The sequence below is a fragment of the Camelina sativa genome, chromosome 1 (assembly GCF_030686135.1).
Source record: "Camelina sativa cultivar CO46 ecotype springtype chromosome 1, ASM3068613v1".
In the NCBI taxonomy this organism is placed as follows: Eukaryota; Viridiplantae; Streptophyta; class Magnoliopsida; order Brassicales; family Brassicaceae; genus Camelina; species Camelina sativa.
In genome coordinates, this window is record NC_141880.1 from 15,516,983 (window position 1) to 15,661,161 (window position 144,179).

The window sequence follows — 144,179 nt, forward strand, 5'->3', positions numbered from 1 at the left end:
TCAGAGTTGCTGGAGGCAAGTTTCTGAGAGTCATAGGTCGAGCGAGGGGTATCGATATTCAGATTGCAGGAGAGTTTTGGCCTGCGGATTTGCTTATCATCCCAGTGGAGCTGTATGACGTTATCTTGAGGATGGACTGGTTGCATCGGCATATGGTTCATCTGGATTATCATCGGGGTAGAGTGGAGTTTGAGCGCTCAGGAGGGAAGTTGGTTTTTCAGGGAATTAGACCCACTTCGGGGAGTCTCGTGATCTCGGCCATTCAGGATGGGAAGATGATCGAGAAGGGTCGTGAGGCTTATTTGGTTACTATATCTCTGCCGGAGTCAGTGGGGAAGTCTACGGTTAGCGGTATTCAGGTTGTGGAGGAGTTTGAGGATGTGTTCCAGTCATTGCAGGGATTACCACCTTCTCGGTCTGATCCTTTTACGATTGAACTGGAACCAGCGACGATATCGTTATCCAAGGCTCCTTACATGATGGCTCCAGCAGAGATGGCGGAGCTGAAATAACAGCTAGAGGATTTGTTGAGCAAGAGATTCATCCGTCCTAGTGTATCACTGTGGGGAACACCGGTGTTATTTGTTAAGAAGAAGGATGGGAGTTTCCGTTTCTGTATTGATTACACGGGTCTCAACTGGGTCACTATGAAGAACAAGTGCCCTCTTCCGAGGATCGATGAGTTGTTGGATCAGTTGAGAGGTGCTACTTGGTTCTCCAAGATAGATCTGGCGTCGATTATCATCAGATCCTGATAGATGAGGCAGATGTGAGAAAGGCTGCTTTCAGGACGAGGTATGTTCATTTTGAGTTTGTGGTGATGCCGTTTGGGTTGACTAACGCACCAGCAGCGTTTATGAGATTGATGAACAGCGTGTTTCAGGAGTTTCTGGACGTGTCTGTCATCATTTTCATCGACGACATCATGGTTTATTCTACGAGTCCTGAGGAGCATGTAATGCATTTGAGAGCAGTTCTGGAGAAGCTGCATGAGCAAAAGTTGTTTGCTAAGTTGAGCAAGTGTAGTTTCTAGCAGCGTGAGATGGGGTTTTTGGGTCACATAGTGTGTGCAGATGGGGTTTCTGTAGATCCAGAGAAGATTCATGCTATCAGGGATTGGCCTAGACCGCAAAATGCCACGAATATCATGAGTTTTCTTGGGTTGGCAGGTTACTACAGGAGGTTTGTGCAGGGGTTTGCGAGCAGAGCATGTCCTATGACTAAGTTGACAGGGAAGGATGTTCCTTTTGTTTGGTCACATGAGTGCGAGGAGGGCTTTGCAAGCCAGAAGGAGATGTTGATTACCGCTCCAGTGTTGGCTTTGCCTGAGCAGGGAGAACCCTATGTGGTGTATACAGATGCATCCAGAGTTGGTTTGGGGTGTGTGTTGATGCAGCATGGGAAAATGATTGCCTATGCTTCGCGGCAGTTGCGGAAACATGAGGACAACTATCCCACTCATGATTTGGAGATGGGTGCTGTAGTTTTTGCCGTGAAGATTTTGAGATCTTATCTTTATGGTGCAAAGGTACATGTGTTTACAGATCATAAGAGCCTAAAGTATATATTCACTCAGCCCGAGCTGAATTTGAGGCAGAGGTAGTGGATGGAGCTGGTGGCGGATTATGATTTGGAGATAGACTATCACCTTGGTAAGGCTAACTTGGTTGCTGGTGCTTTGAGTCGGAAGCGGGCGGCTTCGGTTCAGGAGCAGGATATGGAGTCTCTGGTAGGAGAGATCAGTGCATTGAGCTTGTGTGCGGTTCTCAGGAGCCGTTGGGTTTCATTTCAGCTGATAGAGCAGATCTGTTGAGCAAAGTGCGGTTGGCTCAGGAGAAGGATTTGAGCTACAACACAAATTACAAACTGTTGAGAAGTTAGATAAGTCGATGGATGAGTATCTTAGAGAGATAAAACGTATCTGTGAACAACTTGTCTCTATTGGTAGTCCGGTTAGTGAACAGATGAAGATCTTTGCTGCGCTTAAAGGTTTAGGTAGGGAATATGAACCTATAAAAACCTCTGTGGAAGGTTCTATGGATACTCAACCTTCGCTGACTTTAGATGTGGTAATGTCAAGACTCACCAGTTACTCTGACCGTCTTGCAAGCTACAATAGTGGTTCAGAGGTCTCCCCACACATGGCATTCAATACATTTGGTCCAGCTACCTCGGGTTACTACAACAATAGCAATAGAGGAAGAGGTAGCTCACATGGTGGCAATCGTGGTGGTCGAAACAACTTCACAACAAAAGGACGAGGTTTTCATCAACAAATATCACAAGAAACTGGTGGACTTACCAAGGTGATATGTCAAATCTGCGGTAAACCTGGTCATCCTGCTTCAAAGTGCTGGCATAGATTTTACAACAGCTATCAGTTTGATAATGTTCCTCAAGCATTGGCTGCTCTTAAGATCACTGACACTGGTGCGACATCCCATGTAACCAACACGCCTCATCATCTGCATCAGTCGCAAATATATGAGGGAAATGACGCAGTAATGATGGGGGATGGGAGTTTTCTACCAATCACACATACCGGTTCAACAAGCCTTCTTTCAACCTCTGGTAACTTACCTCTTAACAATGTTCTTGTTTGTCCTCGCATTGCTAAATCCTTGTTATCGGTATCAAAGCATACAACCGATTATCCTTGTGGTTTCCAATTTGACTGTGATGATGTGCGTATATATGATAAGGCAACAAAGGGGTTGTTAACAAAGGGAGGACACAGTAACGGACTCTATACGATTGCAAACTTACGTGGGCGAGCTACACTTCAAGTCAACTTCTCCTCAAGACAACAAACTACAACTGAGGACATTTGGCACAAGAGGCTGGGGCATCCTCACATGCAAGTTCTCCAACAATTATTTGCAATAAAGGCCATAGTTATTAGCAACAAGAGTATCAATAAAGTTTGTGAAGCTTGTCAACTTGGAAAGAGCGCAAGATTACTTTTTCTGCTTCAAGTTTTGTATCTACTAGACCCCTCGAAAGAATTCATTGTGATCTATGGGGTCCTTCACCAATAATGTCAGTTCAAGGCTTCAAATATTATGTGATCTTTATTGATAATTACTCAAGGTTTTGCTGGCTCAATCCTCTAAAGCTCAGGTCAGACTTCTTGCAAACATTCTACGGATTTCAAGCTCTTGTGGAAAATCAATATCAGCATAAAATTGGTACCTTTCAGTGTGATGGTGGTGGTGAGTTTGTCAGTAAAGAGTTCACAGCTCATCTGCAGAAACATGGAATCCAACAGCTCATCTCATGTCCACACACACCACAACAAAAGGGGTTAGCAGAGAGAAAACACAAACACATTGTTGAGTTAGGATTTTCAATGATGTTCCAAAGTAGCATACCTCAGAAGTATTGGGTAGAGCGTTCTATACGGAAAATTTTCTTATCAATCTCCTGCCTACTACTGCTTTGGATCAAAATCGGAGTCCCTATGAAGTTCTAACAGGTCGATCTCCCACTTACACAGCTCTTCAAGTATTTGGTTGCGCCTGTTATCCAACTCTCTGTGACTATACTGCAAAAAAGTTTGATCCCCGGTCATTAAAATGTGTATTCTTAGGGTACAATGAGAAATACAAGGGTTACATGTGTTTATTACCTTCCACTGGACGTGTTTATATTAGCAGGCATGTCATCTTCGATGAAGAGGTCTTCGCCTTCTCAACCATGCTAACCAATGCTTCACAACGGTGTACTCCGCTCATGCCTGCTTGGTACAAGAGCTTCCCTCAACAAGATCAAAGTTCGAATCAGAAAAAGGAATTAGAAGTAACAGAAGATGAACAACAAAGGAACAAACCACTGTTCTCACCAGAAGATTTTCCACCATTACCCAGCACAAGGTCCCAGGTTGTGTCTACTGAGGGATTGGATGAAAGTACTGAGTGTACGACAGGCACCGATCCTGCTTCTATTGGCAACAGCTCTCCTCCTTCTCTTATCAGGACGAATACTCCTCTGCAGGACTCTCAGTGCTCTTACACATCTGTGGTCCCTACTCCCTCTGTTACTCCTGCTATTACCTCTCCAACAAATTCACCTGATCAAACTCCTATATCTATTCAGAAGTCAGAATACACATAAAACACCGGAATCAGCAACTCAGAGTTTAAGTACACCTACCTCAGTCTCTTCAAGTTCAAGTTCTTCAACCCAAGTCACAAGCTCCTCGGCATACTCAACATCAACTGTTCAAATTCCTCAGGATCCTGTAAACCGCCACAAGCAGAATCGGTTAGTCAAGTTATGCCTAGTCATGGAATGACAACAAGACTAAAAGATGGGATAAGGAAGCCAAATCCAAGATATGCCCTTTTATCACACAAAGTATCCTATCCAGAACCAAAGACTGTGACTGAAGCGCTCAAGCATCCAGGTTGGAATGGAGCTATGGGTGAAGAAATGGGAAATTGCAAAGCGGAAAACACTTGGTCTTTAACTCCTCCTACACCAGATATGAACGTGTTAGGAAGCAAATGGGTTTTTAGAACAAAATGAAATGCTGATGCACCTCTACAAAATCTCAAGGCTCGGTTAGTTGCTCAAGGTTTCAATCAAGAGGAAGGAATTGATTACCTGGAAACGTACATCCCAGTAGTCCACACAGCAACTGTTAGAGCAGTGTTGAATATGGCCACCAAAATGCAATGGGATATAAAACAAATGGATGTCCAACATGCCTTCTTACACGAAGATCTTACAGAAACAGTGTACATAAAACAGTCAGCTGGTTTTGTTGATCCCTCAAAGCTAGATTATGTGTGTCGCCTGCATAAATCACTTTACGGGTTAAAACAAACACCACAAGCTTGATATGACAAATTCAGTACTTACTTACTAGAGTTTGGGTTTACCTGCAACATCCCAGATCCTTCTCTCTTCGTCTACAAACGAGATGGAGCAGTCATCATACTTTTGCTTTACGTGGAGGATATGCTTATTACAGGAAATAGCTCTCCTGCTATGACTTCATTTCTGGATCTCTCAACACACAGTTTCGTATGAAAGATCTGGGGCAAATGCACTATTTCCTGGGAATACAAGCTCACTTCCATTCATCAGGCCTTTTCCTATCTCAGCAGAAGTATGCGGAATACTTGTTGATTGTTGCAGCCATGAGTGAGTGTGCACCTGTTGCAACACCTTTACCTGAACAATTGGACAACACAAGAGCTAAGAACAAGGAACCATTCCCAAATCCAACCTATTTTAGAAGCTTGGTTGGAAAGTTGCAGTACCTGACACTTACAAGACCGGATATCCAATTCGCAGTAAATTTTGTGTGTCAGAAGATGCATGCTCCGACTTTTGCTGACTATCATCTTCTCAAGTGTATCCTCCGCTACATCAAAGGTACAATTACAATGGGACTCAACTTCAATCGAAACACAAGTAGTACTCTTTGAGTATACAGTGATAATGACTATGGTGGCTGTGCAGAAACAAGCAGATCAACAGGTGGATATTGTACATACCTTAGAACTAATTTAATCTCATGGGTGTCTCAGAAGCAGGACTCTGTCACTCGAAGTTCCACTGAAGCCGAGTACCGTGCAATGTCAGATGCAGCGGCTTAGATCTCTTGGATTTGTAACATACTCAGACAACTCGGGATCCCTCAATATCAGCCACCAGAGTTGTACTGTGACAATCTCTCCGCCGTGTATCTTACTGCAAATCCTGTTTTCCACAAGAAGAGTAAGCACTTTTCTAATCAATACCACTATGTAAGAGAGAAGGTTTCTCTTGGAACGGTTCTTGTTAAACACATACCTCGTTATCAGCAGATCGCCGACATCTTTACAAAGTCACTACCGATAAAGCCCTTCTCTCAACTGCGATACAAACTCGGTGTGGTCCTCCCTCCCACACAGAGTTTGCGGGGGAGTATCAGCAAGACTCCAAAGGCTCCGAGTAAGATCGCAACAGCACCGATCGCAACAGCTCCGACTCCTCCTGTCAAGATCATAGTGAAGAAGGAAGCTGAAGAGATGTCTCCAAGGACTGAAGTGATTAAAACAATAATGGGCCTTACCGCACATCAGCCTGTTATCGTCAAGCCCATTAAGCCTTCTTCACCTCAGCCCATAAGAGAAAAGCCTATAAACACTCCAGCTTCTCCAACCTTCCAATGGCTACCTCCACCTGCACAAATAGACAAAGTAGTACACGCAGTCAACAAAGCAAAGAGGAAAATTGGAACCAATGCAATTGCATAACAGGTTTGATTGTCTTGGCCTATGTGATGAGTGAGCTGTCCTATGAGAAAAATCCTAATAATGTTATGTCTATATAAAGACAAATGATGTAACCTTAATGATTCAAAATAAAGAGTAAAATGATTCTTACCTGAAGAGCCGCTGAGCTCATTGTTTAAAAGCATCTACCATGACTTGTTCTTGTTCTTCGTCTCGACCACATCACTTCTTGTTCTACTTCTTCTTGTTCGTCTCATTCGTCAGCTTAACACAACAACAATTCTCTGTCGACATAGACAGTCCTGTATGGGAATTTCCCTCACAAGGATCATGTTTATCCCCTCAAAGCAACTTTGCTGATTTCGTCTTCTCCAAAAATCTCAACCGTTTGGTCTCTTCAATCCATTCTCTCACTCCCAACAATTATGTTTTCTACAATCTCTCCATCGGAAGAGACTCGGATCAAGAACGAGTCGAGGCCATAGGACTTTGCAACAGAGTACTCTTTCGAGTAGATTGTCGTAACTGTATTGCCCAAGCCGCAGTGAACTTACCACAACCTATTGTTCACAACATAGAGAAGGTTAGTTGAGAACCACGAAATGTATGTTTCGTTATTCAGACAAACCCATTCTTGGGAAACTCAGGACGTTGCCTGTTTTGGAAGCACCGAACCCGAAAAATTGTACGCGGATAGAAACGAGTTTATTCGGCTGCAGTGCGAGTTACTTAACCGACTCAGACAAGTTTCTGCATCAGGTGGCTCTAAGAGGAAGTATGCTCAAGAAGATGGTCCTGGCCTTCCTCCTTACACAAGATTCTTCGCTGCTACGCAGTGCACGCCGGATTTGTCTGAGAAAGATTGCAACGACTGTCTTCTTTTTGGTTTTTGGAACGCGACAAAGGGGAAAGTTGGGATCAGGTGGTTTTGTCCCCGCTGTAATTTACAGATAGATAGTAACTTGAGATTCTTCCATCTCGAGTCCGAGTATGAGTCTGATTCATCAACAGAATCACAACCACCAGGTAAAATAGAGTAATTCGTTTTACCAGTAAAACAAGACAGAGTAATCTGCTTTTAAGTTACTTGTATAAAGATATCTATGTGTATTGGGATTAGTAACCTTTGTAATATACAATAACAAAACAAAATACAGAGAACCATGCATTAGCTACTTCTATATAGTGACTGAGTTTATTAACAATTACTTTCTTGTTTCTAACTATATGTTACTTCCTTAAAAAATTTATTTGATTTGGAAGGTGAAGTCAAATAAAAAATTATAATCTTAACAGTTGGCTCCATTGTTGTTTTTGCCGTAGTCTTAGTCTGTCTTTACTTCTTATTGACAAGGAGTAGAAGAAGAAAGGAAGGAAAGAGACTTGAAGGTGGAAATTTTAGTTCAAGTTAAATATTTATGTTGAAACTATTCTCTCAAGAATCAGGCAAAGATGTTGAAGACAATAAGATTAGAGATACACAATTACTTCAACTTGACTTTGATACTATACGAGTAGCAACTAATGACTTCTCTCCTAATAATCAGCTTGGACAAGGTGGCTTTGGTACAGTTTATAAGGTGATTAGATTGATTGTTTCTTAATGTTTTTGATCTTTGTTACCCTCATTGATGATTCAATATCTCTCTTACATGTGTTTTAATTATCACTAGGGTGTTCTAAATTCTGGAGAAGAGATAGCTGTGAAAAGATTGTCAATGAAATCAGGACAAGGCGACACTGAGTTTAAAAATGAAGTCTCCCTGGTTGCAAAAATTCAACATCGTACTCTAGTTAGAATTTTAGGTTTCTGCATAGATGGAGAAGAACGACTTCTCATCTATGAGTTCTTCAAGAACACAAGTCTTGACCATTTCATATTTGGTACCTTAAAACCCTAAACCCTAACACAAGCATATTTCTATTTGATGAATGGTCCAAATTAAACGTTTTTCTTTCTCAGATTCTAATAGAAGTACGTTTTTGGAGTGGGAAACACGTTATGAGATAATCTCAGGTGTTGCTAGAGGTCTTCTATATCTCCATGAAGATTCTCGTTTCAAAATCATTCATAGAGATCTTAAAGCCAGCAATGTTCTATTGGACGATGCAATGAATCCGAAAATCACCGATTTTGGACTGGCGAAGTTGTTTGATACAGACCAAACAACTCAGACCGGGATTACAAGCAAAGTTGCAGGAACCTAGTAAGCTGCCAAAAAAAGTACTCTTTTCGTTCTATCAAATTCTAAAGATGAAACCAAACAATAAATATTATATGGTTGTTGCAGCGGTTACATGGCTCCAGAGTATGCAATGAACGGGAAGTTCTCGGTAAAAACAGATGTATTTAGCTTCGGTGTACTAGTCCTTGAGATTATTACAGGAAATAGAAACAACTGGTCTCCAGAAGAACAAAGTTCATTATTCCTCATCAGCTAAGTGTTTTATTTTCTCACTCTAGACGTTGAGTTTGGTATTATATAATTTTGGACTCTTGACTTAATTTTATTAACTCATATTTTGTGTTATATGTATAGGTTTGGAAAAAATAGAGAGAAGGGAAAGTGTTAAACATTGTCGATCCATTCTGATAGAAACAAGAGGTCTAAGTGATGAAATCATGAAATGTATTCACATTGGGTTGTTGTGTGTTCAGGAGGATGCAGAGAGTAGACCAACAATGGCTTCTGTTGTTGTAATGCTCAATGCAAGTTCTTTCACTTTACCAACACCCTCGCAACCTGGTTTTTACTTGGAATATGGAGAACCCTCGCCAAGAGATAATAACACAAGTAGTATAGCATCTTTGAGTAATGTTACAATCAGTGAGTTAGTTCCTCGTTAATTAGTTTGTCAAAAGACACAAATGAAAAATTTATATTGCTTTTAAGTTTAAAGTTTACTTCATTATGTGTCACTATGTTTTCTCTTGTAAAATATTCGTTTAGCGTGTAATCCTAATTCGTACCGTTTTATTGAGTAACCAAAAGCTGCATTTGTAATTAAAAAAAACAACCCCCGGTTTTAAGATTATGAAGTAGGACTGCTTCTCAATTTTGAATCTTAAATTTTCATAAGATTAAGCTTTAAGAATTTATGTGAAAGGTTTGGTTAACTTATTATTTACAATGTGAAGATGAGGCTGATTCTTTTGAAATGGATCTTAATTCTCATCTTCCATACATCAAGAATTCAAGATTCAAGAGAAATATGAAGGTGAGAATGTATGTGAACTGTGAAGTTGTTTGTATTGAACTTTTGGTAAGTTAATTCGAAAAAAACCCATAAACCTCTATCTTGTTTTATATACTATTTTTTTTTTGGATAAATTTGTATCTTTTTCGCATGTAGTGAAATGAGAAAAGAGATGGGAATATTACCAACTTTCTCAAAAACTATATAAATATTTTTTATGTTTGCTTTGTTGAAATTATCGTTGTAATTTAATTTAATTTTAAAATGTAAGTAACTTAAATTTGTATGCAAGTTGAATGTTTATTTTTCTTCTGACCAAACATGTCCACAATCACAACAGATACTTTGAGCTTTTATGGTAAAATCATCGTATCGTCACTAAAACGTAACTCTATAGGAAGACAAATTAATGCTGAAAAAGACTTTATGTAATAACTAGATGAGGATCCGCCCGATATACGGGTTTAAAATTTTATAAATTAAATTAAATTTAATAAAAATATATTAAAATTTGTTGTACGTTATTTATAAATTTTATTTTATTATAATACACTGATTTATATCCATTTACAAATCTTTTATGTGTGTTACTATTAAAAGTGTATTTTTTACACCTAAATATACTTTATATTACAAATATATTCTTTATCACCACTTAGAAAATGTCTATATAAATACATTAAGCCAACTATTTTACTTTCACTTTTGCATAATTTTTTTATTACTAAAATTGTTGGCTCAAAAAAACATAATATACTAATCAATGATATATCATCATAATAATGTATGACCACCATGGAGAAATCCTCGGCTCCACCCTCATCCTTTATGGAGAGAACCTTGCGTCTAACCTCCTCCACCGTGGAGAGAACCTTGGCTCCGTCTTTCTCCCTTAGGGAGATACCTTGCGTCCAACCTCCTCCACCTTCCTCCCTTTGGGAGATAACCTTGCGTCTAACCTTCTCCACTATAGAGAGAACCTCGGCTCTGCCCTTCTTATGTGTGGAGAGAACATGTTTACATTTTTTTGCTATCTCAAAATGGCTTGCTCCGACAACAAATGAAAGTAAAAACCTTTTTCTAATGTCACAAATTTTTTTGATAGTAACTAATGTTAAATTTCCCAATGTATTCTTAGAAGTATCTTTGACACACCATGATGTAGGCTCTGTCTCTGTAACGCCTTAACCGCCACCTTGCTTAATGAGCCCATGTCCACTCTCAGTCCATGGGTCCACCTTCCTAAGTGGGTCATACATCTATTCCCAGTCCGTGGACCCACCCATATTCGATGGCCGGTTTGTTATGTCTGGGGGGCTTTAAAAACTTGTTTACCGATCCTACAAATCAACAAATGATATTTTCCTGTGTTTTGTCCTCACTTGCACAGTTTCAAAAATCACTTCCAGGAAGGTCACCCATCATGAAGTTCTCTCAGGACCAGAAAAATAAGTGCATTTTGGTGACATATGTGGCCAAATCAATTATTTTAAACCTTTCTGCAAACCAGAGTGTCACAGTCTTTGAGCTCCTATGGATCTATCAATAACGATTTATGTTTTTATAATCTATCGATCTATGTTTGTTGTAAGCTTGTGTTTGATTAGCCTATTTTATCAATCCATTAGGTTGATGAGCTTCTAATTGTTATCTCCCTTTGAGATTGAATGAATAATGGTAACAATTATGTTTGCAAAAAAAAAGAAGCGTTTATGACCAATCATTGAAAAATTAGAAGAAAATTAATTTGACTTACATAATTAAAGAAACAATAGAAAACTATAATCACAGTAATATATGAATCCCAAATAATTCAAAGATAAAATATAAATTAAATAAAACAATTTAAAATATAGTATTAGGAAAAGAAAACACATATATTAATTTTTTTTGGATTAACATATTAATCTTACCTATTCTCTACTGAAAAGTAGGAGAAAATTTTGGTTTAAAAAATAAGAAAAATTTATCTTCCCATTAAAAAAGATTTTCCAATTAAACAAAGTTGAAAGCAGTGTTTTTGAATAAATTATTTAAATATGAAACGATCTATGTTTATATAAAAGCGAGTATTTACAAAATTTAATATTAATAATTAACTCTATATTTTCTTTAATCCTTTTTTCTATTTTTTGTACAATTAATAACTTAAAATTAAAAATAAGTAAATAAGGTTATAATTTTGAATTTTATGACATATATATAATCTCCTTATAATTATTTCAAAAAAACTTTGTATTTATAATAAATTCTGCAATTTTTGATAATTTTCTTTTTACATTATTAATATTTTTTGAAACAAAATATTTTATTTTTGTTGTAATTAAATTTCTTTTTTTAAATATTAACAAAATATATTTTTGTTTTAAATATATGTTTTGATTCGTCAACGTTAATTAGCTCAAGTAGCAACGAAAAGCAAAGAAGATTTTTTCCCACATTGGAAATTCATTGACGTACAAGTCAACGTTCTTCCACTAAACAAGTCCAATGCATTTTTCCTTAAGAATCATCTCATTTTAGTTGGTTTCTCACTTCTATTCCCTTTTTTAAATCTATTTTACTATCGGCTATAATTCAAACATTTACGGCCGTACCTTACATTTTTTCACTCATGTAAATGAATGTGACATTGTGTGCTAAAAGAATCAATACTTTTCGTTATCAAATATTTTAAAGAAAAAGGTGACTAAAATCTCACGTTTTCGGCAGTTTGGCACCATCTCCATCATATCTCCTCCTCCTATAAATAACCAATCTCTAAACTTTCAAAAGAACACCAACACAATCACTTATCAATTAACTAATAACTCATAAGAAGAAACGATGGTGCATTCTCGTTTTTTAAACCTTGTTTTAGTCCTAGTGACCATTGCCTCTTTACTCACTACATTTGCTGAGGCCAATAGAGGATTTGGCTGGGGTTGGGGTGGTGGCTCAAACTCTTCAAGTGGTTCAGGTTCAAACTCGAGGTCCGGTTGGGGTTGGGGTCATCGCTCCAACTATTCAAGTGGTTCAGGTTCAACCCCAGTGTCAGGATGGGGTTGGGGCTCTAGTCGAAATGGTTCAGGCTGGGGTTGGGGTTGGGGTGGGATACCCAACAACACTCACAACTCCGGATCTGACAGCTCGGGTTGGGGCATGGGTCCTAACAACAATTGCAGCTCGGGATCTGGCGGCTCGGGTTCAGGCTGGGGCTATGGAGGTCATTCAAAAAACTTTAATGCCACCTACAATGGACCTAGAAAGATCATAGTCGGTGGAGACAAACAGTGGACTTACGGTTTTAATTATGCCGACTGGGCTTCTAAGACTGCTCCATTCTTTCTCAATGACATACTTGGTGAGTCATTTTGTTTTCGACTTAATCGCACATCATTTAGGGAATGTATATACCTTTTCATGCATGTAAGTTTTGACAAAAAAAAAATATTAATGATGTGATCATCCGAGTGCAGTTTTCAAATACAACCCACCAGTCCCATTCACGCACAGCGTCTACCTGCTTCCGAACCCATCGAGCTATGAAAAGTGTGACGTGAAGAAAGGCAAAATGCTTGCGTCCCCGAAGCAAGGTGCTGGAAATGGCTTTGAGTTTGTTCTAAAACAGATGAAGCCTTACTACATTTCGTGCGGCGAGCATGAAGGTGCTCACTGCAACAACGGTACCATGAAGTTCACCGTCATGCCCACGCTTCCCCGTTGGTAATTTGGTAATCCAAGTCCAACATTAGTTTTTCATTTGGTTGTTGTGTCATCAATAAATGAGATATTACCATTATTTATGTGTTACAATATTTACATTTTGTTGGGATTGTTTGTGGTTTTGCTTTATGTTTTTATTATGAGATCACCATTGTTTGTATACTACCATATTTTTGTGGTAAAAAAGGGCACCGTTTGGTATTTTTATGACAAGATATGAAAAAATTTAATATTTATTTAGGGTTGACAAGGTTTACCATATTCACTGTTTTAGCAAATGGAGTAAGAACTGTTCCTTATCAATCAAATATGACTAGATTCTCCAAATTATCTTTGAATTCCGGTCTTTTTTATGAGGATGTTTGTGGATTAAATTTGTTAAAACCGTGACCCATTACAAGTTCAATAGAAGCACATAAATCCATGTTTCGTAGCCCATGTAATTAGGTTATTCTAGCAACTATATATTAACATGTTATGATCATCAATTAAGGTAACTAGGGTTACGGGCATCTCTCTTTTCTTTCTTCTTCAATTCTTCTTCATATAGTTTGGCTAAAAGATTATCTTCATAAGATTATACGTGATTACGAAAACCATAAATCACTATATTATTTCTATCTATTAACTTGTACATTGAAACATTGATTCGGACCTATGAGTTGGTATTAAAGCTTCTATACTGAAGCTCTGATACCAAAATGTAGGACAAGATCAAAGCTGTAAGGTACAAGTCAATTTGGTGGAGAGAAAAATTTACCTATAATTTTTATCTTTCTTAATTGAAAAACTTACTCAGACTTGATATAAAAATATGAATATTGCTGGTATATTATACATTTTCTAAAAATTACTCATATATTTAGTGTTCAGCTTGTAATTACAATTATTACCCTGTGTTAAATTTTCATTTTTAATTTTGAAAATATTAAAACAAATACATATCAACAAACTATTCCATATCATACGACGGATGAGTTATAATGTTTCATGCACTTATAACAAAAAATAAACTGAAATTAAACAGCTAAATTTTATTACTTAACGGTTGAGTTATAATTCTCAAAGGAAAACAAAAGGTCCCATAGATTCATATGAAGGCTAAGTTATAATGCTTTGTGGCTGACTTATAACAAGAAATAAACTGGAAGTAAACGGCGGAATTTTAGTACTTGACAACTGAGTTAAAATACTTAAGGGAAAACAAAAGATCTCGTAGATTCATATGACGGCTGAGTTATATTGCTACTCAGCTGTATATAAATAACTCAGCCAACATAAACCTTGTTCGAGAACATGTAGCTCAGCTTTAGCTGATGGCTCAACGCATTCAATCCTTAGTCATCGAGAACCAATTTCACAAGCTTGTCGTGCGTTGTTTCCGCATCTATCTGCACAACTTGACACCCTCTATCGTCGGTGTTAAATATGTATATTTGTGTTTTTTACCCGATTACTGGAAACAGCAATTACCGAAACTGGATCTATGAATGAAAATGAAGAAGAATGAAGAAAATGAAGTTATGGATATCTTTGTTGCTGTGAAGAAAAAGAGTCGAAAAAGACGTTTTGTATTTCCTTAGAAGATGATGACCTAGAATGATGTCATGGAATGATGCGTGTGAAGTGGCAAGTCAACCACCAAACAAACATGTAAATCAGCCTAACTAAATCAGCCATCAAACAAAATTATAACTAAGTCGCAACATGAATACTATTACAATAATTAAAAAACAAAAAGATGGCTGCCAAACTCAGCCGCTTAATGTCATAACTCAACTGAAAATATGTAACTCAGCTGTAACGTTTAATAAGTCGGTCGTAATTGAATGATATTGTAGGAATTAATCTTTTGCTACTAAGTCAACCGTAAAATGGCCGGATTTTCTTATAAGTCACCTCATGACGGCTGAGTTATAGTATTTGATCATAAATCAGTCGTAAGGACATCTCATAAGTAAGTCGTTGTTAATAACTCAGCCAGCCGGAGAAAATTAATTCAGCCAATTTTTTTACAGCTCAACCATGGGGTAAAAACTCAGCCGTAGTTATGGTTGAGTTATGCTCATAACTTAGTCATTTTCTCATAACTCAGACAAATTTCATTAAATCAGCCGTAACTACAGACTGAGTTATGCTCGTAAGTCAGTCGTCCGCTCATAACTCAGCCATTTTCCATAAGTCAGCCGCAACATACCGTAACTTACTCGTGATTACCGTTGTAGCGGTTTACGGTTGAGTTATTTAATACACATAAGAAATTTCTGACATGGCGATGTGATTTGTCTGATGTGACAATGATATTTTTGTAATTACGTTTTTTCCTATAACAAAGGTACACTGGGTATAGAAAATAGACATGAAATATGATATAATAAAAAAAGTTTTATATGGTTTTGGTAATATTACCTAAAATGTATGACACATTGAGTAAATTTTCCTTTTTAATTTTGGTGCATTCAGTTCCTAATATAATTCAACTTCATAATGTTCTGTTCTGATACGACTCTTTTGAAGATTTTACTTGATATCATTTTCAACTTTTTTTTTCTGTGATGTTGGTTTCTATAGCTAAAATGGTTATATAGCTTCAATCTTGGCAGATTTTGTAGCTTCAATATATATTTAGAAAACATCTACGTATGGTTAATCCGTCAATATGTATTTAGAGAACAAAAACGTTTAGAGATAATTTATAAATATTCACTTAGTTTATCTCGTGTTAAAGTTTTTTTTTTTTCTTTCCTTGATCTTTTGTGGATCCAGTTTGCAAGTGTGTTGTACTTGTATATGAACTCACACATAATGGAATGATGCAAATACCAAAGATACGACTTTCTAATTAGTTTCATTTATTTTAATAGTATCTAAACAACTGAGCCCTATGGTAATCTCCAAACCAAAACTACTCGGCTCTGCTTACCCTCAACTCTTGTCTTCAATAGCTTACACTTTTTTATCATATGGTAACTATATCAAAATTACAAAACATTTAAACATATAAATTTATGAGACAATAGTATGTAGATACACTTTCTTAAGAAAGAAAGTCTTATACACACACCTACTTCTTGCTCATGCTATAATTTTGAGTATGATTTGACAAATTTGTCATAATTTGATGACTATTTTGCCATTATTTCTTTTTGAGTCCTCTCTTTCTCTATATTTTTCTCTCTTTCTTAAATCTTTGTATATGTTTTTGCATAAAAGATTATGATTACATATTCAAAAAAAAAATATAGCAATATACATCTTAGAATGTAGAAAAAATATAATCACAATCTATTATTGTATAAAAATGAACAGATAACTTTTTGATAATAACTAGCTAAAGTGTTACAACAAAGAAAATAATAAAAAGATATAGAAAATAAAAAAAAAAGTAGAGGAAAAAAAAACCAAAAACAAAAGAGAAAAAGGTCAAGAAGAAGTGTATGTGGTTTTTATCCACACAAACTTTCTCACCCGTAGGATTATAATTATTTAACACTCACACTTACTTTATGTGAAACTTCTTACAAAAACACCTACTTTGAATACTGTACACTTGTTTTGCTTAGGTGTCCATTTTTATAGGACTATTTTACCCGCACTTGTGATGGGAAACTAATGCATCTTTAATGGGAGTAACGGTGAATGTTTCTCAAAAAAATAAAATAAAAATATTTTTATTATAGATTTTCTTTTTATTTATTTATTTTTTTTTTAATATATGTTCCACTAAATAAATGACACTTGTGTTATTTCTTCTGAGAAACGTTTCTCCTTTTTTTTTTCTCTTCTCCCTTATTTTTATTATATTTTTAATAAGAGTATTTGTATGAGCAAACCCCCAATGGCCTTGGTCTAAGAAGTAAAATTTTTATGGATTGTGGTTGATTGTCCCCCTCTCTCTCTTTCTCTCTTTTTTTTCTTTATTGTCATTTGTGTAGTTATTATCAATAAATTTTATATATTTTTTTATAATAGATTATAATTACATTTCTATATTTTAAGATGCATTTGTCATATTTTAGATGAATATATGTTAGCTATTTTTACCCGAACATTTGGTGGTTGATAAGTGGATGATAAATTGTAATATAGTTTATGGATACTTACTTATGTTTGAACATTTTAAAAACATAGAAAAACGTAATCAATAAAAATGTTTGTGGTTTAGGAGTTATAATTTAGTGTTTAGGGGGTTTATAATTTAGGATTTAGGCTTTAAGGGTCACTTGGATTCAGTATCAATATTTTGGGTTTATAGTTTAGGAGTTAGGGTTGAAGGCTTAGATAATTTAAAACAAGAGATCAACTTAGACCATCTCTAATTTTTTTCTCTATAGTAGAGAAACTCTATAATAGAGGTGAGTTTTACTCCAACACACATCTATTCTCACCTCTAAAATAAAGATTGTTATATAGAGGAAAAAATAGAAATTCTATATATATAGGAAAAAATAGCAATCTCTATTTTAGAGATGAAAAAAAAGGTGGAATGGAGCAAATTTGCCTTTAAAATAGATTTTTATATATATATATATATACATAGGAAAAAGTTGAAATGGATTTTGCCCAAAAAAAAAAAAAAGTAGAAATGGATAGGAGATGTTTTACAATAAATCCTCAAAACTTCGCCTGAACAAAAACCAAATTTAAACCAAACTTGTGTCAAACCAAAACTAAACCAAACCAAACACTATGGTTTCTTTATGAAACCAAAGAAACCGAACACGCTTGTGTTGTGTCACTGACTGACCTAATTAATATCTCCGATCTACGACGCCGCCTTGAGCTTTGGCCGGAGATGGAATCTGTAGAAGCCGTGGAGAATATCTTAAACTACAGTTTCAAGGATAAGAATCTTCTCAAGGAAGCTATAACACAAACCTCGTGTAGTAATATCGAATCATCTACTTTATTCGAACGGCTTGAGTTCCTCGGCGATTCAGTTCTCGAGCTTGCCTTCACTAATTACCTCCACCTCACTTACCCTGATCTCAATTTCAAACCCAAGGAGCTTCGTGTTATACGAACTGCTAGTGTAAGTAACGAGACCTTCGCTCGTGTTGCCGTTAAGCACAATCTCCACCAATGCCTTATACTCGAGGATCCTGATCCTTCTATAGATGCAAAGGTACTTTAACAGTAGTAAATGGCTCTGTTTTTTGTTTTTTTCTTTTCTATGTTGAATGATTTGAGAACATGTTTCGTTTGGTGTCTCATGTATTGAAAGATTAAAGAATTCTCAGAAGCAGTGAGTAAAGAAGATGAACCACTTCCGTTTGGTGGAGCGGTGAAATCTCCGAAGATACTCGCTGATCTTATAGAGTCATTAGCTGGAGCTGTATACATTGATGTGGATTATGATTTGCTAAGAGTTTGGGAGGTATGTGTGTTTTTTTATGTTAGTCTACTTTGGTCCTTTTGTTCTATGTTTTATTATTATACGTTTCTTGAATTAAAGATTGAGAAAAATATTTGTAGATCTTCAGGGGACTTGTGGAGCCAATATATACACTGGATCGTTTGCAGCAGGACCCTGAACCTGAAAGAACATTTCTTAGGCTTTTTCATTTGGCTGATAAACTTGGCAAGCCAATCGAGTTCAAGTCTTTCAAAGATGATGAGGACGGTAAAAATGTTTTTGAGGTCTATCTTGGTGATAAGCTTTTTGGTTGTCGGCGTTCTATTAGTATAGATATTGCAAAGCTGACAGCTGCTAAAGAAGCATTAAGTAGGATGGTATCTATGCCCATTGAAAAGATTGTTGATGAGGATAAACTTGCCGTTGAAATCGAAGATGCGAAACGGAAGTTGTTTGAGATTTGCTCCACTGAAAATGTTAGGTTACAGACTGGAGGATCACCTTCTTTGCTCACCACCTCTGAGAAACACCCTTTACCTTGTGAAATGACTCCAGATGAAACAGTTATGGATGAGGATAGTATACATGTTGGACTTGAAGATGTGAAAATGAGGTTGTTTGAGATTTGCGCCGCGGAAAAGCTCCGATCACAGAGTGAGTCATCTTCTTTACCAACTGCCTCTGAGAACAGCTTCACCTATGAAGTTACACCAACAAAAATGGATGTTGGACCTGAAGATGTGAAAGGGGAGTCGTTTGAGTTTTTCTCCACTGAAATGCTCAGATCACAGACTGAATTATCTTCGTTACCAACCGCCTCCGAGAACCTTTTGACCGATGAAATGAGACGAGAACAAATGGTTATTGATGAGAAGAGTCCACATGAAGATGTGAAACGGAAGTTGTTTGAGATTAGCTCCCCTGAAAAGTTTCAGTTACAGACTGAACCACCTTCTATCCCCACCGCTTCTGAGAACCCTTTTTCTGAGAACCCTTTAGAACAAATGGTTATTGATGATGATAGTCCAAATGTTGAACCTGTAGATGTGAAAGCGAAGTTGTTTGAGATTTGCTCCACTAGAAAGCTCCAAATACAATTTGGATCATCTTCTTTGTCCAATACCTCTGTGAACCCTTTAACCTATGAAATGCCAATAAAACAAATGGTTGTTGATGAGGTTAAACCTAAAGATTCGAAATTGAAGCTGTCTCAGATTTGTGCCATGAATAACTGGCCCAATCCGATTTTCAGGTGTATCTTGTCCCCTACATGTTTCTTTCCTAAGTACTAATTACTGTATAAAAGGACCATGATCCAAAGTCAAGTTAATATTTATGTGTAGTCTACACTCTTTATAATCTTAAAAGGGAGAACACCTTTGCTAATCTATGGTTAAACTCTTACAATTTTGGGTTAGACAATTCACACATTGATGCTCGTAAGATCAGTGTGAGTTTAGCTGTTTTTTTTTTTTTTTTTTACTTTGTGTGCCTCTCAGTAAACTATATTCGTGCCATATTAACTTAAAACATTTTTGTTACTGTGTTTGACTTTTTAAAGTTTTGAGGAAAAAAAACGGCGAAAAAATAAGCATAGATTTGTTTGTTCAGCCAAGATTAAGATACCAACGATAGAAGGTACCTTTGAGATGAAGGGAGATATAGAATCAAAGAAAAAGGAAGCAGAAAACTCCTCAGCCTACTACATGATAAAAGTCTTGGAATCTTCTCTAATGAGTAATCTGCAAATGCATGAAAGTTTAGATTCAGTGGGAGCTGTGGAGAAGATCTTCAACTACAGTTTCAAGAACACAAATCTTCTGAGAGAAGCGCTGACGTACAACATTTCTCATTCACTTTTGCTTCAGCGGCTTAACTTTGTTGGCAAGCCTGCTCTTTCTCTCGCCCTCATGAATCATATATACCTCGCTCACCCTAAGCTCGAACCTAACGAATTGGAGTTGTTGCGAAGTGCAAATACACGTAACGATAGGTTGGCTCGTGTCATCGTCAAACATGGCATCTACAAATTCCTTATATACAGTGTTCCCGATTCAAAAAGAGAGGTAAATCATTTTTATCTCTTGTGAATGTTCGCTTTGATCGAGAACATATCTTCTTATGATATATACTCACTACTTTTGGTATCATCTCTTAGGTTATAAAGTTCATAGAGTTGTTAGGCAAAGAAGATGATCCAGATCCATACAGATTTGTGAAATCCCCAAAAATAATCACTGACCTTGTAGATTCTATAGCTGGAGCTGTTTATATAGATGTGAATCTTGATGTTAAAAGACTCTGGGAGGTTTGTTATGTTCTCACTCGCTTTTTGTGTTTTCAAATTCTGTGTTATTATATTATGATTCTCAACTTACAAAAAAAAAAAGAAATGAAATTTGCAGATAATGGGGAGTCTTTTGGAGCCAGTACTAACACTTGATGATTTGCGGCAGCAACCTGATATAATTCTTACGCTTTTTGGCGTGGGATATAAACAAGGCAAGCGAGTTGAGTTCAAGTATCGTAAAATTGGCAGCCGGTCCATTATTGGTGAGGTATACCTTGATGATAAATTTATAGCTTGTGGGAAGCCTAATAAGTGTGGAAATATCGCAAAGATGAATGCTGCTAGAGCGGCTTTACAGACTTTGTCGGAGAGTATGCCCATTGAAATGGTTATGAATGATTACATTGAATATGAAGATGCAAAAGAGAAGTTGATTGGGATTTGCAAAGACAGAAACTTGTCAAACCCGGTTTTCAGGTATATATTAGTCCTACTCACTTTAGAGCTGTCTTGTTTCTAGGGTCTTGTAATCTCAGGAAGCAGAGTGCATTTACTGTTTTTACTGTGAGTGACACAATGCGCCATATTAACAGATACAACCATTATGCCACTTTGTTCGAATCTTTTCAGTTTTAAGAGCTTTGAGAAGGGATATATTTGTACAGTTAAGGTTGAGACTTCAACTGAAGAAGGTACCTTATGCATCAAAGGTTTCAAAAGACAACGTAAGAAGATTGCTGAAAACAACGCAGCCTCCCACATGATAAGAACTCTGAAATCTTCTCCGTTGAGTCGTGTCATAAAGAATCTGCAACTGCAGCAACTTTTAGATGAGAAGAAGGATCGGAAGATGCAGAGAACTTTAGAAAAGAAGAAGAATTCAGAAAAGAGGAAGCGGCAAAGTTTAGATGAGAGCAAGAGTCCACAAACGCAGAACAGTTTAGATGAGAAGAAGAATCTGGAAATGGAGAATAGTTTAGATGAGAAGAAGAGTCCACAACTGCAGAACAGTTTAGATGAGAAGAAGAATCTGGAAATGGAGAATAGTTTAGATGAGAAGAAGAGTCCACAACTGCAGAACAGTTTAGATGAGAAGAAGAGTCCACAACTGCAGAACAGTTTAGATGAGAACAAGAATCAGCAAATGCAGAATAGTTCAGATGAGAAAGGGGATCTGCAAATGCCTAATAGTTTAGAAAAGAAGAAGAATCTGCTTTCAAGAAAGAGAAGGCGGCAAGATGAGAACAAGAATCTGGAATGGAGAACAATTTAGATGAGAACGAAAATCAGCAAATGGAGAATAGTTTAGATGAGAACGAGAACATGCATCAAAAGCTAAGAGGAAAAGGCGTTGAAAGATTTAGTTAAGTTTTTTGGTATTTCTCTTTTGCACAGTTGACAAACGCTTATTGTATTTCATTAATCTTATTGGTGCAATGAGTGAGTCTCTAGAATCAATCAAACTGTCCTCCATTCCAATTTTTGTCATATGTCTAAGACACATTGTTCACTATATCGTCTTTTCTTTTTGTCAGCCATTTTTGTCAACTTTTTGTGATAATTACAATATTTAAGTCCTTCTCAAGTTCAAAATGGCTCTCAAGTTCTAAAAAGATTCAAAACTCCAAGTTCAAGTTGGAATTGTCAAACTCAAAACTTATCTTAGTTAATATTTATCAAAACTCCAAGTCCAATATTTATCATTGATATCTTCTTTTTTGTTTTCGTCAATTTTATCTTCAATTTCAAATATATAAAAATTGAAATTTCCTTTTATGTGAGATTGGCGGACAAAAGGAAAGAATAATTAAGACTGATAATTAAGAGCATAGTTGACCAAAAAAAAAAAAAACCGTTAATTAATAATTTACTCGTAGATGTGATAATGATAAGAAATATAAATTTGAAAACCGTTATTATTTAAATATTCTGTTCACAAATCAATTGGTACTTCTTAAGTTATCCCTTTTCTATAAATACGTTTCTCGTAACCTATACATTAGTCACAAACACATACTAAACAAAGCACAACAAAGTACGTAAGAAGGAAAAAAAAACGATGGCTCTCTCTGGTTCACAAAAGAAGCTGCTCATTCTCGTCGTGGCCATTGCATGTCTCTCCTCATCTGGAGCAGAGGCGTGGAGCTGGAGCTGGAGCAACGGGTCGGGTTGGGGTTGGGGATCTGACGGGTCAAGTAGCTCTAGCTCAGGTCCTGGTTCAGACTCTGACGGTTCAAGTTGGAGTTGGGGCTCGTTCCCTGGTTGGGGATCCGACAACTCAGGTTCAGGTTCAAACGCTGATGGATCTGGTTGGGGTTGGGGTTGTGGATGGGGATCTGATAGGTCAAGCGGCTCTGGCTCCGGTTCAGGTTCAGGTACCAACCCTGACGGTTCAAGTTGGAGTTGGAACTGGAGTCCTAAGTCAGGCTGGAGTTGGAGTTGGGGCTCAAACGATAACAATTCAAACAGTTCGGGTTGGGTTTCGGGTTCCGACACGGATTGTGAAACACCAAGAAAAATCGTAGTGGGAGGATCAGAAGGATGGACGAAAGGGTTAAATTACAAAGAATGGGCTTCCAATAATGCTCCTTTCTACATCAATGATATTCTTGGTTAGTAAATTTACTTAGTGATAATGTTGAATAACTTCTTCTTTTTTTTGTCACCCGTTGAATAACTCTAATTTGATGAAATTTAAGTCAGGTTAAATTAACTAAATAATTGGTGATAATTTTTATTTTTTCTTTCTAACAGTTTTCAAGTATGACAAATCTGCCAAGCGCCGGAATAATGTGTATTTGTTCCAAGACCCATGGAGTTACATGAATTGCGATTTCAAGAATGCCAGAAAGATTGGTTCAACAAAGAAAGGATCTCACGAAAGTTTCAACTTCACACTTAGGAAAATACAGCCTTACTTCTTTGCCTCGGGGGAGCATGATGGAGATTATTGCTGTAACCATAACATGAAGTTAACTGTCTTCCCAGTCCCTCACCGTTCTGATTAAATCTTTAAGCCTATCATGTTATTATAACATGAAGTGTAGTTATGGGTTTTTGATTAGTTTTTCGTTTTTGAATACTCTTTATTTTTTGGATATGAGAGATTGATCTAGGGTTTTTAGTACTCTACAAAAACATATTACGTACCTAAAGTTATACTTATTTTATGATGATAATACCTTCTGACTAAGGTATTATCTAATATATGCATGATGAGATTAACATCCATAATATATTAGTTAACAATTGTATACTCAAACAAACATTTAGGGGTTCTTCAATCATAGATTTTAATAAAATTCTGCCTCGCTCTGCGGTTATTTAAGTTAATGTCATCAAACTTCCTACATGGAGCAATTCATTTTATCGTGTCTTTGCATGGTGTAGGAACAATAAGTAACTTGATAGTTGATACGAATACATCGGAGTGGAATTAAGGGGATGAAAAAAAAAAAAAATACATCGGAGTGGAATTAAGGGGAATTATTATATCTAGACGAGTCATGGAAAAAATTGTTATGCCGTGGATGAAAAATAGTTGAGGGCAAATTTTTCTTTTGGTTGAAGAAGAAACATGAATAACCATTGTGACTGATTAGTCCCTGCTTCGACTCGTTTACAATCTCAAAACAATAATGTGGAGTAACACTCACGTCTAATTTGGATTGATTCTAAGCAATCCCACGAAAACAGTTACTCCTTCTCACACCTAAGAGCTATTGATGTCCTTCTTCTTCCCTTGAAAGCACTAAAAATCCGGCCCAACCATCTTGCTCCTCAAACCTCACCCAAGCTTCTCTTTAGCCCTTTGGAACAACAACAAGCCAACTTTCTCTTTCTCTTTTTCTCTCGAAGCGACAAAAACACACTAGACAAAAAGAGAAATAGGCTCGGTCAAGTTTTCTTTAGAAAAAAATATGATTTTCAAACCAATTTTGGACTTAACGAACGATTTTAAACAAACCGACTAACCACAAAATTAGTGATGTCAACCGATATCTTTCTTGGTGTCGATCACACCCATACTCTTAGATTAGGGATGTTAAATATATTGTAGTTTAGAATTTGGTCTTAATATTTTTTTTAAGAAGATAAACACATGAAACCTACAAATGAAAGATCATGTGATATTTTTTTATCGGGACACACATGAAACCTATAAATAAAAAGATCATGTGATATAAGCGTAATGCACGAATGACAGCTTCATAGAATTTTTATATGGTTTATCTAGGGGCGTCAAAATGGTCGAGTCTAATGATTCAACTCAACTCAAATCATAAATCCTAATAAGTTAAAAATTTTTACCCTAATGAGTTGATGGATTAAATGAGTTGATGATTAAATGAGCTAAGAGTCAAATGAGCTTGGGTATAATGAGTTTATTATGAGTTAACCCACTAACCCATCAATTTCTACATATTCAACCTAATATCATCAATATTATCATAATATCACCATCATCATCATCATCCTAGCATGATCATACCATCATCATCATCATCATCATACTACCATCATTATCATCATACTAATATCATCATCTTCTTCATACTATTATCATCATAACTTCACAATCATAACAACATCACCATCATCATATCAACATATATATCATAGTCAATATCACGATGTCATCATCATATCATAATTTTTCAGCCAAAATCTCAAATCCGCAATTTTGCCGCTAAAAAGCAAACTCCTAATTTTCTGCTAAAAACACAAATCCGTAATTTTTCAGCCAAAATTCAGAATGTATTATTTTCCCGCTAAAAACTGTAAACTTCCCGCCAAAAATATAAATCCACAATTTTCCCGCCAAAATGCAAACCCGTAAATTTTCCGCCAAAATGAAAAATCCGCAATTTTCTGCCAAAAACGAAAATCCGTAATTTTCCCGCCAATATCTCAAACCTACAATTTTCCCGCAAAAAAAGCAAACTCGTAATTTCCCGCCAAATTCCTAAATCCGTAATTTTCCGCCAAAACACAAACCGGTAATTTTCTCGTCAAAATCTCAAACACAAAATTTTCCCGCTAAAAACGCAAACCCGTAATTTTCCCACTAAAATGTAAATCCGTAATTTCCACTTAAAGTTATGTGATGTTGATGGTGATAATAATGATGATGGTGAAAACGATAATATAAATTAATTATAATTATTTTTATGTTAACTATTAATTAATTTAAAGTGTAATGGATTAACCTAATTAATTATCTAACTCATTTAACTATATGGATTCATGGGTTGATCCAACTCAATTGTTAAATAAGCATAGTCAACTCATAAACTTATTTAACTTTAAACTCATTGGATAATAAGTTGAATTGGGTTAAGTTAACCATTTTAACACCACTAGGTTTATCAAATTAATATTTATATTATTATATGTTTAGTTACATGATATTACGTACATAAATTAATGTTTGAATTCAAACTCACGCCTAGAAATTCAGATAATGCTTTTGAGATTCTGATATTAAAGAAAGCAACATTTTTTATTACTTTATCAAAACAAGGCTTTAAAATTAAATAGATACAGTATTTTTGTAAGCATTTTTCTTCACCATTAGGGTAATCTTTGACTATCCAACAAAATATTGGTTGTGGCCTTGTGGGTTCCAAACCAGCACCAACTCTCCTGATTTTGCACTATGGTTTTACGACACAATGGTTTATCAACATTGAACACAAATCTCTTATTACGAATTAGCCTAACTAGTCCCAAAAACTAGTTTAAGGAAGACAGACTATCATATTCTTTATATATCGTCCAAAGATCTTTATCCCATTCGATATGGGACTTGGACTCTAATGGCCCCTCTCGAGATATGGTGAGAAATGGTCCAATACATAAACTGTCCAAATCCAACATCTGGAAAATACCACAATAAGATATGTTATTTATATGGGTCATTAAGGTGGAAAATTATTTATTTGTGGGAAATTGCTTGTTGGACTTAACCATGGCTATGATACTATATTAGGAATATGACGTAACTAATCCTAAAAGCTAGATCAAAGGAGAAGGATTGTCACATCCTAATACCATACTAGGAATATGACGTAACTAATCACACTTTGACGTAACCATGGTAGTGCTTTGATCCATGACCCTAGATTTAAGCCTCTTATTCAGGAATATTGGGACAGCGCGGAGCAGCTCTATCATTCTACTTCTGCCATGTACCGATTCTCAAAGAAACTCAAAGCACTAAAACCAAAACTCAAAGTGTTGAGCCGTGATCGATTGGGAGATATAACAAAAACAGCAAAGGAGGCATACTCCGCACTTTGTTCTTGCCATGGTGACACACTTACTCATCCCACCGAGGCTAATATCAGACGAGAATCTGTAGCATATGCTCGCTGGTTACATGTTTCAGAGCTAGAGGAGCGTTATTTGAAACAGAAATCAAAGCTTCATTGGTTACGTGTTGGAGATGGTAACAATAAAGCTTTCTACAATGCTGCAAAGGCGCAGGAGGTATGCAATGCTATTAAAGAGGTTACCTGTGTGGATGGAAATGTTGTTGACACACAAGAGATGATTAAAGTGGAAGCCGTCCGCTTTTTCCAATCTTTTTTGGGGTATAAGCCAGAGCAGTACAGGGGAATAATTGAGGATACTATTGGTGCTCTAATAGATTTTCGCTGTTCTGATGAACAGCAGACTGATTTACAGAAAGAAGTTACCGAGACAGAGATTCGGGACACTCTTTTCTCAATGCCTTTGGAGAAGAGCCCTGGACCTGATGGATACACCGTGGAATTCTTAAAGGATTCCTGGTCTGTTATCAAGAGCGATTTTGTTATTTCGGTTCAATCCTTCTTCCAATTTGGCTTTCTTCCCAAAGGGGTTAACACTACGATTTTGGCCCTCATCCCAAAGAAGAAAGAGGTGAAAGAGATGAAGGACTATCACCCAATATCTTGTTGCAATGTTATTTATAAGGTAATATTGAAGCTCATTGCTAACAGATTAAAGAAGCTCCTTCCGGAATTTATTTCTCCAACTCGGTCAGCATTTGTGAAAGATAGATTGTTGATGGAGAATGTTCTCTTAGCTTCTGAAATTGTTAAAGATTATCACAAGGAAAAAGTTTCACCACAAAGTGCCATAAAGATTGATATCTCAAAGGCTTTTGATTCAGTGCAATGGCCTTTCCTCCTCACCACACTTACGGCCCTAGCTTTTCCCCCCCAAATTTATCCACTGGATCGAGTTGTGTATCACCACGGCGTCTTTCTCTGTGCAGGTCAATGGCGAGTTATCAGGCCTGTTTCGCAGTGAGAGGGGGCTCAGCAAGGCTGTTCTCTCTCGCCTTACCTGTTTGTTATATGTATGCAAGTTCTATCTGCCATGTTTAATAAATCTGCTCAGACCAGAACAATAGGGTACCATCCCCGATGTCAGAACCTGCACCTTACACATTTATGCTTCGCTGATGATCTGCTTGTGTTTACTGATGGTACTAAAAGATCTATCGAGTGTATACTTACTATTTTTGAAGATTTTGCAGAATTTTCAGGTCTGGAAATTAGTCTCGAAAAATCGACATTGTACTTGGCTGGAGTCACAGCCTCGGACCAGGAATCAATTTTGACCTCCTTCCCCTTTGCAGCCGGTTCATTACCCGTCAGGTACCTTGGTCTTCCTCTCCTAACCAAATGGATGACCTCAAATGATTATTCACCACTTGTTGAGAGAATCAAGACTCGTATTGGCAGTTGGAAGGCTCGACATCTTTCTTTTGCTGGTCGCCTACAACTCATTACCTTTGTTATTCATAGCCTGGCAAACTTCTGGATGTCTGCCTTTTGCTTACCGCGAGCTTGCCTTACCAAAATTGATAGCCTCTGCTCTGCTTTCTTATGGTCAGGCCCTGCTTTGAGCTCAAAGAAAGCAAAAGTGTCTTGGGACGATGTCTGTCTACCGAAAGAAGAAGGAGGATTGGGACTGAGGCCGCTGAAAGAAGCAAACACAGTCAGCTGCTTAAAGCTCATTTGGAGAATCATTTCCTCAAACTCCTTGTGGTCTCAATGGATTCGACTTTACTTACTGCGCAAGGGATCCTTTTGGTCTATTCGAGAAAATTCATATTCCGGTTCATGGATGTGGCGCAAGCTACTTAAGCTCCGTGATGTGACTACTGGCTATGTTAAATATGAGGTTCACAATGGAAGCACAATATCTTATTGGCATGACAACTGGTCTCCGTTAGGGTGTTTGTTGGATCTTGCTAGACAAGGCGGCTGTATTGACATGGGAATCCCGATTCATGCCACTATAGCTGAAACCATGTCTCATCGCAAGAGGAGACACCGAATAGATTACCTGAATCAAATGGAGCTGGCTCTGGATGAACTCCGGAACAGAGGACCAACGGAAACAGAGGATAAGGCTCTCTGGAAGGGTAAACATGACCGCTACAAGGACTCTTTCAACACTAAGGAGACATGGGAAATCTTACGTGTGCCACGAGGGAGAGTCAGTTGGCATAGATGGGTTTGGTTTCCTAACGCTACACCGAAGTACTCGCTCCTTGTTTGGCTTGCAGCTCTCAACCGATTAACAACAGGCGATCGTATGCTACAATGGGGTGGTGGGGCTCTCACTAACTGTGTCTTCTGCCACTTCCCCATTGAAACACGTGATCATCTTTTCTTCAGTTGCCCCTACTCAACTGTGATTTGGACAGACCTCATGTCAAGGCTCCTCGGTCACAGCTTCTCCACGTTTTGGTCAAATGACGTCACCCTCTTAACAGATGCAACTCTAGGGAGGGACAAACTTTTTCTGCTGAGGTACACCTTCCAAGCCTCAATTCACTCTCTCTGGACAGAAGGAAACAGACGCCGGCACGGGGAACCACCAACACCAGCAAATCTGTTCATCAAGACTCTAGACAGGTTTGTCCGAAATCGACTACTCTCCATAAATGATCATGGGAATGGGTTTTACGCGGATTGCATGCTTCTATGGTTAAACTCGAGATTTCCCTAAGTCACTAAAAGTTTGTATTTCTTTAAATTAAACAGTTGTAGCTCTTAATAAAGCACATAACCAAACACTTATGTAAACAATATTTTTTTGAATAAATTTTACATTTTATTCAAAAAAATAATAATAATTTGTTGTGATTTTTTTTTGTCTTATTGAGTTGGTAATTGCTATCATTTGTATATAATCAAATCTATTTGTGATTAATATAAAATCCTCCATAATAACATATTTCATACCATTTCTAAATTTCCATGTTTCATAAAATTACCAAATTTCCATTTCTGGTTTTTTAATTCTCTATTAGTAGATACATGGATTTGTGTAAGACTTGTTGATATAAAAAGAGGTATTCAATCAAGAATTGGAAGTTGTTTTTCATAAAATGAAAACTTCTATCTTATTCATAGAATTTTTTAAAAAAGTTTATTAAAAATTCATTGTTATTGGTTATTGATTTGAAGTAATACATTTAAATATGCTGTTATTGGAAATATATAAGCAATGAATATTAAGTGATTTCATGGTGTTTTTTATGGATTTGTTAATTTAAATTACAAAGATAAAAAAATTATGGTTTTATGTGAGGTTGTAGATAATTAATAAATAACAAATATAAAAAAACTTCTCTGATCACCAAATATCATCAAAATCTTGAATTTAAAGATACTAGATTTTAATAAATTTTGAAAACTTATTAGCCAACAACAGTTTTCAGATATTATATAATATTTTTAAAAATATTTAATACAATGTGTTACGTTCCCCGCTTGTTTTATATTTTATTTATCAAAAAACTCTGGATATCGTTAGAAAGGTCCAAATTACATGTTTTATTGAAGGTAAAACATCATTTATATATGGTTCTAACAAATCTGTAATCAATCAACATGTTACGTGTGTATAGGTGAAGTGTAAATACCAAAGACAAAAGTCAATGTTGTATGCCGGGACAACCGTTAAGACATTGACATTTTTGGAGTTTCTTGTCAAAGATAAAATAATAAACTCAACTTGCAAATCTCGTTTAGTATTCTTGACCATCGACCACGAACTTTATACATGTATACGCAAATCTGTTTCTGTTAATTTAAACGAAAATTTTCATATAACTTTTGTCAAATATGAAACACAAGAACAACGTTAGAATTTGATTCGAGTAAAGAATGTGATTGGAGTATATGACTGATAGAAGTTTTTGTAGTCGGTTGAGATAAATGAGTTCGGACCTATCAATTATTTTTGTTGAAAATTTTGATTTGGAAACTTCTTAGTGATAATACTTATTAAAGTATAGTGATTAAAATTGTTAATTACCCAAAACGTAAGAAAATTAGAAATCACGTATTCCCTTCGCGTTAGATAGAATCTTTCTCAAAAAAAGGTACACCTAATTAAGGATATATGAATCTACGGAGACCAAGCATTTTATTCATAAGAAAAGAAATAACTTTTTCAATAAAATGAAACAAAAAAAAAACTAAAAAAAACTTTTTTATCGATTGATTCATTTTCAAACTTTCAGTTATCAGTTGTATGAAGTGAAGTAAACACAAACAGGGACTTGTAAAGAAGCTAAGCCACATAAATTACAAGGAAGTAACATCCAAGTAATACTAGTCTTTGCCGGCTCAAAAGATGTTTATAATTTTCAAATAGACACGAGCACATTGACAAATAAATACGAATGTCTTTATAAAACGGAAATACAAAAACTATTAATTGGTCGCATTATAACACAAGAAACAACACAAGAGTAGTTAAGCTATTATAATGTGTGTGTTATCTTCAACAATCAACAAAATCATATTATAAATTGGATATTTGGAGGTATTTAGCCACCATTACTTTGACAATTACGTTAATCACGCAGGAAAAATAATTCGAGAAGCCATCCTCTATTGAACATGATATTGTTTCATTACAAATTTCCAATACAAAGACCTGCAACAATAGTCAATGCTCATAAAATAATAGAACAACAATTAAACTCTTTTGCTGCATGAGAAACTGAACCTTTTCCCCACATGAGTTTGACAAATGACAAGTTAATTTTTTTAACCTGTCATACATAGATATTGTGATAAATAAATTTTTAAAAATTATTGTTACTACAAAATACAAAATTTATAGCTTCTATATATATACAACCTGGATATCCGAACGTGTAGTAATCTATTCGAGTTTCAGTCTGGAAAGATGTAAAGGCCAATAATTGTACAATCTCTTGATATATAAAATAGGATCAGAAAAAAAAATTGATAAAAAAACAACCATGAAAAAGAAAAACTAAAATGACCAAGCTAATTTGGTCCAAAAGAACATATAGAAATGAGAACTAAAAAAATCATCATAATTAAGTCACGACCCATTAGGTAGGTGAGACTTATAAAGGCATCTCCTAATTCAATCACCATTCATTTTTCTCCATCTCTCTCTCTCTCTCTCTCTCTCTCTCTCTCTCTCTCTCTCGCTCTCTCTCTAAACTAAAGTCAAGCTTTACGTCTGAAAGGGGAACACCTTCCAAGAACCAAGAAAGGCAAAAGAAGAACAAAGCATCCAAAGAAGAACACCCATTAATGGAGATAGAAGTGGCAGTAGCAGCAGCAGAACTCAATTTCGACAGCACAACTTCGTCTCCATACATAACAGCTCCTTCAAGCCCAACTCGATTTGGCAACAACAATGTTTTCTTCTTTAGTGCACCCACAAGCCCTTCTCCTTCCACTTCCTCCAACATACCTTTTGATTGGGATGACAAACCAAGAACTCCCAAGAAGAGATCAGCCAGCGATTTCGAAGACGATTTCGAGTTCAATTTCAGTGGTCAATTGGCGAAAACTTCTTTCTCTGCCGCTGATGAGCTCTTTGATGGAGGAAAGATTCGACCTTTAAGACAACCACTCACTCCTCCTTTTTCTTCTCCTAGATCTAGGGATCATGATATAGAAATTTCCGATGGTCAGCAAGATCGAGGAAGAGACCGGTCTCTGGGATCTTCTTCTTCGCGTTATGATCGTAAAGGAAGCCGTTCTACGTCTCCATTGAGAGTTTCAGACATTATGGTTGATGAAGAAGAAGAAGTACAGTCAACAAAAATAGTTGCTTCCAACACAAGCAACCACAAATCCTCTGTTTTCTTGTCAGCAATTCTGTACCCTGGTCGTGCGTATAAGAAGTGGAAACTCAAAGATCTGTTGCTGTTCAGGAGTGCTTCAGACGGAAGACCGGTTCCGAGCAAAGATTCCTTGAAAAGATACGATATTCTAACAAAGAGAGAGGCCGAGGATGTGAGAAGTTCGAGTATCCGGTCGAGAGAGAGTTGTGACTCGTCGGTGTCTATGTCAAGGAGGAAGAACGGAGCGGTGGTTTCGGCTCACGAGATGCATTACACTGAGAACAGAGCAGTGTCGGAGGAATTAAAGAGGAAGACATTCTTGCCGTACAAGCAAGGCTGGTTAGGCTGCTTAGGGTTTAACCCTACGGTCCATGAAATTGCAAGAGTTGGGTCATTGTCACGTGCTTCTTCTTGATCCCTCTTGTACTTTTCTTTTGTTCTTATATATTTTATATTCGCTTTTTTGATGGCTTTAATTTTCAGATGTGATGGTGAGGTTCCATCGAATTGATGGATACATATATCATATTGTTTAATTCGCGACGTTTTGATACATATACATATGAATGAATAAAAGAAGAAAGAAAAAAAATGCAAAATTTGACATACGATGTTGTTTTGGCTAATGCTTCATTCGACGAAGGATGTCCATCGGATACTAATTGAAAGCTAAACGAATTCGCCCCACCATCACATGACACAAGAGAGTTATCAAAGAAAGGCACATATTTAACAAATTTGCCCCACCATAACTAGGCTACTAGTAGTGAGAGTGCTCATTCTTTTCACGAGCCCCATCTACTAATTAAGTGTCAATTAATAATAAAAATATTTTCTTTTCTTATAACAATTAAATAATTAGAAATTTCATATGAAAAGGATCAATACTAAATTAGTGAATTCGAAAATTGCTAATTGTGTTTTTTTGGTAAACCAACAATTCCTCGTCTAGTATTAGAGACGGATAATTTAAAAACAAGTATGGTTTTTGATCTAAATAAAAGTGGAATTCGGTTTGAAGATGAATATCTCCATAAAAATAATGATAACGATTTAGAAATCTTACATCATACTAATGTTACGAGTCAAATAATAATAAATAAGAATCATAGGTCATATGAATAATCTTTGTTTAGACTTGGACTATTCTTTGAAGGCATTACCATGAGACTGAGAGAACAAAAAATAACAAAACCGAGAATGTAGTGTATGTTTTGTAGAAGACACCTGTCGTGACGTTACATTTTCACATCTAGCTCTCCCAGAACTTGTCATAGGACAATTTGTAATTATTGTAAAAGAATAGATTCAGTACAAATTGTATTTGTAGTTTATAGATAAGAATAAAATATTATAAATTGCTCACAGACCGTAGTGAATTAAAAAAAAGTGTTGGAGAACAAGGAGGCTGAGCCGAAAGAGAGAATAGCAAAAGAAGAAATGCAATGCTCCTTAATCATGAGGTTTTGTGCAATAATAATGGTTAATGATCTCTTAACAGAATAAAGTGTTTGGACCACATATTATAATATTAATAATTGTTATATATTTAACATTTGATTAAGTAACTGATTACAACCTAATATGAGTTAATAATACCGTTTATTACTCTTTTTATTTTATTTTTAATCTTCAAACAACTCTATTGCAATGATGGATTTTGGGGCAACGCCTGGCGTTTTACTGTTTTTCTTTTCTCTGGATAATTTATATATTTGGAAATTGTTAATATATATGATCCAAATCAGTAATTTAATTGAACGGTGACAGACAAAATTGAAATGAGATCAGAGAGGTGGTTGACCATTTATGAAAATGTTTGATACTACTTTGATTAGACAGGTTCCATGACCATTCTTAATTGTTATTGGTGTTTAATTAATTAAATATTATTGTACCAAACTCTTTCAATACATAATTATTGCTAAGAAAATAATTGAAAATGTTTACAAAGAAACTATAAACACATGTAATTCATATCGATCTTTGGGAGGAAATGAGGGACTAATTTCTTTAGCTCGCTAATGGTCTGGATGTACACCACTAAGAAGCAAATGGAAAAAGACCTATACGGTCAGACGACGAAGCAAACAACACCGAAGAGCAAAGAACACGTGCCTATGATTTCCTGCAAAACCAAAATATATCGTAAACTATTTCACGTAGCTGAGAAGTGACCACGATCTAATGACATTCATAAGTCCATGAAAAACTGGCACAACCTCACCTAAGATCAACTCTTTTCTCTTAAAATGAAGTTACTGTAATTAGACTAATATGTTGTGACCCAATAGATTGATAGAAAAAAAAAGTAAAAGAAAAAATATTTCACTAGCGATTCTCAAAATACCAAAGTAGAATACGAGGTCAGTAATATCAATGGAATAAGTGCCCCATCTCATCTTATTATATAAAGTTCAAACATTCTCAGTAAATCGTGACACATAGCCAAACTGTAGTAATGATTTAATGTAGTTATGATTTGTTTAATTAATTGCTCATATCTTATAATAATACGTGTTTTAATATTTTTAATTTTGTAATTTAAAATATGCTAGGTTAGACCCACACTATGTTGTGGATTGTTTTTTATAACAATTTTTAGATATAGTAGGTTGTATCTGCGCTATCCCGTAGAATTATTTTTAAAAGTTTTATGTTATTTTTCTATTTTTTATTTTTTGTAAACATAATTTATTTATTTGTTATTTGGAATCAAATATCATAACTAATAATAACTAATAATGTCTATAGAGTTCATAGGGAGACATCACTTGATCATATTAAGTTTTCAATTAATGGTGGTTTGGCTAGATTATATTGAAGTTATTTTTATCTTTTCTCAACCAAAATCAAAAAGGAAAAAAAACTAACAACCACAACTTGTTTAGAAGCTCATGATGAAGTTCTTGAAGCTATATGTTAAGCCAAGCTGACTATTAAAAAGAAAAAAATTTGTTTACAAAAAACTAAAAAAAAAGTTGTTCTTGAAATTGTTAATCCAAGCTGACTATAAAAAAAGGGAGATTTTGTTTACAACAAAATATATATTATGAAAGATGGCCAACTCTCTCCATTTGAGTGACACATCAGCAGTGGAGAGAGTGCCACCTATCTATTCTCATTAAAAGCAAATAGAACTAAACTTAAAGAAAAATATGAAACATCATTTATGTCTTTTTTTTTATATATCACAAACAGTTTCAATACTTACATAAGAAATTTAGATGCATCACCAAAAGACAAAAGGACATCGGAAGTAAATCAAAGCACCACTTCTTCCTCTTGGTGTAAACAATGAATGTATTGACATATGATTTAAGCGTTACAAATTTGTCAATAGTTTGAAAAGTTGCAGTAGTAATAGAGATATTAGTTAATAATGTAAAGAAATTTATGAAAGTTTGTCCCTAAAGAAATAAATTTTTATATATAAAGAAGATTGGAGTTTTGTTCACTATCAAATGGAAGATATTTGAATAAAATTGTAGAATGTTGGTTTAGAAAAATACAGAGAAAAAGAGGAAGATAGTTGAATAAATTCACGACTGTTGGTTTTCCTATTTTAATATTTAGAAGTTGTCAAAAAGAAAACTGAATAAAATTCTTATTAAAAACCAAATTCTAGAGTTATATTCAAAAAATTGAAGATCTGACATAAAAAGAAGATGTCTATCTTAATTATATCTATTAAGGAGTGTAGCCGATCCACAATTCTTGATAAATATAAAATGTTAGTGTTTCATAGCATTTAATTGAGAAGTTTAAGTATGAATATATCTAAATACTTAACCTTTTTTTTTTGAATGAATGTAAAATTTATTCAACCAAAAAACTCTTTGTTACCAAATATGCATCTTTGTTACCAAATATGCATCTTTGTTACCAAATATGCATCTTTGTTACCAAATATGCATCTTTGTTACCAAATATGCATCTTTCATTTAAAATATATATTTTTGAAGTTTTAGACAAGAATTGTATAGAATGTTTAAATCTTTCAAGACAAAGTTGTTCATGCATGTATCTAATAATTCAATTACAAAATGAGAAAACCTGTGTAAAGTATTAAAACAATCAACGTCAAATTATATGTTTCAAGATTTTCACAACTAAAAAAACAAAGATAAACTCTACATAAGAAACAAATTAGTAGCAAATTAAATTGTTTAAAAACCGGTAAACCATAAAGCCCGCGCATAGCGCCCTCTCAAACTCTCTCCCTCAGCATGCCACCTCAGCACCCAAGAGTGTGCCACATGTATCTTGTCTTCAATTTCTTATATGATAAAAATATGTAAATAATTAAATAGTTTTAAAAAGACAAAGAAATTTATTAAAAGCAATAACTTAAACTGACTAGACCACTTATTAACGATTAAATTGGAAACTGTTATCTATAACGGCAGTAATAAAAGACCTAAAATATGGAGTTTGGAACCACTAAACCTTTTCGTTTTCTTAACACCCAAATTATTAATAGTGCAGACTTTGAAGAATATTAATACACAAATACGGTAGTGGAATACTAATAAATATGGAGTTTAAAAAGACAATGTGGTTAGATTTTGTAATTACAATTAAAAATCTTATGGAAAAACAAATAAATAAATGATGTAAGAAAATTAGAATAATATTTTTACAGTTGTCTTATTAGTTTCTTCTAAAGTTATTAACGGATTATTATGAACCAACTTAGTAATACAATCAATTGATTTGACTAATTACTATTCTATGACTTATGTCCCTAGTTGCTGATTTAGTAGCAGTTGTTGTTGTTGCTACTGCTGTAAGTGAAACTGTTGCGGCAATAAGAAGGTGTTTGATATTGTTGTTTATGCGGTTGTCCAGAAGAAAGAATTGGTATCCTACTACTCCTCAAACACTATTGCTGAGTTTGAAACATCGGTTGAGGCGTTTGATATTAAACACACAAAACATACAATAAACAAAAGTCAGAATACCAAAATACGCAACCAAAAATATAATAACACAAACGAAAACAATATCACGCACGTAGTGCCGACACACACCTAGTTTTTGCAATTTTATAAAACTGATTTTTCATTGTTTCATGATTCACATCTAATTTGTACTGTTTTACATTCAATGTATGATGATTAACGAAGAATGATACATCTTTTGCCTATTTTTTACCAATTGACATTTTTAATTATCTACACGTTGAAATTATTCTTTTTTGAAGGAAAATAAATCTATAAAATTTTATTCCACTATTTTGTTATTTAGAAAAAGAAAATAAAAGAAAATTTTTATTTCTGAGGAAAAGGAAATAAAAGAAAGAAAAAAAGTTATGATCTTCTATGATCTCTGTTTCCTTATGATCTCCTCTGGGTTCTCCACTAGATAATAGCTAGACTGGTTTTGCAACGAGGCTGTTGTAGTTGTAGTAGTTTGATACTAATCGGTTTTCTCGTGTTTACTCGAGCTCGAATCTTCCTTTGCATAAAGCTTGTACCTTTAGCTTTCTTTTTATTTTCGTTTGGTGCGTTATGGCTTTTATCCACAGCAGTTAAATCACTCTGAGCTGACTTCATGTTTTAGGCACTTACTTTTTAAGAGATTGCTTCTGACTGTCACTATGGATACCAAAAATTTGGATGTTGGCTCCGACGATGCAATCAGCTGGCTCCCTCATGAGGTTCTAGGCGACCTCTTGTCCAGAGTTCCGACCAAACTGGCTGCTTCAACATCTCTTCTCTCAATAAAGGGAGGAATGTGTTTGCATTGGTACACAACCTCGATTTTGATAATTCTGTCTTCCTGGAACCAGAAGATGGTAAGCGAGAGAGGGACGAGGTCCGGGAGTGCTTCAGGAACTTTGTCGATAGAACACTGGCTTTGCAATGCGCTTCTCCGCTCAAGAAATTCTCTCTATAATATCACATTGGCGACGACAGTGAGATGGATCATATGTACCCTTGGATACGTAATGCCGTAGAGCGTGGTGTAGTGGAGCTTGACGTTAGTATTGAGCCTACCTATGGCGACATCTTGCTGCCTTATGAGTTCTTTATGAGCAAGACATTGGTTAAGCTGACACTGGGGACACGAATTTCTTTTGGAAAGTTTCCTCCAGATTTGTCTCTTCCAGCACTTAAGAGTCTCTTCTTGGACTCGGTCATTTTTGAATATGAAGATCTGTGACATGTGCTTTCTTCCTGGATGTACGGTGCTCGAGGAATTAGTCGTACGTCACAAATGCTTCTAAGAACTGCCATACTGCATATCGAGTCGGAGCATCAAGAAGCTATCAGTTCACTACGATTGTGAGCTTGAAATTGGTCCCTACAGTATTATGTCATTTGACGCCCCAAGTCTTGTGTCCTTGGACTACTCCGATTATGCCTTGGCTGTATACGAACAACTTAACTTGGCTTCCCTAGTGGAAGCTAAGCTGGATATTCGTTATTCTAAAAAAATCAAGAGGCCGGATGTATCAAGTCTCATTGAAGGGATATGCAACGTGGAGACCCTGCATCTTTCTCCAGGTTCTGCTGATGTAAGTTTGCCACTTTCTTTTCTTTCTTTGCAACTTTGTAAAGAGCTTGGACATTCTCTCTAAGTGTGTGTGTGTGTGTTTCAGGTGATTTTTCGATGTGTTAAACGTGGAATACTTCTACCGGTGTTCAACAATCTGGTAAGCTTGTCTTTTGGGAGTAAGTATAAACGAGGTTGAAAACTGCTACCATATCGGATTGAGCAGTGTCCAAAGCTGGAGACTCTAATCATCCAGGTATATACATCATTAGCAAAACCCATGAAACGAATAGTATAGATATAAACAGAGACAAAGATAGGGACTTAGTGGTTGATCCCTTACACATGCATCTTCTTACACCTGCCTATTCTCCTGGGGCTGGATAGTTACAGAGGGGATGTGACCATTCATCCATCCCAGGTGAAGGTGTTGCGTGTTATTGGTTATGAAGGAACCGCTAAAGAGTTGGAAGACTTGAAGAAATTGATTGGTGAGTCGAAATGCCTTGAAGTGGTACAAGTGGAGGTTGTGCAAGGTGTTGTGGTAGAAGATGACGTTATATCGAAAACCTACAACGATCTAAGGATGCTCCTTGGTTTTTCACTTCCATCCAAGTGCAAGATCACGGTCGCATAATTCAACTCAACCAGGATCTGAAGCAAGGATCCTTCTTCCTTGTGCGAGTCTAACAACGATCCTGAATGGTGAGACATTGAGTTTATCCCTGATAGAAGCGTTTTGTATGTTGAGGAAGAAGATCAGCAAATTGAGATCTCTGCAGAAGAAGACAACCCGATGGAGGAGGATTCCAAAGACTATCGTCCTGAGAGGTATCACTTTGATGAGTACACAGCACCGAGACTATGAAAGGGTGTTAGGGAGGCTCATGAACGTCTCAACAAGCTTCAGAAAAGGGGCAAGGCGAGGGACAAGACACTCAGTAGTTTCAAGAAAACTTTTATGAACTTCATTAGTAAATTCAGTTGTTCGACATCCACTGCCGCCATCCCAATGCCTTCCCAAGATGTCATGCCAGTACAGGGATGCTCGTCTACATGTCTTGAGCCAACTCGCCGAGCACAACCATCTCCAGCACGCCGGTCTGCTTACACACCACAAACGCAGCAATCCTCTCCAGCTCGACCACGACATTCCTCTCATGAGCCCCGGGAGAGAGCGATAAAGTCGTTGAAGAAAGCCAAGAAGGGACCTTCATCAAGTCGTCCAGCTGAGCATCACCAAGGAGGTCCTTCTGAGCACTTACCTGAACCAGTGGTTGAACAGCAGAACGAGTCTCAGATCGAATACAAGACCAGTCTAGCGACTGAGCAGCAGAATGAGCCTCAAGGTGAACATCCACATACAGAGGATGTTGTGCTATTATCGGATCATGGTGAGTCTCGCTTCGACGACATGCAGTGCGATGGACAACATAACATTCATCCGAACACGCAAGTGATTGATGAGCAAGTCGACCAACCATCTGAGGCCACTCCTGCGGACCCTGAACAAGGCGAAGGACAAAGTCATTACCACGCTTCTCCTTGGGCAAGCACCGACTCCTTCTACTACTGAGGTACTCCTACGTTTCCTTTGTATATACCATTTCATTCATGCATTGTTTGTGTTGTGATTCTTATATCCTTCTGCAATTTTTTCTTACACATGAGACTGTGTAATTTAAGTTTGGAGGAGGGTTTGAGATGATGTATCTGATGATGTTTTCTGTGATTCTTATTTTAAATTTTTGCATCATATCATGTTTGAGTGTGCATTCATCTATTTGCATAGAAAAACCAAAAAAAATTGAAAATTTTTCAAAACTTTCCACAAAAAAAAAAGAGTCTTCATGTAGTTTGCATTTGCATATTAAGATTGAGTCTAGTGTTATTCATATAGGGCTGTTGCATTTAACATAAAGGTTGATGATGATTGTAACCTTGTTAGCAAGCTGAATTCAATAGGATAGGATCAAGGCCCTTGTTAGTAGTTCTTTGATGCATGTTGATTGAACTTGAAATGTAAGACTGAACCAGGCTTTGAATTCTCGAAATTTCATTCTAGTCTTGATTGAAGCATGTTTTGAATTGACATCATTCCCTATCTATATGAACCTAATCCTGACTTGCAATTATCCTGTTATGCATTGAAGTTGAACTCATGGATACTATATACATACTTGGATTATCGTTTCCTTTCTACCACCCTTGTTAATCCAAGTAGCTGATTCCCATCTTTGGAACAGTTTCCCGCACCTTTAACCAACCGTTCTTTCAAGCCAATTGTATTCTTGAGTGTGAGGCCTTTTCCGAGTTGAGCTTGTTAGAAAGTGTTAGGTTTTAGTCGGCAAGAGTAAGATCCTGTGTAATTCTAGTTCGCATTTTCTGGACTAGTATGACTATGTGAGAACTCGACTTTGGGTTTTGGGGTTGGATTTGTACTGAAAAGAGAAAGAAAAAAGGGTACAGAGTCTTTAGGAGGGGAATGTGTTTTCAAGTTTTACAAGTCTAGTAATATATGTGGGTTGTGCAATGTAAAAGTGTTATTGGTTCTAGGCATAGAAAGAAAAAATTAGACAAAGAAGAGAAAGCAAAATGCTTAAGAAGTCTAGAGTTCTAAGAAGAAAAGCAAGAGACCATAGTGATAAAAAAGTTTCCCATCCGCTAGATTGATATGAAGTAGCCTCCTCCTAAGGCTAAGTGAAAAGAATGAGAGAATGGGTTTAAAAAGAGATATCGATGAAGGGTAGAGATAGAACCAACTTCTGGGTTAGAAAGTTAGAGCTAAGTTTCTTTGGGACCTTTGGGTAGATTGGACACTGCTCTTGTATGTATCAATTGGTTTCAACCTTTACCCTTCTCTTAAGCTCAACTCATTTTCGCGAGAGAACCCTGTTCTACATTGTTAAAACCACTTGCAAAGGAGACCATTTTTGTCTCTACCCTTTCACCGCAGCCAAATGAGTTTGATGACATTGCATAGATTGATTCATGGTTCTTTGTTAATGAATGTTAAAAGGAATGATAGAAATGATAGCATGTGTAGATTAAGGTTCGGAATCGTTTCAGGTTGTGATGAGCTTGTCTAAAGTTTTTAAAATAGAGTTCCTTCACCATGCATCATAGAACTAAAAACAAGGACCTTGATTCTAACTACTCTATTCAGCATGTTTTAGGTTCTGAGACCCCATCTTCAAACCTCTCTTCCATACTTTGTTCTTGATCGTTTGCTTGAGGGCAAACAAAGAATAATTTTAGGGGAGTTGATATGTGTATATTTTATACTCTTTCATCATGCATTTCTCATTCATTATGTTCTCCTAACTCATTGTTTTGCATTGTTTTCAGTCTCTTTTGCATAATATGCATATTTAGGTAGTCTTTGGATTGGTTTTGCATGCATCTTGCATATTGTAGTTATTTCAGGTGTTTTATGAAATGTCCAAACCATCAAAAACAAACAGGGAGCAGGAGAGCAGTCCAACGACCCAACCTTCCACGTCTTTGATCGAGTCGAGTGAAGATTTTATTTTGGGATTCAGCTTTCGACGTCTTCATCAAATTTGTAGAGAATTGAGTCATCTTTCCAATGTTGTTGATTTCAAGCCAATCAGAGGCGTGGTTCAAAAGTTATCATCCTTCAAGACGCGACTCAATCATCAGCTCCCAGACGACACATTTCAAGCTGTCTCTCGATCAAAAATCCTAGACCCCGACTCGATCAACACTCTCATGACGCGACTCGATCGACGCTATTAAACCAGCGTCCTGGTTTTGTTCTGAAGACGCGTCCGAGAAGGGTTCCTGAACCGATCTTCTATCTTGTCGTTTTATGTTTTAGCGCTTTCCATGTTTTACTATAAATACATTTTGTTAAGTCTTCACCCGAGACATCTCGATTTTCCTTAAGGTTTACTAGCCACCTAAAATGTTCTCTAATCTTATAATCCAGATAGCTTTGATTTTATTGAGTTTTTGCATTGGATTTCTTATACAAAGTTGTTCACCTCATTTTTATCTACCTCATGATGCTTGATTCAATGCTTTCTGAGTTTGTATCCTTGATGATGATTTTTGGATCTGAGTAGTGTTAGAGTTCTTGAGGATGGGATAGATTAGGTGGAGGATCTTAGTATGTAGGGTGTTTAAGTTTAGATTTGTATACTCCCTTCTGGACTAGAGTTAGAAATACTAGTTTCTCTCTGATCAATTGGAACTAGGTCTTAGACATTTCCGCATCCAAAAGGTGTTTGATGAAATGTCTGACCAACTAGTGCCAGATACTTGCATTCCTAGCCTAAGAGATTAGTTGTCTAGGGTGTTCGTTGACGTGAATGAACTGGTTCGTCATGCCTGCTCGACCATGTTTCTCTAGCGAGAGCTAGGTTTGGAAGTGTTCGAGTTTGAGTAGCTTCTGCCAAGAGATTGGATTAGCTAAGTTATGATGTTCATTGTCTAGGGATAGTTTGCTTGTGGCATGTTAAATACTTGGTAGACTAGGAGACTCCGCTGACGTCAATTACTCCCATCCTTAGGACTTCTATCTTTTTGATTGATATTGCATTTCTGTTCTTGCTATCTAGTTCATGTTCAAAATCTTTCTCTGCTTTTACTCATTCAGTTTCACTTCTTGTCATGCATGTTCGTTTCTAATCTTGTAGTTCATTTCCATTTTGCATTTTTATCATTCTAGGATTTTTAGACATAAACACTCTCTTTGAATTTGCTTGACTTGTAAAATCCTGATTGCATCTTGAGTGATAGTAAAGTTTCCCAACTGGATTGACACCTTAAGTATTACAACTGCATAAGGTTAATTGAACCTACTAGGACACACAAAAATCCTAGTATCAATAGAAGAGAGACAATCTGAAACGGACGATGATGGTCCAGATAGTTCAGAGAGTTCAACACATCGGACTCTTTCTCATGATGAAAGAAATGAGATCTTCCTTCAGGTAATTAGTTTATGTCTTTTGGGTGTGATTTTTCTTTGTCAATTTGAGTTTCTTAATGTGAATGATGATTGATGTTGATTCTGCGCTTAACAGTCTCTTGGTTTTCTTTATAATTGATTAATGAGCTATGCTTAGGAACCTAGAATATTTGATGTTGATTCTGCATTTCGTTTTCTGGTTTGTGCTGACTAGTGAATGTTTATCTTTTGGTTTAGTGTACTCAAACAGATACCAAAGGCAACCCATTTGGCCTTGGATCAGTTGTTGAGACACCAAAGAAAGGAAAAAGGAAAGAGAGTTATGCCAGCTCTTCTACATCAACTCTTGCGGAGCTTCAAGATCAACTTCAGCGCAAGATTTGTGAAGTCGAGTTTGAGAATGCACGACGTGATCAGGAACACCGAGAGTCTCAAGCTAAATCTAGAAGCTTCTCATCTTTATGAAAGAAAAAAAATCCTGAATTCGCAACTTTTATGGGTTCTCTTCCTTCAGCCACCCAACCATCTACCGCACCTGCAACCACTGCACAACCCACCACCGATGGAGGCACTACACCAGCCTCCAGTCCAGCTGCACAATCCAACGATGGAGGCACCAGACCAGCTGCCAATTCCCCTACCTCTAATACTTTTTCCAACTGAACTTTTAATTTCCTTTTCTTAAATTATGAACTTGCTTTTGAATACTGCTTCTTGGATGTTTAGGATGATCTTTTCGTTTAGGATGATAAGTTTGCTTGTGTGGTACTTTAAATCATCTTTCCTTTTGATTATTAGCATTTGAAATTCCCAAATTAATCAGATTTAGGATTGCTAAAACGTTACTGATTTGTGACCAAACCAATTTAAAAAATGTGACTATTTTGTGACTAAACCAATTCAAAAAATGTAACCACTTCGCGACTAATCCAAATTACAAAAGCTTCAATCTTAGTGGCACAATAGTTACTAAAAACGAACTCCTTAGCGACTACAAAACCAGAGTCTTAACTTAGTCGCAATATGTATAGGAATATGTATAGGAAGAGACTTACTAAAGACTAAGCTGGGGAAAGTCATAGGCAATGGAAGCTCTACGAGCATTTGGCATGACCCGTGGCTCTCAATCAGCTCCCCTAAGCAACCTATGGGACCTCCTCCTGCAGATAGCCATCTCAGTATGGTGGATCAACTCATATCCCCTACAACCCGTGAATGGGACAGGGAGAAAATTAGATATATTTTACCTGAGCTAGAAGAGGAAATTTTGCAGATTAAAATCAGCTCTTTGGGAGCAGCGGACTCCTATGCTTTGCTCCCCACTAAATCAGGGGAGACACCCCCGTCAAATGTTAATGAATCCAAGTGGATAAAGGAGATTTGGAATACGAAAAACTCACCAAAAATCAAGTTCTTCCTTTGGAAAGTAATGAGAGGTATATTATCAGTGGGGGATCTACTCAGATCAAGAGGAATAAACTCTACAGCTACTAGCCCTTTCTTTGGAGACAGCGAAACAGCCCTCCACATATTCTTCCAATGTGAATTCACGGATCAAGTCTGGAACCTTGCACCGTTCAAAAACAGTATCTCAGGTAACCAAATAACCAATCTCACTACTGCCTTAAAACTATCCAACAGCATGGTTTGCTTGCCACCGTGTGGAGTAACGATGGGTCCTCTCATGCCTTGGATTATGTGGGAAATCTGGGGAGCTCGTAATCATAGAATTTTCAACAATCGAATTGATACCCCGACGATTGCTCTGGTACATGCTATCTCCATGGCCCGTGAATGGCAAGAAGCCCAAGATGTAACAACAATCACCCCAACAAAAAGACAGGGTCGATTCGACAGATCACTGAAACAGGATCTGGGGATATTTGTTTCACGAATGCGGCTTGGCAAGCGGAGCATAAAGCAGCGGGATATGGATGGGTACTTACCAATCGACGCATAGGCTATCGCCATGAAGGTAATGATGCGGAACAACATATCAGATCGCCACTTACGGCAGAAGCAGTTGCAATCTACAAAGCCCTCCAACAAGCCCTAACCTTAGGGATCACAAACCGATCAATCGCTTCAGATTCCAAGCAGGTAATCGAAGCCATCAAATCGGAGTACCCTTTGACGGAGCTCCACGGGATTCTCCACGATATCCTGTTGTTATCAGTTAATTTCCAATCGCTTTCTTTTAAGTTTATCCCTAGAGAGAACAACCAAGAGGCAGATGCCCTTGCTAAATCCTCTCTTCGCAACTTTGTATCCGATCTTAATTAATTAAATGAAAACACCCCTTTGCCCAAAAAAAAAAAAAAAAAAACTTAGTCGCAATAAGAAAGGACAAATTTGCGACTCAACTGCTACTACACTAAAACAAACTTCGCAACCCTTTTGGGACTAATACGTCGTTCTTAATCCGTCGCTAAACCCAGACTCTATAGTTAATCCCAAAACAGTCGTAAACATAGGACTGTTATACATAGTCACAAATTGTCTCTAAGTAAACTTTGTTGCGGTTTTTAGTCGGAAATATACAACTACCAATTCTAGTCACCATTTCGTCGCTAATATACGACTTTATAACGGACTCCATAATCCGTCGCAAATAAGCGACCTTGTTGCGACCAACATATTTTGCGACCATCAAAAAGAGTCGCAAAGTAGTCGCACCACCATTATTTGCGACTAATTAGCGACTATAGTAGGAATGGCAAATGACATGTTTTCTTGTAGTGCTAGTAACCTATTATTCCATACGTTTCAACTATTTTTATGGTAACCCAAATAGTTATGTATTAATATAGTAAATCAATATAATAGTTATGGTAACCCAAATATTCAACAAAAATAGTAAATGAATACAATTTACAATAAAATAAATATAATCAATTACCCGTGATTAGTGATTAAAAGCGAATCAAAGGATACTTTAGTTATAAATTCTGTTTAATAAATAAGCAAATTGTTTATAAACAGCATATAATATATGTTAATTATATTTAGATAATCATTTTATAACTACATATCATAAAACTAGGAAAATGGGCCATACACAATGGAAATTAATTAAATCCCTTCTAAGAGGTGAAGTGGTATTATTCTCCCAATTTATATAATTACATAAAATAAAAAAACTTTTGCAATTGGGAAAATAATACCACTTCACCTCTTAGAAGTAAAGTACATCATCTGCTAATTCAAATCATATGTATTTACAGTAGAACCTCTATAAATTAATACTCGATAAATTAATAATCTCTATAAAATAATAAATTTATTCGGTCCTAAGTTGGGACTAGTGTAATTTTGGACATAATTCGATAATATAATAATATATTTTTTTTTTGAAAATCCTTTGTAAATATATGGTCCCATCAATAATATAAATTAATAATTATATAAAATTATCTAAATATACGTATATATACACATTAAGTTTTATTAGAGTTAATTTTAATATTTTTACTGTATAATTGTTTTTGAGTACTATCTTCAAAATATGATAATTGTTATTTTCATTTTAATTCATTTTATAAAAATATTAGTTATAACGATTAAATCTTATTTTAAAACTTTTTAACCAAATTAGGAGTCTCTTTATAAATTAATAATTATTAATTTATCGAGAAATGAAAACTTTTATAAATTAATAGAATTTCATGGTCTCGATATTATTAATTTATAGAGGTTTTACTGTATTTTATATTATACACAAAAAATAATTAGTACTATAATATGACTCAAAAAAATATATTATATAATATGCCAATTAATTATAGTACATAATAATATAATTAAAAGAATTTTATAAAAAGAAAACAAAAGAGTTATTTTCCCGCACTGCAGCAAAGGTCATTCATATATAAATAACAAAATATACAAATAACAATCATTTTCCATTGAAAATAAAGCAAACTTGAACTTAGGCTTTAAATTTTATTCTACAATATATATATATATATATATATATATATATTATTTATAAATGATAATACTATAAAATAAAAACAAATAATGAAATAATGAAATAAAAAGAATTCCCGGCACTACCAGCGCAGGTCATTATCTAGTGTTTTTAAAAAGACAAATTGTTTCCGGCAAACAATATAATAACTTGTTTTAAGAGCTTGACGACCTACCCTTAACCCTTCGTCTTTGTTCTGCCATTAGAAATACAAATAAGGTTACCCACATAAATTTATGTCATAACATAACGTAAATAATTTGCAAAAGTAAGAAAGTTATTACATTGATTTTATATGCAGATGAACAAGTCAAGCAAGATACGGGATATATATAAGAGAAATTAACATATCCTAAGAATTTATGAACACGGGATATATGATTTGTTGCTACTAACATGAAAAAGAATTGTAAAATAATTTAGCAATCATAAATTCTTAGAAATAAAGAATCATATGGCACTAAAATAAGGGGAAAAAAAAGAAAGAAAGGTTACAATCCTAACCTATGACCATACATCTTCAAGTAGCAAATATTATCACAATGTTGTCATGTTTAGATCCGCCAAGAAGGGCTCCAGAATTGATAGCAAACACAATTCAGTTCTCTCCATTAACAAGTTAGATGATACCACATAAAACAAGAGTTAACTGAAACGAAAAGAGCACAAGACAAATATGGATATCAAGCAGCTAAGAACTCTAGAGCTAAAACCACATAAAACAGACAAATCATCTTCAACTCACATCAACTTTCCATGCCTTGGAACATTTTATGTTTTCATTGGAACCTTTTATGTTAAACCCTAAAAGAAAAATATACAAAATCATTTGCACGTGAAAAATGGAAATTGATTGATCTTCATTCATGATTCAGTTTTCTAATCTCTCTATGCAGACAACATAGTCAATTTCTAGCTCGACAATTTCGTTCCAATCTAAACAGATCCGAATCATTCTTTTTTAAAAAATTATAATAAGGCTAATTGATCCAATCGTCCACCCAATTAGTTCATAAACTTCATACTCTCACACCGAAGCATATGCCAATGTATATTAACTTGCTTTATGATCCCAATTGTTTTCGAAGATTTCTGATAGCGACAGAGTTGAAATCTCGTGTATGAGTCTGAACACATGCTCCGTTGGTGGACTTCAGTGCTCTGTTGGATCAAACGTTGCTGGATCTGCCCCTCTTATCGAATTCTTCTTCTTCTTTGCCTGAAATTTGGAACTAAGCTCACAGAACATTTTCAAGCTTTAGCTTTTTACAAAGAAGGGCGGTTGTGAAGTGAAAAGACAAAAAGAAAAAACAGTTAGGGCTTTGAGGGGAGAATTGCTGATCTGGCAGAGATGATTCTGATTGGACAAAAATGTTGAGTTGTATTAGTTGTTATTATTTGATTGGTCACATGTTTGTACTGATGTGTCAACTCCTCCTTCAACTACAAAGCTGAAGTGTCAACACTGGAGAGAAGCGCATCCTATTTTTATTGTATTGATATATATTTTTATGAAGTGACCTAAGTCTAGTGGCAAATGATAAATTTACTAAGAGCAGACACCATCACACCAAGAATCAATTTTGATGTGTTTGTATTTTATAAGGTTTTAACTACAAAGTTTTTACACTTATTTTCGGTCTCTTATTGAGTCCAAGTGTGCTTTTAAAGTTTTTTTTAGTCTCTTGTGAGTTTGTACAGGCTTTAGGTTACTTTGGAAGGAAACTGAATGTTTTGGGAAGAAAACATGCATCTGGAGATAATATGGTAAAGACTGATCAAGTCTAGCAAGCAGATGGAGCAAGCGCAAAAAAAGCACCCAGGATCGATCAATCCTCACTTGGGATTGACCGGTCAAGTACCCGAAGAAACTTTTCCTTTATCGTTTTAAACCGACTTTTAGGGTTTTGTTTTAGTATTTAATATCGAGGCTCAGTCTCTAGAGAGATAAAAATTATTCTATGCAGCTTTTGAGCACTTGTAAGCTTTGGGAGAAGATCTCTAATCCTTTTTAACATTTTGGAGAAGAATTCTGAATCCTTTTTATTCTTTTCTTTTGCAATTCAATTATTTCTTTTTCATCTTTGATTTGCTATTTCTCCATGTTTGAGTAGTTTCGGTTTGAAAAAGGGTTTCTGATTCTCTAACGTAGGTGTGCTATGTTAGGGATTGATCTATTTTGTTCTTTATCTATTGTTGTTCTTAGTGCTTAAACTAGTCTAGCTACCTAGTTTTTGATCTTAGGTTTAATTCATCGGAGCACCAAAAGTGTTGTTGAGTTGTTTGAAAAGAACATAGGTGAGCAAGGTGACCCTTAGCCAACGAGAGTTGAAGTTAAGGCACCTTGTGAACTAATCAAACCTAAATTGTTAATGCTTGCTTGGTTTGCTAGATTCAAACGAGAGTTTAGGGTCTAGTTGATTCTTTGCATAGATAGTTAGCGCTGCAAGATTAGGTTAGCTTTAGAACCGTGATTTGACTTCTAGAACGATGTCTAATGTGTCCCTATCTAGTAACCTAAATTCGTGGTTATATCCCTAATGATTACCTCCGCCCAATGCTTCTCTTTTGATTTAAGCAACTTAATTACTTTCCGTTTTTGATAATCAGTTGCATTCACAAACGTTTCCATTGTCTCACCTATATTTAATCTTCAGAATTTCATAGTGCAATTGCTTGGTCTCTGAGGATTCGATCATAAAGTGTTACAACGATACCAACAGATCGTGGTTGAGTACACATTAGGTTATTAATTGACCTTTGATCTAAAATAAATGAAACATATCCTTTTTGGTGATTTTATTTATGAATGAATGAATGATGCAATCAAACAAACAAACATAAGAATGGAAGATGATGAATGATCAGGTGGAATGCAAGAGGTTTCAATTACTCTTATGTTGTTGTAATATAAGAGATTTCAATCCATAATGAGTAAGATGCAAGCAATCAGGATGTGAACACTTATCTAAGTTAAGCCAAGTATAAAAATGGTTTTGTTCTAACAACCTAGTGATAATGATAAAATGCAGAATGTAAAACTACTAAGATAAAACACTAAATGCAAGGTGAACAATGTAGATAAAACAGAAATGATCCTAACAAGAGCTAGAACTATACTAATGCAAGACAGTAATGCAGCAGGATTAAACAAGGGTGATTGCAATGAAACAGGAATAAAACTAGAAAGATGCAGAACATAAACAAGAACTCTGGAAAGGATCTCGAGCAAGCACTCGATCGAGTGACATGTCGAGTTGGATGATACGAAGAACAGAACCAAAATCAACAATCAAAACAGAGCTAAATGAAAGCGAATCAAACAGGAAGCGGATAACAGTAATCAAATAGAGAAATCAATAAACAGAGGGTCCTAGGGATGGGTTCATGGGCTGGACTTAAGTTATAATTACCTAAACTGATCAACAAATCTCAATCGACAGTGAGCTATCTCTATACAACGATCTTCTAATACTTGTTAATCCATTATGATGACAATAACAATCAAGCTTAGATATTCCTAGACCTAGTTCTCACTAGCTAATACATATAAAAGCAGGCATTAAGATCCAGATCATCAATGTCAAAAACCACCTTGTGCAACCAATCTCTTGGGACAAGCATGATAATCTCTAGCATTAGCTTTATCTAACAACTTAAACATTGGTATGATGCTAAGAAGCTTAAGATCTGTTCTTACCCTCTCAGATATAAGAACATCATAGAGCATATCTAATCTAGAAGAGATATTTAAACAATCAATCTTGATCAGTCTAAGCAACCATAACTCTTATCCAGCTTTATCCATCCCTAAGATCCTAACACACTACTCAGAATCACTAAACATGATGAACAAAATCATAAACCCAAAAATTCATGAAAGTTGCATGATTATAAAGATAATAAAAGATCTACAATATTGAACAAAGAATCAAACTAAAATTCTTAATACTTAGAAAGTTGTAGAACCAACAAGTATCAGAAATCTAGAGAAAAATACAAAAAAAAGTGGCTAATGATCTAAGCAAAAAGTCAATATTTCCAAAAGGGTAAAAACTAGGTTTCTTAGATATTTTCTCTCTAAAGTGGCTTATTTGCGGCCATAGAGTACAATAGGTTTATATAGGAAGGAAGAGAAGCCCTAAAATGGCTAGAAGACAAAATAGAGAGGCGGCTCGGTCAACTCGACCATGTGCTCGGTCGAGTGCATGGTCGAGTGACCTCTTCTTCTGCTTCTTCCAATCGGTCGAGTCTCTCTCCTCACACGGTCGAATGTCTGGTCGAGTGTGGTGGTCGAGTGGACTTTCGGACCTTGGTTCTCTTCTGCTTTAGCTCCTTTGTCTGCTTCTCTTGATGGCTCCACCCTCCTTCAACACTTCTCCATGCTCCTTTGGGTCCTAAATCACCTGATTATGCAAGAAATAATGCAATGCAATGCAAACCTACTCTAATGCATAAACAGTCCTAAAATTACTCAATAATGGCTGAACAAGCTAGTAAATCATGCAAAATGTGCAAATAAACTAAGGTAAAACAAGGTGAAATATATGAACATCAATAAAGCATATAAAAAACAAGGATCTAAAATAAAATGATCAATTCTAAGAATCTAAAATAAGGTGATCAATCTTTAAAACTCCATTATAACATCTTAATAACTGGAGAAAAATTCAAGACACAAACAAAAAGACACAAAAGATACGATAAAACGACTAAAACTGAGTATTAAACAAAAGACGAAAGACAATAAAAATACCATATATCACTTCTTTTGTTAGCATAATTAATATCATGTCGAGTTTGGATTGGCCAACTAAACTTATTGTCTAAAAAAATTTATTCTATAAAATTTGATATTTAAATGGTCTACAAAGTTTCATGGCTTAAACAGCCTAGATTTTATAGTTCATGGTTTAAATGACCTTAATTTAAAAGTTCATAGTTTAAATGACATTTTATTGAATGTCATGCACTCACCTTCTCAAACTGATTATAACAACGAATACAACCAGTTGAGACTCTCCTAACGTCTGAAACAGCCCAGCAACACCCGTTAACTATCAAATCCCTCCTGTGAAAATCTAGACCTAGACATCACAAAGCTTCCCACAAAATTTCAGCACGATCAGATCTCAGATGAAACCGCAATCGATTCTGAAACATCCGCTGGTCTCAATCCGCGATTGAGAAGAAACGTCCTACGAAACTACCGATATCTCCTAGAATATTAACTCAAATTCACTTCTGTAAAAAGTAGCGTGTACGAAAATCTCTTAGCTACAACCCTACCAAATATCAATACCTTTCGAAACGATTTGAGCAGTCGGATCCTCCTTCACCCAAACCCTAACGATTCTGTTCCTTTTGCTTTGAACACCAAAAATCTAGTTACTCTCCCTTCTCCTCTTCTCACACGTGAATGAGCACTTCTTCTCTTTGTTTTCTTTCAGTCATTCACGACAATAAGAGGAAAGAGGCGTCCTCTTATTAAGAAAAAGGTTTTTTGGTTTAATTATAATAAATCATGATTTAATTAGATTAAACCAAGATTTATTTAAATCAGAATTAATTAAACCATCCTTTGATTTAATAAATAAATGGACCAGCTTAGTAAACCAACCACAAATTAAACCGATTTCACTCCAATTCTCGATATAAACTTCCATATTTCATATTTTTCGGGACACAAGCGTTACAATTCTCCCCCACCAACAAGGATTCGTCCTCGAATCCTACAACATTGTCCATCCGCCAAGGACCTCCGTGCAACCGTCACCATGGACCGCGCATCCTCCGACAGGACTGAACACTATCAGCCAAAAATTTTCGTGCAACTGTCGCAACAGCCCGCACATCCACGTGACTCAACGGTCCACACAACCCTGAATCCACTAGTCAGCACAACACAAAAACACGAGGTCAATCCCGACCTCCGAGGTCTACATCCAGTCACTATGCTCATACCCACGTTCCTAGACATTGTTTGCTCTCTCACTCATACGTTCTCAGGTCGCAACTTTCTACCTGCACTGCCTACACTCTTAGACCGTCGTCCTCGAGCCATACTGTCTCACTCTCGGATCGTCACCCTCGAGATCTCGGTACCAGGAGAACAACTCATCCCCTCCAGGAAACTAGTCATCCCCTAGGAGAACTAATCATCTCCTCTGCCGCTCTCAGGGTCGCAACCCGTCAAGCCCGCGGTGCACCAGGGGAACTAATCATCCCCTCAGGAGAACTAATCATCTCCCCAGGAGAACTAATCATCTCCTCATGAGCAAACTGTAGGACCGCAAAAATCCAAATATGAGATAATGATTATAACACCTATGTAAAACGATAATAGAAAGGAGTAGAAGCAGATCGGAGGTGAGATACAATCTCTTTCCTTAACCCAAAGTAGCTCCCGCAGTGTGGCGGTTTAATGAGTACATGGATCCCAGGATACAACCGAGACGAGAACGAATCACAACACTTGATTTCTGACTCAAACGAATGTTGGCGCAAACGATACACTTTTGACGATGACACTTACGTAATTATAGGTCAACTGAGAGTTAACCTACTCAGTTGGTTCTTTTTCTACTTGTTTTACCGAGGTACCAGAGGTACTGACCTCATTAGTAGTGGTGATTGCATCTCTCTCTTCCCAAGTACGTTTCAAATTTTGTTTATCCTTACAAGGGAAAATACTTTCAAAGAAAGATGCATTTCTTGATTCCATTATTGTATTAACATGAATATTCGGAATATCTGATTTGTGAACCAGAAACCGATAAGTACTATTGTTGTGTGCATATCCAATAAAAATACAATCAACGGTTTTAGGTCCGACAGTAACCTTCTTTGGAGGTGGCACTGCAACTTTAGCGAGGCACCCCCACACTTTTAGGTATTTGTACGATGGTACATTTCCTTTCCAAAGTTAATAAGGTGTATCGCCGGTTGTTTTGTGCGGTATTTTATTCAGGATGAGGTTTGTGGTAAGCAAAGCTTCCCCCCACAGGTTCTGTGGTAACCCCGATTCCTGCAACATTGCATTCATCATTTCTTTCAGAGTTCGGTTTTTTCGTTCCGCAACTTCGTTAGATTCCAGTGAATATGAAGCAGTAGTTTGATGTATAATACCATTTTCTTGACAAAAGTCATTAAATGGTCCATCATAGTCGCCTCCTCTATCACTTCTTACTACCTTGATAGTTTTTGAGAGTTGATTTTCAACTTCGGTTTTATATTCTTTGAATTTCTCCAAGACTTCGTCTTTACTACGTAGCAAATAAACATAGCAATATTTTGTATAATCATCTATGAAAGTAACAAAATATTTTTTACCGCCTCTAGATTGTACGTATTTTAAATTTCACAAATATGTGTGTATTAATTTTAGAGGTTTGGTTGCTCTTTCAGCACGAGGTGATGGTGTTTTTGTGAGTTTCGCTTAAATGCATACTTCACATTTTTCTTTGCTTATTTTTGCATTTTGGGATTAGGTTCAAATTAATTAATCTTTGCATAGATTTATAATTCACATGCCTTAATGTTCATGCCATAAAGTAGAAGACTCAACCAAATAAGCAACTGAATTTTTATTCATGGAATTGTTTGAAACAGAAGTAGAAGCTACGTCTTTTTTCTTAAGGATTGTTGCAACACACAGTTTAACAAGTCCTCCCTTAACAAAACATTTGCCAATAAAGACACCATTCTTCCTCAGAGTCATCTGATCGGACGCGAGGTTAGCAGCAAAGCCATGCTTGCTCAATAGGGTCCCAGAGACTAGATTCTTCCTCATGTCTGGAACATGCTTCACGTTGTTGAGCGTGACAGCCATTCCTGAAGTCATCTTCAAGACCACCTTTCCGGAGCCAACGATCTTGGAGTGAGACACATTGCCCATCATCAGATTCTCACCAGACTTGGATTTCTGATAAGTGTTGAACATGTCTCTGTGAATGCAGATGTGGGTAGTGGCTCCAGTGTTGTACCACCACTCCCTTGGGTTTTCATTGTTCATCACCACATTTGCTTCTGTAACTACCGCACACAAGTCCTCTTCAGTCAAATTGGCTTAATTTTTACCCTTGTCTTTGCTGCAAAATTCAGCGGTTTTGTGACCTTTCTTGCCACAGTGGCTGCACTTTCCAGCAAATTTCTTAGCCCTGCCTTGTTTCTTAAAGAACGTGGAGGACTGAGGTGTCGTCTTGCCTGGAACAGCCTTTTTTGGTGAAGCTCCTTTGTTGCCGTAGACAACCTTAACTTTCCCTTTTCTCTTATACTCAGCCATATTTGCATTATCATCAATGACGGACACAACGTTGTCACGTTCAGTTAATTGGTTTTGCAGCCTTGATATTAGGTTGAGCAAGGTGATTGGCTTCTGCTTGTGATTGAGATAGTGCTTGAAGTCGCTCCAACTTGGAGGTAGCTTCTCGATGAAGCAATTCACTGTGAATGTTTCACATATGTTCATTCCTTCATCAGCTATCTGGTGTGCCAGCACTTGAAGCTCATGTACCTGGTCCATTATGGGCCTAGAATCCACCATCTGGTAGTTGAGAAACTCCCTTGTGGCGTGTTTCCCTGAGCCTACATTGAAGACTTTGTACTTGGTTTCTAGAAGATTCCAAAGAACCTTGGAGGTTAGTGCTTTGTTAAACACTTTGAACAACTTTTCCTCCATGTGAACAAGGATGGCATTTTTGCACAAGTAGTTCGAGTGATGACATGCATAACACTTGCCAACGCATGCACGTCGTTGTTATCAACAGGCAGTGCCGGAGCATCCTCGGTGAGAAACTTCTGCAGGTTGAGCATCCTCGGTGAGCATACACAAGAAGAAGTGCATCTTTTGTTGCCACGATTCTTGTTCCATCAAACTTGTTGGGCGTCACTGCAGAGCTCGGGATGCTCGGTTTCAACTCGGTCGGAAGGAGAGGTGCAGGTGGTGGACCATTCCCGGGTCAGGTTGTCGACTCATGAAGTTCCTCAGCACCTCCGTTGTTGTTGTTGTTGTTGTTTTCAACACCGTTAGTCATGTTTTCGACTCACGATGATTTCAACATCGTATCTCGCCTCCGATCTGCTTCTACTCCTTTCTATTATCGTTTTACATAGGTGCTATAATCGTTATCTCATATTTGGATTTTCGCGGTCCTACAGTCTTAACCCAAAGTAGCTCCTGCAGTGTGGCGGTTTAATGAGTACATGGATCCCATGATACAACCGAGACGAGACCGAATCACAACACTAGATTTCGGACTCAAACGAACGTTGGTGCAAACGATACACTCTTGACGATGACACTTATGTTTTCTTGTAGTGAGAGAAAGATGAGTGAGAGAGAGTTGGATCTTTGTTTCAGAGTGTTTTCTCCGTAGCAAGCGTGAAAATAATGAACGAGAGAGCTCTGTTTTTATATGGAGAGGAGGACGAGATGCTCTCCACAAAATTTGGGCTCGTGGGCTGATATCTCGGGAAGTTGAGGAGAGGTGAAGATGCGATCAAGTCTCACACGTTGGCGAGATCTCCGTACCGACTTATTCTTCCGTTTGAGTTGATAAGACTTCGACTTTGTTTGTTTTTAAACACAACAAACTCGATTTGACTTTGCAAATAAAATTTTGAATATTATATGCAACATACGTAACATGAAATGTAATATAAGTTGCAAATAAATTTACTCCAAAATATTAAAACAAGTCCGGTCCATGCAACGTAATATCCTCTTCCCATAATAAGTGTATCACTACATATATTAGTGGGAAAAACATTCCAATCTTCCAACGTGGAACAAATGCAAATATTTGTAGTTATAAGCTTTCAAGCTAACCACTTTGGAGATTAGTTTCTCATTCATTATAACATCAATTTTGACAAGTAACTACACTATGTTATAATGCTCATTACAAGGAATTCAAACAGTCCTTAAACCGGTCATTCCGATGACGGATGACAAGTAACTACACTATGTTATAATGCTCATTACAAGGAATTCAAACAGTCCTTAAACCGGTCATTCCGATGACGGATGACAAGTAACTACACTATGTTATAGTGCTCATTACAAGGAATCCAAAGAGTCCTTAAACCGGTCATTCCGATGACGGATTTCACCTGAAAAGTCACTGGAAAGTTGGCTAAAGCCATGTTGTCAAAAGTGTAGTTCCAACACAAACAAGTTCTAACGTCTGTAAGCATCTTCCGACCGAAACTACCTCCTGTGGTTTGCGTAAAACATCGCAATGTCTTACCAACCACCATATTCCCTCACTGGAATATCACCCCCACTATGACCACTCTTCAGGCCAAACTCTAAAACATCTCAACCATTCGGGTGTTTACACACGCCCTTTCCAAAACAGACAAGTTCTAACTATTCATAGAACTTCCTATTTATTTGCAACCGCACTTTCCATAAATAGGCAAGCTTTGACTATTCATAAAACTTTCCATTTTTAGAACCCACATATCTCGTAGCACCGTGACATCACCAATCAAAAACCAATGAGAACTGATCAGCTCATCTATGACCACTCTTCAGGTCAACCTCTAAACATTCCCGAAACTCTGGCATTTCACACCCCTTTCCAAAAATAGACAAGTCCTAACTATTCATAGAACTTTCAATTTTTAGAAAAATTCTATTTATGGAAATTTCTATTTATGGAAAATTTCTAATTATAGAATTCCTGACCTATTTCCTTTTCCTCCTGACACACAAGTCCCAAAAGAAAAATCCAAAACAAATCACATCTTAACTTCTTCGAAATCCATTTCCAACACATCCCCTTTCACAAATCACCGCCAACGGTATTCCCGATATCGGTGTGATCCCCAACTTTTCAACAACTTCTCAATAGCCAATTGCACCTCCCGCACATAAGCTAAAAACATTACACAACTAACAACACACAAAACAACTTACCGTGGAATCTCATTGAAGGCTCGAAGAGGATGATACTAGAACTCCATACCATATGAAAATTGACTAACTACTCATAATCAATTCTATCAACAACATCATTCATCAAACAGCAGGAAAATAATTCCACCAATTAAATTTCCTTAAGCCACTCTAAACCATCCATTAACCCGCCCTAGAACCGTAAGGGCTCTGATACCAAACTGAAACGACCTGACCCCTTTTTTATAATAATAAGAATATAATTAGATACCCTATAATATTTAATTACAACCTAAACAATAAACCAATAACAAATCAACATGCACAGCGGAAGACAAACCAAACCAACTCCAATTCAATTTAAATACAATACCAATCATAACCAATATAAACCAGCAACCTAACATGTTTCTAAACCAGGTTTCAACAACACAAACATTAAAAAGCGACATCACAAAACCGAGACCCTAGATCATCCTCCTCCTCATCGCCATGATTCCACGCTACACATTACCTGCACCACAAACACAATGAGATGCATGAGTATTACCAGAAATACCCATTGAGGCGATCCTCCCATCTAAAAGCTATACACACAAGCAAATCAAGAGTACAACCACAAATAAAACATAACAAACCAGTCATTGAACATGTCACCCAATATCACATTCACCACACCTACATATCATCACACAAAACAAGTCATATAACCCAATCACTCAGATAAGCTCATGGTCACGCACTCACCTTATCAAACTGATTATAACAATGAATACAACCAGTTGAGACTCTCCTAACGTCTGAAACAGCCCAGCAACGCCCGTTAACTATCAAATCCCTCCGGTGAAAAGCTAGCCCTAGACGTCACAAAGCTTCTCACAAAAATTCAGCCCGATCATATCTCAGATAAAACCGCAATCGATCCCGAAACACCCGCCGGTCTCAATCTGCGACTGAGAAGAAACTCCCCACGAAACTGCCGATATCTCCTAGAATATTAACTCAAATTCACTTCTGTAAAAAGGAGAGTGTACGAAAATCTCTTAGCTACAACCCTACCAAAAATCAATATATTTTTAAACGATTTGTGCAGTCGGATCCTCCTTCTCCCAAACCCTGACGATTCTGTTCCTTTTGCTTTAAACACCAAAAATCTAGTCTACTCTCCCTTCTCCTCTTCTCACACGTGAATGAGTACTTCTTCTCTTTGTTTTCTTTCAGTCATTCACGACAATAACAGGAAGGAGGTATCCTCTTATTAACAAAAAGAATTTTTGGTTTAATTATAATAAACCATGATTTAATTAGATTAAACCAAGATTTATTTAAACCAGAATTAATTAAACCATCCTTTGATTTAATTAATAAATCGACCAGCTTAGTAAACCAACCGCAAATTAAACCGACTTCACTCCAATTCTCGATATACACTTCCATATTTCATATTTTTCGAGGCACGAGCGTTACAAAAACTTTCATCAAAACGAGTAACGTGTGTTAGTTGTTTGGTTATCAGATTTCATGTCATGTCTTATTTTGCATGGTCAACAAAACTTAATATTTAAAAGAACTGAAAGTTGATATATTAAATGACCTATATCAAAGTTCATGGTTTAAATTGTCGAAATTTGAAAGTTCATGGTTTAAATGACTTTTTCCCAATTAACCCATGTGTCACAAATATCTAGAAAGCTATAATAAATTGTTGGGCCTTTCAATAATTTTTATAGCTCTTTTATCATGTTTGATATAATAAAATGTTTTATATGTATATAGGCATAAGAAAACCTAAATAGTTAAAATATATATTAAAATAATTGGAAGTCAATACCTTCAAATCAAGATATATAATGAATTACTATCTTTTATACAGAATTTGATTTAATTTACTATTTTCCGATTTAGTTTCTTTTAGAAAAGATAAAATTTTAATTCATAAACCACGGTCCTAAATTTAGTTTTATATAATAAATACAAATCATCCACCCCTTCTTGAACAACTTTTAGGTGAGTTATATAACCTATAAGATAAGATTTGCAAAGAGAAATTTAAAAGATAAGATTTCATTGAAAATTATAAATATTTATATAACTATAATTAGTGAATAAACTTATTGGTGTTAATAGTGATAAAGCAACATTATATAACCATGTCACCCAAAAAAATAAGATAGATGACACACCGTCGACAAATGTTCTACACATGAATATATATTTCCTAAATATAATTAAGAGTAAATATTAAAATTGGTATATTATTCATATTTTCAACAACCGAATCCAGGTATATGACAGAAAATCATTTGTTTTTTAATTGCATCCATATATAACCAAAGTAAATAAATGTATTTTCAGGGAAATAAATGAATAATTAGGAATTTTTTTCTTTCTGAATATTTAATGTAATCTCAAATAACATAAAGTATATTTTTTTCCTTTTGTATTTAAAGATTAATTTCCGTTTTTGAGGTTAATATCTTTATTTTCCAATGCGAAATTTGTGTATATATATATATGGAGGAGCAAACGATATCACATATGCTCTATCTTTCTTTCAGAAATGTCTTCTATTCCAAACAATTTCAATTTTCTTGGTGATGATACTAACAATCATAGTTTTTTCCCCATCCAGATGAACCAAAATTCTAAAATGGTTAGATCGATGTTCATTAGTTCTGATCACACAAACCATGGAAATTTATTTTCCTCATCTCCTTCTTTTACTTCTTTTCAAAATTCACATGTTTCTTCATCATCTTTTGGATTTCAAAATCCATATGTGAAAAACCATATGATGAGTGACAATTATTTTCCTATCAATAATCATTCTCATCTCACTCGAGTTTCTTTCACTCAAACCATTACAAATAGGTATACTGCTATCATTCCTACTAATACGCTTGACAATGCACAATATGGTATTGCACTTGCCAAACGTGCTATGAATTCTGAAACTAATATTTGGAATCGTACATTTTCTTCTCCAATTACTTTTGAAAGAAAGTGCGAGATTTTGAATCCAAAACCTCTTAATGTCATTTATCCGCGTCAAGATTCTGCATATTCTCAACATTTAGACATGTTTTCCTTGTCATCAAAGCACAACCATGACCAACATATTCTGCAAGATGGTCGTTCATTGAAGAATATACTAAATCCAATCAATCGTTTTGAAAAAACTACCGAGAAAAGTGACGATAATAATCAAGATGATGGTCGGACACATAGTCTACCATATGAAAAGTACGGCCCATATACATGTCCTAAATGCAATGGTGTGTTCGATACTTCTCAAAAATTTGCTGCACATATGTCATCTCACTACAAAACTGAGACGACCGAAGAAAGAGAACAAAGACTTCGAGCAAAGAACAAAAGAAAGTTCTATAAACTAAACTATGGAGTTCATGGTAGGTAAAAGACCAAAACAAGAGAATGAAGTCGAGAAGGGTGAAAAAAACGACGATGAAGATTTAAAACATCTTGTGATCTTAGAAGAAGAGCTTGTTTAGGTTTTTATTTTCTTAAGTATTTCTTTCAACATATTGTATTCAGAAAATGCATGTCTTTCTCATTCTAATAGTATTTTATTATATTTGGTGTTATAATTTTCAAACCAAAGTACCAAATGAACCAAATCTTCTTATTTGCTATTATTAATCTTCTTATTTTTCAATCAAAACAAATCGACTACTCAAATCTATACTATGAAACAATGTTTTTAACCCTGGACTAGACCGGTCCAACCGCGACCTGGTAGACATTCCGGTCCGGTTTACCTCTAAAAACCAGACAACTAAAACCCCGCAAAAAATCGGAATAACCCGCTAAAAACACGTGAAGCGGTGGTTGAACCGACAGGTTGGACCAATGGGTCAGTATCAAATTAAAATATTTTATTTTTATCACACTTCAAACTCAAACCAAATCAAAATTAAATGTTGTTATTTATAAAAAAATCATTTAGTTATTTTATCTAATCATTTAAAAGTTTAATTTTAGTTGTTTATTATTTCATTATGTATCTTTTGTTCATATATTTATAGAAAAGTAGATGTTATATTTATAAAATGTAAACAAACGAATAAACTAATTGACCCGTGGTTCAACCGGTCTGACCGGTTCACCTTCCAGTCCGGTTTTAAAAACATTGTTGTGAAACATGGTCAACTCTCTTCATTTGAGTGACACACCAGCATTAGAGAGATCTGCAGGTCAATTGGTGACAGCTTGTGTAACATCCGCGAACCAGTTTTTGGATTTTTAGAGTGAGTGTCGACCGACACCAAGGGTGTGTCGATCGACACCACTATTTCTGGGTTCGTCGGATTTGGTTTTATTTCGCAATTTTGTTGTTTGGTTCGGTTTGGTTCAATTAGAAATCCCTAAACCGAGTATATAAGGGGAGAAGCAACGAATTAAGGATTTTATAGTGTGTTTTGTCGCCGTTTGCAGAGGAAAAAGAGAGAGAGGAGAGAACTTGTGGTTTTTGAGTTTTTGGCTTGTTCTTGGTGGTTTTTGGTGAGATCTCTAGCTGTAGAAGGGAGAGCTGTTGTTGGGAACGAAGGAGAAGCTTCCTAAGGTGTTGTTCCACCGTTTCTCAATCAAATCTTCCTGCAGAAGAGGTGAGTGCTTGACCATGGTTGATCTAAGCCTGAGATTTCTTTTGTTTGGCTGTTCTTTGTCTATTTGTAGTGTTTGCTTGCTTGGGTTTGTTGTTTTCGGGTTTCCCATAGGTTCCTGAGGAATTTGGGTGAGTTTGGGATGGTTTCGAGATGAATTGAAGAGAAGGATCGACGTTTGTGTTCGTGCAGTTCGCGTCCTCAGAAGCAGTGTCGATCGACACCACTCTGTGCCAGCATCGATCGACACCGAGTTAGCATCGGTCGACACCAGTCTCATCCGAGACTTGTTTTCCTGGTTTGATGTATTGTTTGTGTTTGTTTGCTTGCTTAAACATGAGGGTCTCAGTTGTTTGTGTGTATAACCTAGTAGATGGGAGGACGACCTCACTAAGTATTTGTGATAATACTTACGCATCTCAATTGTTGTTTGTGGTGTGCAGGTATGTGACGTGGAATCAGGGCGATGAGGAGGAGGATGAACTAGGGTCTCGGTTGTGTGTTGTTGGATTTGTCATATTGTTTATGTTGGAACCTTGGTTAGTTATGCTAGGTTGATGAATAGAATGGTTAGGAATTTTATTGTATTGATAATGTATTGGTTTGGTATGTTTCCGCTGTGTTTATTGGTTATTCTTGGTTTAGAGATGAGTTGTCGGTATTGTGGTTTGATTTAATTAAGTAGTATGGGATTCTTAATTATATTTATTATTAAAAAAAAAAAATGGGTCGGGTTGTTTCAGCTTGTCCTGTGGAAGGTTGTTAAAGGGTGGAGACCAGGGTTCGAGGAACGTCTGGCGCACCAATAACCTATTGGTGGATTTGGATGTCTACAATGAGGGGTTAGGATCAATGCCCTGCATGGCCAACTTGGGGTCTGTTTGGGCGGCTAGAGGGGGGCTAGCAGGGTCCACGGACGGTCCGTTGGGGTAGCTAGCGGAGGGTAGTGGGGTCCACGGAACGGGTTGTCATATATGAAACGACCGCACCCGGATTCCCAATCCTTACACTGGACACACGGGAAACAATCTCACTCGAACCCCATAATTTCGACAAGACAACCGGCGTCAACCGCTTCTGACAAAAATTCCACAAATACTAGCTAGAGCAAACGATCTCATACTCTACAGTTACTAACAATAATCATACAAACGTACTTCAGCTCCACAAGCGTTTTACATTTATAGACTCTAATTACTCCTCCAACTGGCCACTTCATGATCCACCCAAACAAGCCACTTAAACATGTATCCCAAACACCATCTCATCTAGTTACTGAGTCGCACAACCAACCACCCCTACACGGAAAACACAACAACAAGTTGAACACATCTCACTCTCTCAACCACCATCTCTTTCTCCTTCGACGTCCACTAGGGTATCCTCCCCTCGTCCGTGACAGCCAACCAGGTTGTCGCTCTCCTTCTTTTTAAAAGAGTAAATTAGGGCTTTTGGTTTAGGTTGGTTTAGTTTCAGTTTAATAAAACAAAACTCAACTAAACCATATGATCACATATATAATTGAGCTTGGTTTAATTAACTCTCCTCTTAAACTAAACCGTTCAACTTCAGTTCCCGACATAAACTCAAATCATTTTTATATTAATTTTTGGGACACGGGCGTTACAATTCTCCCCCTCTAACAAAAGATTCGTCCTCGAATCTGACAACACCGCATGCCCAATTACAAATTTACAATACATTTCCACCGTCGCAACGGTTCATACCACAACCTGACCAAACAAGTTGACACACAAGTTTTGAGATTGAACCACCATCAACCTTCAAGGTCTACATTTAGTCACTATGCTTATATTCATATCCTAGACAATATTTGCTCCCAACTCATCTACTCTAAGATCAACATTTTCGAGGTATACCGATCTCACTCTCAGACCACTGTCTTTAAGTCATACCGTCTCACTCTCAGATCGCAATCCTCGAGATCTCTATATTTGGGGATCTATTCATCCTCTCAGGAGAACTAATCCTCTCATCATGAGTTTTTCAGGACCACATGTCCTTAGAGCAAACAGGTCTTAACGTCAATAAGCATCTCCCAACAAACTCCACCTCCCGTGATCCGATTACGACATCGCAATATCAAACATGTCCACCCATATTCCTACTATGGAATATCATCTCATCCATGACTGCAAGTCAAACAAATCTGCAAACCGATCATCTAGGGCCTATGTAAAAAATGTTGTCCCACCGACAGCCACCATACTGGCTACACTAATGCCACATTGGCATCACCCTCATACTCCCTCACGCTTCGTATATGAACTCCTGGCATACTCAACTGTGGTACTCCGACCACACCACCAAAACACGAGGCAAAAGGGAAACTTGTTTTTTTTATATATATATATATATATCATTTTTTTTTTTTTTAAGGAACTTCATCAAGGTAGCTAAACAAAGTAGCTTCCCACTTAACAATTTTTCACAGTGAATCATCCATACGAGCGTAATAAAACAGATAAATACCATACGTCCGCATATTCCAATTCACTGCGTCGATTGCCTTGCGAGCCGCTAATTTAAGCCTCTTGACTCGCTTCCCCTGACAAGCTTACCAACTCCTCGAATTTAGCAATACCAACCATCAGTCAAGGATCTCCCATGCATCCAACTCTATGGCTTGCACATCCTCTGACTAAACTATGAGGGCTCTATCCGGCCAATAACCCGCGTCTCGAATAGTATTAATGACTCTCAACTCATGCATCTCCCCCCGCTCTAAGGTCTAAGCCTTCGAGTCTTACCGACTTGCCATCGGGCCTAAGCCTTCAAGCTACGGTATCCAGGAAGTCTCATCTTGGTCTCGGGTTACCACCCTACAGCATGCCTTCGGATCGTCACCCGAAGTTGATATACCATTTAAGCTCTCAGATCACAAAGTACTTTAAGCTAAATGGTACTCAGGAACCTAATTGTCCCCTCATGAGTTCTTCGAGATCTCATATCTCTAGAGTTATAATACTGAGCTCGTCCGAGTATCATGCTGACCAGAACTACCTCTATGGCTCTTGCAGAAGTATTGTAATTTTCCTACGGCCAAACATGGCTCACGCAAGAACATCACAATATCCTACTGCCAACAACCGCCACAAGGGCTGCCACTAAAGCCAACAAATGTCCTAAACAGGACCGCCACCAAGGCCAAACCAATTTCCAAAACAGGACCGCCACATAGGCCAAACAATTTTCCTAACAAGGACCGCCACCAAGGCCAAACAAATGTCCAAAATAGGACTGCCACATAGGCCAAACAATTGTCCTAACAACGACCGCCACCAAGGCCAAACAAATGTCCTAAACAGGACCGCCACATAGGCCAAACAATTGTTCTAACAAGGACCGCCACCAAGACCACACATCCCGAAGGACCATCACAAATACCACTTGTCCCGAAGGACCGTCACAAAGACCACTCGCCCCGAAGGACCATCACGAAGACCACTCGTCCCGAAAGACCGTCACAAAGACCGTCACAAAGACCGCTCATTCGGAAGGACCGTCACGAAGACCACTCGTCCCAAAGAACCGTCACGAAGACCATAAATCCCGAAGGACCGCCTAAACAAGCAACATTGGCTAAAAATTCCGCCACAAAGATCACACAATTGCTAAACAGCCCGCCAAAAAGGCCACACAATTGGCTAAAGAGCCCGCCAAAAAGGCCACACAATTGGCTAAACAGCCCGCCACAAAGGCTACAAATTGGCTAAACAGCCCGCCAAAAAGGCCACACAATTGGCTAAAGAGCCCGCCACAAAGGCCACACAATTGGCTAAACAGCCCGCCACAAAGGCCACAAAGGCCACACAACGTCAGAAAGGCCACACAACGTCACAAAGATCAAAGAAATGTCACAAAGAGTATATAACAAACAACCCTGCCACTTAGGCTATTTATTCATGTACTTTCCAAAAATAGAAAAGTCTTAACTCCTACATAGAAATTTCCATTTTTAAACCACATAACCAAATTTGAGGTTGAACCCTCTCAACCTCATGTGCCTCATGTACAACATCACCATGTCATACTTGCACTCAAAACATACCAACCGTCTACCACAGACGTGTCTTTGGTGAATTCCCCAAGTTCGCGCAGACAACAACCACAACTCAAAGAACTCTCTGAGTTCCCGTAGCCGACACCACATAAACATCACAGTAAGCTCTCCTAGTTCCCGTCGATGTAATCCCGTCAAGCATGATTATCCAAGATTATGAGCAGTTCTTCCAACTTTCAGAAAACCTTGGCAGTAGCTGACCCCCAAACATGTCTACTAGTCATCACAGTCAGAAGTATTTCCGAGAAGTATCTTGATAATCAAACAAGTCTTTGGCGAGAACACCTCACTCCCAATCTCTTGCTCTCATTGATCTCAACTCTCCAACCATAATTAGACCAATTGTTCCAATTAAACTATTCACAAATATTCTCATTCGCATTAAATTGATGTCGACGAAGTAAGTCTCCAACTTATCTCCTCGGAACTCCATCCTTGGATTACTCCATAATACATTTTTCCTACTTGATCATTCATGGATCAATCACCTCAACAACACGTTTGTGTTTTTCCTTAACACTTACTGCATCTCCATGACCCATAAAAGTTTATTTCCATTTGAAAACATGTCCTAGAACCGTATACGCTATGATACCAAACTGAAACGACCGCACCCGGATTTTCAATCTTTACACCGGACACACGGGAAACAATTTTCACTGGAATCTCATAATTCCGACAAGACAACCGGCGTCAACCGCTTCTGACAAAAATTCCACAAATACTAGCTAGAGCAAACTATCTCATACTCTGCATCTACTAACAGTAATCATATAAACGTACTTCAGCTCCACAAGCGTTTTACATTTATAGACTCTAATTACTCCTCCAACTGGCCACTTCATGATCCACCTAAACAAGCCACTTAAATATGTATCCCAAACACCACCTCGTGTAGTTACTGAATCGCACAACCAACCACCCCTACACGGAAAACACAACAACAAATTGAACACATCTCACTCTCTCAACCACCATCTCTTTCTCTTTCGACGTCCATAGGTATCCTCCCCTCGTCCGTGACGGCCAACCAGGTCGTCGCTCTCCTTCTTTTTAAAAGAGTAAATTAGGGCTTTTGGTTTAGGCTGGTTTAGTTTCAGTTTAATAAAACAAAACTCCATTAATCCATATGATCACATATATAATTGAGCTTGGTGTAATTAACACTCCTCTTAAACTAAACCGATTCAACTTCAGTTCCCACATAAACTCAAATCATTTTTATATTAATTTTTGGGACACATGCGTTACAGTCAATAATATGTCACTATATTATGAAAGAATTACAAAAAACCAAGTATATTAAAACAAAAGGTATAACAATATATTAAATTACTCATAATATAATAACTTGCTTTTTAAAAACCAGATTCACAAAATTATATCTTATAATGACATTCAAGTCATGAGGTAGAATATACATTGTTGAAATAACTTCACGTGCATAAACTAATATAACATATTAAAATTTTAGTTTAAAATAGAAAATATACAAAATTTGTATAAAATAAAATTTAACCAGTGTTATAGCACAGATACTTATGTAGAATCATTAACAATATAAAACTTACAAAATAAGTGTCTTTTTCAAGTCATCATATTTAGCTTATGATTTTATTTCATAATCTTTTATCCAAATTTTTTTAAAAAAACAATCACATAAATTATATTTATATAAAAATTACAATAAATAAAATGAATTTCAACCACCCGTGTTCTATCACGGATCTTAATCTAGTTATATATATTAAAGAGTAAGCCAAACTGCAATTCTTTTGATAAAAGAAAATGTTAGTGTTTCATAGTATTTAATTGAGAAGCTTAAGTATGAATATATCTAAATACTTAAGCTGTTTTTTTTGAATGAATGTAAAAGTTATTCAACCAAAAAACTATTTGTTACAAAATATGCATCTTTAGATCAAGCTTTCATTTAAAATATTTTTTTTAAAAACTTTAGACAAGAATTATAGAACGTTTAAATCTCTCAAATAAAGTTGTTCATGCATGTATCTAATAATTCAATTACAAAATAAGAAAACCAGTATTAAAATAATCAACGTCAAATTATATTTTTCAAGATTTCTATAATTAAGAAAAGACAAAAAATATTCTACAAAAAAATAACAAACTAGTAGCAAAATTGTTTAAAAAACAGTAAGCTATAAGCTGCACATATCGCAAATATTCTTCTAGTGTTAGTTTAAAGGGAAATGGTCAAGAATAATACAGACTCTTCACATCTATTTTTGTTCGCAAAAACAGAGAGTCCCTTTGTATCTCCATCAGTTCAGTCTACAAAATCAACTTAACAATATATATAACCAATCACATACAAACAAATGTGATAGACAATTTCATAGTTAATCAATCAAACTGGCAAATCTTTGTTCTTTGTTCTAATCATTAGAAGCAAATAAGAGGATGAACCAGATCGTGTTCCCGATTACAATAGAACTCTTAGTTCCCTGATAAAGAATGAATCGAATTAAAAACTAACTTGATTAAATCATGGAAGAAACTGAGATAACTAAAAAAATGATAAAAGAGTACTTGCAAAAACCTGTTCGTGGCACTACCAAAACTTTCCTACAAAGTTGGTCTGACCTTTCTGTGAGAGAGGTTTATGTACATCACTCTCTCCTAAGAGTTAATTCACCTGCGGTAATCTTCTAGTAGATAGTTTTCAAAACCGGTCCCTTTCAGTGTCGTTTGAACCTCTTCCCAGTTTTGTACGTGCTGTGACAACGGACCATGATGAATCTTTACTTGCCTACTCTTTAAATTGAGTTTTGGGACCTTTAGAAACTCTTGCACATCGTCTAGTTTCTGCAAAAGGGGGGGGGGGGGGGGGGGGGAAAAAACACTCGGCTTCATCAGAAAGAACAATATGTGCAGTGAAACCAGTTAAGGAACCTTGAAAAACACAAAATGTTCTCACGGTGCGGTTCTTGACAACATCTTCGTAGTAGAGGAAGATATGGCGAGTGGTGTTAAAGTAAGCAAGTGCTTTTGAAGTCATTTCTTGAACCTGCTTCAGATCAGGTATCAAAAGACTCGTGTTGATTAATGGTTTGTATCGCGCCAATATCTCAGCCTGAAACCCATTTGTTCAAAAGTTTAGTTTCACAGAGACGAATGTACAGACACATGCAAGAAAAACAAAGAAGGAGAGAGAGGGAAACCTCTTTAGGGGAGTGGACGTGGGACTTGTGAGTACCATTTAATAGCTTAGCATCTCTGTCGTAAGAGTTTGCAAGAACTGAAATCATCCGGCGTAAGAGGTTTCTTCTAAAGAGAAAAATAGCAGATACGCCTCGGGTTTTGAAGTATTCTACTATCTCTTCATGATGTTTCATTAGACCCTGCATATGTCTCATCCCCAACAACCGATCACATTATAATGTAAACAAGATGAAACACAAAATGAAATCTGAATAATAATGTGAACTACAACTACAAAGAATCCACCAAAAAACCAAAATATGTGAAATTAACAAGGTAAGCAAACACATTAAGGCTATTGGAACTCGATTCTGCTCTTACCAAGATCAGAACCATCAGAATACAATCAAACACATATGTCAAGGGCAAGAAATACAGCCAGAACTCAATCAAAACCAGAACCATATCATTCTATCAGCGGTTACAATCACAAAACAGTTCTTCCCTAAAGCAGATTTATCTATCTAAGGCAAAAGATGCAGCTCTAATCTTATAACCAATAGCTCAGTCATATACTTAAATTATATATTCTGAACACTGACCAAGTAACAGCATTAGAGAGCATCTTATAGTGTAGGATCTGTTCTAACTTATTTGTAGTCTTAACTACAAATTTATAATTTCAGCATCTAAGCTATTTTATACAGTAAGTAACCATTCAGTATAAAGAGACTAGCAAATCTCTTAACATTTAGAACATTACCTGATTAAGCATCCACTTCAAACCAATAGCAGAGGTGCACTCGTTCTTAGAAGCACTACTCAACCAATCTAAATTATATACTTTGTCCAACGTCTCAAAAATGGTCGAAACATTAGCTCTCCTATCTTTAACCGAAAAGATCTCTCCGTTCGAGCTTATGTTAGTATGATTGTTAAGTAAAGTCTCAAACCAGCCGCTACCAGATCTCTGCATCGATAGAATCGCAAAATACCTAACAGGATTGCAGGCACATTCCTCCCTAACAAAATCCCCCAACCCACAATACACACAAATCAACAACACAAGCACTAAAAAAACTTAAGAACCAAAACAAACTCACTCTCATTACCTGCTATAAGTCTTAGGTTTAGGATAATGAACATAAGGTATATCCCAAGGTTCAATATTAGGCTCAGGACACTGCCTCTCAAACACTTCAACATTCATGAACCCAGCACTAGGGACAACACCAATTTGCTTCAAACAAATAGAGCAAATGTAAACAGCACAGACCATTACAAACACGAGAACAACCATCCTTAACACAAGTGGTGATTTTTTAGGAAGCTTAAAGACAAAACTATCCTGCAAAAACCAAACAAAAAAAAACCTTAACATTAAATTCCTTGGCTTGTTTTGCTTAATTTAGAAACTAAAAAAACCATAACTCAAGGGTCAAATAAAAACAACATGGGTATCATTAAATTAGCCTGAAAGAAAACTAAACATTTCAAATTCACGCAAGACCCCAGATGTAGAAAGTGTCAATTTTTACAGAACAGTTCATACCAAACCCAAAAGAAAAATCAAGGCTTTATTCAATTTGATTACTCAAAACAAGAAACCCAAATCAGATTAAGCATAAACAAAGGAACAGCTAAAAGACCCAGAAAAAAAAAAGGTACCTTTGGGATGAGAGAGTGTTCGTCGCCCATTTCTGCTTCGTAACAGAGATAGATAGAGAGAGAAGAGGAGAGAGAGACAGATTTAGAAAGGAAGAGAAGAAGAAGAAGAGAGCATTGAATTATTCAGACACCTTCCAGCTAAACAAAAAACACAATAATGAATGAATCGAAACACACAAAGTAGCTTTTTTCTCTGATCAGCCCATACAAAAGAAAGAAAATGAAAAAAAAAAAAAAAAAAAGGAAAAATTTGTCCTGGAAAATTAGAAAATAGAATATAAAAAACAAAATGATTAGAGATGCCCAAGAACGTTGTTGATGTTGCTTTGAATTTACGGATCTCTCTTACAAATAATTAAGATTACTTCTTGGGAAATTAGATGTTTGCACTTACACAGGAGAAAAGAGAAAAAAAAAAAACTTTTTGGGAATTGAAGCGCAAAGCTCGAGACGAAGCTCTCCTTAACTTATGAAACGGCGTCGTTTAGGATGATTCTGACATGCACACTATGGCCTCTTCTTTTTTTTTTTTTAGTTTTTTTTTATAAAATAAATCTTTTTATATTAAAAAAAATGGGGTTTCAATAAAGAAGCATCAGGTGGATAAAGAGTTTTGTATTAGTATTAATTAACGTGTGACCCATTCCATATTTTTAGGTTTGACTTATGCTTTATTTTTTTAGTTATTGGATTCTTCGGATTTTTGGGGTTTTAAGTTTTGACTTAATCTACACAGTTAGCTTTTTTGTTTTCATCTCCGTTTAGTAGTTTTTCACTTTTGTTCTCGAGTCTTGTTAATCGTGAAATGAAATCCGACAACCGACACATTGGATTATTGGAAAGTTAAGTAGAGAGAGACCGAACCAAACAACATAATTAATGTTGGTTTAGATACATGTGAAGATTTTTAGAGGATCACAATCTAGAACAAATAAAGATTTGGATATATAAGAATATAAAACAACAACTGTATTGATACTCTACGAAATGGAACACCATAGATAAAATACTAATGTTTACTTTGACCGACATATCCATTAAGCAAATATGTATGTGGTAGTGCGCTTTGTGGCGACTGTAAGAGATCTTAAAAGATTTTTCACTTTGAATGTACCAAAAAAAAACGAAATGATAAATTAAGGGTGAGGTGCGAAAGTGAAACACCAAATTTGCCACAAAGGTAAATGACACAAATGTAATCATAGTAGATTCTTGGAGTTTTCCAAAGGGAATCAAACTAAGAGGCGACATTTACCACCGATTATTTGTATTTTGCTTCTGTTGAAGCCTTGAAGGATCATGAGTATCGTGATATTCGTGGACAAACTAGATAGGGTTTGGTTGAATTTTTATTTAAATAAAAATTGTAATATAGCAATTGCATGATAGAGCCTACTATATAACAAACTCAGACCAAGTTTGAGTTGTTAACTAAAACTTAACATATACCCGAAAGTATAATAAGTAACGCTGTACCGGTACGACAAAGGAAAATCATTGGACCTTTTATAAAAGATTTATAAAGATTTAATTTATGGACCGTCTACAATTAAAAATAAATAAAAATAAACCTAAACATGATATATCGATCACTCAAATCTTTTGAAAACGTCATTGGGGGGGGGGGGGGGGGGGGGCTTTGTATTTGTGTGTGTCCAAAATCTGATGATCAATCAAAATGGCAAAAACAAATTATGTATATTTAACATAATAGGCTTTGCAATAAAGTTTGTAAAAAAAAAAGAGATTGTTTCTAATACAGTAAGAAGATACAGTGGAAATGAAACTAGACACACTAATCTGACATATTGACAAAAAAAAAAAAAAAAAAAAACTCTTGGAGATCATAGTCATTACAAAGAAACTCTTGCTTGTTCAACTAACCCCGAACCGGTGCTACCGAGTATTATTGAGTTGGTTTTGCAAGAATATAAGGACGTGTTTCCGGAGGACAATCCCATTGGAATTTTGAATTTTAGACCTTCCAAAGGATCTCTAGTTTGTGGCATGTCTCGTCGACGCCTGCATTGACTACTGTGAGAGGAGGCATGACTGTAGTATTCTCTTGTCTCATCATTTGGCCTTGGTTCCTCGTGGTGCTGCTGGGTTGACTTGATTCAAGTGTAGAGCACCAAGCTTTTCACTGAGCATCATTGTCATAGCTGCTGAGACTGATTTCATGATTCTCTTTTCCAGGGTAGAGGTGGATGACTCTTCCTCTTCCTCAGACGTCACCATGGTACCTGAAAATAAAATCAAAGATCCAACACGTAACTAAAACAGATCTGGAAAAATATGAAAACAAATCCAAAAATTCAAAAATCAACTTTTAAAAATAATAGACTCAAAGATGATCCAGATACAATTGATTTCGTAATTTTTGAACGAGTAAAACATTTTATAAAATTCTTGCAAGATGAACAAAAAAACTTGGAGAAAACTGAGAGTGACAACTGTAATTTCAAAACCTGGTTGCAACCTGGCTTTGATACCACATGATAGACTCATGGGTGAGGATCTATGTCCAAAGACACACTTTTCAAGATCTTGAAGAGGGATGGACGGAATGATAATGATGAATGGGTGGAAGATGCAGCGGAGTGGAGAGATGATCGGCGGAGAAGGTGAAGAGGTGGAATTGCAGCAGATTGAAGAGGAGAACGATACATCTCTCTTAGATTTTAGGCTTGATTACAACTTAGATATGACACACTAAGAAGTAAACAAATTGAGAAGATATTACACACTTCTCTGATCAAATAAGTAAAAAAGAAGGTTTTTGATTAAAATGTTTGATGAGAAACAAATGAGAACTACATTGTCTTTTTATAGGAGAAGGGGGGACGAAGGAGAAGAGGAGAGAAGGGAAAAATAAATGTCTAGGAAATCTGCAAGAGCATTAAAAAGGTCAAACTCATGCACAATACCTAGGAAAATACAAAAGCAATAAATGCAAAGTTTAAACAACAGAGAAATAGAAAATGGGCCAAGGTAAAGAGATGGGTCTTGGACCACGAAATGGGGTGACAAAGGGGCCTTGAAAGTATCAATTAAGCCTCATTAAAAACCTTGTCAAGAAAACCCAATGGGACAAAACTTGACAAGGGAAAAGAGTGCATAAGCAACACTTAATCCTTCATCGAACACCCTGAGCTGTGAGCGCCGTCCAAATGGTTTGAGCCACGTATTCTTGCTTCTTGTCCAGCTCCTTGATTAGTCCATTGATAGCTTGGGTTAACCTCCTGGATTTTTTATCTTGTAAGAGGACCCGCCAGAACGATCAACGCTTCCTCCAATGCTTCCGGTGGTACAAGCTCCTCCTCCAATGCTTCCTCTGTTTCAAGCTGCTCCTCATGTCCATGTTTTTTGGTTGAGCTGTCCTTGGTCTCATCATAAACCATCATGATTATCTTGTAGCTTTACTATATATCTAGGACAACATTATAAGAAATGATAATAATAATAAAATATACCAATATAATGAAGTTGAACCAAAAATGATATTTTTGAAGATTTGTGTGTTTTGTTTGAACAGAAAACTGATACAAATTATATAATTTCTTAAAATTATGGAAGTTTATTATTTTTAAGAAAAACCTTACCACTTCTTTTTTTGTAAGATTTTTATATAATTTGTACTATATGATTTTTTGTCATCTGTTACATTATCATTAGAAATATTCTTATAATATTTTATAATTATTTTCAGCAGAATTAATAATTTATAAATTGTAAAAAAAAAAAAAAAAAATTACAAATGTATTATTTTTTCTTTTACAAAGGATTTTCTTTAATTGCATATTTGTATAGTTTTCTTTAACCAAAACGGTAGAAAAAGTTTAATTGATTGAGTCATTACTTAAATGCCAACTACTAACTACGGTCTTTATTAGTTTTTTCTTCGCCAATTCACACTACATTGTAATCTCACATCCAAAATCAGATCTCAATATATTCTTCTGATTATTATAACGAAAATAAATATTACACTAATCAAAATGCTAGTTTATAACCTCTTTTTACCATGAAGATAACGAAATGAGCAAAACAAGTACGAATCTAAACATTTTCACATTTATGTATCAGATATTCAAAAGGTTGAGGGAGATGAAGATGAAGTGGAAAAGGAAGATGAAGATAAGAAGAAGGTTGAAGGAGATAAAGATGAGGTGGAGAAGGAAGATGAAGATGAGAAGAAGGTTGAGTGAGATGAAGATGAGGTCGAGAAGGATGAAAACAAGAAGAAGCTTGAGGCCCTGACAATGTTTGGAGATGTTCTCACACATGCCAAAAGACGCATCAAAAACACACGACCTACGTGGTTCTCACAGCCACCAGACCCATTGAAACTGGAATGGGTATTTCACTATTCGATGGGAGTTCTTTTTGGAGGCTACAACATCATAAAAGTACATTCTCAAGAAGACCTTAGTGATCACACTTTTTTTTCCTTGCCACTCGGTTTTGACTGTTATTTCAGGCATAGCCACAACTCAGTCCAGTTGTTCATCAAAGGGATCAACTAATACCAACATCCTTAATTAGCAGGTGTTTACAAAATCATATGCAAATTACAAAGACCAACATGAAGATAACGATATTCAAAATATAAATGTTCTTTGCAGGTGTTTACAAACACGAACGAGTCCATGGCAAGAAAATTTGCACTTTGACACTATTTTTTCGTTGCAAATTATGCTCAACATTAAATGCTTCATTAATATTTGTAAATTTCGATCAAATTAATCAATTGTGTGATTTATTATATCTATACTATTAAAGCAGGAGTACTCGTGTACCAAATTTTGTACCATGACTTTGTTTTGGTAGTTTTTAAATAAAATGGTTAGAAATCAATAATTATTAATACATTGGTATATTATGGAATTAAAATTCTCTAACCATTCAAATTAAGTTGGATCCCGCGCAGGTCATTTAATACCCGATTAGTTGAGCCGATTATTTTTTCAAATATTTACTGTTGATTATAAAAATGAAATTAAATCTTGGCCACTGATATGGTTTAATTTAAATCATATATTTTGATTTCCAAATTTTATCAAATTGCTTGATTGTTTTTTAACTGCAAATCTAAAACAATCTTTTGAGATAATTTTGCCTAAATCTTAATCAATTAGAATATTTAACTAAGGAAAATATATACATCATAACCTGTTGGGATAATCTTACATAATAAATCAAATATAAATTTCTGAATTTTTATAAATATTTCAGGAAAAAAATAAACAAGAAAAGAAATTACATTCAATATTGAGAATTTGTTATAAATATCCTTTTTGAGCTACTCCTTTTCAAAAATACCCATTTTTTGTACATTTCATTTTTGCCCTCTTTTACACAATTATACTATGTTAAATTAATTCTTAGAATTTGTTTTTTTTTTGGTTTGGGTTCTCAATTTTATAATTTAGGGTATAGTTTTAGGAGGTAGGGTTTAGTATTTAGGGTTTAAAATTTAATCATTTTATATATTGAAAAGGGGTATTTTTGAAAATGGACACTATGAAAGGGTATTTTTAAAAAGTGACATAGAAAAAGGGGTATTTTTGAAAATCCTCCTTCAATATTTGTATATATTTTTCCTCACAGTTTTAGGAACAAATAAATAAATCCAGTTTAATTTTTTTTAAAAATAACTTATTACAATTTAAAATAAAAATTAAATTACTTTGAAAGGTATTTTAATATAGTAATGTATTCATTGTAGCCTCAATAATATAAAGTTAATTAATATATAAGATATTTGAAATTAATAAAAATCAATTCATATTTATTTTAATGAATATATATAATATATCTAAAATCAACTTATTTGTAAATACTCTTTAAAACACAAGATATGCAAGAAATATCTTTTAAAATATCTTTTGTAACTAATATATTTTGTAATCATAAATAAAAGTAATATATATATATATATATATATTTATGACAAGAAAATATTTCATGGATTACATTTGTTGTTTAAGAATAAAAAAATCATTTAAAAGAATAAAAAAGAAGCAACGAAATTTCAATTTATATTTGTATTTCTAAATAGTGATTACCCTAAAATAAGTATTTAAAACTCTAAAATTCAGTAATTACAATTGGTTGACTATATTGTATTACTATATATTTATGCAAAATTGAATATTAAAAAGTAGCTTTTTAATTTATTTACTATGAACAAACCTTCTATTGCATAATTAAATAAATTATGTGTCAAAAATGTGAGAAAATCACAAAATTTAGTTATGTTCTTATCCAAATATTTTAGAAGATAAAAATTGTCTAATAGTTAATTATTTGAAAGGGAACAGTTATGGGACATAAAAATTTTTACGAGTAGAGACGAGATGAAACAAGTCGGGACAGGACAAGACGGGATGAGACGAGATATTTTTGCCATTCTAAAATAGTTACGTATAGGTTATATCATATAAGTAAACCAAATATATTATTCAACAATATCTAAAATTTCAAATTATATAAAAAAATATATTAGCCAAAAAATTTCATGCATTCCAAATATAAATAAATTAATTATAATATATATCTTTTCGTAGTATGTTGTAGCATGGAGTATTACCTAATATATAATTAAAGAGAATGTGTGGATCATGCAAGAAGCAAATTGAATTGAATAAACGACGTGAGCTGGTCTTTTATCATTGTATATAATTAACAAAATTTAAGTTGACCGGGACTCTAATATCTTATAATTATTTCAGGAATTTCAGATAATCTTTTTTTTATATATAAATGCCAATCAAAAGCATTGAATGATTAAACATGTTCAGAATTTGTATTTGAAAAAAAAACTCGTATTTTTACGTAAAATTTAGTGATTACAAAGATTGTTGTCGTAGTTTCTACATATCGAACTTTCAACATACCAAATGTTTTTTTTTTGCGATAGTTGGCAATTTAATATAGGGTAATTTTCATAGAATAACTATGTGTAATGTTTTTCAACCAAATTTTAGCAATTTCACATAATAGTCAGAAGATTATTTTTTTTGTCAGAAGTTTCCATTCTCACTCCGGGCTGCATCGGTGGAGCATGTGATCTGGTGTAGAGTAGACAGTGTTGGACGCGAGGCAGGTATTGAATCGGATCTGGGGGAGAGATTGTTGAGCATGTCACTGTTATGTTATTGAAGATACAATATATATAGGAAAACTAATTTAACTATAAATCCTAGTTTGCTCACATCTTCAACAAAAAAGCTTTAGACGGTCATGAATTTGAAGCAAACCGCCGTTAAATGGGGACTTTGTCAATCTCCAATTCTCCATGCTCCAATTTTGGAAATATGGAAGAAGGATCTATGAACCATTAAAAGTTAAAAGGACATTAATCTTCATAATATCTTGTCGCTAATTTATTGTGTATTTAACTAGATATTCATCCGCGGTAATGCGCGGGTGAATATAACTATATCTTGTCGGTAATGCGCAGAGTCAATTTTTAAGAAAAAGATGTAATTTTTTTTTATAGACTAACTATATATATAACTAATATTTAGATTGTAATTTTAAAATGTACAATCTTACAAATATAGATATATTAGTTAGTATGGAAATTAGAAAGTATTTTGTTTGAAGTTTATTGTTTTATATTATAGTATAAATTAAATATACAATTAAATAAATAGTGATTTCTATAAGGATTTATTTCATGTGTCCCAAAATGTATAGATAGATAGATATAACTAGATCTCATGTAATTTAGTCACGTGAGTTTTTTGCTCTTTAAAATGTAACGTTCCTTATATATGTAGTAAAAAGATAGGGAAGACCTTTTTTTGTACTTCTTGTGGGAAGCGTAGACTTGTTTTATCGTCTTTGACCGTTTTTCATTTACACTAAAACTTCTATAAATTAATAAAGTCGGAACCACAAAATTTTATTAATTTATAAAGGTTTTAATTTATGGATAAATTAATATTTTTATTAATTTATAAAAAAGATTTTTTATCAGAAATTCAGAGTTTAGAAAAAATTACTGCTACTATTTTTCAAGGTGATGATGAAATTGAAGAAAATATGACGATACCTTTAGAATCAGTTACACATAAGGAAACAATTATCGCATCAAGAACTCTCTACAATTTTTTGATGCGATTTGAGAAAACAACACCAAAAGTTTTTGATGCAGTCAGAAAAATTAGAGATGCTCTCCAACATGAGTGCAAATTCAAGAACAAACAAACAACAATATATTCATATTTCACTAAATATTCTTACATATATATATATATATATATATATATATATATATACTAGTTTATTTGATTATTAATTTATGATATTGATGAGATCATATTTTTATATGGGATTTTTTAAAAAGTTATTAATTTATTATTTTATCGAATAATGTCCAAAATTACATTAGTTTCAGGACCAAAAAATTTATTAATTTATAGAAATTATTAAATTACCGAATATTAATTTATACTTATATAGAGTTTCTATTGTACTTCCACGGTAAATCCCATGACGTGGCAAACCAAACGACATCGTAAACACAAAACAAAACAAAGGCGCATTATAACCGGGGTTACACTAAACTACGCTAAGAGGTAAAATTTAACACACAACGATCTGACGTGGGTGATGATAACAACCAACGGACCCGTATCCCAAAGATCTCATCTTTCGAGTTTGGTTCACACAATTATATTTAAAAAAAAAGAAAAACCAAATCTCATTAAAACAATTTTGAGCTTCTCGCCGGAGCGGAGCTATGATCGGCGGTGGTAGGGTTTACTGGGAGAAGCAGATGGATGTTGACGGTGATGGTGGTGGATCTAACGGTGTTGTTGTGATCTTTGTTTGGAGTTCGATTAACGAGAACCATCTTTCTAATTTCGTTGATCTTTACTCTTCTCTTGGTTGGAACTCTCTTGTTTGCCGCTCTGATTTTCTCACTGCGTAAGTTCTCTTCCTCCTCCTTGTTTACAATTTAGATTTGACATACCAATTGAATAAAAAAAACTGAGTATGAAGATTGTTTTTTTAAAATTGTATAGAATCTTTAAAGATTCCATAGTGGATGCTTTTAGATAATGGTACTTAGAGAATCTTTAAAAGTGTGTTTTGTAATTTTGTCTCATGTTTTTTTCAGGTTTTATCCTGAAATGGCTCTGTCTCTAGCGTTTCATCTTCTTTCCGAACTTGTTGAGGTAAGTTCTAAAGTTAATGTTCTGGTCAGGAATGTGATAAGTTCTTTTTTTTAGTTACATGCTTATGTTAACTTGCTTTTGGTTTGTGTGTGTGTTACTTACATGTTGCTACTGCTGTTATATGTTCAGGAGCTAAAGACTAGACCATGTCCTGTTATCTTTCTAGCTTTCTCTGGTGCTCCCAAAGCTTGTATGTACAAAGTTTTACAGGTTAGTTAAACAAAGGTTTGAACTTTCAGCTAATTTTTTGGTCATCTTGTGCTGGTTTTGTGTTCTCGTGGTATCTAAATGTATTAAACGTGCAGGTGATCATGGGTGATTCTGAAGCTCAAATACATCCGGTGAGAGTTGTCTCCTATACACTTTGTTTTTTAAGTCATTAAATCTCAGCTCATGAGGTCTAGTTAGACTCATAGGTTGTTTTCTGATTTGTGAAGGATGATAGCCAGTTGGTTAGAAACTGTATCTCTGGACACGTCTACGACTCTGGACCATTGGATTTTACAAGTGATCTGAACGTGAAATTTGCACTACATCCCACCATACGGCGAATGTCTGGGCCTTCAAGACTAGTATCTTGGGTTGCTAAAGGGATCTCTTCTGGGCTGGACGGTTTGTATCTTACAAGATTTGAATCCCAACGCAGTGAGTACTGGCACGCACTCTACTCATCGGTTGTAAGTTTCCACTGTCCACTGAGCTTTCTTGATTTTGGCTTCTCAAATTTGTAGCTAACATAAGATAACTAATTATCCTTGTACTTTTCCAGGAAATTGGGGCTCCATATCTCGTTTTGTGCTCGGAGAATGACGACCTTGCTCCCCATCAAGTAATTTCAAGCTTCACCCATCAACTGCAGGAACTGGGAGGAGAAGTTAAGGTTGTCAAGTGGAAAAATTCTCCTCATGCAGGTTAGTCATGACATGTAAAATGTTATGGTTATGAAAATATTTATGTTATGTCGCGTATGCCATCACGGGGTCTCTTAATGGTTAGTCTGTTTCCTAGAGATAGCGTTAGATCGTGATTGTCATTGCTACAAAACCTGAGCTTTTTTTTTGTCTTTTTTTGCTTCTCTGTTTATTCTTCAGGACACTACACACATAACCCTATACAATACCGAGCTGTTATCTCCAACTTTTTAGAGAAGGCCATGTCAGTTCACTTACAAAAAATCCGGCAGCTTGGAGAAAGAGCTCATACGAATGATGAGATCTCTGAGTTAATATGCGACCTTCAGAAAGTTGCTGGGAAATCTAACCAAAGCCTAAGAAGAGTAGCCACTGGGCCATGTGACCACTTTTTCTTACCCAGCTCAGCACCGTATCAAAGCAACAGCAGCAACGACCCAACATCTTCACAAGAAGAACAGAGAGAAAGATCCTCCTTCCGCCCACTCCAACCAACGAGCATAAACGCTCACAGCGTTCTCGGGCAGTTCCTATTCGACTCATGTGTTCCAAAGAACATCGAAGGGTGGGATATCAGATTTGCGGGTTCTCTCAACGGCCAACCATATGCAACTTCCTCCTCCCGTAAGAACTCAAATCTTGGTTTCAAGAAACGCGTTTTCCGTTCAAGACTATGAAATCGGGGGAAACTAAGCAAGGTACGGGGTAATGTGAAACCATATGGGAAGTAGTAGAGAGATGTTTTAGAAAGGAAGAGGGATGTGTAGGATGCGGAAGATGTAAATAGAGTGATGATTACTACAACCTAACATACATGAGGGATCTACAAATGTTTGTGTGTACAAGTCTCAAAAAATAAGTCTCTGTATAGATAGACATATCTGTTACTTGTTTACACGAAAATGTGTTAATAAAACACTGTAGTATGTACCACTAGTGTATGTATTATCTTCAGTTCCTCGGACTTCATAGATTTGGTTGTTTATATGATGAAGTATAAGAGACACAAAGGATTACAAAAGACTTTTATACTTCTCACTCACTTATACTTCCATCAAATACACATATTGAAGTTTTTACACTATAAAAAAAGAAAAATATTTAGGTTCATCCGGGTGAACCTTTGTATTCATCCCATAAAGAAAGGAAACAAATTCTGTATACTTTTATTTATTATTTAAAGAAAGTTAAATATTAGATTGGTTTAGATTTTACAATTAAACGAGGTTATATATCGGTTTGGGTTTATAAATGAAAATTAATTGGTTTGGATTTTATAATTAAAACAAAATTATAAATTGGTTTGAGTTTACAAATGAGGTAGTTAGGCTTTAGGTTTTACAATTAGAACAAAATTATACGTTGGTTTGGTTTACAAATAAGGTGGTTAGAGTTTAGATTTTACAATTAGAACGAAATTATATGTCAGTTTGGGTTAACAAATGAAGTGGTAAGGGTTTAGATTTTACAATTTAAACAAAATTATATGTCGGTTTGAGTTTACAAATAAGGTGGTTATGAGTTAAATTTTATAATTAGAACGGAATTATATATCGGTTTAGTTTATAAAAGAGCGGTTTGGATATTTTTATTTTACAATGATGTATACAAATTTTATTTTCTTATTTTATTAGTGGGTGGTGAATAAAGAGATTCACCCCTACCGGTGAACCCAAGTATCGTCCAGAAAGAAAACAAAGTGTTAGTGCGATAATTAATACATAAAATAGAAAAAACATTCGTAAAATGCTTAGTTCTTGTTTAATGAAATGTTCTAATTTATAAGAAGTTAACAAGAAAACTCAAATACAGTAAAACCTCTATAAATTAATAATGTTGGGACCAAGACATTTTATTAATTTATAGTGATATTAATTTATCTATAAATTAATAATTATTATTTTATAGTGTAAATTAATAATTATTAATTTGTAGGTATATTTTTAATTGTTTAATTTTTTAAAAATTATGAATTGAGACAATTTTTGCAAAATAAGATTATAATTTTGGATGTTGCAAATTTTATGGTATTGGAATTAAATTTGAAATAATTAAAAAATATTATTGACAATGAATTACAAATATTGTAGATAAATTCACTTATACACATGACATAAATATTCAAATTTATGAATAAAAATATCAATTATCATATTTTAATAGTCTATCAAACTATCAAAATGTAAATGTTGCATATTTAGAAATTGAAAACTTTAAATGTTTTAGCTGTTTTATGAAATGTTATGAAGATACAAATATAACAATTATTTTATAGATATGAGGTTTAAGGGAAACATACTTTACTATATCAGCATATATATATATATATATATATTTACATGATTATTAATTTATGATATTATTGGGACCATATTTTACATGGGGATTTCAAAAAAATTATTATCTTATTATCTTATCGAATTTTGTTATTTTTTACACTATCTCAACTTGGGACTAGCAAAATTTATTAATTTATAGTGCTTATTAATTTATAGAGCATTAATTTATTAAGGTTTTACTGTAGTACCCAGAAAAAAAAAACTCAAAGAAGGTAAAGTTGCAATATCTTAGCCCAACTCGGCCCAAATATAAATCTTATGATATTATTTTTCTTTCCTCCTGCGAATATTCTCATCCCCAATCTCTCTCATTTTTTCCAGACTAGGGTTTTGCATTTCACAGGGTTTTAATCTTTACCACTTCCACAACCACATCCTCCCCCAAAAATGTCTTCTCTCATGGCGATTCGTTGCGCACGAACCCAAAAGATCGTCACAATAGGTTCTCTTCTCCAAGTACGTTCATCATTTCCCAGATTCTCCTCTCAATTCCACTGCTCCGGTACCCTAAACTCGCTTCCGATCAGAAACCTTAGCACATCCGCCGCCACGAACGATTACTACCAGAATCCTCAGTCTGGATCACCGTCTCAACAACAATGGGCGTATCCTCCACCTCAAAGCTTCGATTCTCAAGGTTATCAGAATCAGACGAACACTAATCAACGAGTTCCACAAAACCCTAATCAATGGAGTCAGCAGAATCCTCAGTACGGTGGGAACAGACCTCAATACGGTGGACAAAGGCCTCAGTACGGTGGTCCAAGGCCTCAATATCAGAATCAGAATGTTCAGCAAAGTCCTCAGAGTCAGTATTACCCTCCGCAGCGGCAGCAGCAGCAGCAACCACCAAGAAGCTTGAATCAGGTCCCTAACCAGATGAATCAGCAGAGGAATGAGGTAGCTGCTCCACCTAGTGTTGAAGAGGTGATGAGCTTGTGTCAGCGTAGGCTATATAAAGATGCGATTGAGTTGCTTGATAAGGGAGCTATGCCTGATAGAGAATGTTTTGTTCTGTTGTTTGAGTCTTGTGCGAATCTGAAGTCGCTTGAGCATTCTAAGAAGGTACATGATCATTTCCTGCAGTCTAAGTTTAGAGGTGATCCGAAACTGAACAATATTGTGATTGGTATGTTTGGGGAGTGTAGTAGTGTTACTGATGCTAAGAGAGTGTTTGATCATATGGTTGATAAAGATATGGATTCTTGGCATTTGATGATGCGTGCGTATAGTGATAACGGAATGGGAGATGATGCGTTGCATTTGTTTGAGGAGATGGCTAAACAAGGGTTGAAGCCCAATGAGGAGACTTTCCTTTCTGTTTTCTTGGCTTGTGCTACTGTGGGAGGGATTAAAGAAGCGTTTCTGCATTTTGATTCGATGAAAAACGAGTATGGGATTGCTCCGAGTACAGAACATTATTTGGGTGTTTTAGGTGTTCTTGGTAAATGTGGACATCTTGTTGAGGCAGAGCAATACATCCGTGACCTTCCGTTTGAACCCACAGCTGAGTTCTGGGAAGCTATGAGGAACTATGCTCGGCTACATGGAGATATCGATTTAGAGGATTACACTGAGGAATTGATGGTTGATCTTGATCCTTCAAAGGCTGTGACCAACAAGATTCCTACCCCTCCACCCAAATCATTCAAGGAAACAAATATGGTTACTAGTAAGAGTAGGATCCTTGAGTTCCGGAATCTGACGTTTTACAAGGATGAAGCGAAGGAGATGGCTGCGAAGAAGGGAGTGGTTTATGTTCCAGACACACGATTTGTTCTTCATGATATCGATCAAGAGGCCAAAGAACAGGCTCTACTCTACCACAGTGAGAGGTTAGCAATTGCTTATGGTATCATATGCACACCACCTCGGAAGACCCTCACAATCATTAAGAATCTCCGTGTTTGTGGGGACTGTCACAACTTTATCAAGATCATGTCCAAAATCATTGGTAGGGAGTTGATTGTGAGAGACAACAAACGTTTCCATCACTTCAAAGCCGGTAAATGTTCTTGTGGTGATTACTGGTAGAGCAGCGTTTTATGTGCCTTTGTTTCGGATCATGTATAGCGCTCTAAGCTCTTGCCAGAACTCTGCTACCAGTTGGGAATGGAATAGTATTTGCTACGCTGTAACAAATTTCATCTGAGCTTTTACTTGAGGTATTCAGTTTATGTACTAACTTTTGCATAAGTTCATGCTTTATATCTTATATTATTTGGTCTTATTCTGGATTCTGGAAGAACATTGGAGATTATGTCGATTCAAAGTAACAAGATTTCATGTTTTTGAAATTGGATTGAATGAAGAATGATATTTAATTACAATAACAGAGAGAACGAAAGAGGTCTGTTCAGAGGATGTTGAAAGACATCATCCTCATGAACTCTTCCATATTAACCAGTCCATCTCCATCTGCATCAACAGCTCTCACCATCCTCTTGCAGTCCTCTAAGCTACATCTCTCCCCAAGCTTCCTTAGAACTGACATCACTTCCTCTGCGCTTATCTTCCCGTCCCCGTTTAAATCAAAAGTCCAGAAAGCATTGCGTATATCGGAAGACCTAATCCCTCCGCTTCTCTTATATGCATCAGTAAACTCTCTGAAATCAATAAACCCATCACCATCCAGATCCACGGCTTTAAAGATCTTGGGCACGTCCTCGATAACCCTCTCTTGTCCTTGCGCTCTCAGCACTACCTTGTACTCAGTCTGAGATATTTTTCCATCACTGTCCGTATCAAACCTCTTGAAAACGCGTCTCATCTCATTAACAGAAGGCTGAAAAAAGCCTCCTGGTCCGGGTGAAGACAAGCCTGATGATTGTCTGTCCCTGGAGAACATCCTTGAAGGCTTCCTCAACATCTTGTTCTTAGAGAGCTTGTATTGCAGCTCAAGAAAGCTCACGTTTGACATGTTTGATTTGAGATTACCAATCTTTTCTTGGGAGAGGGATTCAGGGGAACTCTTCAGATCAGATCCCACAATTTATATACTGCAAAAAGATGATTCCTTTGGGGGAAAAGAGAGAGAGAGAGAGAGAGAGAGAGAGAGAGAGAGAGAGAGAGAGAGAGAGTCTTGGCGTTGAAGAAAGAAACCTTGCAACTTTATTCCAGGGCAACTTAGGCTTCATGTTGAGAAAAAGATTCGGTAAGGAAGAGGATAAGATTAACAAGGACCAAGGCAAGGCAAAGATGATTCCTTTATCACAAGAATAAGAATCTGATACCATAATTGTCTTGTTGCTATACAAAATTGTGTCCGTCCAACTCATCCCCTACTTGTTTTGATGTTAGTTTAACGTTAGAGAAATAACTTTGGTATCAAAAGCTGGATACTAAATTCCATTTCCACCATGCTTTATTTTTGATATGATCACAGCCAAATGACAAATCCAACAAGATGTTGAAAAAAAAAGAACAGAGGACAGATCCTTATCTACACAGGAAACAAAGTTGAAAAATAAAGCATAGATCCTCTCGCATTCAGACAGAGAACTGATAAGAAACAAAACCATGTATTGGAGACCCCAAAAACAGATAAACAAAGTAGACAGCTGACAAGATTTTTAAGACAAGACCTACTGATACAGAGAACCAAATGTTTCAACCTGTCAAAACTAAGCTACCAAGAAATTCTGCATAATTTAAGAACCATGAAGAGCCAAGACTGAGACTAATATAAACCAGAAATTGGTAGAACTTTTTACACATTGCATCTAAGTATTTGAGACCAAAGTTTCAAATCTCACCGTGAAATTAGTGTCATTGTCACACAGAAATGATAAACCCAACAAGACTTTGTAAAAACAACAGACCACAGATCTCATCTGGAAGAATCAAAGATTAAAAGTAAAGTAGAGAGACAACTAAGAGAAGCAACAAAATCATCTTCTTGATATCAAAATGAAGAAAGCTCGATCGTTAAAGAAAGAAATATCACTATATTTCTGTGCAATACAGCAACCAAAGCTTCAAGTATGTAAACTTAGATTAAATCTCCAAGCATGGATTTCAATGACGAACACTTAGATTTGAAATAAAACTTGATTTATTATAATAATAAAAATAATAAGGGATATATCAGAAGGAGGATAAACGAATAGATAAATAAGGTTGACAATAAAAACGTATGTACAGATAAGAGCACAAAATGACATGCCTAGCTAATTTCCCAATGCTCTCACCTAACTCCACTGATCATCCCTATCTTATTCTCCTTGTCCCTTCTCACTTCTTAGTCTGAATCTGCATCTGATGATTCTACATATCCTGCGCTCACCAATGGAGGATGGACTGACTTGAGTAGTTTTAAATCATTAGCATCAAAATCACCTGCGTGGTTTACAAAAGTGCGAACGCTAAAACATTTCTTAAAAGTTTCACCAAAACCTTGGATCTCAATACGTTTGTTGATGTCCAAATCGGTCACAACTAGAATATTTAAGTTCGGTAAAAGGATGGTCGAAGTTTTCTTCTATTAATTGGTGTCGAAGCACAAAAGACGGGTTACAATACAACTTAGACGAGTCAGCAAGTAATGAACGAGTTTAGAACAGACGAGTAAAAGTGGACGAGTCTTCAGATCCCTTTCTTTTAACCTTTTAACGGGTGAAAAAGCCTCTTTTTGGCGAACGCCGTACGCCCGCTTTTATAGGAAACTGTGTCGGTTCGTCCATTACAAAGACCAAAATACCCCTTCCCTTCCTGAAGGTTTATTTGGGCCTTATCATGGGCTGGGACTTTTGTTAGGTTACAGGCCATGCGAATGTCGGTTGGGTCGATTCCTTTCATGTCAGTTACAGTCCATGCGAATGTCGATATATTTGTTTTGAGAAAAAGGATTAGCTCGCTTCGCATGACCGGGGTTATCTCTGTTCTGATGTTCACACACCGTTTCTTGTCAGTGTCGTCCAAACATATTTCTTCTGTCGCAGCGACGCCCTGCTGAATTGGGGTCGGCTTTCCGTCGGTCGGTGACGAGCTGTCGTCGCCGACCCGCTGCTTTGATTGCTATAACTTCTTTCCCGTGCGAATCCTGTGTTCGATCAGGAAGCAGTCTCTTGCACTCTGTTGGTTTCCGCACAGCGTATATATACCTTTCGGGGTTGGGAATTTGACGCACTGATGATACGTCGATGGTACTGCTTTCATTTTATGGATCCACGGGGTCCCAAGGATTACGTTGTAGATGGTAGACTTGTCGATGATGGCGAACCTGAAATACCTGACCATGGTTCCCACAAAAATTGGCAGATCGATGGTGCCGACTGACATGATATGATCCCCGTCGAAACCGGTCAAAGAATGGCATTCTGGTTTGACATCACTCTTTCCGATCTCCATTTGTGCCAGGACATTCCTGAAGATCACGTTTACCGAACTTCCGGTGTCGATCAAAATTCTCGTGACCTCGCTTTCGCCGATCAGTAGTTCGACGACCAGGGGATCGTTGTGCGGCAGATCCAAACCTTCTAGGTCGTTATTGTCGAAGGAAATCGTTGCGTTTTCGGAGCTGATTTTTGAAGGCCACGACTTCCTTGTTTCAGCCTACTTAGTATAGTCTCTTATTGACCTGACCGAGTCATTACATCCTGTTAATCCGCCCATGATCATGTTTATTCGTCTTATGGTTGGGGGGCGCTGGTCGGCTTGTCGGTCTGGTCGTTGCCGTTTTTCATGACTGATGGCGCCTGGAGCTTCCATTTCATCTTCGCTTTGATCGGCGAAGGTTTTGGAATCCTTGACAAATTTTCGAGCGATATTCTCAGCTTGCTTGATGTCGCTGTTACCGGGCCGGGTCGTCTTGCTTCTGTCAGATTTGATGACTATCGTCCCTTTTTTGTATCGTTCCATCAGGATCGTTTGGAGGTAACGACATTCCTCAGTCGCGTGGGTGGCACTTTGGTGATAATCACAATACTGGGTCACGCTGCTCTCTCCTCCTTCCTTCCGGATGTATTTATTTTCGCCGATCGCAAAAGTTCGACGAGTTCGATCTTGATTTCTGGTAAAGTGTTGTCGTGGCTCGACATATTCGACTTTCGGAGCTGTGATTACTGGCTGCTTGTTTCGCCGGAGTGTTTCTTGGCGTTGACCACTTTCTCTTCTTCAAGCTCGATATGTTTCGCGGCTCGTCCCAGGGCGTCAGCTATGGTTTCCACATGAGTTAAAGATAGCTCTTCTTTAAATCGAGACTCGTACCAAAGTGCGTTCTTGAGTGCAATGATAGCAGTCGCGTCTGGGATTGAGACGTTGACGACGACCTCTCTAAAGCATCCAATAAAAGACCGGAGTGATTCATTTCGTTGTTGAGTCAGGACGTATAGGTCGGCATGAGAGTTCTTGTTTTCCATTAGAACAGAGAATTGCTTTAAAAATGCAGTTATCAGATCCTTGATACTATCGATTGACCCAGATGGGAGTCTTGAGAACCAGCTTAAAGCGGTTCCTGTCAAATGCTCGGCAAAGACCTGGCAGGCTCCAGCATTGTATTCCGTCGGGCTGAACTGTAGAGGGCCGAGGGATACGCCGAAGGTAAGCAAGAAGTCTCGCAGATCGACCATGCCGTCATAATAGCCCAACCTTGGCTTGACTGCACGTTTTACCGCCGTAGTAGCGAGTCTTTTAGACAACGGGGTTCGTTGCGTTGCTTCGAGCATGAGATCCACTTCAGGTGCTTTACTTGTTGCTCTATGGAAGACTGTTACCATTTCTCTTGAATTTCTTTCAGCTCGGTGTCCTTTGTCCCATTGTCTCGCTCGTCGACGCTTGGGGCGGGATTGCGCTCTCGTTGACCTCCTTGTACACTTGTTTCTAGCGTCGTCCTGGCTGGGATGAAACTTGCCAAATTTTGCCTAGTGGAGTGGAGATGATTGATCTCGTCCTGTGAGTTGATCTGTGCTGTAGTCAGCGCGTCTAACCGAGTGTTAGTTCGTTTTTCTTGTTGGTCGAGACGCATCAGTATCCCGCGAAAGAGCTCGTCTATGCTGGAAACGGGTTGGCTGCTGAGCAATGCAAGCTGCGCAGGGCTCGGCGTTGGCTCTTTGGTCGCCGGGCTGGTAAAGTTTGTCGCAATGACGAACGTCCCTGGGCTCTCTGTCGCCGCAATCTTTCTTGGGGCGTCCGGAGTTGGGAGTGTGGTTTGTTCCCCTTGACCCGCCGCTGGAGTGGTCGTTCCACCTGACGAACCAGCTTCCTTACTTCCTTCTTTGATAACAATAGTCATCTCGTCTAGTTGTTGTAGGTCCGTTCTTCAAACTTTCAAAGAAGATTTCGACTTGGTTCCCACCTACCTGGCGCGCCAAATTGTTGATGTCCAAATCGGTCACAATTAGAATGTTTAAGTTCGGTAAAAGGATGGTCGAAGTTTTCTTCTATTAATGGTGTCGAAGCACAAAAAACGGGTTACAATACAACTTAGACGAGTCAGCAAGTAATGAACGAGTTTAGAACAGACGAGTTAAAGTGGACGAGTCATCAGATCCCTTTCTTTTAACCTTTTAACGGGTGAAAAAGCCTTCTTTTGGCGAATGCCGTGCGCCCGCTTTTATAGGGAACTGTGTCGGTTCGTCCATTACAAAGACCAAAATATCCCTTCCCTTCCTGAAGGTTTAATTAGGCCTTCTCATGGACTGGGCCTTTTGTTAGGTTACAGGCCTACCCCTAACAACGTTGGAGTGTCTTCGTTTCAGGATTGAAATAGAAAACATAAAACGGTTGGTTAGATCTATACTTGCGCATCGAAAACACTATTTCACCCGAAGCAGTCGCTCCAACTACGGAAACGTGACGACGGAAGAATCTATCATCGGTCCAAGTGTATTCATATTTCGACCATTCCTGTTTCCCAACATCCTCTAAAACCCACACACGTAACTCATTAGTGGGATCAGCATCGAGACGACGATTCTCCATATGAATGTAGACATCCGAATCCAAATGATACTTCTCATAAATGTCTTCATCATCCTCCCAAAAAATCACAGCTAATTTGCCCTTGTAGTTTATCAATCGACAAAACCTTTCTACATCAATAAAGGTGAACTTTTCAGACCTAACATCAAAGCAAACTATCATATAATCAGACGTCATAACATGAGCACATTCCGACGTATCAGCCAAGTAATACAAAACCCCATTGATGCATACCCCATCACTCTTAATATCATGTCGTAAGGGACATTTGATCCTTCTCCACATCAAATCTCCATCTTCTTCAAATGTAAGAATTTTATGATGACCAGGACCAGATGGATAAGCCATGGACAATGCTTTGTATTGCTTTTCAATCGGTTCAAACCCGAAAAAGCTATAAGCCTTTCTGTAGGTATACCGATAAGGTAAGATCGCATACCGTCCCGTGATGGGGTTACATATCACAGGTCTAGCTTGGTATCGATCACCATACATATAGAGCAAGCCAGAGGCGTAGCCGCATGAAAAATATTTTAGGTTAGTAAGATGATTGATCCGTACTTTGTTTGGAGAGAATCGCACATAAAATTCGGCGGCTGCTACAAGGGTCGACGACGATGATTGCTCATATGGATACTCAAGCTGAGGTAGCGAGAAGAAGTTCCACACAGGGACGTCTACTTGTTTGTTGCCGTTTTTTGCGATGGCGAATAAGAGGCGTGGCTTAGCCAAGGACCTGGTCAAGAACAGCTCCTTGAAACATGGACTACTCAACATTGATGCCCATCGCTTTGACACGCAACGAAACCTCACGACCGACTTTGAAGGCAATCTCGACAATATCTCCTCCAGGATGTGATCATTAGTTGATGATATGGGAGATAATGAAAACATGATTTGCGATCCCACGGAGAAAGAGATATATAGTTAAAAACTTAGACCTAGAGAAACCTAGCAACTAGCAAGATACCTTAGCTACCATTACAGTTCCTGAATATATATGTTCCGATTTTAGTCGGTTAACAAAATCGTACGTAGCACCATAGAAATACTTAATAAGAATTGTATACTTAATAAAGTACACAACATTTTCGTTGTACGTAGATACCTTAGTTTACATATCACAACATTTTCGTCCATTTATCATCTAGATCAAACCAGAGGCGTAGATACCTTAGTTTACATATCACAACATTTTCGTCGTACGTAGCACCATAGAAATAGATCAAACCAGAGGCGTATCTATGTTGAAAATATCGTCGGAGTCTATTATGAAGGATCTTTCGAGGGAACTTCACATGAAATTCGGCGGCTGCTAAAAGAGTCGACGACGACTTTTCGTATGGGTTGTGAAGCTGAGGCAACGAGAAGAAGCGCCACTTATCATGTTTTACGATGGTGAATAAGAGGCGTGGCTTAGCCAAGGACCTGGTCCGGAACAACTCCTTGAAATATGGACTAACCAACATTGATGCCCATAGCTTCGACACGCAACGAAACCTCGCGACTGACTTTGAAGGCAGTCTCGACAAGATCTCCTTGATGAGATCAATCGATATGAGAGCAGATGATGAATTCATGATTTGCGGATCGAACGAATAAAGAGATATATTAAAAACTTGTATTTAAGACCTACATAAACCTAAACCTAGCTATATATACACGACACGTACTAAAGAGACCTAGTTACCATTATATTTTCGTGAATATATTTTTACGATTTTTTAGTCGGTTAAGAAAAACAGAGATGGGCTAATTTAACTTGCTAGTGAGCTGCCAGCTTCGGGCTTTCTTCTTTAAGCGTTACGCTGCCGTTTTCGTATCTTGGAGAGCTAGTACACCTCGTATCTGGTAAGATCTAGATGAATTAGGGTTGTGATTAATATTAGGATTATTTGAATTGGGAATTGTTGTCCGTAATTAGGGTTCTTTGAGTCAGTATGCAGCCTATGTTGATGTAAGTTTTCTCATCTTATGTTTTCTATGATTGGTGTGTGGGCTGTATGTATTCAACCAACCGGGAGTATTTTGCATTGGAGGTTAATGCCCTTGGTGCTCAAAGAATTGGGGTCACCAGAAGCAACTCAGGTTCTTCGCAGGGTCGTGCCTAGACTCCCGGAGGCCTAAGGCAAAAAATAAAAATTTATACATTTTCGTGATCAAAAATGTTATAACTTATAACTAAAATTAGATATATTTTTTATAATAAATTATAGATAATTAGTACTTTGTTTTTAATCTATGAAAATAAAACTTTATGTTATATACTATAAATATATAATATTATACAATTTTTAAATCTATTTTCTTAATTAACACTTTATATCTACGAAAATACAATAATTTTTAAAAGTATATATTGTAAAATACTAGAGATAAATAGAGATACTTTTTAATATATTAAACAAATTTTTGAAACTTAAGAAAAAGAACATTGAAAATATATATTTTACTAATATATCAAATAATTATTTAAATTTGGGGACCAATTAGAAGGCTAATAAAATCTTAATATTAGGGGGCCTAAGGCAAATGCCTTTTTTTTAACTCATAGGCACGGCCCTGGTTCTTCGGATTTGCAACTGGTTTTACTTAACCGTTTGATCGCTACAGTCTCTCAAGATTCCTTTGTAAGTCGCAGAGAAGTTGCTTTTTCTGAGAAATACTGTGTAGCGGTTTCAACCTCTTCTAGGCTGAATCAAAAGCTCTGGATAACTTGTTGAGAAAAGACACTGAGGTTCCTATTGTCTGAAAGTGGATCCCAACCTTTGGTATAAGAACCATTGTTCGTCCTAAAGCCTCCTCCTACGGAGTTGTTGAGAGCTTCTGTTTGCATCTACGATAATGCGTGAACAAGAGGATGCTAACAGCGGACAAGGTAATGGTCGAGACAACCAAACCGATAAGGATCCCACCTTGTTGGGATTTTGGAGGAGCACTACAGTTTGTTCCATTACAAGGTAACCGGAGATTAGCTGATTTTGGTATATCCCGGGATGGAACATCGGTCACAGTTGCACCGAATGGCTTGGGTCCAACATGAGCTGTGCCATTGCAAGATTTCAAAGAGGAGAACTCAGCTCCCCAGGCACAGCTCATGTTGGACCCAAGCCATTCGGTGCAACTGTGACCGACGATATTAGATAAATTATTAGACAGCTGTCTAGTACAATGCAAAGGGTCCAAATAATTTGGTACTAGACAGTGAGTGTGTTGTCGATGATCCAATAATTTATTGAACTCTTTGCATTGGAGATGGTCTAACTGTCTTGCCGTTTCAGACTAATAATTTGATACTAGACAGTGAGTGTGTTGTCGATGAGAATGGTGGATGAAGCCATAGAGAAAATAAAAGAATTTTTGGTTGAAACTTGTAACTGCTTTAAAATTTCTAAGTTTGTTATCAAAAAGTCGAATCTCAAAGAGTGTTTCGATGCATTGTGCAAGGGAAGTTGAAGAAGTTATTGGGATCATGTAGATTTTGAAACTAAGCCTACAATTGTCACTTTATATCTCGAATATTGGTTGGTTTTAGTAATAATGAAAATTTGGAGTCAGATTTTGCGACGTTTCACACTTAAAGCACATTGATTCATGGTTTGTTTATGGAGAACAAGATTAGAAGCTGATATTCTTCTAACACTACTTGCCTCATGGATTTAGGCTACCGGGATTATATTAAATATCATAATATTTTAAGAGGCACCTGATCATGTTCTAGTGTTGAGACTGAATATTGTAGGATCGACAATGTTTTCTCTGAAGCTAAACTGACTTAGCAATATTAACCCTTTTATTACAATATGTGTCGTTTTCTTTATAATATTTTGGTATATTTTTTTTCAATTGATTGTATATGACATACATTATATTATTTATTGCGACATGTGTCATTTTGTTTTTAGTATTTTAGTGTATTTTTTCAATTAAATTTATATGATATACATTATATTATCTCTACTATTATTTGTAAAGTTGTTTAACTAATAAACATTTGTTTTGTAAGAAATTACAAGTGTATGCCATTGGATTTATGACCTAATTAATTTGTTTTTAAAAAAATACACGATAATTTGAAAAGATATAAAAATCATATTCTCTCTTTATTCCACTGTATTAACTACATATTCGAATTTTATGGCTATTTCCTAAACGGAATTGCATCAAATATTTAATTATAAACAATCATTCAATCATAACAATCAAATAATCTTCAAATATCTTATAATCTTCCTTAAAACTTTGGTATCATTCATTCCACTTTAAAATAATTAAAAATAAATAATTAAAAATACTTAAATGGTTGATCTTATCTAAGATATTCTGCTTTCTCTCCAAGTTTTTCAACAGACGATCTAACATAATATCACAATTATCTAAGTTCTCTATAAATATAGAGTATCATTAGCTATTTTAACTCATCAAGCAATCAACTTACTTTATAGTAAAAAAAAAATCTTTCGGCAACTTTATAGTAAAAAAAAAATCTTCCGGCATCGCTCGCCTTCCACAGCGGTGATGGCCGGTTTTGCCGTCGGCGCTTCTTTGCTGCTTTTGATTTTTTTTTTTGTTTTTTTTGTTATGAATAAAATCCCTCCACTTTCAATTCGAATTCATATCCAAATCTGATTTTCTTGACCACAAATATAAGATGATGGATGAATTGAGATTCGATAGCCGGTGGTTTTGATTCTGGTGGTTAGTGTCAGAATCAAAGGATGATGAAGACACCCCTTAAAGAGCAATAATCATTTTTTTAGTTATATGATTTTCATGTTTGGTTTTCTTTCAAACGGTTAATTGTTATACTTATGTTATGCTGCAAATTACAATTTTGAGATCTTTGGAAAAATATGACGAACATCATATGATGCATCATCCTCTCCACTAAACTTAAAAAGGTACAAATGTTACTGTCAGAATCAAATGTTACTTAATCAGTTAGTCGTACTTAAAAAATAAGGTACATGCATCATATATAATGTTCTTATATAATGTTTTCATATTTATACTTATCCCCAGTATCTGCGAAAGCTGTGCTTGAGAGCTACTTCCTCGTTGGTATTCCTTGTTTAGCCTTAGTTGGGAAATGAAAGAATCCCTCAATAATGCTTCCGACTACTACTAATTTTATATCTAAATTCTTAAATTAATTTGATTTTGAATTTTGCACGAAAAGTTTGTTGGATTCTCTTCTTTTAATTTGATCTCATCTTTTGCGCTAAAAAAATTGATCTCATCTTTCAAGAATGTGATGTGCCAATGATTTTCCTTTATTCAGTCATACCCTTATTACATTAATAAATAGAAAATAATATAAACAAGATCTATAAAAATTTATGTTTTATATATTTTTCAATCCATATATTCAGTATTTTTTAGAATAATTTTTTTTTCACAATATGTAGTATGAATTAAAAAACTATAATTAATAATAAAAACATAATTGAAAGTAACAGTTTTTTTGAAGTTAATGAGAATCGTATTAATTAAGATGTGTATTCAAATAAATTGTTTATTCACTAACATAACAAATATATTTAGATTTGTTTACAAAAAATAAATATTCGATTTTATATTTAAAGTCATTCTAAAACACTTTTAAGATTTATTTATAATACATTAGTAAATATAATAAACATTTTAAAATGGGTATTTAGGGATCAAGTAATGAATTTAATAAAGGGTCGGATAATATGATGGATATTAAAAAAAATGAATACTTGATATTCAACATTTACCCTGAGGTAATAAAATTATATTACTCTTTACTCGATCCTAAGATTAAAGGTACTTTTCCCGAGACGGAATGAATATGGGTAACGAGTATTAGTGGATATCCTTATACAACTAAAACGTATAACCCTAAATCAATTTATGAACTTGATGAATAAACTAAAATATGAAAATAAACTATTATTTTCATAATTTTTAATCCTAATTTTGTTCATATCAAGGATTTAATAAGTTGATATTAACTTGGTTTACAATTTTCGCTGACCTTGGTTTTGTTCCAAATCTTATGAGTTATTAAATAAAGTTTTCCCGAATATTTGGATCCTACTTTTTTGATAATGTAGTTATTATCAATGTAAACTTATATGTTACTCAATGTTATCGATTGTCAAATAAATTGTCTGTTACTCAATCTCACCATTTCCTATATAAATAACACAATTATTGATTGTCAAATTAATTATAAAATATTTCATAAAAAATAATATAAGTATTTTTGAAAATATTTTGAGAGTTTTTGAGAATTATGATTTTTTTACTAACTAAATGTAAATTAAATATTCAGATGGCGAATTCATGTATTTCGTCTAAATGTTTTAGCCAAACTTTTTTTTAATAAAAGTTCTATAATGGATAATTATTATAGAGAACAGTTATGAGGAGACATAAATTTTAGATTAAAGTACAAAATAAAAAATATTGACAGATAAATTCAAGTATTAAGCTTTCACTAATTTGGATTAGGATTGACTATACGGGTATTTTAAAAATAATTATATAGTTTTTGAAAATTATAATTTTTTAGATAATTTCGACTAACTAAATTAAAAAAATTAACGGAGAACTCTGGTATTCTTTCTAAATTTCTTACCCAATCTCTTTTAGTAAATATTGTCTAACGAGTAATTATTTAAAAGAGAACGAACATAAGACAAAAAATTATGAGGAATACGGGACAGTACGAGATGAGACAAGAAGAGATGAGACGGGACAAGATGAGATGAGTTAGGAAGTGAGGGAATGGGACGGAACTGGACGTGCTTCAAGTTCTAGAGTAAATATGTCTAGGTTCAAATTTTTTTTAATTTAAATGAAAATTAACGCACATGTGCTATAACACTTGTGTTAATATAATTTTCTTCATTTTACGAATTCACCATTTATATGAAAATATTTTGTCCCATGCTGTAGCACGGGTTACTACCTAGTTTATATTTAAGACAAAATCTAATTTGATAGTATAGATTATAAGATGTTCAATTTATTTTTAATTTGTGTAGCATATTTTCTGTCCAAAATAAGGATTTTCTCTTCTATTTCTTTACTTTAATAGAAATAATTAACATGATATTTTGCAATTTGATTTTAATTAAAACAAAAGTAGATTTTTATATTATATAATTTTCTTTGCTTGGAACTCATATAATATATTATTAGTTATTGTAACTATTTATATTTGCAAAATAATAAATGTATTTATTTATGAACCTTCTCACATATTTTATTAAATTTCATATTTTATCACATATTTTGTAACTCTCATATTAATTTGATTAGGTTATTCATAGAGAATATGAGAGTTGATTGCATACTAATTCTTTAAAATGTAACAATTGATTGCATATTAATTATTTAAAATAATAATATTTTTTTCTTTAATAATAATAAAGTAAGGTTCTATTTTGACAAATTGTAAGAAGTTGCCATGTCACACTCTCTTTTTACAACATGCGTCATTTTCTTTATAATATTTTTGTATAATTTTTCAATTGATTTTATATGATATACATTATATTATTTATTGTGATATGTGTCATTTTACTTTATAATATTTTTGTATATTTATACATTATATTATTTATTACGATATGTATCATTTTTCTTTAATATTTTAGTGTAATTTTTTTCAATTGACTTTTGAAACAACCCTTCCCTGTAAGCTTGGTCATCGACTGTGCCATACTCGCAAAACCCAGAACGAATCTTCTGTAGTAGCCCGCCCATCCCAGGAAACTCCTGATCTCAGTGGCACTCTGCGGTCTTGGCCACTCCCTGATGGCTTTAATCTTCTCTGGGTCCACTAAAACCCCCTCCGATGAAACAATATGACCTAAGAACCCCATCTCCCGCTGCCAGAAACTGCCCTTACTCAACTTAGAAAATAACTTCTGCTCCCGCAGCTTCTTCAGAACTGCTCTTAGATGAACTGCATGCTCCTCAAATTTCTTGGAATATACCAGGATATCGTCTATGAAAATGATGACAGACACGTCCAGGAACCTGAAACATGCTGTTTATCAATCTCATAAGCGTTGCTGGCGCGTTCGTCAAAACGAACGGCAACACCACAAACTCATAATGCCCATATCTCGACCTGAAGGCAGTTTTCCTAACATCTTCTCATGTATCGGGATATGATTGTAACCCGATGCCAAGTCGATCTTGGAGAACCAAGTAGTACCCCTCAACTGATCCAACAACTCATCAATTCTTGGGAGAGGGTACTTGTTCTTCACAGTGATCCGGTTTAGACTCCGATAGTCGATACACAAGCAGAAACTCCCATCATTTTTTTTAACAAACAACAATGATGCTCCCTACGGTGAACAACTAGGACAGATGAAACCCTTTCTCAGTAAATCCTCCAGCCGCTTCTTCAGTTCTGCCATCTCTGCTGGAGCCATCCTGAAGGGCGCCTTGGAAAACGGCGTTGTCCCTGGTTCCAACTCAATCGTGAAAGGGTCAGACCGAGATGGTGGTAACCCCTGCAACGACTGGAAGACATCCTCAAACTCCTCTACCACCCAAATACCTCCAACAGAAGACTGCACTACTATCTCCAGCATCGAAATCATAACCAGGTAAGCCTCACGCCCCTTCTCGATCATCTTCCTGGCCTGCATGGCCGAGATCATGAGACTCCCCTAAGTTGGTCTCACCCACTTTAAAAACCAACTTTCCTTCGGGACGCTCGAATACCACTCTACCCCTGTATCAGTCCAGATGTATCATGTGACGATGCAGCCAATCCATCCCTAGGATGACATCATACAACTCAACGGGACTGATAATCAAATCTGTCGACCTCGACTTCCCCACGATCTGAATATCCACGTCCCTCGCCCGGCCAAGGACTTTTAGGAGCTTGCCTCCCGCAACCCTGACAACTCCTGATCTCTCACCGGGAACTCCTCTAATATTGGCGTTCTCAACGCACTACGGGGTAATGAAGCAATGGGTTGCTCCAGAATTAAACAAGACATGGGACGTAAACCCTCCCACCGACAAGGTCCCTACACAAACCTCATGTGCTGAGAACCCTAACATTCTATCACAGGGGAAACATTATTAGATCTGAACTACTGAATTGACCAAGTGTGAGTCTCAGAAGGTATACATGTGATCGATCCGGCACTGGTGCCACCGGTCTTCACGGTCGAGTACACCCGCGTCATCAGCTCGATCCGCCCCACAGGCTACACACCCAGCTGCACTATTGGCTGCCCTCTAGCCTGCACCGCCTCTCCATCTACTGCAACATGGGGACACGAGGCTTGATATGCCCATCTCCCTGCAGTGGTAAGAAACTCGGGTATCCGCCCGCTGCTTGACCCTCTATGGACAGTTGACCACTTTGTGATCCGTACTATCGCACGCGTAGCATCCCGCACTACTCGATCTCTGAGTAGCTTCCCACTTCCTCTTGGTTCCTTGCGCTGGCTTGCCGCCATTGTCGGAACCGCTAGGAAACTGAGCCTTCTACGACTGAACCACCAGACTAGCTGTCATCACATGAGCTTTCATATCCTACTCTATCTAAGCTGCGACCTCAACCAACTCCGCTGTCGAGGCATAACTCCGCCCTCTGCAATGGACCCGCAAGTCGTCCTGAAGCACACTAAAAAACCTCCGGATCTGTGACTCCTTGGCCCATATACAACAAAAGCCGACTAAAACTCCATATCCAGCTCACGAACCGAGCGAGACCCCTGCATAAGCTGCATGAACTCTACCTCCATCCGATCTAGTGCCTCCTGGGTGTATCGCCTCAACCGCCACCTCTCAGTGGGCACCATGTCCATTCCCAGTCCATGGGCCCACCTATCTTAATGGGCCTCAAGTCTTCTCACTAGTACCGTGAGCCATCCATATCAGACGGTCAGTTTGCTACGTCGGTGAGGTTTTGAAGACTTGTTACTGTCCCTACAAATCACCAAATGATATTTTCCCGTGTTTTATCTTCACTCGCATAGTTTCGACAGTCATTTTCCAGAAGGTCACCCATCTTGAGACTACTCCAGTATAAGCACGTTTAATTGTGGAGTTCTCTCAGGATCCTATTCTGAAAAGATAAATGCCCTTTGGTGACATAGGTGGCCAAATCAATTCTTTTAAACCTCTCCGGAAACCAAGGTGTCATAATTCACCCCCACTAATAGATCACAACGTCTTCATTGCGCACCAAGACCGTCACCCCCGATGGTGTGAGCCTACTCGAATGCCCACTCGTCTTGGTTCAGCTCTGATAACACTTGTAACTCACTGACCGCTACTTTTCAGTGGGCCCCATGTCCACTTTCAGTCCATGGGCCCACTTTCTTTAATGGGCCTCATGTCCTCTCACTAGGCCCGTGAGCCCATCCATATCAGATGGTCGGCTACGTCCGGGAGGTTTTTAAGACTTGTTATCGTCCCTACAGATCACCACATGATCGTTCCATGTGTTTTGTCCTTACTCGCACAGTTTCGACAATCATTTCCCAGAAGATCACCCATCATGAGACTACTCCAGCATAAGCATGCTTAATTGTGGAGTTCTCTCAGGACCCTTGACTGAAAAGATAAGTGCACTTTGGTGACATAGGTGGCCAAATCAATTCTTGTAAACCTCTCCGTAAACTGATACTCCTTCTGGGAAATGATTGTCGAAACTGACCAAATCAATTCTTGCACATCGAGGAAAGTACTTGCGGTTGAACTCCTCCACAAAGTCAGCCCAAGTCATGTCCCTCTGCACTCTCCTGGTAGTCACCGATCTCCAACACACATAAGCATTGTCTGCCAGGTGATGGACCCCTATGTCTACCCGATACTCCTCAGGACACTTGAGAGACTAAATGTTGCGTTCCAGCCTCGTCCTCCAACCATCAGCCACTCTAAGGTCGGTATTGCCTGAGAACAACGTCATACCGATCCTACTCATCTCCTGCAGCATAACGACATACTAAGAGTGAACACCTGCTCCAGTATCCCTCATTCGGCACCTCCACCGCAACTGGTGGCACCACTTGAGTTTGCATCAGGACGGCTCCCGCTAACTGCTCCAGCACCTGTGTCAACAAGTCCACAATACAATCATCTCGACCAGGGGCTCCACCTGCTGCGACCCCCACACCTGGAAGACCAGCACCACCGGCCAACCCGGCACCGATACCGCCCCCATCGGCTCCAACAGCTCCTACGGCCCCATCGGTACCACTACCAACCACACCCAATGATCCCTCCCAAAATGCCTGTGACTCGCTGACGCCCTCCGCTAACACACTCTAGTCCATAGTCTCTTTGACAACTGGGCCTCTACCCCTACCACGACCACGACCGCATCCACGACCAGCAACAGCTCCGCCTCTAACCATCTGTATCACCACGAACAAAAAGCTAAGCAAACAAAAACGATCCTAGCTGCACAAGGAATACAACTTACCGTGGAATCACTTGAAGGCTCGAAGAGGATGTTCTAGGGCCCCATGCCACACACAATTGACTAAATAAAATAATCAACTCTAGCATGAAACCCCAAACATCAACAACAAAAGCTACAATGAACCGTAGATCTAGAACCGTAAGGGCTCTGATACCATACCCACTAACATGCTAGCATCAATCAACAACAGTGAATAACCAAAAGAATACCATCAAACCAAAAAAATTCCAACAATGAATAACCAATAAACCAAATTAGTCAATAACCAAAATCCAACATCCTACAATGTTCTATTGACTCAACTCTAGCAACCTAACCATATCTAGAAAACAATCAATCAAGCCTTTATAACATCCTCCTCTTTATCGCCCTTATTCCACGATCACACTTTGCCTTTACCTACGCCAAAATACAAAGAGAGGTGTAAGTGTTACCAGAAATACATAGTGAGGCAGTCCTTCCATCTACTAGGCTATACACACAAGCAATAAGTACTCCAAGCACCAAACAACAATAGCAAATAGAAAACAATTCAATCAAACCACAAACGATTTAGGTCTGCATCGACTGACACACCCCTTGTGTCGACCGATGCAGCTCTCCTTGCATCGACCGATGCACGCCTTGCATCAAACGATGCAACTCTCCAAATCCCTATATGTGTTGACTGATGCACACCCTTGCATTGACCGATGCATCGCCTCGACTGCTCGTGAATCCTCACAACTGCCTCGACCGTGCACACCTTGCATAGAACGATGCTGCTGCCCTAGCGACAGTTTCAGACGCTGTCATCGACCGAAAATCCTCCTCCAACATCAGCAAACGGCCGACAACACATCCACAAGCACTCAGAGAAATATGCAAAATCATCCCAAAATCACAGAGAAACACAAAGAACTCTGAGATCTCGTGCCCAGATAAGCCATGGTCATGCACTCATCTTGAGTATGACAAAAATTGGTGAAGAACAACGAGAAACAAGTTTCCCACGACTCCTACTCGACACCCATGCTCAGATCTCCTTCTTCACTCTCCAAGAACGCCAAAAATAATCCAGAAAGCTCCTAAAACTCACAAAAAACTCAGAAACGTGTCTAAATCTTTAAGAATACAAAGAACAGCCAAACCCCATCACTTGTCGACTTCTCTCCATTAAATACCCGACCCAAGGGTTTTCCAAAAGCAAAATGCAACAAAAAAAGCATTTAACTTAATCGCTCTGCACAAACCAACACTTGCATCGATCGATGCATCCCCTAAACCGGGATTCTGGTTGGCGGGTGTTACAACTTTATATGACATACATTATGTTAACTCTCTTATTACAACATGTCATTTTCTTTATAATATTTTAATATATTTTTTCAAGCGATTTTATATTACCATAGAAAGCCATACATGTGACATACATTATATTACCATAGAAAGCCATAGATGTTCCTTCGCCAGCTTCAATTTTCCACCTATGCAAATTTTCTATGGAACCAGCCAGTTCACTGCTCCCAAAGCTCCACAAGAGGAACCAGCCAGTTCACTGTTTAAAACATATTTTGTCGACTTTCAACCTCTTGAGATGTGCAGTATTCGACCAATTTGGCAATCTTCCTGATGCTCTCAATGGTTTATTCGTCCCTTGCTATGGTACCATCAATCAACGTCAAGAACATTGTCTCTTTTATCTTAGGATGTAACCACATGACTACATTTTGTTCATATTCTCTCAATGTATCGTCATTTTATTTTCTTCATGTGATTATTCCCACTAAAATCACTCCAAAGGCATAAACATCCGCCTTTTTGTATCCCTCTTCGTACCTATTTGCACAAACGCTTATACATATAATAAGTTAAGATTAACTTAATTTATGATGATCCACCTTACCAACATAATGTGGATCAATATAACCAATGGTCCTGACTCCTGACCACTGTTGCTGTTTCAACTGAGTCTATTCCCTCGGGTATGAGCTTCATACAACCAAAATCAGAGATCTTCGCTCTCATGCCATCTCCTATAAGTACGTTTGAAGGCTTTAAGTCTCTATGAATATAATTTTTTCTGGCTAGACCATGTGCGATAGCCAATGCTATAAATAACTTCTGATTCCATATCAAAGTGGTATAACCACGATTACTCCACTCAAACAAATGATGTGCCGATGTTCCTAGGGCACATACTTGTACACAAGAAACTTCTTATTTCCATCATTGAAAAATCTAAGAAGTGGAACCAAATGCTTGTGTCGAAGACTAGTAAATACTCTAATCTCATTGTTGAACTCATTTGTCGCCCTTTCATCAACAACTCTAAATTCCATCCTCTTAACAACAATGGTGGTGCCATCATGTGGTACTCCTTTATAAACGACCCCAAAACCACCTTGAACCAATATATTTTCATCACTGAAATTATTGATGGCTTGACGAAGAGGGTATAAACAGTTTTTATCATGATCATGTTTAGCCTTATCATCAAATGCACCACCTCTAATCAGCGCCCTATAAAAATCTCTAGTTCTACCATTCTCAATGTTTCACACAATAGATTTCTTGAGTTGATACATGTAAACCAGGATAATGATGGTGATCAAGACAAGTGCTCCTCCGACTTTACTTGCAATGATTATCCAAATACTCATTTCATTGTCTCTTTGGCCTCTGTCCAAGCAACTGATTTCCAAGTCTGTTAATGATTTTTACGTCTTGGAAGTCTCGGTATTTTGCCAATGAACTGGTTGTTTTGGAGGCTAACCCTCAACCAGTTCAGGGAGAGAACTGATTGTGGTTGATGCGGTTGCACTCCGCGCCTTTCCACTTGAAGTATGCAAAGGACGACCGAGTGGATCAGTGAAGTGTATGCGGTTGAAAGTCCTTCATCATCTTGTGAAGCAATAACAACAACCAAGAAAGAGAAAACAATGAAGTGAATCTCCTTCATGGTACATATCAAAAACAAAGTGGAGTATATTAAAAGGTTCAAAATAATACGTATACTAATATATGTATATAATTAAAAAGGAGTAAAATGTTTTTTACACTGCCCAAATTATGCAAGTATGTTTTATCATTGTGCAGAAATCAAATGACCATGTTAGATATGGTAAAAATATGGTCATAACTTAATCAGCAAAATATGGTCAATTGTCAGTTTAAAGTTATTCATGTTGTTGGGATGAGATACATAGATAGCGGCAAATTTCAAAAACATATCTATTTATCAAAATTTGATCAATTCACTATGTTTTATAACAAACTACATTGACGTTACAAATAGATAACACTTTACAAACACATATTCTTTCAATTTGTTAACTTACAAATATGTTATTTTTGTATTTTTTTCATACTTAACTTATGTTTTGCTAATATTTTTCTTATTTTTTGCTAACATTTTTCTTATATTTTGCTTGCTTTTGATTATTTAAATGTTTTAAAAAAATATAACATATTAATAGTTAAAAGTGTAGTCACATTGAAAGTCATTCAAACAACTTAATTTGTTGTCTGGGGTATATATTTGATAGAATTATATTGAAGTGATCAAATTAATACCATTGACTTTAAATTTGAAATTGAAATGAATAACAAATTTTAGTTTAGTTTTTGGTCCTAATACACATTATAATCAAGATATATTTGAACCTAGATATTTGGAGTTTTGAGTTCGTGCTTTAGTACGAGTATTTTTGAGTTTCCACTTGATCAAGATTCCTCATATTTGTGTTTTCTTATTTTATTTAATGAGTTACTGTAAAGTTTATTTCGATCAACAAAATAAATGAGAGAAAGAGGGTTAGAGCATTTCTCTTTATGTTTGTTTACTTTTTTTGATTAAATAGTATTGAAACAAAAGTTATTAGTTGCGAGCATTAGTGGGAACAATTTTCACTTTAGTTCCCAAGTATTTGTAACTAACTACCATATCTGAAAATTTATTCCTCAATTTTATGTCTAAGTCAACGTTCATTAGTTAACAGGAAATGTTAAATGACTCGATCAAAATCTAATAAATTAAGAAAATTCCAAATATTTTCTCAAATTAAGAGCTAAAAATTCTAAGAAGTTTTTCTCAAGATCGAACTTATGAGTCCAACATTTCTCAAAATCAATCAAAATTCCATCTCATGCATATTCAAAAATAAATTTATAAATCACAGTTATTAATTTTGATAGAAGACAATGTAGTTTATCTTCACCTACACAAATCTTCAACCGGAGATAAGTTTGACTTTTTTTCAAGCAACCGAAGAATGGTTCTTCAAATAAGATCCATAAAACTTTGTCTACTTATTTACCTTTTGTTTTCTTAACAAGAAAAAATGATTTACTTTCCTACCATGCATTTATATATTTGGATGGTAACTTAAATTATCTTATTTGTACAGGGAAGTCACCCTTCACTGTATATGAGACTATCAATAAATATCCCAAAAAAAAAAATTAATGAGTTTAACATGGATTTTTTTTTATTTTTGTTTCAAAATATTTGAAATATTAAATTCAAATTAGTTTATAGAAGTTACACATACGTAAAACTTGACATATACATCTACTTTCAACTTGATGATTATTGAATCTGTAATTTTTGTATTTAATCATATAAAGGTTATGTTTCCTTATATTTTTTCTTATTTTTTTTGTTACTTTTGATTAATTTATTTTGATAATTTTCACTATTTTAATAACTAAAACATTGATAGAAGTGTAGTCGCATTGAAATTCATTCAAACATATTTTGGATGTATTTAAAATTTTGAATTAAAAAAATTAATATCATTAAAACTTTAATTAAAAAATAAAAAGAGTAATAAATTTAGTTTCCATATTGGTTCTTGTACACATTACAAATTTACAATGACCGTAAAGATGTACCTAGAGATTTTGACTTTCCTCTTGAAAAACAATATTGGCATGTTTTTCTTGTTTTATTTTATCTGAAGGCATGATACGTAAAGCTACAATATTTCTTATAAAAAATACATTTATGAAAAAAAAAACATATGAAAAAAAAAACAGGAAAACTATCTCATTACACCGAGGAACTTTAACCACTACGCACAAGTTGAGTTTGCACATGTGATCTCGATTTCCGTAATAACTTCAGTTCCATAGGATAGATTAAAGTTCCCGTGAATGAAACATCCAGTGTTTTGGAAGTATGTGAAAAATGCAAACACACCTTCTCCCTAAACTTCAAGCATGGCTGAGAGGATCACTCGAGAAAAATGTCTCTTCATTGGTGCCAGTACCAAATTGTTCCTTGCAAAGCAATAGTTAGTTAAGACGCATGTAGAGAGTGGGAAATTGCGGTTGTCAACCACCTCAATACCTGTAACATAATATGTGTAACTGAATTTGATTAAAATTCTGAGGAAAAAAACTCACTTATGTATTTTGATGGTAGTTTGAATTATCTTCTTTGAAAAAGGAATTTGCCCTTCACTGTAAATGGAACTAAGAATAAATATTCAGATAACACTAACGAATTTAGTATGAAAATCTTTTGTCTGTTTTGTTTCAAAATATTTGAAATATGAAATTCAAACTTGTTGATAGACGTTATACATACGTCACAATTTACATACACTGGTAGTTGTTGAATATGTAGTGTTTGCACTTTGTCATATTTAGCTTATGTTTGCTCATATTTGGTTACTTTTGATCAATTTACTTTGATTATCTAAAACATTTCAATCATAGATAAAAGATAGTTTCACTCTCTTTTTATTGGTCCACTTGGCTATTCATTTTTTAAAATATAATAATTATTTTTATTTAAAACAAAAATACAGTATATTTAATCAATCATATTAGTCCATACTTTAAACTACTAAATTGTAACTCCTTTTTATATAAATGGTGAGCTGACCATTTTTGTACTCTGTTTTGATTTTAAAACTTGAGTTTTCACTAGTGTGATTAGATATTATATATAATGATTTGTCGTCTTAGAGTTATATTTTTCACTTTGTGCGTCTAAAAGTAGGAGGAGGCATCATGCATGGTAGTACTTATCTTGAGCTAAGAGCATTCTTAATTTCTACTCTTTGTATGTGTGGTTTAATTTTTTCTTTTCCACAAACGAATGAAGCTAGTGGATTTTAAAATTAAAAGTGAAGATGGACATGGACGGTCCTAAATTATAAATTACAAGAGTAGCCATTTGTCACTCATTAATTAGAAAAACTGTGAATCTGATGAGATCTCTTTCATATCTATAAACAAAGATGATCTCTTGGTTCTTTTTTAAAAAAGATGTTCTCTTGGTTTTTAGTGTTAGCACGCATGCAGTTACATAAAAAGAATAGAGTTTTCATCTTAAAAGTCCCAAAATCTAATTTGGTAATCTCAAAACTCCTTTCTCCAAAAACAATTTCTTTTAGAATTATTTTTAATTCAAAAAATATGTTTAATACCTTTCTATTCTAACAAAAACAGAATTATTACATTTATTACCTGGGTGTTATCCACCCACCCAATATCTATTAGATCTAACCTACAAACATAAAATAATTTATAACTTAAAAAAAAATAATAATAATAAAAAAAATTCTCATCGTTATCGTCTCATCCATTCTTTCTCAAACTGCTATCTCAAAACTGAATTCATGAAATTTGAGAAACTAGATATTATGTTATTCTATTCGATTGATAAGGAATATTTTGTCCAAAAACAAGCTTTGGAATTAGAATTTGTGAATTCTGGATTTATGTTCTTATTTGAATTTCTGGGTAGTAATACTAGTATAACTAGGTAAAACTACTGTGATTTTCAAATATTAGTAAAACTTGGTAATACTTTGTTTTATGTTTATACAAGATTTCAACGATAACTACTCTCTAACTCCTCGAAAATGGCTAAAACATGATGGAAAAAAAGAGGAAGAAGATTTCTCCAAGTTCAGAGATAGAAGATTCGCAAGCCCAAACAAACGAAGAGGTAAAAGGAGGAGAGAGCGAGTGATATCTGGAACCAAATAGGGATGGAAAAGGAAGAGTGGGCGAGCAATCTCTAGATCCAATTCGGGAAAAAGAAACGACAACAATGAACAAACGGTCTATGAAACCACTTCAAGAAGAAGAAGACAGAGAAGGAGATAAGGATAAGTGAAGTTCGAACTCGGGAACCAACTCAGGAAGAATTACAAGGCAAACTCGGGAATCATGTCATTTATTTTGGTTAGAGCTTCGTGATTTGCTTCTTTGGACTCAGAACATTATGGATTGCGTTAAAAGATAATTGGAAATTGCAAATGTCACGATGAAGAGAGATCAATGGCAAATACATCTAGAATCTCACTCTGAGTGATTTTGCAAACGAAGGGCTCATCGTTTCTTACAACAGGAAAAACTAAAGAAATAATTCCGTAAATTCTGGGTTTATGTTCGTATTTGAATTTCTGGGTAGTAAAATAGTATAACTTGGTAAAACTAGTGTATTGCCATTTAAAATTGGGTTGTAATACCAGTTTTACAAGTTTTATTTATTTATTTATAGCATTAATCTACATTATTCAACTTCTTTTAGGGGAAAAAAAATCAAATTTTGTAGAATCAAAATCTCATTCAAATTGAATTTCTGGGTTTTAGTAATACTGGTATATATAAGTATAACTAGTATGTTTTTGTAATACTGATAAAACTAGATAAAAGTAGTCAGAATTTATTTGTAATTAACAATTTGTTGCAGAGACAAAAAAAAACACACGTGCAGCTGACAAAAATAAATATATGAAATGTATTGCCACGTATGCAATATGTGTGTTCACACTTAGTGTACACACATAGTTATACCAAGTATAATAGTTATACCACAATTGCAAATAGTTCTACTTTTAAGGTTTTTTCATTTAATTAGTATTACCTACTCTTAAAATTATATTTTTTAGTTTTACTGTTGATTAAAGTCTCTAATTATGAGTTTGTTATGCTTTCATATGTTTAAAACCTACAATTGTATAACTTTGTCATCCCAACTTGGTTATTATTTACAAAGTACCTTAAAAATACAAGGAAAGTACAAGTACTCATAAACAACTTGGTTACGAGTTTAGGTTCTTTCATAACAACCCAAAATTCATATATTTTTAAAAGTTTCATTCTTACTAATCATTTAAACATTACTTTTAACGTTTACTAGTACACACATTCTTATATTTTCTTTAAAAACTATTTTATGGATGTTTAATTTTTAATACTAGTTTTACCATTTTTATATTAGTTAAGCATGTTTTACTATGTTATGACATAATAAATATACACATCAAGTGAAAGAAAAATTAAACATTACTAGATTTTAAAATCTAAGCTTATTGCATATCCTTGTATATAACATCAACAAAGTTATATCAGTCACATATGTCTTGAACATTATATTATACATGCGACTTTCACACTTAAAATGCATGTTGAGGTTCTCTCTCATTGTATCCTACCAAAACAATTCCAAAAAAAAAAACTTAATTAGTAATACTACTAATTTTATTGGTTGTACTATATTAATCAGTAATATACCAGTTTTACTAGTTATACTATATTTACTAGTATTACCAGTTTTACCCAGTTGCGATAATTGAAAATCGAATTGAATGGTTTGGTATTCCCTGCACACACATGAAGGGGGGCGGCCGTCTCATGTCCTAAAACGGGAGAAGAGAGTTGTGAGTTCTCTCTTTGAAGGAAGGAGAAAGAGGATGGTTTGACGATGGACGGAAAAAGGAAGGAGGCCTTGGTGTGAGGGAGAAGAGGAGATCAAACCATGGGCTTGAGGGGAGCTTCTTCTTCGTCATGCATCAAGGATGCTAAAGGAAGAAACCTTGTGCTTGGGGCATAAGAGGAGGAGAAGGGAGTTCCATCTTCTTCATGTGTGAGGGGAAGGATGGGAGCTTGGTGGTGGATTGGGATAGACAAGGAGGCTCTCTCATGGATGTCATCAAGGTAAGTCGTGTTGTTTAATGTTTTATTCGATTAGGGAATAGATGGTTGTGAATGATTAGGGTTTTGCGGCAAGAAGGAGCTTGAAGGGAGGCTCAGAGAGATTTCTGGGTTGGTGTCGTTCGACACCAACACCTGCGGATGAACAGCGCAAACTGGTCCAAGATGCCTACTTCGGAGCAATGTTTGGCAGATGAAACAGAGTCCAATTTGGCTGAATTTAGGTGGAGAGCTTTGTGGCGCTATAAGATTCATATACAACAGTGTGTTTGCGAAAGTAACAATTGGTTTGTGATTTAATCAAGTGTTTGTATTGTGTTCAGGCGTAGACGGTTTGTGGTGAGGTTGGGTGTCGGTCGACACCAGCATGTTGTTGTGTGTTTGGATCATAGAAAGATATCTGGAGTTAGGTGTGGATGAGGAAACATCGACGAAAGTGATATCATAGGCATCAAGGGCAATAGAGGAGTTGATAGTGAATTGAAGTATTTGTGAGGAAGAGTTGTCCGTGGCTAGACGGAATCAAATATTCAAGCCCAACTTTCTTGTTAGTCGGTCGCTAGGGGTAGTTGGTTGTGCGACTCAGTAACAAGATGAGGTGGTTTTGGTGTATTTGTGGGAGTTTTTATAAGGAGCGATTTCTACACCGGTTGTCTCGTCGGATTTATAGGGTTCCGGTGAGATTGTTTCCCATGGATCTTGTGTGAAGATTGGGATTCCGGATGCGGTCGTTTCAAATAGCAAGACAAATTCTTCATCAAACATCATATTCTACCTCTCACATAAATTTTTAAATTTTTAAATATCTTAATTTTTTTTTCTTTTATGTAGTTTTTGTAGGTTTTGAAACAAATAAGTAGAGTCAAAATTTTAGAGCATATGTGAAAAGGCTAGATGAACAAGGTCTAAGGCACATGACACATTCTCACTTTTAGAAGAGAAACAAGGTCTTTCGTATCTTGTTTACATTTCGTTTCTACTTTTTGTTCATGTTTTGAAATTAGTAAATGTTATTCATAATGCTTATTTTGTTTATCAATATTATACTTTGTTTTTTTTTATCTGTTTGAAAAAAAAATTAATATAAAAACTTAGTTCTAGATAACAATTAATAAAATCTAATAGATTTTTAGTTTACAGTTAATATATATCTTAGTTACAATATTAATGTTAATTATTATTGAATGTATTTTAAAAAAATAATCATATTTTACTACGTTCATTTTACCCATGCATCGCATGGGACTTTTTCTAGTTGTAACCTCGTGTCTCCACCAAATCCCTAGCTGCGTCGACCAACACCCTCCTTGTATTGATAGATGCAGTCGCGCGGAACATTACTGAACACAATCTCTCTCGACTTCTCTCGACTCCAACCATCGCTACAACGTCTGTGAAGCCAAAGCCGACATCACAAGGTTGCAAGCACCACGAGAACCTCTCAAAAACAAGCATACAAGCAATCAATCACACAAAATAAAATAAAAATACACATTTAATCGCTTAAATAAGCCATGGCCCCGCTTTAGAGAAACCTCAAAACGTCATTCCACGTTCAGATCTCTCTTCCAACACTCAGAACACACCAAAATAAGCACAAAAACCTTCTCCTTCGCTCACAGAACGATATCTCAAGGGATTCTCTTTCTCTCTTCTCTCTAGGACGAAAATGGCAAATCAAAACCTCTAGGCGTCGACTTCTCCCTTTTATACACGAGGCCTAAGGTTCTCTCCTTAAATCGTGCCAAACCGGAGAAGATATAACTAATCCAAACAATAACCGCGGAGAAGATAGAACTAATCCGAACAATAACCGATCAGTGGCGTCGATCAATGCCTTTCCTTAGCGTTGATCGATGCTCGAATCAGAAATCTGATTTACAGGTATTACAAGAACTGCTTTATAAAGTTATATTGCATTGAGAAAATTCTTTTACTAAATGTGGAAGTAGATACTTTAACAGTTTCCATAAATATGAGGACAAAAAATTTTAGAAATGATAAAATAAAGAAATTTAAAGTTTTTTTAAAATATCAAGAATTACATTCTACTAAACACATACCCCACACATTGCGTGGGCAACTACATAGTATCATAATATTTTAAGAGGCGTCTCACGTTCTAATGTTGAGACTGAATATTGTAGGATCGACAATGATTTCTGTGAGGCTTAACTGACTTAGCAGTATGTTCTTTAAACTACAATTTATTTTCTTTCTCTCGTACTAGAATAGTCTATATATTGTGATAAACTATTTGCATATCTCTTCCAACTTGATTCAGTATCAACTATACTGAATGTGACACCCCGGTTTCAGGGACATGTGGAGAGGTTTAAAAGAATTGGAAGCGATATACATGGGGAGGCACATACTATTATTAGCCATGGGCCCAGTAAAAGGTGGCGGTCGAAGAGGTTTTTGTTTTCTTCGGTTAAGGATCCAGAGAAAACTCCAGAGTTAAGAAAGGTGGACCCATAGACTATTATTAGTCATGGGCCCAGTAAGAAGTGGCGGTCGGGAAGTTACATTGAAAGCGATATACATGGGGAGGCACAGAATCTTAGTCAAATCCAAATCTTACAAGGGCCTCTAATACATATATAGCTTCAAACAAAAACCAGAGAACATACATTACATCAATCAATGCTTGAAGTATGCTCATATGCACAATGCAAACAGAGCAAAGCAGGAACATATGGACTACCAATCCTTGATGATTCGCATAGCTTTGACACGCAACCAAACCTCCCACTGACTATGAAGTCAGTCTCCATATGTGAGATGATGAAATCATTATTGCCAATCCAACGAAGATAGATATAAGACGACGTAGACAAACTTGGCAAATTTTAAATAATAAAGTAGAGTTACCTTCTAAAACTTTCTTCTATAGCTTGTGGCTATTGTAGAGATGACACCTGTCCAAAAAAATTGTTTTTACAAAAAAAATCCAATTAAACTATCAATAAACACACATTTAATCAGATAAATATAACTCACACTTTAAATATAAAACTATCAAAAATATATTTTCAGTTAATTTACAAATAAGACATTTAATCATACACTTTGAAATCAAACTTTAATATAAAACTAAATAAATTTCAATTAAACCATAAATAAAAAACATTTTTTTCATATATGTTTAACTCACAATTTAATATAAAACTGATAAGATTATTTCCAATTAAACCACAAATAAAACAATTTGAATTATTTAAATTTAACTTACACTTTAATATAAAGGTAAAAAAAAGAAATCAATTAAACCATAAATAAAACACATTTAAGCATATACATTTAACTAACTTTAAATATTATAACTGAAATAAAATAAAAATATCTCCACTCAAACCATAAATAAATCACATTTTGTCATATATATTTCACTCATAATTTAATATAAAACTAAAAAAATGTTTCCAATGAAACCACAAATAAAACACATTCTATCATATAAATTTAACTCACATTTTAAAATAAAACTGATAAAACTATTTCCAATTAAACCACACAGAAAACACTTTTAATCTTATAAATTTAACTCATCCTTTAATATAAAGCTGTAACATCCGCGAACCAAAAACTGAAATTTTGATGGGAGTGTCGATCGACACAGTTAGTGGTGTCCATTGACACAATGTGTAGTCGGGTGTTCGGTTCGATTTCACGATTCTCGGTTCAAGTTGGTTCGTTTTAGGGGTTGTATATAAGGTGTGATATCAACATTTTTGGGTTTAGAAAACCTATTTGTCGTGCCTCCTTTGTGTGGAAAAAGTGAGAAAAGCGATTCCCAAAGTTTCTGTGAGTTTTCGGAAGGTTTCCTGAAACTTTTGTCCCTGTTCTTGCTATTTTTTGGCTTGGAAGTTAGAGTTCTAAGGCTGAGAACGTGGGAGAAGTTTGTGATGGTGTGTTTTTCGTCATTGTTGGTGAGAACTCTCTGTTTTGGCTAAGATGAGTGCATTGCCATGACTTATCTAAGCTAAGATCTTTGTTTCTGTGACTTTGTATGATATGTAATAGTTTCAGATCGTGTGGGACATATCGTCTGTCGGTAGACACAACCTTCACTAGGTGTCAATGTCGATCGATTGTTCCTGATTTGGTTTTATGTTATTCGTTATTGGTTTATTGGAATTGTTTTATGTTATCTGATGTGGTATTGATTAGGGTTAGGATTCTAGTGAGTATGGGATCACTAGATATTAGGATATATATTAAAATAAATGGGTCGGTTTGTTCATTTTGGTATCAGAGCCCTTACGGTCTAGGTGCGGATTTGCTGTGTGCTTTGTGTTGTGGATGTTGGATAGAATGCTTGTATGTGGCATGGGGTCGCTCCAGCGATGAAAACGTGACGACCGAAGAATCTATCATCGGTCCAAGTGTATTCATATTTCGACCATTCCTGTTTCTCAACATCTTCTAAAACCCACACACGCAACTCATTATAAATGTCTTCATTATCCTCCCAAAAAATCACAGCTAATTTGCCCTTGTAGTTAATCAATCACAAAACCTTTCTACTTCGATAAAGGTGAACTTTTCAGACCTAACATCAAAGCAAACTATCACTTAATCAGACGTCACAACATGAACATCATTAATACAATCTGACGTATCACCCAAGTAATACAAAACCCCGTTGATGCATACCCCATCACTCTTAATATCATGTCGTAAGGGACATTTGATCCTTCTCCACGTCAACTATCCATCTTCAAGTGTAAGAATTTTATTACGGCCAGGACCACAGTAATAAGCCATGGAGAATGCCTTGTATTTCTTGTCAATCGGGTCAAACCCAAAAAATCTATAAGCCTTTTTGTAAGTATACCGATCAGGTAAGATCACATACCGTCCCATGATGCGGTTACATATCAGAGGTCTAGCATGGTATCGATTACCATGGATATAGAACAAGCCATAGACGTAGCCACATGAACAATATCTTAGGTCATAATCATGATTGATCAGTAGATTGTCTGGAGAGAATCTCACATGAAATTCGGAAGCTACTACAAGAGTCGTCGACGATGATTTCTCATATGGATTCTCAAGCCGAGGTGACGAGAAGAAGCTCCACACACCGCAAGCTTTTGCGTATTCATTGCAGTTTTCTACGATGGCGAATAGGAGGCGAGGCTTAGTCAAGGAACTGGTCAAAAACAACTCGGTGAAATATGGACTAGCCAACATTGATGCCCATAGCTTCGATACGCAACGAAACCTCGCCACTGACTTTGAAGGCAATCTCGACAATATCGCCGGGATGAGATCATCAGTAATCGGTATGGGAGACGATGAACTCATGATTTGCCCATTCAACAAAGAAAAAGATATGTTAAAATCTAGATATTGGGTAAACCTAGCAAGTAGTAGCAATATTAGGCCTGCGATAATGACCCGAACCGATTTGTCCGAACCGAACCAAACCGAGATTTGGGCAAATCGGTTTGGTTTGTATTAATTAAGTAAATCGAAGGAATGATTTTATTTTCAATTGGAAAACCGAAATTTTCGGTTCAGTTCGCCCAAACCGAACGGTTAACCGAGGAAGAAAACCCTAACCAATGTAGTCTCCAATCTTCTCTGTCTGTATCTCTCCTCTACCATTTATCTTCTCCTAAGCCACCAATCTTTTTCGATCTGTCTTCTTCTCCCTTTTTTCCTCCTTCTTCTTGATATCTTTTTCATCTTCTTCTCCCTTTTCTCCTCCTCCTTCTTTTTTGGTCGGATCTCTTCTTCTTCTCTTTAACCTTAACCTTCATCTTCTTTATCTCTACGGAATCACGATCAGCCAAAACACATCAATTACAGACTTTCCAAAGCCATCACTAGAAGAATTAAGCAGCATCGGAGAAAGCTATTACTCTAACTTTGAATTCACGATCGTCAAGCCGCCGTCGAAAAGAATTAGGATTACAGAAGGAAAGTTATGAAACATACCGTTTCATTATTTGCTGGTCAATTATTTTTTGGGCTTGGCCCAACTATTTAGTTAATATAATAAACATTTGGCCCAACTTTTTAACTAAAATAGTAACCAAAATAATCGAATCCTCCGAACCAAAATAACTGTAACCGAACTGATCCGAACCGATTTATTAGTTGGTTAGTTTTGGTAGAATTTTCAATTTTCGAATAACCCGATAACCGAAAAAACCGACCCGATTTACCCGGAAAAAAAACGAATTAGCAGGCCTAAGCAATATATATACTTCGATTTTCCGATTTTAGTCGGTTAACAAAAGAATGGGCTAATTTAACCTCCAAGTTAGTGGGCCGCCAGCTTTTATTTTTAGTGTTAAATCAAAGCTTGGTGTCCTAATCTAACGGTAGTTAAAGTCAAGCAAGACCATCAGTATACAATATACATATACTGACTTTGATAATCGGTTGCAGCATTATATTAGCCTACGAAGTCACATAAGATAAGTTCAATACCAACCAACTGACTCAGAACTGTCTCAAAAGTCAAAACACAACACTTAAGACAACACTAATAAAGACAAAAGTTTCTTTTGCTAAAGTACTCAGTAGCCTCTTCTCCAAGACACCCCTCACATACATTCATCCATCATCAGTGAGTCTCCTCTTAGGGTTTGACGACAACGAGGAGCAGCTCGTTTGGTTTGATGAGTGTGAATTTGCAAGTATCCCCAATATCAAGGGGGTAATCTTTAACCAGAGAGCGCCATCCACCAGAGAAAGCTCTAAACCTCACTAGATAAACCACATTCCAGGATTTCTTCCCATCTGGGTGATGGATCTTGAACATTGCTTTCTCCTCCGACATATGATCCTTTGCAAAAGAACCCGGGATCTTCTGAAACACACACAAAAATAGATATTTTTGATTCATATCAGTTTTTGTAAAAACCAAAATGGATTCTGTTTAGATGTTAATGGTTTGTCTTATCTTTACCAGGAATATGAGATATGCTTTCTTGAATAAGATGGTGAATTCTGCAACCGAAGACGAAGAGGCGCCTGCAGAATCTCTCCTTGCCCTGACCACTTTCTCAGTCCTCTTGGAGTTTTGGGTTTTCTCAGCTTTCTTCTTCCCAAAGCTGAGCTTTCTTTTGTACTTTTCTCCTCCATTAGATTCAGCTTCTCTTGTTGGGACACGATCACGCAACTCAGGAGACACCACCTTGTTCTTCTTGACATCATTGTAGACACTACCTCTTCTTTGTTCTGTTTTAATCCGACCTGTTTGATCATCAAAAGTAAAAGAATTATTTGATGTCTTTATATGGTTCACTGTTTCATACTCAGAAAAGAAAATCTTACTAGAAGAAGCCAAGGATGCTCTGGACTGTGAAGGTTGGAGAATCTCCTTGCCGTCTTGTTTGAAGATGCTAACAGTGAAACTCATGTTTCCATTGTGAGTGAATGTAAGAAACTCACTCTGTCCCAAGGCATTGTCCTTCACAAACTTCTCCCAACCAGACTTCTCCATGAAGTAGAACCTTGGGTTTTTGGAAATTGCTACTTCCCAAGAGCGTCCCCACTGTGTTCTTATCTTCATCTTACATGAGAGCTCTTTGTCCGAGAAGCTTCTCACGAAGTCATGAGGAAGTGCTCGCTTGGTTATACAAAAAATATATAAGAAGACTGAAATTAATATAAACCAAGAATGGTTTTTTTTAACTACAATGAAACATTAGTGAACTTGTTACTACATCTAATCAAGTATTGGAGTCCAAAGTTTCAAATTTTACCATGAACCATCACATACATATGAAAAACCCAACAAGACATTTGTAACAAACAGAGGACAGATCTCATCCAGAAGAAACAATGTCGAATATTCAAAAGCATAGATCCAGACAGTGAACTAAGGTAAGCAACAAAGAGACAAGAATTAATGAGTTATTTGAGACACAAAAGCTTATCAACGAAAAAAAGATTCCACTTTTAAGACGAGACCCATTGTTACAGAGAACCAAAAGTTTTAGCTTTTCCAAACTTAGCCAATAGGATTCGACATTTAAGACAGAGAACCAAAAGTTTCAACCTTTCCATATTAAGCTTGCAAGAAATCGCCAACTAAGAAGAGTTTAGAACATTGTTACCATGTTTTCGGAAGCAACATCTATACTCTGAACAGCCTTGAAGAAGCCTTCATTCTTGCGTTCTTGTAAGCACCGAAGGTAATCAGCGTTCCCAGCCATTTCTCTGATTCAAGCTTTGTTCCTTCAAACTCCTCTCGTGTCTCTCTCACACTCTCTTAAATTTTCTGTGAAAGTAATTCAGTCAAAGTGGTTAAAGTTAAAGCTGAAAAAAAAATAAGTACAATGTGACATCATGTGATTTTTGTATATATTGTGATTTAAAAAAAATAAAGATATATTACTCAATTACGAAGAAAAAATGTGTGCTCAATGTTCCACATCATCCCATTAATAAATTTATGTGGATTGATCAATAATAAGTTTTTTTCCTCACAGTTCTAATATTATAATTACTTTAAAGTAACTTACAAAATAATGATGCAAATACAATAGACAAACAATATGAAACTATAAATACAATAGACAAACAATATGAAACTATAGTATACATCAAACAAATTAAAATACTTTTAAACTTTTAAAATAATTAGTATAATGGGGCTATTATATGATTGTTCAGGTATATTCCGACAAGAATATGCACTAATATATGGGTAACTTCAAGTCATAGACATACAATTGTTTCGTCATATCCAAAATTAAACTCTACTAATATGAACTAAATCAAATTTACACTAATAACCATATTACACCAATAAAATTACATAATTTACAATTATCAATATACACTATACATTAAATATTTGATCTATCAATAGTTGCAGTGACTTTATGTTTTCTTAAGGTTTTTTATATTTTATTGCTACTATCACTTGATTTTTTTATTTGATAACATATTTACAAAATATACATGTCAAATTCGAAAAAATGTCTGTCACTTATGAAACAACTAGTATACCACCCGCGCCATGCGCGAACAAAATTGACATTATTTCGTTTTTTTCTATTTCACTTGTTTTCTCTATTGTTTTTCCACCAAAGCATAATACACCTATATAAAAAAAATGCAAAACCATATTTAGTATAGTTTCCAACAATCACACATCATTTTTCGAAGAAAAGCAAATAGAAGTAGATTCTAATATTAAGAGGGTTGTGTACAGAAATTGGTTGGAGATCAGTTTAATATATGTACTCATTGTCGAGAGGGAAAAAAAGAAAAAAAACAATTACTATGTAGAAGACATCAAGTACATAAATAAAAAAAAAATGCAGGGAAGAATGAGAAAATATTGAAAGACGAATCTATAGTCCAAATTGTTTCTTCGTTTTGCATACGCTTACAACTATATAGAAATTATGCGATATTTAACTGCAAACTAATATTAGCCAAACTATAAAGAACTAAGGAAGTTTTGCGAAATCACACCATATTACGACCTAAGAATCAAAGACTTATAAAATTGTCTTAACATAGAAGAATATGAATTTGAATGTAACGAATGACCTTGTTGTTGTTACATATTGATCTTGTTATTCTTCTGCAAAACAAATGACAAAAATTAGTGTTATCATCGATGTGTACTGTATATGATAGAAGAACTATAAAAACATAAATTGTAGTAAAGCTAAGGTTTATCTTTGGTCTGAAATATGGTACATCAATCAAATTATTGTCAATGGAAATCACGAAACATGGATATATATAAATAACAGAAGGAGAAGAGTTTTTTTATGGATAGTAAGATCGATTAAATAATTGGATTTGACCAATTGAATGTGAAAGGAATATAACTCAAGTGGAATTTTCATTTTCATTAGCCATCTATTTTCTATCGGCCGTCTTCCTCTTACGCACACATCAAAAAGATACATAAATGAGGAAACTAACAGATTCATGAAAGAAAAATAAGACGGATATCATATCAATACAAACATCGAGAAATAAAGAGAAAACGTACCTTAAACAGATAGATTCACCAATGATGAATCATAATCCATGTAGCCAAGAGTTTCTCAAATGTGTTGATGAAAAATGGACAGATTTTATCAACGATGTAGGAGAAATTTAATTGATGCTGGTGGTATGAGATCTCTCAAGCTAGTGTTGGAGAAGTGATATGCCCGCCCATTTTTCAGTTTGTATGTAAAGGAAAGAAGAAATGACATAAAAGATTTGGAATGATAGAAACAAATGAAGATATACTTTAAAGAACAAAATTGGTTATCATAGTTGCAAAAAGAAGGTGAAATCTTCGGAGGATATAATGAGCAAAACCGTTTTAATATTGTTCCCTTAGGGCAGTTGAAGCAAGGTTATTTGACGAACGTGGGAATGTGCAGTTGGGAAAATTGCGAAGCTTGTGGGGTAAGTTTTGTTTAATTATCAGTTATGTCTCTTTTTCCCCTATTTTGTTTTTTACACGATCTTTTTTTTATAAATTGAATGAGGTTTAAATTATAAAATAAAAATTTATGTGGCATGATCTAATTGGCTAGGTGACTTGTGCTTTATATGATAAAGGGTTACAATATTAAAAGTAAACAGTATCTTAAACCAAATGTTTTTAAAAAAATAAATACAACCATAATTTTTATTACTATATAATAATTTTTATTACTATATTACAGAATATCAACTCAATGGTAACTTTTTTTCTTACTATCAAAATGTTCAGTAAGATGTATGTAAATTTAGCATAAATTATCCTAAAATCAGAATATCAACTCTTTTTTTTTTGTTCATCTCATGATATTATAAAACATGAAAAGATACATTGTGAATTACAACTTATGCCGGCGGAAAGCAAAGATATTCTCGAAGTCTACAGCCCAAAAGAGGAAAACTAAACCGGCGAACAAAAGGAAGTTCTCGGAACCTAAGTCGGCGGAAAAGGAAATTCCCCGAAAACTAAGCCTTATCGAAATGAGACAAAGAAAACTAGAGAAGCAAAGCAGATAATATCAAGACCAAAATCGAAAGAGGACGACTCCTAAACCTAAAAACAGAAGTAACTAGGCAAACCTTAAAAAAGGCATAGCACCAAAAGAAAAAGAAAAAACTTCTTCTCCTCCAACACCTGCGAATGCGATTTATCACGAAAGCCCACGCCAACTCGTAAATAACCACTACCTCCTCCTATCACAATGAGAGTCAATCTCTCGAGAACAAGGACAACATAACCCGGCAAATAAAGAGCACTCATAGAAAGCCATAGAGTCTCGAACATACTTCTAGATGCCACGACGACGACTGATACGTCTCTTAACGTCTCACTAGAGTCTGCCAACTAAAATCAGAATATCAAATCAATAGTACTTTTTTTTTTAATTGGCAATTAGGCTGGTCATATTTGGAAACCACGTTTGATTGCAATGCACAATAATTTTTTTTTTTTCTTGACCTCTATGGCGATGCATGAACCAAAAATATAGAGTTGAAAAATAACTTTGCGGATTCTAAAATCTAAAGAAATATCAGTACATGTTATATACAATAGAGAGCAATGGATACATTCATGGCAACTAACCGGGAAAAAGTTTAATACATGTTAATTTGTTGTTTTCTCATCATTAGCAAGTCCTTCACTTGTAAAACTGCTTACTTCTTCACAATCCACGTTTGAGACACAATAACGAAATTAGTCCGAAACAGATAAAATATAAAAAAACTACACATGTTACGTGACAAAAGTATGGGTCCACAGCTTGCGGCCCACTTAGACGTATAACATTAGCCTATATTTATTTATTTTTCTTAACCGACTAAAATTGAAAAATATTATTCACGGAACCTAAGTCTCTTTTGTATACATATATTGCTGGGTTTTCTAGGTCTTAACTTAATATACAAGTTTATTAAAATGTTCACTGTAATTGCAGAAAACATTCCTACAGTTCTACCATTACTGATTTATATAGTTTCAGACTTCATGTTCTTAAAGCATGCAATTTGTTTGCTTAGTTTTGAAAGTTTTAAATTCTTGGTTCTCTGTAACAATGGGCCTTTTCCTCAAGAACATTTTTTTTGTTTTACTTCTCTAAGTTCCCAGTCTGAATGTGAAAAATGCACATGTTTATGACACTCTTTTGAAATGTTTCAAGTTGATTTTTAAGTTTTGATGTTGGCATGGAATGCACATGTTTATGACACTCTTTTGAAGGTGATGCTGATGTGAGCTGTAAGGTTATGTCACAAGCATTTCTCAAGTGGTGTTTTGGTTTGAGAGTAGTGCTAATAGTTGTCGTAATTGTTCTTGTTACCAGCATGCTACTTAAGTCTTCTGGTCAGAATTTACGAAAAGTTAACGAAAAAGTCTTCTAGAGAGGGTCCGGGAACAAAAACGACTTGGTTCGAGCAGGATTGATAGCTAGCTAGTTAGTATCACTCAAGCTAATAAAACCATTAATTAATATATTCAGGGTTCCAGACGAAAGAGGAAATGGATGTATTATATAATCCACCAATTTGCTCCTTCACTTAAGCAGCTTCCCATGTTAATCTCTATTTAAACTAGAAGTTCTTGCCGATATCTATCTAGAGTTTAAATTCCGGTAAGTCAACTGAATTTTCCGGAATAGACAATCTAAACCGATCGAAGCTCTCAAAAATAAACCTCTCGCTGATGAAATTTTTGGTAAGGGCATAATGCCATGTCCGCCAAGGTAGTTGTACCTTTAGCGGACACGAAGGGAGAGACATTATTAATGGAAGCTCTCAAAACAAGAAAACAGCTTAATACTGACAGGCATATCTGTTAGATAGCGGTCGGAAACACTTATTACCAACCAAAAGCCGAAGGAAATGTTTGTTGGATCTAAATTATCGGAAAAATTATTCTGTCGCAAATCCGTCGGAAATTACTGACAGATTTTCAACAGATGCTTAACCGACGAATTTTTGACGGAAATTTTACCGATGAATTTCTGACAGTCGTTTTACTGACGGATTCCTGATGGCTAACGGTTCGGAAATTTCTCGTTATACCGACGGAATTACCGACGGATTATATATATAATTAAAAAAAATATATTTAGAAAATAAAAATTAGCTTAATTATATAATTTTAATTAAATACTAAAAATATTTATTATCTAAATGCTTAAATATTTAAATTCATAAGTTTAAAAGTTTTAGAAAATATATTCTAAAAACCAAAACAAGAAATTGTAAAAAAAACTAAAAATTGTTCCAAAAAATAACTTAACAATATTAAAAATTCATAATATACATTATCTACTTAGTTGAAAATAAATAAAACCAAAATTAATAAAATTGTATAAAATCAATACTTAACAATATTAGAAACAAGAATTTGTTAAAAAAAAACTAAAAAATGTTCCAAAAAATAACAATATATACTTAACAATATTAAAAATTCATAATATACATTATATAATTAATTGAAAATAAATAAAACCAAATTAATAAAATGTATAAAATCAATACTTAACAAGATTAGAAACCATTGTAAAAAACAAACAAAATATATCAAAAAATTATAAAATGTATAAAAATCTTATACCCATCCCTCTAAAAACTAAACAAATTCATCAAATCCAATTTATCAAAACCAAATCATCAAATCCAGTAAAACCCAAGTCTAACCAATCTAACACACATCTCTTACAAACCAATTCATCAAATCAATAACACCCAAATAGAACAAACTATCAAACCTAACAAATCTATCTTATTCCTAAGAAATCTAAGAGAACTAAGCAAATCTATAAAAAAGATAAAAAAAAAAAGAGAACTTATCCTCCCATCTACTGGGCTATACACACAAGCAACAATGACTCCAATGTTCCAAACAATCAACAAACAAAACACACAAACCAGGAAAAACAAACATCGTCACACTGGAAGGGAGGTGTCGACCGACACCAGCCTAGTGTCAACCGACACTGGCATTGGTGTTGACCGACACTACCCCACAGTGTAGATCGATGCCCATTTCTGCTGGTGTCGATCGACACTCCACCTGCAACTGCGATCCGCACGAAGCCGAGAGTCGAATTTGGCTTCCCAATCTCCTCCAAATCATCCAATACTCAAAACCCATGCCGGAAACATCATTAGGAACCTGTATAATCCAATCCCCAGCAAGAAAACACACAAAACAACAACAAACAAGCAAGAACAAAGAAATCAAGGGCTTAGATTCGCCATGGTCATGCACTCACCTCTTTACATGAAGTTTCTGACCAACAATGAACGAATCCACACTCTCAGCAAGCTTCCCACACGTTCCTAGCCTTGAATCCTCACTCCCACAACAAGATCTCACCCACAAAGCCTTTAAATCTCACAATCTCCCTCTAGAACCTCAAGAACAGTTTTCTCTCTGTATTTCTCTCAAAACGGCTGGAGACAAAATCAACACGACCTAGGTCGTTTCCACACTTAAATATCTTGGTTATATGGTTTTCCCTAAACCAAACCGACCAAAATCCACAATTTAAAACAATCTGGTCGAACCAGAAAATAAGTAGTGTCGACCGACACCACATGAGTGTCGATCGACACCCACCCCCAAAACGGAGATTTTTGGTTCGCGGGCGATTTCCAAATAAACACATGTACCTTTGCACCATAAAGATAAGATCTCAAAATCTTCACGGCAAAAACTACAGCACCCATCTCCAAATCATGAGTGGGATAGTTGTCCTCATGTTTCCGCAACTGCCGCGAAGCATAGGCAATCATTTTCCCATGCTGCATCAACACACACCCCAAACCAACTCTGGATGCATTTGTATACACCACATAGGGTTCTCCCTGCTCAGGCAAAGCCAACACTGGAGCGGTAATCAACATCTCCTTCTGGCTTGCAAAGCCCTCCTCGCACTCATGTGACCAAACAAAAGGAACATCCTTCCCTGTCAACTTAGTCATAGGACATGCGCTGCTCGCAAACCCCTGCACAAACCTCCTGTAGTAACCTGCCAACCCAAGAAAACTCATGATATTCGTGGCATTTTGCGGTCTAGGCCAATCCCTGATAGCATGAATCTTCTCTGGATCTACAGAAACCCCATCTGCACACACTATGTGACCCAAAAACCCCATCTCACGCTGCTAGAAACTACACTTGCTCAACTTAGCAAACAACTTTTGCTCACGCAGCTTCTCCAGAACTGCTCTCAAATGCATTACATGCTCCTCAGGACTCGTAGAATAAACCATGATGTCGTCGATGAAAATGATGACAGACACGTCCAGAAACTCCTGAAACACGCTGTTCATCAATCTCATAAACGCTGCTGGTGCGTTAGTCAACCCAAACGGCATCACCACAAACTCAAAATGAACATACCTCGTCCTGAAAGCAGCCTTTCTCACATCTGCCTCATCTATCAGGATCTGATGATAATCGACGCCAGATCTATCTTGGAGAACCAAGTAGCACCTCTCAACTGATCCAACAACTCATCGATCCTCGGAAGAGGGCACTTGTTCTTCATAGTGACCCAGTTGAGACCCGTGTAATCAATACAGAAACGGAAACTCCCATCCTTCTTCTTAACAAATAACACCAGTGTTCCCCACAGTGATACACTAGGACGGATGAATCTCTTGCTCAACAAATCCTCTAGCTGTTATTTCAGCTCCGCCATCTCTGCTGGAGCCATCATGTAAGGAGCCTTGGATAACGATATCGTCGCTGGTTCCAGTTCAATCGTAAAAGGATCAGACCGAGAAGGTGGTAATCCCTGCAATGACTGGAACACATCCTCAAACTCCTCCACAACCTGAATACCGCTAACTGTAGATTTCCCCACTGACTCTGGCATAGATATGGTAACCAAATAAGCCTCACGGCCCTTCCCGATCATCTTCCCAGCCTGAATGGCCAAGATCACGAGACTCCCCGAAGTCGGTCTAATCCCCTGATAAACCAACTTCCCTCCTGAACGCACAAATTCCACTCTACCCCGATGACAATCCAGATAAACAATATGTCGATGCAACCTGTCCATCCCCAAGATAACGTCATACAGCTCCACTGGGCTGATAAGCAAATCCGTAGGCCGAGACTCTCCCACGATCTGAATATCGATACCCCTCGCTCTACTAATGACCCTCAGAAACTTGCCTCCCGCAACTCTGACAACTCCTGTACGCTCTCCGGGATCTCCCACGATACCCGCACTCTCTGCACACTCCGGGGTAATGCAGCTATGAGTAGCTCCAGAATCAAACATAATGTGGGACTTAAACCCGCCCAAAACCAAGGTTCCTACACAAACCTAATGTGTTGAGAACCTAACACTTTATCACAGGACAACATAAAATCTGCACTTACTAAGAATTCACAAAGACAAAGTATCAGAGATTATACCTGTGATCGCCCTGGCACTGGTCCCACCAGTCTCCACAATCGTCTAAACCCGTGGCGCCTGCTCAATCCGTGCCACCGGCTGCCCTCCCGGCTGCACCTGCTGCAACGCTGCCACTGCTACCGACTGCAACTTGGGGGCAATAGGGCTTGATGTGTCCTGTCTCCCTGCAATAGTAGCATACACGGTCTGCTGTCGACGGGGCACTCCTCTTGGGACAGCAAGCAAACTTGTGATCCTTGCTCCCACACTTGAAGCAACCCGCACCACTCGACGTCTATCTAGCCTCCCACTTCCTCTTGGTTCCCTGCGCAGGCTTACCGCCCTTGCTAGAACCTCCCTGATGCTGAGCCCTACTAGGCTGGACTGCTGGGCTAGCTGCCACTGACTGTGCCCGGATATCCTCCTCTATCCCTGCTGCAATCTCAACCAGCTCTGCACGCAAAGCATAACTCCGCCCCCTACAGTGAACCCTAAAGTCATCACGTAGGGCCCTCAAGAACATCCTGATCTGAGCCTCCTCAGACTCCATATCTCGACCCCCATACCTCAGAACTCGACTGAACTCCAAGTCAAGCTCCCGCACTGACCGAGTCCCCTGAGCTTGCTGAAGGAATTGCACCTCCAACCTATCCAGTGCCTCCCTAGGGAAATACTTGCGGTTGAACTCCAAGACGAAGTCAGCCCAAGACATCTCCCTCTGCACTCTCCTGGCTGCGACAGAACTCCACCACAACTGAGCATCACCCAAAACCCCTCAGGACACCTTAGAGTATGGAAGTTATGTTCCACACTCCTCTTCCACGCATCGACAGCGGTAGGATCTGTACCCTCCAAAAACCGCTCGGTACCAATACGGCCCATCTCTGTCAGCATGCTAATATAACGAGAATGGACTCCCAAATCCGCAGCCACTGGCTGCCGCTCCTCCGCCACCACTGGTGGCACTACCTGAGCCTGAGCCGGTGCCACAGGTGGCAACCGCTCCAACAACTGTGCCAGCAAACCCGCAAGGTCGACACCCGGGACTCCACCCACTGGGACACCCGCACCTGGGCCCTAACAACACCGGCTACTGGAGCATTAACACTGCCCCCTCTGGCCACACTCATGGAATCCCCCTGGACACCCTGCGACTCGCCGACACCCTCTGCTGTCACACTCTGGTCCGCAGTCTCATTAACCACTGGCACTCTGCTCCTACCATGACCACATCCACGTCCACGACCACGTTCGCATCCACGACCACGACCACGACCAGCAACAACATCCTCTATAACCATCTGCACTACCATGAGCAGAAGGCTAATCACACAATAAACAGAACACAAAAACAAAAACTCACCGTGGAATCACAAAATAGGCTCGAAGAAGATGTTCTAGGACTCCATGCCACACACAATTGACTAAGTCACATAATCAATTAAGACATGCAATCCCAGACAACAAAACAGAAACCTAGTGAACCCAAACCTAGAACTGTAAGGGCTCTGATACCAAACTGAAACGACCTGACCCGTTTTTTTTTTTAATAATAAATAATAACAATAATAACTACGACTAGTGGTCCCATACCCACTAGCCACCTAACCACAATCATAAATAACAGCGGAATAACAATACCAATTAAATAACCAATAATAATCCATAATCAAATAACCAATATCCAATTCTAACCATTTCAATGTCAAACAACAAGAAACACCAAACCGGCAATCCTAACAATGTTTCTAATGACCCAACTCTAGCAACCTAGAAATGCCAGACATCATCCAATCGAGTCCCTAGAACATCTTCCTCTTCATTGTCTTGATTCCACGATCACACTTTTCTTTTACCTGCATCACAAACACAAATTGCAATGCATGAGTAGTTTATAAACACTCAATAAGGCAATCCTCCCATCTACTGGGCTATACACACAAGCAACAATGACTCCAATGTTCCAAACAATCAACAAACAAAACACACAAACCAGGAAAAATAAACATCGTCACACTGGAAGGGAGGTGTCGACCGACACCAGCCTAGTGTCGACCGACACTACCCCACAGTGTCGATCGATGCCCATTTCTGCTGGTGTTGACCGACACCAAGTGGTGTCGATCGACACTCCACCTGCAACTACGATCCGCACGAAGCCGAGAGTCGAGTCTGGCTTCCCAATCTCCTCCAAATCATCCAATACTCAAAACCCATGCCGGAAACATCATTAGGAACCTGTATAATCCAATCCCCAGCAAGAAAACACACAAAACAACAACAAACAAGCAAGAACAAGGAAATCAAGGGCTTAGATTAGCAATGGTCATGCACTCACCTCTTTGCAGGAAGTTTCTGACCAACAATGAACGAATCCACACTCTCAGCAAGCTTCCCACACGTTCCTAGCCTTGAATCCTCACTCCCACAACAAGATCTCACCCACAAAGCCTTTAAATCTCATAATCTCCCTCTAGAACCTCAAGAATAGTTTCCTCTCTGTATTTCTCTCAAAACGGCTGGAGAAAAAATACAACACGACCTAGGTCGTTTCCACACTTAAATATCTTGGTTAGATGGTTTTCCCTAAACCAAACCGACCAAAATCGACAATTTAAAACAATCTGGTCGAACCAGAAAATAAGTGGTGTCGACCGACACCACATGAGTGTCGATCGACACCCACCCCCAAAACGCATAGTTTGGTTCGCGGGCGTTATAGCTATCGACGGTACTGACGGATAGGTCGTCAGTTATGTCTTAATATTTTTATTTCCCGCGTCTCGAAAATTTCTCAATATTTGGCTCGCGGGCAAAAAAATCGATATCCGTCAGTTTTCCGTCGGTAATTTCCAACAGATTACCGACATAAACTAAAATTTTGTCAATATTATATTCGTTGGTTTTCTGTCGGTTATTTCTGATGTAATTACTAACGAATTACCGTTGGATTTAAGATTAAAACTCTTAATTTCATAATTTTTATTGACAAATATGCATATAATATGTATTATATAATAACCATGAAATTATTTGTGAAAATAAACATTTGTGATTAAATTAGAGAAAAAAATAATAATTTCAAAGACAAATGGCAAATACTTACTCATAATATGTAATACCGCACGATAAGTACTTTAAGTAAACAACCTATTTTTCTATAAAACCACAATTTTTGAAGAATGTTATTTAAAAGAAGAGTAGTTAGGCATTGAAAACTCATCTTTATACATTGCTTATAAAAAAGAGTTATTTGCACTCACACCTACTTTCTTCAAAAGTATTCACCATTACACCTACTTTTTACAACTCATATACTTTTCTCAAGTTTAATTACATTTTACCCCTCACTCCTTCTAACTCTTCTTCCCAACTAGATGGTTTTCAATTTTTTTTAGAAACTAACTCCCTATTTAATTCATCTTTACTTTTTCTATTTCTTTCTCATTTTTCTCTCTCTCTCTTTTCTTTATTTACTTAGAAAATCATTTAAAATATAACAAAATGTATCTTGAAATGTAAAGAAAAATGTAATTATAATTTATTATAAAAAATAAAAAACTATATATTGAATACTAAGTAAATAAAGTAACAACAAAGACATAAAGGACAATGAGATGAGTGAGAAAATAAAATACATATATAATCATAACAATATTAATTAATTCATTTCTCTCTTCATACGCACATTTACTTTCTTTAGTCATAATTATCTACATCTAGTTGCAATCTGAACCGTCAGATCTAATTATTTAGTTACCATCGAATGGTTCAGCATCCACAAACTATCTTTCATTTTGTTACACTCTTGTAATAGGTCCAGGGTTAAATTTGTCTCAAAATAACTTGAACAGTAGAAAAAGAAGGCGAAAAGTACACCTTGTATTGAAAGTAGGTCAAAATGCAAAGACTTACTCACAAAGTAGGTGTACACGTAAATCTCCCTAAATTCATTTATCTCTTCATATGCACATTTACTTTTCTTTAGTCATAATTATCTACATCTAGTTGCAATCTGTAACCGTCGGATCTAATTATTTAGTTACCAACGAATGGTTCAGCACCCACCAACTATCTTTCATTTTGTTACACTCTTGTAATAGGTCCAGGGTTAATTTTGTCTCAAAATAACTTGAACAGTAGAAAAAGAAGGCCAAAAGTACATCTTGTATTGAAAGTGGGTCAAAATGCAAAGACTTACTCACAAAGTAGGTGTACACGTAAATCTCCCTATAAAAATGCATTATGGAGCGAAGTTAGGAAGATTTTACACTATCCATATATAAACCGTCAGTTATCCATCGGTTATTTCTGACGGATTTTCGACGGATCAAAAAAAAAGACCAAATTTTTGACGGATTACCGACGGATCAAAAAAAACATACAAATTTTGACACATCCTACGAAAAGTTAATATCCGTCAGTTTTCCGTCGGTTATTTTTGACAGATTACCGACAGATCAACGACCAAAATTTGACACACGCGAAGAAAATTATATATCTGTCAGTAATTCGTCAGAAAAACTAAGGGATTACCGACAGATTTTGTCCGTCAGTAATTTTCTGACGAATAACCGACAAACTAATCTTCTGTCAGATATTCGTCGGTAATTACTGTCGGATTAGCGTCGTCAGTAATTCTGTCAGTTATCGACTTGTTTTTTGGTAGTGCCAAAAAAAAATTTCGTTAGTGAAATTATCCAAGTATGTTTAAATATACTGGAACTCATAAAATAAAATCGGTTGTTTATTCATGTAAGTGTGCAAAATCTGATGAAGACTATTAATATTAGTCACATAATATCTTTTGGATAAAATGCATTTTCATGTACTTTAATGATTCAAAAATATATGAAAGATGATTGTTTATTGTTTCATAGTTTAATATGTTTATCAATTAGATATGTAAAATTAAATGTGGATTAAAAGCTTAGTTATAATCAGCTAAACGAAAATATAATACCATATTAGTAATAGGCCTAACTTACTCCTAAAAGCTAGTTCAAGAAAGGAGGATTGCCACATCACATATATACTACCCAAGGATCTATCCCATCTATTGATGTGGGATTTTCTAATAGACACACACATGTGGATGATCAAGCATCATCACCATAAGAGAGACAAGCTGATTAAGTTGAAATTTATAGATTATTAAAATGCTTTAGAAAAACCTGAAATTGAATAAGCAACGTACATTACGTACTATTCTGTTAGCAATTAATGGTTTTAAATCTATTCTGAACATCCCGCGTAGCATAGCTCTTTGGCGTTTGGATAATCTTTGTCTTTCCAACAAAGCCTCTTTTTCTTAGGGTCCAGTAGTCTCAAACAACACCAACAATCCCTTATATATGGTATCGTACAAAAAGTTTTGATACACGGAGGAATGTGAATACTGAGAATTGATCTTTTTGTTTCTCCATCCTCCATTTTCCCACCTACACATTGATTCAAAACACACACAAACAAACTTTGATGATATGCAAAAAAAAAAAAGAGACATTATTGATATATACAGTGAGTAAAACCTATACATACATTCATGTAGAGTGAAGAGGGAGAAGATGACTATGCATATTAGAGCTATATGTGATGATTTCATGGTTTGCATGTCTCAATGACCTTGTTACGATTGTTGTTTTCCTACTGATGAGTTTTTGTAATTTGTAAAAAAACACACACACACACACATATATATATATATATATATATATATAATAACTAAAAGGATATTACTAAAATGTTAGATATTTTTTTAGGATATTTTTTATGTATATAACTTTGAGAGGAATGAGTGCCACTTATGAGCTTTTTAAAGTATGAGTTTGAGGAAACCTTAGTTTATTATACCAAAAAAAAACACTAAGATAATGTTAGTTGAATACAAAATTATAGAATTTACAAACTAAGATAATGTTAGTTGAATACAAAAAATTATAGAATTTACAAACTGATGTGAGATCTGAGATACGAGGGTTAATGCTAATATTTTTTGTAGTGGTTATTGAGATGTGTGTCTTTCTTTTTATAGAAAAATTTGGAGTTAGAAGCCTATCATAAATTTATTATTTCATTGGGTAATTAATGCACTAATCCTTATATTAATTTATATCTATAAGAAGTTACATAAGCTATATGAGAGTTACAAAATGCAATAAATACATATTAATATATTTTAATATTTATTATGTTTCTAATTGTTATTAGTCATTCATTACAATACTAATAATATTATGTTTGTACCTTAAAGATGTATATTATTATTAATATGAGAGTTACAAAAGATGTGTAATAGAATATTAAATTTACAAAAATATGTAAGAAGTTTCACAAAAAAATACATTTATTAGTTGTTTTGAGTATTAATTATTTTTGGTTAATATAACTATAAATATATGAAAGGAATTTCAACCTAATCAAATTAATATGAGAGTTACAAATTATGTGATAAAATATGAAGTTTAATAAAATATGTGAGACGGTAAATAAATAAATACATTTTTTTGAATATAAAGGATAAGAGTTTACAAAAAAATTTCAGAAATTAAATTTCTCGAAGAACGGGCAAGACAATCCGCCCTTACGTTGGACACAAAAGCAAAATTATTATTTTTTAAAACAGCTAATTAAGATAATATAAAAATTTATTATTTTTCAAAACAACTAATTAAGATAATAAGATTAAATTTACATATTTATATCTAAAAAAAAATTCCTAAATCAAATAAAAAATTGCCAAAACTAATATATTTTTCATTGTACGCTAATTATATTATATGTGTTTTCTCAATTAGATTTTGACATGTATAAACAAAAAAATAACTCATTAAGCATGTATATTATTATTAATCAAGAAATAGTGAATAACAAATCTAGAAAATATAATATAAGTTGTGTCAAAGAATTATTATTTTTGAAACGTAATAGGAACAACTAATTAAGAAAATAAAATTATATCTACATAAAATTTACATGTTTATATGAAAAGCTTTAATCTTTGATTTTTTCTGATATAATTTTGCTGATATATTGTGGGTCTTTTATTCGTGTGGGTTCTTCAATGGAAGCTATCAGATGCAATGAAATGCAATCAAAGTATATAAAGCCCGCTAAATTAATCGAGGATGGAGACACTAATGGAGGTACTAAAAGCAATTCTACAGTTAGTAGCGTTATAAGTTTCGAAGATTAGTCGGTGTTTTATGTATTAGATCAAAATCTAGAGTTTTCTATTCTGGATAATGTCAATGAATCCGGTACTAAAACAAGAGCTGCTTGACCGAGTAATTCAGAAGCGATTTTGTAATTTTGGGAAGTTGGAATGGTAAACCGTTTAAAAATTGGTTTCAAACTTGATTTATGTGGTTTTCTATCGAATTTGGTTAGTAAACCGTTTAAATTTAGGTATTTAGAGGAATATATGAGAACTTTTGATTTGGGTAGAAATAAGTTGAGTACTTACGATGCGAGAATATTTGAGATGAGGTCACAGTTCTAAGTAGTTTTGTACAATGCGATACTTCTGAGGAGTAAGTAAGGCATCGATCCTTAACGTGATTATGACATATATCATATTTTGGATTGTTTATAAAGTTTCTATTTTGTATATCTGAATTATCTAAGGCTTTATATATATCATCATGATTATAATATTCAAATTTTTATATTTATTATGTTATATTAACTTTCTTTCAATTTCTCAACTTTGACTGCGTTGGTCATAAAATCAATGAAATAGAGTAGATAATTTTCACCCTTTGTTAATTCAAAATATCTTTGGAGTAAAAAAAAATTCATGGTTAAAGAAATTAAGTCACAAATTTTTTTTAGTAATTATAAGAACTATAATTATGCCTAGAAACATGAAATTTGTTTCAAAGACATTTTATAGGTAGTGATAAAGAACATACTTTAACAATAAAATAATTTAGGGTTTAAGAGTATAATTTTAATGGTGAAACATACAGTAAAATTGTACGTGGTTACTACATTATATGTTGCTTTGATGAATTATTTGCATGTAAAATATGTTGTAGTAAGTTCTGAAACGTTCTTGAAAATTGACAATATTAATATTTGTAATGATGAGTATTTGGCAAACGTTTTGGTGCGGTAAAATTTAGCTTTAGATTATTGTAATAATTGTTATAAAAATATAAATAAGTGTATGAAGGTAAATACAAATACGATTTTGGTGGAGTATAATTTAGCTTTAGATTATTGTAATATTTGTTATAATATATTAAAAATATAAAAATATAAATAAGTGTATGAAGGTAAATACAAATATGATTTTTTATCTAACTAAAATTATTTATATATTTACTTCTTTTTGCGGCTCAAATGTGGACCAAAAAAAATATTATTTTTTCTATCAAAAGCTTTGATCTTTGATTTTTATTTCCGATATAATTTTGCCTATATACTATGTGGTCTTTGATTCGTGAGGGTTCTTCAATGGAAGCTATCAGATGCAATGAAATGGAATCAAAGTATATAAATCCCGCTAATTTAATCGATGATGGAGGCACTGGTGGAGGTTCCAAAAGTGATTTTACAGTTAGTAGCATTATAAGTTTGCAAGATTAGTCGGTGATTGATGTTTCTGGTCAAAATCTAGAGTTTTCTCTTCTGAATAATGTTGATGATTCTGGTACTGAAACAAGAGCTGCTTGATCGAGTAGTTGAGAAGCGATTTTCAAATTTGGGAAGTTGGAATGGTAAACCGTTTTAAAATTGGTTTCAAACCGGATTTATGTGGTTTTCTATCGGATTTGGTTCGTAAACCATTTAAACCCAGGTATATGGAGAAATATATGAGAACTTTTGATTCAGGTAGAAATAAGTTTAGAATTTACGATTTGAGAATATTCGAGACGAGGTCATAGTTTTAAGTAGTTTTGGTATAATGTGATACACTTCTGAGAGAAAATAGGTCGCCGATCCTTAACTTGATATTGACATATTTCATATTTTGGATTGTTTATAAAGTGTCTATTTTGTTTATTTGAATTACCTAAGACTTATATATATTATCGTGATTATAATTTTCAAATTTTTATTTTTATTATGTTATATTAACTTTTTCTCTGTTTTTCAACTTTTATTAGGTTGGTCATAAATTCATTGTAATAGAGTAGATGCAACGCCCGTGAACCAAAACTCTGCGTTTTGGGGGTGGGTGTCGATCGACACTCATGTGGTGTCGGTCGACACCACTTATTCTGGTTCGATCAGATCGATTTAATTATCGATTTGAACCGGTTTGGTTTAGGGAAAACCATTAAGCCGAACTATTTAGGTGTTTTGTTGCAGTAGAGGGTTTTGACAAGTTGTGTTTGTCGTCGTTCTCTATTTTTTGAGAGAACAGAAAGAGAAACCTTGTTCTTGAGATTTTGGTGATTTTGAGAAGATTGTTGGCTTTTCTTGAGAGATTTGAGGCTAAAGGGGAGATAGAAGCTTGCTAGGAGGGTTGGATTTGTTGCTATTGGTCTGAATCTTCGTGCAAAGAGGTGAGCGCATGACCATGGCTAATCTAAGCCCTTGATTTCCTTGTTCTTGCTTGTTTGTTGTTGTTTTTGTGTGTTTTCTTACTGGGGATTGGATTATACAGGTTCCTAATGATGTTTCCGGCATGGGTTTTGAGTATTGGATGATTTGGAGGAGATTGGGAAGCCAGATTCGACTCTCGGCTTCGTGCGGATCGCAGTTGCAGATGGAGTGTCGATCAACACCACTTGGTGTCGGTGGACACCAGCAAAAATGGGCATCGATCGACACTGTGGGGTAGTGTTGGTCGACACTAGGCTGGTGTCGGTCGACACCTCCCTTCCAGTGTGACGATGTTCGTTTTCCTGGTTTGTGTGTTTTGTTTGTTGATTGTTTAGAACATTGGAGTCATTGTTGCTTGTGTGTATAGCCCAATATCTGGGAGGATTGTCTCATAGAGTATTTATCAAATACTCATGCATCTCAATTTGTGTTTGTGGTGCAGGTAAAGGCAAAGTGTGATCGTGGAATCAAGGCAATGAAGAGGAAGATGTTCTAGGGACTCGATTGGATGTTGTCTGGCATTGCTAGGTTCCTAGAATTGGGTCTTTAGAACTTATTAGGTTGCCGGTTCCTTGGTTTCCTGTTGTTTGACATTGAAATGGTTAGGATTGGTTGTTGGTTATTCTATTATGGATTAATATTAGATTATTGGTTCAGTTGGTTATTTAATTGGTATTGTTATTCCGCTGTTGTTTGTGATTGTGGTTAGGTGGCTAGTGGGTATGAGAACACTAGTCATAGTTATTTATATTATTATTATTATTTATTATTAAAAAAAATGGGTCAGGTCGTTTCAGTTTGGTATCAGAGCCCTTACGGTTCTAGGTTTGGGTTCACTAGGTTTCTGTTGTGTTGTCTGGGACTGCATGTCTTGATTGATTAAGTGAGTTAGTCAATTGTGTGTGGCATGGATTCCTAGAACATCTTCTTCGAGCCTACAGTGTGATTTCACGGTGAGTTTTTGTGTTTTTGTGTTATGTTAAGATTGCTTGTTAGCCCTGTTCTTGGAAGTACAGTGGTTAAAGGTGTTTGAGTTGTTGGTCGTGGACATGGGCGTTGTCGTGGTCGTGGTCGGGCGGGTTCCTAAGGCCAGCGAGTGTGGTCCAGATTTCCACGAGGAGGTACGTCGTAGGATCGCAAGCGTATCAGGAGGTCCCAGAGGGGGTTAGCCGGTGAGCGTGCCAGGGGTGCTGGTAACCCAAGTGTGGGGTTGCTGCAGGTGGAGCCCAAGGTTGAGATGATCGTTTGGCGGATCTGTTGGCGTGTTGTGGGAGCGGTTACCGAGAAGGGTACCAGTGCAGGCTCTAGTGTACCGCATGAGGCGGGGTGCAGCCGAGGGCTGCGGATGTTGAGACTATCCATCTTTTGTTAGGAGAATGGAGCAGTTGTAGATGACCGGTACGAGATTCTTCTCGAGAGGTATCGAGCCTAGAGGGGCAGATAGGTGTTCATATGCAGTTGGATCAGATACTTCTCTGTTTGATGGGTAATCCAGGTTGATATGAGAAGTTGAGTGGGAAGGTGTAACATTGCAATGTTATACTCGGACCACAGGAGGAACTTTTGGTTGGGATATGTTTATAGTCGTTAAGGATTGTTGCTCCTGAAGGGATGGTGATTCCCCTGAATACCGATAGCTCGAGGGGCTGGGGCTCAGAGAGTGGCAGAGGGGATTATGTTCCCCTGAGGGGATGAGTAGTTCCCCTGATACCGAGATCTTGCGGATTGTGGTCCAAGAGTGAGACGGTATAACTCGAAGACGCTGGTCTGAGAGTGAGATCGGTATGGCTCAAAGGTTGCGACCTAAGGGTGGAGGAGTTGGGAGCAAGCAATGCCTAGGACGTGAGTATAAACATAAGGATCTATTGTAGACCTTGAGAGATTGACGGTGGTTTAATCTTGGGTTTTAGATGTGTTGACCAATGGGCTAGGGTTTTATTGACCGGAGCGGTTATGAATGTGTGGCTGTTGCGCCAGGATTATGAGGTCGGTGGTGCTGGAGTCCCCGGAAGGGGAATTGCAGCAGGTTTGAGCCGGGAAAGGCATGTTTATCACATACATAAGTTCACGAGAAGCCTTCATCGTAGGATAATCTAATCGTTGCGACGATTTGGATTACGTTCATTGGAAATTGACAAGATTGCTAGATTCAAGGATTTGGTAAGCTTGCAGAGGGAAATAAGGCAAGTGGTTTGAGTTGGCGGCTTGCAAAGCATTTGATGCGGTGAATCAGAATGTGCGAACGTATGGTACTTGTTTTTTTTATTACGCTCATATTGATGATTTGTTGTGGAGAATTGCTAAGCGAAAAGCTAACTTTCTAATAAGCTATCTTGTGGAAGTTTCCCTAAGAGGCAAGTTACTAGAGGTTCTTGGATGGACAAGAGGTGTGGATATCGGGGTGGTGGTGAGTTGATGTCAGCATACTGGATTATTAGTCTAGTAGAGCTGAGGAAGAAGATTGGGGATTCTTACGTCTTATTACTTCAATGTGGGGAGCATCGGTGTTGTTCGTCAAGTAAAAGGACGTGGTATGGGTATGAGTTCGTGGCGATGGCGTTTGGGTTGACTAACGCACCAGCTGCGTTTATGAGATTGATGAACAGCGTGTTTCAGGAGTTTCTGGACATATCTGTCATCATTTTCATCGACGACATCCTGGTTTATTCTAAGAGTCTGAAGAGCATACAGTGCATTTTAGGGCAATTCTGGAGAAGCTGCGGGAGCATAAGTTGTTTGCTAAGTTGAGCAAGTGTACTTTCTGGCAGCGTGAGATGGGTTTTCTGGGTCACATTGTGTCTGCAGATGGAGTTTCTGTAGATCCGGAGAAGATTCAGGCTATCAGGGATTGGCCTACACCGCAGAACGCCACGGAGATCAGGAGTTTTCTCGGTTTGGCAGGGTATTACATGAGATTTGTGCAGGGGTTTGCGAGCAGAGCACATCCTACGACTAAGTTGACGGGGAAAGATGTTTTTTTTGTCTGGTCACAGGAGTGTGAGAAGGGCTTTGCAAGCCTGAAGGAGATGTTGACTACTGCTCCGGTGTTGGCCTTGCCTGAGCAGGGAGAACCCTATGTGGTTTATACAGATGCATCTAGAGTGGGTTTGGGATGTGTGTTGATGCAGCATGGGAAGGTGATTGCCTATGCTTTGCGGCAGTTGCGGAAGCATGAGGACAACTATCCTACTTATGACTTGGAGATGGGTGCTGTAGTTTTTGCCCTGAAGATTTGGAGATCTTATCTTTATGGTGCAAAAGTACAGGTGTTTACAGATCACAAGAGCCTGAAATATCTATTCATTCAGCCCGAGCTGAATTTGAGGCAAAGGCGGTGGATGGAGCTGGTGGCGGATTATGATTTGGAGATAGCCTACCACCCTGGTAAGGCTAACTTGGTTGCAGATGCTTTGAGTCGGAAGCGGGTGGCTTCGGGTCAGGAGCAGGATATGGATTCTCTGGTAGGAGAGTTCAGTGCGTTGAGCTTCTGTGCGGTTTCTCAGGAGCCGTTGGGTTTGGTTGCAGCTGATAGAGCAGATCTGTTGAGCAGAGTGCGGTTGGCTCAGGAGTCGGATTTGGGGCTGGTGAATGCCTCAAAGGATGTTGACTCAGAGTATCCGATTTCGGCTAATGGTATTCTTCTGGTGCATGGGCGGATCTGTGTGCCCAAGGATGAGGAGTTCAGGCAGGATATTCTGAGAGAGGCTCATGCGAGCATGTTCTCTATTCATCCAGGAGCGACTAAGATGTACCGTGATCTCAAGAGGTACTATCACTGGGTCGGGATGAAGAAGGACGTGGCTAGTTGGGTTGCGAGGTGCGATATGTGTCAGCTAGTGAAGGCTGAGCATCAGGTACCAGGTGGATTACTGAAGAGTCTTCCCATTCCAGAGTGGAAGTGGGATATGATTACTATGGACTTCGTGGTGGGTTTGCCAGTGTCCAGGACGTTTGATGCTATTTGGGTTATTGTGGACCGGTTGACTAAGTCGGCACAATTTCTGGCCATTAAGAAGACTGACGGAGCAGTAGTCTTGGCTAAGAAGTATGTGAAGGAGATAGTCAGGTTGCATGGGGTGCCAACGAGTATTGTGTCTGACAGGGATTCCAAGTTCAATTCGGAGTTCTAGAGGGCATTTCAGGCAGAGATAGGCACTAAGGTGCATATGAGTACAACTTATCATCTCCTGACAGATGGACAGTCAGAGAGGACGATCCAGACGTTGGAGGATTTGCTGAGGATGTGTGTGTTGGATTGGGGTGGCCATTGGAAAGATCACTTGAGCTTGGTAGAGTTTGCTTATAACAACAGTTACCAGGCGAGTATTAGCATGGCTCCTTATGAGGCTTTGTAATGGAAGTCTTGTCGTACACCGTTATGCTGGACTCAGGTGAGGGAGAGGAGCATGTACGGGGAAGATTTTGTTTAGGAGACCTCGGAGAAGATTCGGGTTCTCAAGCTGAACATGAAGGAAGCTCAGGATCGGCAGAGGAGTTATGCCGATAGGATGAGGAGAGATCTTGAGTTTTAGTTTGGAGATAGAGTGTACTTCAAGATGGCCATGTTGCGGGGTCCGAACAGGTCATTGACTGAGACTAAGTTGAGTCCGAGGTATATGGGTCCGTTCAGAGTGATTGAGTGAGTTGGACCAGTGGCATATAGGTTGGAGTTACCTGAGGTTATGCGTGCATTCCATAAGGTTTTCCATGTGTCTATGTTACGGAAGTGTCTCCGTGAGGATGACCAATTGTTGGCAAAGATCCCTGAGGATTTTCAGCCCAACA

General features: G+C 36.3%; 11 protein-coding genes, 1 long non-coding RNA gene, 1 other non-coding gene and 4 pseudogenes across 18 annotated transcripts; 10 read left to right on the forward strand and 7 right to left on the reverse strand.

The window, feature by feature from the left end:
- Nucleotides 1–6,417: 6,417 nt before the first annotated feature.
- On the forward strand, nt 6,418–9,075 carry LOC104708869 (cysteine-rich receptor-like protein kinase 41; annotated as a pseudogene).
- A 3,124-nt stretch (nt 9,076–12,199) lies between these two features.
- Nucleotides 12,200–13,362, forward strand: LOC104792702 (uncharacterized). Its single transcript, XM_010518913.2, has 2 exons — nt 12,200–12,768; nt 12,884–13,362. The coding sequence occupies exons 1-2, from the start codon at nt 12,252–12,254 to the stop codon at nt 13,132–13,134; spliced, it is 768 nt and encodes a 255-aa protein (XP_010517215.1). The 5' UTR covers nt 12,200–12,251; the 3' UTR covers nt 13,135–13,362.
- Nucleotides 13,363–14,620: 1,258 nt separating this feature from the next.
- Nucleotides 14,621–14,726, forward strand: LOC147949968 (small nucleolar RNA snoR9). The gene has a single exon (XR_015565699.1). It is a non-coding gene; the product is annotated as a small nucleolar RNA snoR9 (small nucleolar RNA).
- A 3,069-nt stretch (nt 14,727–17,795) lies between these two features.
- On the forward strand, nt 17,796–22,249 carry LOC104792710 (ribonuclease 3-like protein 3). The gene is made up of 9 exons (XM_087511597.1): nt 17,796–18,255; nt 18,355–18,507; nt 18,606–19,771; nt 19,808–19,811; nt 19,905–19,936; nt 20,048–20,552; nt 20,645–20,794; nt 20,892–21,253; nt 21,407–22,249. Exons 1-9 carry the CDS (start codon nt 17,926–17,928, stop codon nt 22,047–22,049), a joined length of 3,345 nt encoding a protein of 1,114 aa, XP_087367723.1. The 5' UTR covers nt 17,796–17,925; the 3' UTR covers nt 22,050–22,249.
- Nucleotides 22,250–22,832: 583 nt separating this feature from the next.
- Nucleotides 22,833–23,817, forward strand: LOC104708878 (uncharacterized). Its single transcript, XM_010425537.2, has 2 exons — nt 22,833–23,388; nt 23,531–23,817. The coding sequence occupies exons 1-2, from the start codon at nt 22,836–22,838 to the stop codon at nt 23,782–23,784; spliced, it is 807 nt and encodes a 268-aa protein (XP_010423839.2). The 5' UTR covers nt 22,833–22,835; the 3' UTR covers nt 23,785–23,817.
- An 8,381-nt stretch (nt 23,818–32,198) lies between these two features.
- LOC104792724 (uncharacterized) lies at nt 32,199–33,509 on the forward strand. Its single transcript, XM_010518945.3, has one exon. The coding sequence runs from the start codon at nt 32,365–32,367 to the stop codon at nt 33,316–33,318; it is 954 nt and encodes a 317-aa protein (XP_010517247.2). The 5' UTR covers nt 32,199–32,364; the 3' UTR covers nt 33,319–33,509.
- Nucleotides 33,510–38,505: 4,996 nt separating this feature from the next.
- Nucleotides 38,506–40,272, forward strand: LOC147949969 (F-box/LRR-repeat protein At3g60040-like; annotated as a pseudogene).
- A 21,469-nt stretch (nt 40,273–61,741) lies between these two features.
- On the forward strand, nt 61,742–62,829 carry LOC104792733 (uncharacterized; annotated as a pseudogene).
- Nucleotides 62,830–70,165: 7,336 nt separating this feature from the next.
- LOC104792741 (uncharacterized) lies at nt 70,166–73,243 on the reverse strand. Of its 5 annotated transcripts, none has more exons than XR_015562449.1 (7): nt 72,753–73,234; nt 72,197–72,432; nt 71,848–72,106; nt 71,105–71,284; nt 70,861–71,016; nt 70,483–70,748; nt 70,166–70,387 (listed from the first exon to the last, which is right to left on the reverse strand). XR_015562449.1 is itself a non-coding variant. In XM_087459588.1 (6 exons), the coding sequence occupies exons 1-6, from the start codon at nt 72,780–72,782 to the stop codon at nt 70,575–70,577; spliced, it is 1,035 nt and encodes a 344-aa protein (XP_087315714.1). In that variant the 5' UTR covers nt 72,783–73,243; the 3' UTR covers nt 70,166–70,574. The 5 variants fall into 5 exon arrangements, 2 of the variants coding, with proteins under 2 accessions (XP_087315714.1, XP_087315721.1); XR_015562450.1 differs by having other exon boundaries at nt 70,473–70,748; XM_087459588.1 differs by having other exon boundaries at nt 70,166–70,748; nt 72,753–73,243.
- A 1,237-nt stretch (nt 73,244–74,480) lies between these two features.
- LOC147949970 (uncharacterized) lies at nt 74,481–75,549 on the reverse strand. Its single transcript, XR_015596193.1, has 2 exons — nt 75,232–75,549; nt 74,481–74,995 (listed from the first exon to the last, which is right to left on the reverse strand). It is a non-coding gene; the product is annotated as an uncharacterized LOC147949970 (long non-coding RNA).
- Nucleotides 75,550–81,259: 5,710 nt separating this feature from the next.
- Nucleotides 81,260–83,875, forward strand: LOC104792750 (uncharacterized). The gene is made up of 7 exons (XM_010518974.3): nt 81,260–81,692; nt 81,886–81,943; nt 82,073–82,153; nt 82,249–82,284; nt 82,381–82,620; nt 82,713–82,854; nt 83,035–83,875. Exons 1-7 carry the CDS (start codon nt 81,505–81,507, stop codon nt 83,529–83,531), a joined length of 1,242 nt encoding a protein of 413 aa, XP_010517276.1. The 5' UTR covers nt 81,260–81,504; the 3' UTR covers nt 83,532–83,875.
- A 1,705-nt stretch (nt 83,876–85,580) lies between these two features.
- LOC104792769 (pentatricopeptide repeat-containing protein At2g15690, mitochondrial) lies at nt 85,581–87,490 on the forward strand. Its single transcript, XM_010518996.3, has one exon. It carries the CDS (start codon nt 85,581–85,583, stop codon nt 87,225–87,227), a length of 1,647 nt encoding a protein of 548 aa, XP_010517298.2. The 3' UTR covers nt 87,228–87,490.
- Nucleotides 87,460–88,113, reverse strand: LOC104792760 (calmodulin-like protein 30). The gene has a single exon (XM_010518984.3). The coding sequence runs from the start codon at nt 88,111–88,113 to the stop codon at nt 87,550–87,552; it is 564 nt and encodes a 187-aa protein (XP_010517286.1). The 3' UTR covers nt 87,460–87,549.
- LOC104708912 (F-box protein At2g16450-like) lies at nt 87,460–94,693 on the reverse strand. Its single transcript, XM_087459602.1, has 3 exons — nt 94,614–94,693; nt 92,870–93,921; nt 87,460–89,630 (listed from the first exon to the last, which is right to left on the reverse strand). Exons 1-3 carry the CDS (start codon nt 94,691–94,693, stop codon nt 89,434–89,436), a joined length of 1,329 nt encoding a protein of 442 aa, XP_087315728.1. The 3' UTR covers nt 87,460–89,433.
- A 23,067-nt stretch (nt 94,694–117,760) lies between these two features.
- LOC104708929 (F-box protein At2g15640 pseudogene) lies at nt 117,761–118,806 on the reverse strand (annotated as a pseudogene).
- A 1,074-nt stretch (nt 118,807–119,880) lies between these two features.
- Nucleotides 119,881–121,823, reverse strand: LOC104792779 (B3 domain-containing protein At2g16210-like). Of its 2 annotated transcripts, none has more exons than XM_087459614.1 (4): nt 121,575–121,823; nt 120,790–121,084; nt 120,422–120,708; nt 119,881–120,319 (listed from the first exon to the last, which is right to left on the reverse strand). In XM_087459614.1, the coding sequence occupies exons 1-4, from the start codon at nt 121,671–121,673 to the stop codon at nt 120,092–120,094; spliced, it is 909 nt and encodes a 302-aa protein (XP_087315740.1). In that variant the 5' UTR covers nt 121,674–121,823; the 3' UTR covers nt 119,881–120,091. The 2 variants fall into 2 exon arrangements, with proteins under 2 accessions (XP_087315740.1, XP_087315738.1); XM_087459612.1 differs by having other exon boundaries at nt 119,881–120,322; nt 121,575–121,795.
- A 13,145-nt stretch (nt 121,824–134,968) lies between these two features.
- Nucleotides 134,969–135,444, reverse strand: LOC109127496 (EMBRYO SURROUNDING FACTOR-like protein). The gene is made up of 2 exons (XM_019232365.2): nt 135,381–135,444; nt 134,969–135,280 (listed from the first exon to the last, which is right to left on the reverse strand). Exons 1-2 carry the CDS (start codon nt 135,442–135,444, stop codon nt 135,075–135,077), a joined length of 270 nt encoding a protein of 89 aa, XP_019087910.1. The 3' UTR covers nt 134,969–135,074.
- Between the last annotated feature and the right edge of the window lie 8,735 nt (nt 135,445–144,179).

Coding starts and splice junctions, on each gene's coding strand:
- LOC104792702 (XM_010518913.2), top strand. CDS start 12,252: ATGGTGCATTCTCGTTTTTTAAACCTTGTTTTAGTCCTAGTGACCATT. Junction 12,769..12,883: donor CTTTCTCAATGACATACTTG/GTGAGTCATTTT, acceptor ATCCGAGTGCAG/TTTTCAAATACAACCCACCA.
- LOC104792710 (XM_087511597.1), top strand. CDS start 17,926: ATGGAATCTGTAGAAGCCGTGGAGAATATCTTAAACTACAGTTTCAAG. Junction 19,937..20,047: donor TTGATGCTCGTAAGATCAGT/GTGAGTTTAGCT, acceptor GACTTTTTAAAG/TTTTGAGGAAAAAAAACGGC. Junction 20,795..20,891: donor ATGTTAAAAGACTCTGGGAG/GTTTGTTATGTT, acceptor TGAAATTTGCAG/ATAATGGGGAGTCTTTTGGA.
- LOC104708878 (XM_010425537.2), top strand. CDS start 22,836: ATGGCTCTCTCTGGTTCACAAAAGAAGCTGCTCATTCTCGTCGTGGCC. Junction 23,389..23,530: donor CTACATCAATGATATTCTTG/GTTAGTAAATTT, acceptor TCTTTCTAACAG/TTTTCAAGTATGACAAATCT.
- LOC104792724 (XM_010518945.3), top strand. CDS start 32,365: ATGGAGATAGAAGTGGCAGTAGCAGCAGCAGAACTCAATTTCGACAGC.
- LOC104792741 (XM_087459588.1), bottom strand. CDS start 72,782: ATGGGCGACGAACACTCTCTCATCCCAAAG. Junction 72,433..72,752: donor AACACTCTCTCATCCCAAAG/GTACCTTTTTTT, acceptor TGGTTTTTGCAG/GATAGTTTTGTCTTTAAGCT. Junction 71,017..71,104: donor ACGTCCACTCCCCTAAAGAG/GTTTCCCTCTCT, acceptor AATGGGTTTCAG/GCTGAGATATTGGCGCGATA.
- LOC104792750 (XM_010518974.3), top strand. CDS start 81,505: ATGATCGGCGGTGGTAGGGTTTACTGGGAGAAGCAGATGGATGTTGAC. Junction 82,285..82,380: donor CTGAAGCTCAAATACATCCG/GTGAGAGTTGTC, acceptor TGATTTGTGAAG/GATGATAGCCAGTTGGTTAG. Junction 82,621..82,712: donor ACGCACTCTACTCATCGGTT/GTAAGTTTCCAC, acceptor GTACTTTTCCAG/GAAATTGGGGCTCCATATCT.
- LOC104792769 (XM_010518996.3), top strand. CDS start 85,581: ATGTCTTCTCTCATGGCGATTCGTTGCGCACGAACCCAAAAGATCGTC.
- LOC104792760 (XM_010518984.3), bottom strand. CDS start 88,113: ATGTCAAACGTGAGCTTTCTTGAGCTGCAATACAAGCTCTCTAAGAAC.
- LOC104708912 (XM_087459602.1), bottom strand. CDS start 94,693: ATGAATTCATCATCTGCTCTCATATCGATTGATCTCATCAAGGAGATC. Junction 93,922..94,613: donor CCTTCAAAGTCAGTCGCGAG/GTTTCGTTGCGT, acceptor GTCGGTCGTGAG/GTTTCGTTGCGTGTCAAAGC. Junction 89,631..92,869: donor TGAAACGAAGACACTCCAAC/GTTGTTAGGGGT, acceptor TAAATATTCTAG/TTGTGACCGATTTGGACATC.
- LOC104792779 (XM_087459612.1), bottom strand. CDS start 121,673: ATGGCTGGGAACGCTGATTACCTTCGGTGCTTACAAGAACGCAAGAAT. Junction 120,709..120,789: donor AGCATCCTTGGCTTCTTCTA/GTAAGATTTTCT, acceptor ATGATCAAACAG/GTCGGATTAAAACAGAACAA. Junction 120,323..120,421: donor AAGCATATCTCATATTCCTG/GTAAAGATAAGA, acceptor TGTGTGTTTCAG/AAGATCCCGGGTTCTTTTGC.
- LOC109127496 (XM_019232365.2), bottom strand. CDS start 135,444: ATGAAATCATCACATATAGCTCTAATATGCATAGTCATCTTCTCCCTC. Junction 135,281..135,380: donor CCTCTTCACTCTACATGAAT/GTATGTATAGGT, acceptor ATCAATGTGTAG/GTGGGAAAATGGAGGATGGA.